We start from the raw sequence: 142,326 nt of genomic DNA on the forward strand, positions 1-142,326 counted from the left end.
ATGGAGAACAGTGAGAAAATAGTCTCTTGTGACAGCCTTAACATTGAAGCTGATTTGGTTCTGGGTGCCAAGGTAATGACTTGGTCATAGAGACCTCTGCTAGTAGCATTGTTTTGAACTTGTAGTCCTTCGCAGTCAGAGTTAAATCTGTGTAATATGAATGGCTCTAGTCCTAAAGCTGTTTGTTGGTAGCAGTGATTCAGCAGAGCACCTGGGGCTGGGCTGGTATGGAGGATTAACAGAGGCAGCCTGCCTCCCTGGATCCTCTCTGATTGGGGGGGAGCATGTGTAACAGGGTTAGTTATGTTTCCACTTGCCACTGAAGAAATATGTATTCAATGTTTATGTATTCCTATTGGTTGGTTTAATTTACATATCAATAAGGTGTTATGCCGTTGGTCATGCTTGCAGATAGGGGGAGATCGCAAAATGTACATTCTTCCCAGTCTGATATTGAAATGCAAGCGATAGGTCACGTTCTGAAATAGTGCATTCTATTTACATAATTACAATGTGTATGAGTTCACTATGTACATTTCCATATATATGTGCGTGTGTGTGTTATTAATGAAGCCGATGACTGATGTGATAAACTCAATGCAATCGGATGACTCCCGGAACCTATTCCAATCTGTGCTAGCCAAACAGTCCTGGAGCTTAGAGTCCACTTCATTGGACCACTTTCCATATTGAGCGAATCACTGGTACTTCCTGTTTTGAGTTTTTACTTGTAAACAGGAATTAAGAGGATGGAGTTATGGTCAGATCTGCCAAATGGAGGGAGAGCTTTGTATACATCTCTGTGTGTCGAGTAGAGGTGATCTAGAGCTTTGTATGCATCTCTGTGTGTAGAGTAGAGGTGATCTAGAGCTTTGTATACATCTCTGTTTGTAGAGTAGAGGTGATCTAGAGCTTTGTATACATCTCTGTGTCGAGTAGAGGTGATCTAGAGCTTTGTATGCATCTCTGTGTGTCGAGTAGAGGTGATCTAGAGCTTTGTATGCATCTCTGTTTGTAGAGTAGAGGTGATCTAGAGCTTTGTATGCATCTCTGTTTGTAGAGTAGAGGTGATCTAGAGCTTTGTATGCATCTCTGTTTGTAGAGTAGAGGTGATCTAGAGCTTTGTATGCATCTCTGTTTGTAGAGTAGAGGTGATCTAGAGCTTTGTATACATCTCTGTGTGTAGAGTAGAGGTGATCTAGAGCTGTGTATGCATCTCTGTTTGTAGAATAGAGGTGATCTAGAGCTTTGTATACATCTCTGTGTGTCGAGTAGAGGTGATCTAGAGCTTTGTATACATCTCTGTGTCGAGTAGAGGTGATCTAGAGCTTTGTATACATCTCTGTGTGTAGAGTAGAGGTGATCTAGAGCTTTGTATGCATCTCTGTTTGTAGAGTAGAGGTGATCTAGAGCTTTGTATACATCTCTGTTTGTAGAGTAGAGGTGATCTAGAGCTTTGTATACATCTCTGTTTGTAGAGTAGAGGTGATCTAGAGCTTTGTATGCATCTCTGTTTGTAGAGTAGAGGTGATCTAGAGCTTTGTATGCATCTCTGTTTGTAGAGTAGAGGTGATCTAGAGCTTTGTATACATCTCTGTTTGTAGAGTAGAGGTGATCTAGAGCTTTGTATACATCTGTTTGTAGAGTAGAGGTGATCTAGAGCTTTGTATGCATCTCTGTTTGTAGAGTAGAGGTGATCTAGAGCTTTGTATACATCTCTGTTTGTAGAGTAGAGGTGATCTAGAGCTTTGTATACATCTCTGTTTGTAGAGTAGAGGTGATCTAGAGCTTTGTATACATCTCTGTTTGTAGAGTAGAGGTGATCTAGAGCTTTGTATACATCTCTGTTTGTAGAGTAGAGGTGATCTAGAGCTTTGTATGCATCTCTGTTTGTAGAGTAGAGGTGATCTAGAGCTTTGTATACATCTCTGTTTGTAGAGTAGAGGTGATCTAGAGCTTTGTATACATCTCTGTGTCAAGTAGAGGTGATCTAGAGCTTTGTATGCATTTCTGTTTGTAGAGTAGAGGTGATCTAGAGCTTTGTATACATCTCTGTGTCAAGTAGAGGTGATCTAGAGCTTTGTATGCATTTCTGTTTGTAGAGTAGAGGTGATCTAGAGCTTTGTATACATCTCTGTTTGTAGAGTAGAGGTGATCTAGAGCTTTGTATACATCGCTGTGTGTCGAGTAGAGGTGATCTAGAGCTTTGTATGCATCTCTGTTTGTAGAGTAGAGGTGATCTAGAGCTTTGTATGCATCTCTGTTTGTAGAGTAAAGGTGATCTAGAGCTTTGTATGCATCTCTGTTTGTAGAGTAGAGGTGATCTAGAGCTTTGTATGCATCTCTGTTTGTAGAGTAGAGGTGATCTAGAGCTTTGTATACATCTCTGTTTGTAGAGTAGAGGTGATCTAGAGCTTTGTATGCATCTCTGTTTGTAGAGTAGAGGTGATCTAGAGCTTTGTATACATCTCTGTTTGTCAAGTAGAGGTGATCTAGAGCTTTGTATGCATCTCTGTTTGTAGAGTAGAGGTGATCTAGAGCTTTGTATACATCTCTGTGTCAAGTAGAGGTGATCTAGAGCTTTGTATGTATTTCTGTTTGTAGAGTAGAGGTGATCTAGAGCTTTGTATACATCTCTGTTTGTAGAGTAGAGGTGATCTAGAGCTTTGTATACATCGCTGTGTGTCGAGTAGAGGTGATCTAGAGCTTTGTATGCATCTCTGTTTGTAGAGTAGAGGTGATCTAGAGCTTTGTATGCATCTCTGTTTGTAGAGTAAAGGTGATCTAGAGCTTTGTATACATCTCTGTTTGTAGAGTAGAGGTGATCTAGAGCTTTGTATACATCTGTGTGTCGCTGTGTGTGTATGCATCTCTGTTTGTAGAGGTGATCTAGAGCTTTGTATGCATCTCTGTTTGTAGAGTAGAGGTGATCTAGAGCTTTGTATGCATCTCTGTTTGTAGAGTAGAGGTGATCTAGAGCTTTGTATACATCTCTGTTTGTAGAGTAGAGGTGATCTAGAGCTTTGTATGCATCTCTGTTTGTAGAGTAGAGGTGATCTAGAGCTTTGTATGCATCTCTGTTTGTAGAGTAGAGGTGATCTAGAGCTTTGTATGCATCTCTGTTTGTAGAGTAGAGGTGATCTAGAGCTTTGTATACATCTCTGTTTGTAGAGTAGAGGTGATCTAGAGCTTTGTATGCATCTCTGTGTGTCGAGTAGAGGTGATCTAGAGCTTTGTATGCATCTCTGTTTGTAGAGTAGAGGTGATCTAGAGCTTTGTATGCATCTCTGTTTGTAGAGTAGAGGTGATCTAGAGCTTTGTATGCATCTCTGTTTGTAGAGTAGAGGTGATCTAGAGCTTTGTATACATCTCTGTTTGTAGAGTAGAGGTGATCTAGAGCTTTGTATGCATCTCTGTGTGTCGAGTAGAGGTGATCTAGAGCTTTGTATGCATCTCTGTTTGTAGAGTAGAGGTGATCTAGAGCTTTGTATGCATCTCTGTTTGTAGAGTAGAGGTGATCTAGAGCTTTGTATACATCTCTGTTTGTAGAGTAGAGGTGATCTAGAGCTTTGTACACATCTCTGTGTGTCGAGTAGAGGTGATCTAGAGCTTTGTATGCATCTCTGTTTGTAGAGTAGAGGTGATCTAGAGCTTTGTATGCATCTCTGTTTGTAGAGTAAAGGTGATCTAGAGCTTTGTATGCATCTCTGTTTGTAGAGTAGAGGTGATCTAGAGCTTTGTATGCATCTCTGTTTGTAGAGTAGAGGTGATCTAGAGCTTTGTATGCATCTCTGTTTGTAGAGTAAAGGTGATCTAGAGCTTTGTATGCATCTCTGTTTGTAGAGTAGAGGTGATCTAGAGCTTTGTATGCATCTCTGTTTGTAGAGTAGAGGTGATCTAGAGCTTTGTATACATCTCTGTTTGTAGAGTAGAGGTTATCTAGAGCTTTGTATGCATCTCTGTTTGTAGAGTAGAGGTGATCTAGAGCTTTGTATACATCTCTGTGTCAAGTAGAGGTGATCTAGAGCTTTGTATGCATTTCTGTTTGTAGAGTAGAGGTGATCTAGAGCTTTGTATACATCTCTGTGTCAAGTAGAGGTGATCTAGAGCTTTGTATGTATTTCTGTTTGTAGAGTAGAGGTGATCTAGAGCTTTGTATACATCTCTGTTTGTAGAGTAGAGGTGATCTAGAGCTTTGTATACATCGCTGTGTGTCGAGTAGAGGTGATCTAGAGCTTTGTATGCATCTCTGTTTGTAGAGTAGAGGTGATCTAGAGCTTTGTATGCATCTCTGTTTGTAGAGTAAAGGTGATCTAGAGCTTTGTATACATCTCTGTTTGTAGAGTAGAGGTGATCTAGAGCTTTGTATACATCGCTGTGTGTCGAGTAGAGGATCTAGAGCTTTGATCTAGAGCTTTGTATGCATCTCTGTTTGTAGAGTAGAGGTGATCTAGAGCTTTGTATGCATCTCTGTTTGTAGAGTAGAGGTGATCTAGAGCTTTGTATGCATCTCTGTTTGTAGAGTAGAGGTGATCTAGAGCTTTGTATGCATCTCTGTTTGTAGAGTAGAGGTGATCTAGAGCTTTGTATGCATCTCTGTTTGTAGAGTAGAGGTGATCTAGAGCTTTGTATGCATCTCTGTTTGTAGAGTAGAGGTGATCTAGAGCTTTGTATGCATCTCTGTTTGTAGAGTAGAGGTGATCTAGAGCTTTGTATGCATCTCTGTTGTAGAGTAGAGGTGATCTAGAGCTTTGTATGCATCTCTGTTTGTAGAGTAGAGGTGATCTAGAGCTTTGTATGCATCTCTGTTTGTAGAGTAGAGGTGATCTAGAGCTTTGTATGCATCTCTGTTTGTAGAGTAGAGGTGATCTAGAGCTTTGTATACATCTCTGTTTGTAGAGTAGAGGTGATCTAGAGCTTTGTATGCATCTCTGTGTGTCGAGTAGAGGTGATCTAGAGCTTTGTATGCATCTCTGTTTGTAGAGTAGAGGTGATCTAGAGCTTTGTATGCATCTCTGTTTGTAGAGTAGAGGTGATCTAGAGCTTTGTATACATCTCTGTTTGTAGAGTAGAGGTGATCTAGAGCTTTGTACACATCTCTGTGTGTCGAGTAGAGGTGATCTAGAGCTTTGTATGCATCTCTGTTTGTAGAGTAGAGGTGATCTAGAGTTTGTATAAAAAAACCAGTTAGATTTATATTTTCCATTTCCTTGTTCAGCCACGACTAGGTGAAACAGGATATTACAGTTCTTCAGATCAAGTTGATAGGATCGTCTGGAATGGAGCTCACCCAGTTTATTTTCCAGTGATTGCACGTTCACCAATAGAACGGAGGGTAATGGCAACTTATCTACTCGCCCTCGCAGTCTCGTTAGATATCCCACACGCCGACCCCTATAGCGCCGACTCCACAGGGATTTGGGCCTGGTCTGGGATGAGCATTATGTCCTTCGCCTTTGATTTGTTGAAATAGTCCTCATCCAAATCGCTGTTTTGTTGTCCAGAAGCTCTTTTCGGTCATATGAAACAATGTCTGAAACAAAATAGAACAATTGATCATGAACCCGTAAGAGGGCACCATTATAAGTCCATGGACTCATGCTGCTTATGGAAAATCCTGACTCTGCCATCAGCATGACCCAACAGGAACCGTGATTTGTGGGACCAGGCAATGTTTTTCCACTCTTCAATTGTCCAGTGTTGGTGATCGCGTGCCCACTGGAGTAGCTTCTTCTTGTTTTTAGCTGATAGGAGTGACCGTGTGGTCTTCTGCTGCAACAGCCCATCCGTGACGAGGGTTGACGAGTGACGCCTTTCAAAATGCTGTTCTTCACACCACTGTTGTACTGCACCGTTATTTTGTCTGTTTGTGGCCCGCATGTTAGCTTGCACGATTCTTGCCATTCTCCTTCGACCGCTCTCATCAATGAGCTGTTTTCGCCCACAGGACTGTCGCTGACTGGATGTTTTTTGTTTGTGTCACAACTCTCTGTAAACCCTAGACACTTTTGTGTGTGAAAAGCCCAGTAGGCCGGCCATTTCTGAGATACTGGAACCAGCGCACCTGGTACTGACGATCATACCACGCTCAGTCACTTAGGTCACTCGATTTGCCCGTTATAACATTAAATGGAACAGTAACCGAATGCCTTGATGCCTGTCTGCCTGCGTTACAAAGCAAGCCACGGCCACGTGACTCACTGTCTGTAGGAGCAAACCATTTTCGTGAACAGGGGGTGTACCTAATAAGTGTACAAAACATTAGGAACACCTGCTCTTTCCATAACATAGCTTTCATTTGGATTCAACTGGTCAGTCTATGATCCCTTATTGATGTAACTTGTTAAATCCACTTCAATTAGTGTAGATGAAGGGGAGGAGACCAGTTAAAGAATTATATAAAATAAATGGCGGTGTCAGAGGAAGTCCCATGTGGTGCCAGGTTAACAACCTCTCCCTCAACGTGATCAAGACAATAGGAGATGATTGACGACTACAGGAAAAGGAGGACCGAGCACGCCTCTATTCTCATCGGCAGGGCTGTAGAGGAGCAGGTTGAGAGCTTCAAGTTCCATGGCCCAAACACACCAAGACAGTTGTGAAGAGGGCACGACAAAGCCTATTCCCCCTCAGGAGACTGAAAAGATTTGGCATGGGTCCTCAGATCCTCAAAAGGTTCTACAGCTGCACCATCGAGAGCATCCTGACTGGTTGCATCAATGGAGGTCCATCCAGGACCTCTATACCAGGCGGTGTCAGAAGAAGGCCCTAAAATTTGTCAAAGACTCCAGCCACCCTATTCATAGACTGTTCTCTCTGCTACAGCACGGCATGCATGTAAGAGGCTTCTAAACAGTTTCTACCCCCAAGCCATAAGACAGCTGAACAGCTAATCAAATGGCTACCCAGACTGTTTGTATTGTCAAGAACTGCAACGCTGCTGGGTTTTTCAAGCTCAACAGTTTCCTGTGTGTATCAAAAATGGTCCACCACCCAATGGAGATCAAGCCAACTTGATACAACTGTGGGAAGCATTGGAATCAACATTGGTCAGCATCCCTGTGGAACGCTTTCGATGCCTTGAAGAGTCCATGCCCTGAGGAATTGAGGCTGTTCAGAGTGCAAAAGGGGGTGCAACTCAATATTAGGAAGGTGTTCCTAATGTTTTGTACACTGTGTGTGCGTGCGTGAGTACGTGTTAGATATTGTGGGCTTCCTGGGATTTGCTTTTGTATGTTATCGCTGTAAGAGCAAGTTAGCTAGCATTCTCTAATTGTAGTGGTCGCATTAGCTCCCTGCTTATTCAGTTGTTTTCATGCTAACAGACGAATCACAAATCTACAGCCATCAACATACTGTTGGTCCTGCTTCCTTGTGTCTATTGTCAGGTACTTACATTTATTGTATTCTGTACTATTTTTGTCATTGTTATGATGTTTGATTACAAAATACCCAGTCTGATATTGACATGCAAACGACTAATAACGAATCTACAGCCGTCAACCTACTGTCCGTCATATCTAATGTGCTTGCTTGTGTCTATCATCAGAATAAACACCAATCAACAGGGGATCCCTGGCTGGACAGAACACAACGCAAGAGTTCCGTAGTATGATCACATCTGTTACACATGTCAGCATTAGCACAGGGACACAGCCAGCCAGGGACCTGCTCCCTAGTCAGAGGAGTCATCCCTCCAGCCCCCAGTCCCTCGCTGTAGGAACATCTGCTTTCTCTGCTGCATCAACGAGAAAAGGGTATTTTTACAACGACGTCACTGCAACACAACCATGAGAATGTCGTGGCTACAGGTGGGTTATTAAAAAAAGAAAATGGCAGCACAGTGACTCATGTTTTAGTTAGCGCTGCATATCCTCAGTTGATCAGGTGGTGGATATTAGTGATACTGCTTGTGGTTTGATGTGTTTTGAGCAGATAAATGGTTGTACTGTTAGCTTAGTCTTATTTTTGTGTCATATCAGGCATTCGTCAAGATGTGACTGGCACATCTTAGTCTTGGCATAGTAAATGTGTGCAAATTAGTCCTATAAAAAACTGCAAGCATAATAGCTAGCCAGAATACATATTTTAATAGGCAGAGAAAATACTGTTCAGAAAAAACACAAAAAATAAATGTATTTCATACATCGATTACCATCGCACAGCATATTAAGAAGTACATGAGTACGAAACATTAGCAATCTATTCGTGGGTGACCTCCATAGAAAGAGCTAGAGGTCAGATGGATATTGTTACACAGTCGAGAGCATGGCACTGTCCAGGGCTCTTCTTCACAAAAAGTCTGAGTAGAAGTGCTGATCTAGGATCAGGTCTATGTAATCTTATCCATTATGCTCTGAAAGGCATGACTGATCCGATATCAGCACCTACCCAGGGTAGTCACTAGTTACCACAGCCACAAAGTCAAAAACCCAGCCTATTTCTACGTCTCTTCCATAAATCAGATTTTAAACCTAACCGTAACCACACTGCAAAACTTATGCCTAACCTTGAATTAAGACCAACAAGCTAATTTTTGTTTTCATGTATTTATTTTTTTCGATATATAGCCAATTTTGACTTTGTGGCTGTGCTATCTAGTGGAAACCCCACACTCAGAGACTCTTTGAATACAGGTCCAGATGGTAAAAGCAGAGTATGAAGACCTTTTTGAGGGCGTCTGAAGCGCTTCTCGATTGTCCAAACAATGCGAATGGATCAAGGCAGAGTGTAATTCATGTTAATGGGAAGATTATAGTGTGGCCTTTTGGCTTTCTCACATGCCTGATTCACACCATAGGGTCAAACTGAACTAAGCCGAGCTGTACAGTACTGGGTTGGCCTCGTTACGACTCCACCATAGTAGCTGGAACCGTGCTGCAAAGGATAATGAGAAAATACAATATTCAAGCCAGCACAGTACGTTTCGGCCCTGTAGTCGACCCTGTAGTGTGAAACTGTCAGTCAGGCAACAAGGGGCTTGATGATAATTCTGTACCGCAGCGCCGGTCCTAGTAAAATACCAAATCAGCAAACAAGGCTTGTCAAAGTGAATAATGTACGTCAGCAAAAGTGGAACGAACGAGAAGAGGAACAATGTACCAAGCAGATTTGTTTCCCGAACTTCAAAAATTAAGAGGGAGAGAGAGAATATGCTTAAACAAACATCTATGAGGGCCTTGACCCAGAGAGCAGCCTCAGAGCAGAGTGATTAATGTCCCCTGAAGAAGACGAGGGAAGGAAGGCAGCTGGGGTCGGCTCCGTCTTGCCAACTCCCTCTGACCGGAGCTGGGAGGAGGAGGAGGAGCTGGGAGGATGAGGAGAAGTAAATAGAACTCACACTCTCACAGGAACACTAACATCCAGACTTTGACAAAAAAAATAATGCGGAATTATGGACTGTTTGGATCTTTTTGTTGTGCTGTCCGTCTGACACACACAACTAGCTCTAGGACTCTATTGACATTTAAGTGGAATTATTGAGAATTCGTTTTGATGGGGGTCATTGTGACATTCTTAGGAGCACTCTTCATTTGGGAAAATAGATGAGAGAGAGAGAGAGTCTTCACTTGGCTGAAGGCAGTTAGTTCAGGAATAGCAGTAGTCTCCTCACATCTCTTCCAGAATTCCCTGTCTGTCCTGACTCTCAATTCGATTTTTTTAACAGGCAGATTCAAAGGTTTCATAAGACCTGTTTTTTGTTTCTCTTGAGCACGTGTGAGAGGACATCGGGAAGACTATCTCTCTGTAAAGGGATGTGAGGGAGATATCATTTTTTCCCTCAAGGCTGAACTGATTTTGATTTTAAACAGTTTTGGCATTTAATTGATGATCAACGTAAATTATTTCATACTTCCAAATCACAATATGTTCATTTTCAAAGGATAATTATCGTCTGACTCCTCAGTATGTTTCAGTACACTCTTAGAAAAAAAGGTGCTATCTAGAACCTAAAAGGGTTCTTCGGCTGTCCCCATAGGATAACTTTTTGAAGAACCCTTTTTGGTTCCAGGTAGAACCCTTTTGAGATCAATGTAGAACTCTTTACAAAGAGGATTCTACATGGAACCAGAAGGGGTTCTCCTATGGGGACAGCCAAAGAAAGCTTTTGGATTCCTTTTTTTCCAAGAGTGTATTGAACAATGATGCACTGTCTGGCAGATAAAAAAAACACCTTGATTAAGTACATAATTATGAATATTGTTACATAGAATCGTCCCAAACCTTGAGCTCCATCCACTCCATAAACTAGGCTAATTCAATACAGCAGTAACATCATGGTAATGTCTTAATTCCACAGAAACAAACACAATGGTGTAAACTGAAGAGAATTGGGGTGCTCAACCATGCTGCTGGCAGTGCGAAACACTGGTTGGACAGTCCAGACCCAGACTGCATCATGTTTTTACAACGCCAGCCAATCAGAGGAGGGTGTGGGACGGCTGGGAGGTTGTGACCCGCCAGGGTCACATGTTCTCATTGCTGTCTTGGTGATGGCACTGGCTGACCAATGGCGGCTCCAGGAAAGGCAGCTCCTCCCCTGAGCCCTGGAGCTTTAGGACTCTACTGCTCAGGTCCACACAGCACTAGAGATAAAGGATGGATAAGGGAGACATCAGATGGGTGACCATGACTGACTATAGGGTCAAAACATGGTTTAACATCAACTCTACTACAGATAGAGTGCAGTGCCATGGAAACGCCATTTGTTTGTAGTACTGCCATCATCCAGCAAAGTGCCATTTTAGACAACAGAAGGTTAATAATGTTATGTAAACCAATATCCTCGGAAAAGTCACCGCTGCTGCTCCAAATAGCAGTTAAATCTGTCTGCACATGTTGACATTAAAGGGAGACACTGTACTCTTTTCAGTTCTGTGCTTTTCCATCCAAATAGTTCTTGTGGGGCTCCATGCAATATTGCACAACATTGAGTATGCCCCAGTGCGCATGCATATGTGATCACAATTCACACAATGGCTGTGAGATGCACCTGAGTCTAGCTCTCTGCTTTTCATTGGGCCTGACAGACTCCACTGTGCTCTGTGTTTTACTTCCAGGTCACCAGAATGGCCCAGGGACTAAACTGAACATTTTGTCTCCGTTCTAACAATTGTCTATAACTGTAACTCCAGGCTTCCTCCATCTGAATGTATGAGTATCTTTCCTTGCAGGCATACGTGATGATTCAATTAGGATTCACCCTTTTTTCCAAGCCACCGATCTATTTAAGGAATATTTTGAAAACTTTTCAGCTATGATTTAAATTGAGTTAAAGTTCCCATCTTGAGTTTTGCCGAGGGAGATGAATACTGAGACTGGGTGCACTTGGAAGGAAAATTGGCTCCGGTATCGTGGATCCTCCGGGGGTGCTTTTGCGTAATCGGAGATCTGGTTTCCAGTGTACTCTTAAAGTCTAATTAATTTGATTCTCTGTGAGAAATGGTCGCAATTAGTCTCATCCCTAATTCTACTTTCCCTCTCAGACCCTCTAAGACAGAATTCTGTTCGTGTTTTCCTCTCCTGTTCTGTTTGTTGATTGTCACGTTGTGTTGTCATTTCCTGGTATATCCTGGGGAAATGGCAGCATTTAAAACCTCAGTGAGATGTGCTGATCTGAATTCTGTCTTATCTGTCTGCTTTCACCTGCAGTCCTCACCAGGCAACGCCAGCAGACAGCCGTAACCCTCAGATAACATAACACAAACCTGTCTGTCTCCATCTCTGTTTTAACCTGATATTACTTGATGTGTTCTGATAGGAACCGGCATCTTCAATGTGTTACTAAGGTCTCTGCATAATCTAATTGCTACATTCAATGTCTGCCTCCCTTTTTCCTGTGATTATTTTTAGCAGTAATTTTCATTAGCTGTGAAGTTCAAGTTGGGGGAGATTTAGGGAGGATGGCAGATCAAACACAGCATTTACATATTGGCGACACTAATGAGGACTTACTTTGATTTCCTGCAGAGTCTGAAGACCCAGGCACAGCTCATACACCTCATCCTCTGTGGAGAGATGGAGAGGAGAGAGAAGGAGAGACAAAGAGAGGAAGAGAGAGATAAAGAGGAGAGAGAAGGAGAGACAAAGAGAGGAAGAGAGAGATAAAGAGGAGGGAGAAGGAGAGACAAAGAGAGGAAGAGAGAGATAAAGAGGAGGGCGAAGGAGAGACAAAGAGAGGAAGAGAGAGATAAAGAGGAGGAAGAAGGAGAGACAAAGAGAGGAAGAGAGAGATAAAGAGGAGGGCGAAGGAGAGACAAAGAGAGGAAGAGAGAGATAAAGAGGAGGGAGAAGGAGAGACAAAGAGAGGAAGAGAGAGATAAAGAGGAGAGAGAAGGAGAGACAAAGAGAGGAAGAGAGAGATAAAGAGGAAGAGAGAGATAAAGAGGAGAGAGAGAGCAGAATAAGAAACCGTGAATTTCTAACCTGTCTCCTGCTGACTGATTAATTAACACTGTATAAATGAGCTCCAAACTAACAGGAATCATCAGCACTTCTCAATTCTCCCATCTGCGTCGTGTGCTTGTGTGTGTGTGTGTGCATATGTGTGTGTGTGCGCGTGTATGCTCTGTGTGTGTGTTCAACCATTAAGATATTAATCTCTCCCTGCTTGCTCAGTGTTATTTGTCTTTGTGATTTGACCCTGGCTGCTGAATAGGAAAGGTCAGGAGCACATGCTGCACACTGAGTACACACTCACACTCTCTCACACACATACTCACACTCTCTCACAGACACACGCGCTGTCACACACATTGGCTGCCAAGCGCATCTCCAACACCTTTTAAGACAGCTGACTTTTTAGAGCAAACCATTCAGGAATAACACAGCCAGTAAGCAAATCTATTACAGTCTGTTAATGATCAGTACCCAGATGCAACACAGTGTTGGGTCTAGGCACTGATTCGTTGGGGGGGTTTTACCAGGGGGTTTTGTATTGACATTGGTAAAGGAAAGTAATCTTGATGGTGTGGAAAATGGCTTGTGGTCATTGTGAGATAGCACCCAGACGGTTTGTATTGATCACTGTCAGGAACATTACTGTTTAACCCCAGTGATTTATGTAATCAAGTGTACTTGTCCAATCCATAGTATTATTCAATTCAATTTTGTTTGTCACAGTCTGTATGTTTACGGAGAAAGAAAAACAAAAGTGTTTCATTGACACTATCATAACACCTGTATTCCTACCATGTATGAGTGGACTCTCTCTTGCTTCATTGACAGTCAATACAACTGGCTGCAATGCTGCTTTAAATGTTTATGTGACATAATATGTGGTCTCCCCTTCCTTACCGGTGACGTGGGCAGAGCACTGGACACTCTGTCTGCCCAGCTGCAGCTGCAGGCCCCTCACAGAGCCCTGGCCCTCTGTCTGCTCACAGGGTGGACCTTCCTGGGTGGGATCCAATCTGGCAACACACAACACGGCCATGGTAGAGGTTATTAGGACGCTACTTTGTTCTGTTTCTCACAGGCCAGTTTGTTGATGCTGATGCAGTCTGATGTTGGTTGTGGTTGTGTGAGTGCCTGTGGAACTCAAATGTGTGTGTTGGCACTCTGTACTTCGGTGCTGGTTGGCAAACCTGGACCCAGGAGTGTTATGTGATGGGTGTGGTAGAGGTCGACGGAGAAAGAGAGATAGCGAGGGAGAATAAGGCCTCTCACCCAAGCCTCCTGCAGCAGGAGCTGGAGATGCGGTTGTGTTGACTACCGGTGTTGATGCAAGCCTTCACCTCAGTGTCGCAGCACTGTGGAAACACAGCAGAACAACTACAGTGTTAACTGACAGTGTACGTGTATAGTCAACACACTTATACTCCCACAAAGGAGAGAACATCAGACAGGAACACATATTTTTGTCCTGCGGCTTTAGTGAAATAGATCTGTTTGATTACAAAAGGCTTTTCATCAAATGGGTCCCAACAGCTCTGCTACGCCTGCCAAGTGCCTGCCTGTAAAACTGCCAAACTACGATATACAGTCTGAATTAAAGGCTTACCAACTCTATAGAGTTTTGGTTATATTTGTGCTAGTAGTCCATTATTAAGCCACATTTCCCAACCAATTACAAGTAGTGTTCAAGACTAGGCGTTTTCTAGGTTTGGCATAGTTGTTTATATGCAATCACATTTGTATTGATCCTCTGTCTGAGTCAGAGACTATTAGACCATGAAGCCTGTGCCGATGATGCAGGACTATTCTGCCTCATGGTTAGAGATAATACCAAACCAACCATGACTGTTTTAGAAAAAAACACCTATGAAATTAGTCTCACTCCAGTGGATGTGTTGACTATTAGTTCAACCATTAGAGCACGTGACTGTGCTTGTTTTGTGAAAAAGATGATGATCCCATGTTATCTGAGGCCTCTCCATGCTTTTATCATCCTGAATGCATTACTAGACAGTGGAATATTAGCCCAATCAGCAGAGCCTGCGGAATATTCTTCAAATAGTGTTCGTCCAAAACCATTATGCTCAAGGGCAACATCTTCTGTACAAGAGCAACATGATGTTGTCTTCTGAGCCAGAACCATAGAACAGTAAACAACACTTCTGAAGTGAGGATCAGCAGTGCTGTCTTCTCCTGGGTACCTAAAGCATCCTATCTGTCTCACTTCCTGTCATCCAGCCTGTGTGTGTGTGTGTGTGTGCGTGTGTGTGTTCAGCCAGGGTGGTGGTCCTTTATCCTCCTCCACATCTCCCAGTGGTTCTGTCGTAGGGCACTTCATGTCACAATGCAGTGATTCACGGTAAAGGGGAAGCAGACATTGCGGCAGATTCTAATGACTGCAGGTAGCCTAGTGGTTAAGAGCAATGGCCCAGTAACAGAAAGAGAGCTGGTTCGAATCCCCGAGCCGACTAGGTGACAAATCTGTCGATGTGTCCTTGAGCAAGGTACTTAAACCTAATTTCTCCTGTAAGTTGCTCTGGATGAGAGTGTCTGCTAAATGACTAAAATATAAATGTCAAATGTTCTATAATGAAGTTTCTGTTGTAAATCTTAAGGCTCTTATTAGAATATGACAAATCACACTTCTTCGAGTGGAAGGGAGAACAGGCAATGCTGGTGAAAACACGCAACTATGGAGGGAGGATTTAAAACATGTTCACACTTCACAGCATATGGTGGATCCGCAAGAGTGAGAACGGAACAAGATGTCACACCCGCCCCCTCTCGATGGAGAGGGAAAGACACCGAGTGGACACATAATGATATGCTTCCCTGAACACGAGTTAACACAACCCAGTGACATAACCTCTGTGTCCTTGCTAGGTCAGCAGTACTACCTTGTGGTTTCTGAGACAGTGTACCTCATCTCAAGCCTTCTCTCACATCCACCATGTTTTGAATGAATGGTTCGATAGGTGGATGGATGAATAAAGGTTGGATGGGTGGATAAATGAATCATAGATGTATGGATGGATAAAACATCCTGAGAAAGCATATTTTCACTTTGTATCACACATACATCGACTTGGCTCTAGGGCATTTTTACCCCCTAGATTAAAGCCGACTAGGACATCAAATCCCGTTGCTGTGGCTGGGTGTAAAAATGTAGTCCCAGACACACAATATAGTTGAGCTTCCCCCCCTTAATCCCTGCAGGCTTCTCACGGCCAGGCTTCTCAGAAGGCCTGCAAACGTGTGCTTTTGTCTCTGCCTGAGTGGTGAAAAATTCCTCCCTTTCTGTGATGTTTAAAAATGGCTCCGGAATTAATGGGTAACTATGGAGCTTTTAGCCGCTTAAAAAAAATTAATTAAACAAACAAGATCAAAGATATGCTGATCCCCATGGAATGTTCCCAGGCGAACCACTCACTTCAAACACATACACAGTAGCTGTGCTCGAATACTCATACTAACCGCACTAACCATACTACTTGTGATGTAAATTGAGTATGTAGAATACTTATTGGTAATAGTATGGATATAGTTAGTAAGCCAAAAGTTCACGGTTGTCGTACTACATTCGCAAAAATACGAAATATAAACTGGGTAGTTTGAGCCCCGAATTCTGATTGACTGAAAGCCATTGTACATCAGACCGTATACCACAGGTATGACAAAACATTTAGTTTTACTGCTTTAATTACATTGGTAACCAGTTTATAATAGCAATAAGGCACCTCAGGGGTTTGTGATATATGGCCAATATACCAAAGCTATGGGCTGTATCCAGGTGTAACAGTTGTTAAAGTACTATATGAATTTCACCAGGTGCATATATCAATATGTTGTGTTGATTTGTTATGCATGCCTACATCTTCAATTATTTTGTCTCGTCTCTCGGTGTGGATGTGTCAGAGGTGAGGAGCTATTATTCACTGTCTTGAGGATGACAACCTGCTGTTCCTCAAAGCAGATGTCCAGCCGAGCCAGAGCAAAACACACCATCATTCTGCCTGGATTCTTATATCATCTGTTGGTATGGTGGAGAGTGCAGGGTGTTATTGTGTTGCAGGTCAGGGGAAGTCTTGTGGGCATGCAGCTGCAATACTATGGAAGGTAGCTAGCTCGCTGGCTTTTTGTTTATCATAACCCTTTCTTTGACTGATCCATTTGACATTAGCTAGTTACTAACTAATTGTGATGATACCATATCACTGACCAGAACGTTAACTAGTACAACATGCATACACGCTTTTTGGTTTCAATGGCTCATTGTGTAAGTATATCAGTTTAATCTCGAATGGCAATGAGGTAGGTACAGAATCACAGTGAGTTTTACAATCGAATAGGAAATGACCAGCATAACCTAAACCTACCAGTTAAAAGGAGACTGTAAACTAGTCAGCTGTGAACATCATGTAAACTACTGTTCTGTACTGTAAGTGACTATTCTAACAGTGGTGTTTTGTTGAAGGTGCAGAATGCTGTGTATGTGTAACAGTATAAATTTAGACCGTCCCCTCGCCTATACCCGGGCGCGAACCAGGGACCCTCTGCACACATTAACAACAGTCACCCACGAAGCATCGTTACCCATCGCTCCACAAAAGCCGCGGCCCTTGCAGAGCAAGGGGAACTACTACTTCAAGGTCTCAGAGCAAGTGACGTCACCGATTGAAACGCTATTTAGCGCGCACCGCTAACTAAGCTAGCCGTTTCACATCCGTTACATATGGAAGATTGACAGGGGTGTCCTGTACAGATGAGCAATGCCAGTGGCACTCTGGGGACGCAGTGGAATTTAGCTCCAAAAAGGTTAAGCGAGATCTGTTTCAAACGTCACAAACCAAGTGAAGAGTTCTCTGACATCACCCCAGCCGCTTCTCCATCTCTACCTCCAACTCCTGCGTACCATTCCAAAACTTTTATTAAGTGCGTTGTGGAAGGGGCAAATGTTCCAGTGGGGTGCCTTCTGCATCAAAGCTAAACTCAACAGTCGTCAGGTTCCAGCAGCAGCCACACAGCTACAGCAGCCTTATGGTGAACACGGCATTAACATGCAGTGTCAGAAATGCTTTTCATTTTGTGACGTTTATGTTAAGCTGGAGGAGTGTAAATGTGCCAGCTTGGAGAAGGCCACTAAAGCACAGAGTGTCTACCATGCATTGTATGATGCGCGTAAACTTCGGATCACTGCTAGCTCAGAAAAGAAGGTTTGTGTGCCCAACCCAACAAATCCCGACCACTTTGTGCAGGAGCATCTCTTCCCCCAGGTTCCGCAACCACATATGGCAAGGAGAACGAGCAGGTGGCCTACACATGGATGGAGAGCTGCGGGTTTAGTCTGGAGAGTAGAGGCACAGTAGTGAGTGTCAAAGAGCCATGTCTTTCTCCAAGCCCAGATGGAGTGTTAAACTCTCAAGAGCTATTCGAAACCAAATGTCCTCTTCTGATTAAAAAGTGTGAGTCTCTGACTGAACTGTTCTCTGGCAAACTCACCGATGTGAAGCTGGTGGATGGGGTTCCTCAGCGGCAACCTAATGCAGCCCGTGGGTACTACATGCAGGTGAAAATGGTTCATGAATGGAGAGATGTGTTAACAGTTGATGTTATTCTTTAATAACACAGACCCCAAAGCAAATCAGTGGGAGAAAAATATATTTATTCAAAGAGAACAAATCATTGTTGTTATGCTTGAAAGTAGGTGGCAGATGTTTATTCTTCCCTGTCCTCAATGTTTCTCCTCTGAACAAAGAGACAGGATGTAGTTTATAACCCAACCCTAGCCTGTGGTTGACCAATTAGAATTCCTTGCAATAAAACTGGGCCAATGGCCAAATAACAAATATCCTGTTTCAGGCTCAACGTATAGACAATACGGACCAATGAGAACTTGCCACATGGAGCTATGAGACACGGACTGAAATTCCTCCTGTGTCCCTGACCCATTAATCTTCAGTTCCCCATTACAGAAAAACAACTATTTCCATTGATAATGAATTCCCTCTTGACCTTTAGTCCTCTGAGTTGTGTATTTATCTTTGAATATTCGTACAGATGCAAACTGCTTGTCTGGGCTCCATCCGAGCAGGTTGTTATTGATGTGCCTTTTGATGTGAAGTTCTGTGCTGATGTTATCCCTAAACTGAAGGGGTTCTATTTCACAATATGCTGCCAAGGATAGTAGATGAGTTCCAGTCAGGCAGACTAACTATGTGCTCCAAATATGTTCATCTATGTGTTATCTAGGGGCCTTATACTTTAAAAAAAAATAGTACATATATTTTGTGTCTTGTAAAGCTCTGTCAGCTCTACCTTATTATCGAAGCATAACTCTAGATTGGTGCGTTTTTGTCTGTCACAGTTCTCCTTCAAATGCACATTTACCTGATTATATTTGCAAAATTGTTTTAAAAATGTGTATATCTTGTCTTGTACAGCTCTCTTCATACATGTTTATCTAATGCCTACGGATAATGATTTATGAATGTTTTTATTGTGCCTTGTTATAGCTCTCTTTTCATATGGCACTTCATGAACTTATCTCAGCATACCATAACTCATCTTGCACTTGGCAAATGATGGTGTTAATAAAAACCACTATGAAATTCAACTTCGTTGACATTTTCTTTTGATACTTAACATTTTGAAATGAAGGAGGAGGAGGCATGTCTAAAGGTTTCAAATGTGTTTTCAGTTTGATTCTGCGTTTGGTTTTCAAGAGCACAAATTAAGAATACTGGAATACTGTGCAAAGCTATCATCAAGGCAAAGGGTGGCTGCTTTGAAGAATCTAAAATACCAAATATATTTTGAATTGTTCAATAGTTTTTTGTTTACTACATGATTCCTTATGTGCTATTTCATCGTTTTGATGTCTTCACTATTATTCTACAATGTAGAAAATAGTACAAATAAAGAAAAACCCTTGAATGGGTAGGTGTGTCCAAACTTTTGACTGGTACTGTATTTACACCCCTTGATTGGAGTCCACCTGTGGACATTTCAATTGATTGGCATGATATAGAAATAAAACACAACAGTCTATACAGAAGGTCACCAGTCTAGTCTTTATGACAGTGCATGTTAGAAGCATAAACTATAACATGAAGTCTGCAGATCTCGATGAGAACCTGATATAAATGTGATGAGGCATATATCTGTTCCAACAGGAAAGGTATAAAGTGTTGAAAGTTTCCAAGAGCACAGTGGTCACCAGCATTGGGAAACTGAAAATCTGTGAAAAAAATATGGAACTACCTTAACAGATCTTGCCTAGAGCTGGTTGTCCGACCAACCTGAGCAACCGGGCAAGAAGGAGGTGACCAAGAACCACTCTGACAGAATTATAGAGTTTGGGTAGTTTTGTTTACTACATGATTTTTTATGTGCAATTCAATCAATCAATTGTATTTATAAATTACTTCTTACATCAGCATTTATTCTAAAACCACAAACAGTAATGCAGGTGTAGAAGCACAGTGGCTAGAAAATAGCCAGAACCAAATAAAGAACCAAAACCTGGCTTGAATGGGTATTCGGGCTGTAACAACAAAATGTGGAATGTCCAAACCTTCTTTGACTGGTACTATTCCAAACCACATTGATTTGTTACTTGAATGCTCTCACAGGTATGATTCAGGCAGGTGTGATTGCCAGTCACCTAGGTAACACTGGGGACATTGAAATACACTGGGGACATACACACCCTTGATTGGCTCAGAAAGGATGCAACTGAGAAGGGATAACCTGGTCCAGAAGGACAACAGTCTCTACAGAACTTCACCAGTCTAGTCTTTATGGGAGAGTGGCTAAACAGAAGCCATTCCTAAGAAAAAAGCACTGTGTGCAGAAATAATGGCGCCTGAACATACAGAGTCAGTATTTCATTGAATGCTATTCATTCACTGTAATAAATGATGTTGCCAGTGAACTCAATGCATTTGCGTTACTGGTTTGTCTTCCCATCTTGAATATAGATTGATTCCACCAATGTTGTTCGTATGATTATCTTATGATGTTAGTATGATGGGGTCTTCAGCTGTGTGTTGACTTCATTATGAGGCTGTTGTTGATCCTGCGTGTAGAGGAGTCACTGTTACAGTGTGTTACATTAGCTCTTCATTTAGCCACAGACACAGTGTGACGAGAGTGTCTGAGAGGTACAGAGGGCCCGATATGGGTACTCTACAAACCCTAGCATTAAAGCCATTAAGAATTGATGAAAGCGGGCTCAGTGGAATACAATGAGGGAATGCATCATCTGGATAAATGATGAGTCACTGTCGTCTCTCTGAGTGCTTCTCTCTCCTCCTATCCCTTTATCTCTCCCTTTCACTCCTCTTTTATTCTCATATGGAATGGAACACAATAGTATCTGAGATTTAATTTAGGTGAATAAAAAACCCATGGGGCCAAATTGAAGGAAGGATGCGTACCTTGCACTGGACCAGCAGGGTAGTGAGATGCCTCTCCGTCCTCTGCCTCTCCTTCCTCCCCTCCTCTGTTTTATCGTTCCCAGCCGTGCTGCTTGTCTTCCCCCCGGCCTCGCTGCTGTCCTCCTCCTCCTCCTCATCCGACCTCGTCTCTAGGCTCCTCTCACTCTCCTCTGGCGAATCCCTCTCCTCCGTGGAGTCGTCAGCCGTGCTCTCGCTCTTCTCCTCTGCGTCGCCGGCGCCCCCCTCCTTGCTGTCGACCAGGGGCGAGGGTCTCCCCACGCGGGCCTCGCCACGCAGCTGTGTGATGTTTCCCGCCATGAGGCGGCGCTGCACGATGCTGTGGGGCTGCTGTAACCAGGAGACAGGGCAGGTAGAGGGATGTCAGACACCAGTTTCAATGGGTTAATCCTAGTCCTGGACTAGATTAGATTAGAGAGTTTAATAGTCACATATACAGGGTTGCAGATGTAATTACAGGGTACAGTGAAACGATTGCGCTCCAGGATCCAACAATGCACAACAAAGTGAAAAAATATATAAAAATGAATAAAAAATCGATAAAAAATAATAATATATACATATTACAACTGTGGCAATGATAAATGTCCATTGGGGTGGGGGCAGGGTGACTCAAAAGGATGTCACTGGAGAATCTCCATTGAAAGTGCTTTTTAGTCTTAATAGGTCTTTTAGTTTTAATAGGTAGTGCACCTGGAATGGTAAATAAATAGAAAAGAGAACCAGCTAGGGGCGGCAGGTGGCCTAGTGGTTAGGGTGTTGGGCCATTAACCGAAAGGTTGCTGGATCGAATCCCTGAGCTGACAAGGTAAAAATCTGTTGCTCTGCCCTTGAACAAGGCAGTTAACACACTTCCACGGTAGGCTGTCATTGTAAATAAGAATTTGTTTTTAACTGACTTGCCTAGTTTAATAAAGGTTAAATTCAAAAATGTAATAGAACAAATTGGCTGATGTTCAATGTTAGAATGTTATGATGATTCCATATTCTTCAGGACAGAGAGTTCTTTAAATATGATACATGTCTATCTTAGTGTTCTGTACAGCTTTCATGTTCATTTACTCAGACCAACCCCATTCCATAGCAATATTAAGGCAACTGTTGTTTTATGATTTGATACTTGCCTGGATGACGAACAAGAAATTAGATTTTAAACCATTTCAAAACAACTGGTGGGCAATGGCTGAGTTGAACAATTGTTTTCATGTGATAAATCTAAAATGAATAGAATTTTGAGCTCCAGAGCCTCATGGTAATCTAATTGTTTTCCAGTAGGGAGTCACTCTAGAGAAAGATGGAAATAGTTTTTCTAAGAGGCCATGTGGTTCGAAGTGAACAGAAGGTCAGCAAACACCAGCAAAACAAATAGTATCAATTCACCAGAAGGAGGATGTCGGTCATTTCAGATATCATAACTGCTGCTGAAAAACGATGCTGCTACTGACGTGATGGAAACATCCATTGTCTCTATTGCCAGAGGCACATCGTTAGCTGTAAATAGCGTGTGTGCACGCTTATGTGTGTGTAGGCGCGCCTCCAATTTGATGTGTTTTTATCTGCACTGTGCATGTCTGTACAGTATGTAGCCTACAAAACAGTTGTTCTGCTTGTATCACACAGTTGCTAGTCTCAAATCTCACCTTTGGGGCCTCATTGTGAGTTCAGTTGAGGTGTTGAAGGTTTCAGGTAATGACCACAACATCAGAGCATATCAGAGCCGAGCTGTCTGTCAGTCTCCTCCTGGGCTCATTTCTCCTGTGCTCCAGCTCTCCCTGTCAGCCCGTCAAAGTGATTACTGGTCAGTGCTCTCATACTGGCTCACACAATAGATCGTATCAGGCCTCTGTATACCTCTGTGGGTAGGTGTTCTATTGATCAGGGAGGAAGTGCTCTCTGCAGAGGCTTCTCTGTAATCAGGCTTATATGCACTCTCTCTCTCGCTCCCTCATATATACTGTAGCTCTCTCTCTCTCTCACACACACACACACACTCTCACACGCACCCAGAAGCAGGTCTGCGTATGTGTGATAACCACATGATCAAGGTCAAATTAATAGGTAAGCAAAAACAGGAATCTTGTTTTCTCTGACTTTTCTAAGACTTCAGTGGGTATACTGTATATAGTGAACTCCAAAGTATTGGGATAGTGGATTTTTGTTGTTGTTTTGGCTCTGTACTCCAGCACTTTGGATTTGAAATGATACAATGACTATGAGGTTAAGATACAGACTGTCAGCTTTAGTTTGAGGGTATTTTCATCCATATCGGGTGAATCGTTTTGGAAATGACAGCCCTTTTTGTACATAGTCCCCCCATTTTAGGGGACCTAAAGTATTGGGATAATTCACTCATGTGTATTAAAGTTTGGGGGTGGGGGGGTATGATATTTGTGAGTCTGTAACTTTCTCACTCAGCATTATTCACGATTCATTTCAAAATCTCTGAGCTATGGAAACTGTAAAGTCAGCCAGATTGCATTAGGAGAGGAGGCTCAAATGAAGATCCTACATCTGTAGGTGGGTTCTGCTGCTGGTACTGTTGGAGACTGCAGTTTCTCTAAAGGCTCTGTGTCACACCGGAAGTGTCTGAGGAGAGTTTACACAGACGTGACCCTTGACCTCCTCAACACCTTCAGCAGACGAGCAAGTGTCCGTTCTGTATGAAGCCTAGAGTCTGTAGTCTAGTGCCTCCTCTAAAAGATACTATTACTGAGAGCAGCTGCAGGACATCACAGCACAATCAGCCTCATTACTATGTTGTGTTACAATGCCACCTCTGATGGAGTTATTTTATAGTTCTATAATAAATCGTGTTATTTTACATTTTCTCTGTATGTTAGTGTTATTAGAAAACCTCATAGCATTGGTACCTTGTATCCTGCTCTCTCTGCATATAAATGAAGTATTTACATGGCCCACTCCTGTAATCACAGTATTGTATTGTATTGCACCCAGATACGAAGAGCACAAATCCCCAGAGGGTTGACTGTCCAAAATACTGCGATTGCGCAATCATACCCAATAGCCTGAGGAACAGATGGAGCAAGACGGAGAGGAAGGAGGAGGATAAATGCCAAGCTGGTATTTTGTCCCCTTCTTTTCTCAGTTGATTGTATTGTTCATCATTGTTTTGTATTGTGCAATGTGCAGGGCTAATTTCCATTCTCTACACAGGGCTGGAAGCTGCAGCTTGTTCTGCCTGTTTACAATATGAATGAAGATGAGGGGATAGTTCAGGAGGGTAGAGACAGGGAGATAATGAATGAAGGATAGAGAGATCCCAGCTATAATACTGTCCTCTTATTTATTTAGCTCAGCCAGTCAGTTAAGAACAAATTCTTATTTTCAATGATGGCCTAGGAACAGTGGGTTAACTGCCTTGTTCAGGGGCAGAACGACAGATTTGTACCTTGTCAGCTCGGGGATTTGAACTTGCAACCTTTCGGTTACAAGCCCAGCTCTCTAGCCACTAAGCTACCTTGCTGCACTACTCTGTGTGTGCGTGTGTGCGTGCGTGTGTGAGTGTGTGTGCGTGTGTGCGTGCGTGTGTGAGTGTGTGTGTGTGTGTGAGTGAGTGCGCGTGCGTGCGCAGTGTATATAATGGCTTTCCTCCTGCTCCACAACACTGACTGACATCTGTTTCTCTGTAACACACCCTGTCATCCTAGAGGTCACCTAGGGGTCACACTGTATTCCTCTCTTCATATACACATCCCAGTCCTATTTGTCATCCCTTTAGTTCTCCCTCCCACATCTCCTACTATTTTCCCTCCCATCTCTCCCCTCCTTCACTGTTTTCTACCAGTGCGAAGGCAAAAGTATATTGTTGCTGTTGCTTCCTCATAGTCCAACCAAGGTTAATGGATACGGGATGTGAGAGGTATTCATTCACTCCCAGAGGACATGGAACTTAGATAGAAAAATCCTTCTGTATTGTTCCAAAGCAACTAGTTTGGGCATTACACAATTCATCTGGGTACTTTAGAAGCTACCAGTCTGTATGTTATTGTCCTCCCAACCCAGCCTCAGTTCTAGCTGACCATGTAGTTGTTAGGCTGATCTGTGTTAGTCAGCTCTGACACAAGCTGTGAAGAAGGCCTCTCCACAGGAGCCCTCCCCAGAATAGGCTTTTCACAATGAGCAGCTCGATGTCTGCTCCACATCAATCAACAGGACCACTTGGACCGGGCCTGAATCATAGTGATCTATTATTATAATAGATAATGGTCCTGGAACGAAGTGGACAGTGTTTTCTGACTGTGTCATATCTGACAAGCGTTCAAATCAAGCCCCATGTGGTTCCTTTGACCTCACACTCACCTTCCCTGCTATCAACACCCATAGAGACGGGTTTTATCTCGATGTCCGCAGCCCTTTATCAAAGATGTCATTGGAAAACCAGCAGTGTGTCATTCTCCTTTGACCCCCACCATTCAGTCTTCTATCTTCCATCAGCACCAGCCTTGTTGAAGGCAACACAGAAAAGGCGTAATTGCAGCAGTTTTCTCATTTGCATTTCTCAAAGCTTGCAGCATCGGATAATTGATCTAAGTCCAACAATGATTAAGGCTACTTCAACACGTATCCCCCCGCTCCTTCCTGCTGTAATGAACAGCATGTGTACCGAAACACACACAGGGAGATAGATAATGAACCCAGGTAAATGTGTGGCTGGCTGATGGAGGGGCTTCCCTGGGTGAACTACTAAAGGTTTATCTGGAGGGAGGAGTCACAGTCTGCGTCCACAAATGGCTCCCTGATCCCTATTTTGACCAGAGCCCCATAGTATCCCTGTCATTTCAGACACAGACACAGTCTGTGGAACAGTGTGTTGCTTTTTACATTTATGGAGTTTTTGTTTGGTCTTTTGGAGGAGATAAAAAAAGAAGAAGAAATAAACATATTTCTCATCGACAGAGAGAGAGAGAGAGAGAGAGAGAGAGAGAGAGAGAGAGAGAGAGAGAGAGAGAGGAGAGAGAGAGGAGAGAGAGGAGAGAGAGAGAGAGAGAGAGAGAGAGAGAGAGAGAGAGAGAGAGAGAGAGAGAAACAGAGAAACAGAGAAACAGAGAAACAGGAGAGGCAAAGAGTTGCCTGGTTGCCTGCCTCCCCACCCAATGAGAAACCTTCCTTTAAATCCCATTATTATAAATCAGTTAAAGAAAATCTCCATTACCCATACTTCCCCTCCTCAGTGCTACTCTCTGACTGGCAAAGAGCAGAGCAGATTGAAGCTGACAGCAGTGTACCCAATGTAATTCCCCCTGCTCCATGTGAGTGAGGAGGCAGCTGGCTGTTGTAGGTTTCCGATTGCCCTGCAGCTACAGTGAGGTCAGACTGTTTGGATGCAGATCCTCTGTCCACAACAAGCGGTCTGTGTGCAGTGGTTGTGAACTGCCATACAGTATGTGCCCTGGCCTTTTTATAAAGTTCAAATGCAATTCCCTGTTCTAGCGCTGCACTTTGGCAGATGTGCTTAGTCTTTTGTCTGGTTTCAGGGACAGGGATGAAAGTGGCTGTAAAATAACCCGTTTGGAGACAAAGATTATAATAATGTCTGATGTTTTGTCTGTCTAGTCTCTTTTCTAGCCATGACATCCTCAGAGACAAGATGGCGTGCTGAAGTAAGCAGTATGATTTCAGGGCTTTTTGCAACAACAACTAAATAATACATCGACCAAATACCGCGAGTAAGCGTTGATGATTTATTCCGTTTCAGCTGTCACAGTGGACACGTTCATCACTTTTGTGCCAACCGTCAAATGGCAAAAGCATGAGTACATGCAAAACTGTCTCGTTTTGCCAAATAGATCATACAAGGCATTCATTTGATTTGTCACACTAAATATGGAGTTACCCCTATTGAATCCCCCCTGGGATAAGGTAGCAGTCATACGTCAGACATTGTGCTATACAACACCTTTATGGTTGTAAATGCACCCTGATAGGTGGTAGTCTTTATTGGCTAAGTGGTTCACTTGGAATTGGCGTCCCTGCTATGAATTAGGCTCATCTTTGTCTGCATCCATCAGCGTTCATGCAGATTAGATTATATTGGCTGATATCATGATTAGCCATCATTCATTTCAGCCAGCAGAGATGATGACTGGATGAATCTTAAATAGGGATTTGTGATGGTTGGTTAAACATGTACAAAGGATGTGAAGGTTCCTGTTTCTTCCTGTCTCTCCCCTAGTTGGTCTCTAGAAATCAATTCTCTCTTCAATTAGCTGTAATTAAAGAGTAACTTCCCATCACCTTTCAGGTACTGAAAGTATGGAGTAGAGATTGAAATTGTTTTTTTTTATTGGCATGACATATAATATTTATATGAGTGTTGTTATCACTGTATAACACTATTGATGAATACCAATACCAATACCAATACCAATACCAATACCATAATTTCAAGCCCTCCTCAAATACACATACATATACACACACACACACACTGTTTCTCTGTGTTCTTAATACATATTGCAGACTGCTGATTCGGCTGATGAGCGTCTTGCTGTGACCTCCCTCGGAACACGTCCACAGTGTTCCAGTTCAAACCGGTCACTATGATGCTCACTCTCTCTCTCTCTCCCTCCCTCCCTTTGTCATGGCATGTCCTCTTTTCTCTCACTCTCTCTCACTCTCTGAGAGATTAGAGCCTAATTGCCATGTGGGCTAATTATCTGACTGCAACAGGCTCCTCTCTCTGTCATGGCTGAAGTCACATGACTCTGCTAATGCCTGCTTTTCCATTTGGATCAAGGTCCCCAGCCGCTGGCTTCCTGTCATACAAACCATCAGGGTGTAGCCAGCGACACATCTGCTCTCTCTCTCCTCTCTTCTCTCTCCCTCCCCTCTCTGTCTCTCTCTCTCTTTCTACTCTCGATCTCTCCCTCTGCCATCCCCTCGGTCTCTGTGCCTGTCTGTTTCACCCAGGTATTTTTAGGCGGCTGTCTGTCTGCTGCCGCCCATCAAAGCTTCTGCCAACTGAGAGAGGGAGAGAGTGGATGAGAGAGAGCGGGGAGGGTGAGAGAGTGCAGAGAAGAGAGAGAGAAACAGGTAGGAAGAGAGTGTGGAGGGATAGAGAGAAGGGTCCTCGTCTGGCTGAAGTCAGAGGGGGGCTCACCTCCGCTCTCGTCAGCCGGACTTATTGGCTCAGTGCTGGGTTCTAATGGTAATCACTAGAACCTTCCTAAGATGTCTCCTGAATCAATTCACCATGGCCCTCCACAGTCAGAGTTAGGGCACTTTTCTCAAACTTCTTAGGGACATGTCAAGGGATCACATTGAGTGAGTGAGTCCAGACACCCAGACACCAAGTCCAGACACTTCCTCCACTCTGCTTTTCCCTTCCCTCGCTCTTGCGATTGAATGGTGGGTTGTCTTTGCCCTTTTCATGCTCACTGCTCCCTGGCTCTGGTATAGGATGATTACCAGAGCGGGAGAGCGAGAGAGAGAGAGAGAGAGAGAGAGAGAGAGAGAGAGAGAAAAGGAAGAGAGATGAGAGAGAGAGAGAGAGAGAGAGAAGCCGAAGCCAAAACACATTCACTCATATAACTGGCTCTATACTGTTAAATGATGTACTGGCTCAGCTGAAGTGGAGGGGCAAACCAGGGTACATCTAAAGAAGCCCTGCGTGGTTCAATGTGTGCTTTTACACCAGGAATAGTTCTATTTTAATGACTTGAGAATGATAATGAGGACAAATGTCTTCATCATTCCTCAATAGGGGAAGGAACCCATGAGACTGATAATAGAGCATTCTTGAGATATGAACACTATTTCAGAATGACAGACACACACACACATATACACACATACTGTCTGTCTATTCAGCTGTGAGGTGACATCACTACCCTGTTGTTGCCTATCTGCTGGCTTCTGTTTGGTCTCAGAGTAGCCCCACGCACCTTAGGGACACTCCTGCTGCTCTTCTACAATTCACTTCAGCCCTGTCTCCACCCGGAGCGTGATTGCTTTTGACAGTCAGTATGGAGAGCAAGGCACGGCGGGGGCGCTGTAACAATGGCTGCCTCTCTAGCGTTCTGCCGTTCAGACTCCGAGGCCATTACAATGTGATGCAGGGCCGTGAGATGACATGCAAATCATTCTGTAACCCCTGTGGCCTGTTTCCTCCATCGAATGGGGTTTCTGGCAAATGAGGTATGAATCAGAGTTCTTTTCTCTTTCCTATGAGCAGATAATTGGTATTAGCATAAGAGGGATTTATCCCAGTAAGGTCGTAGAATTAAATGCTGCCATTCAGCAGATGTGGTCTGCATGTTGGAGGTGATGCAGAAAAGATTCCGCTCTGACTGCATTATATCGTGACAAAGTGGCCTAAAGTTATACATGACTGTAAATATACACTTAAGAGCCTGAGTGTGTCAGTGGCATCATCCTCTCTTGTTGTCACCATTGTAATAAAATATTCCCCTGAATATTTCTTGTTTATATTCAGAAGAATGGAGAAGCTCGTTTACAAGTCAGACACCATGGGTGAATCCGAAATGGCACCTGACTTACTACTGTATATAGTGCACTACTTTTGCCCAGAGCATTATGTGTGTATGGCATAGAGGGCCATTTAGGATGCAGGAGACAGTTACCTCCAGGTTCTCTCACTGCATAGAGAGTGTGAATAGAATCCAGAGCACCAGACAGGCTCCAACAAATATTTAATTTCGCTCTAAATAACAGCTTGTTATCCTCCCACAATGCTCTTGTGAGAGAATTCAACTCTGAGAGCAAAGGAAAATAGATTTAGAGATGAGATTTAGATATAACGTGAGAGGGTTGAGAGAGATGGAAGTTAGTCATGGAGATGCTGCTGCTGCCTTCTGTGAAAGCTGGCTTTAAATACACAGTGTAATCACACACAGACACACACACACACACACACACACTGACACACTGACACACACGCACACACACACAGACAGTGTAAACACACACACTTCTGATGCTCTCCAGTCATTCTGGAGATTCTTGGAGTGCGTTCTGGGAATTTGGGAGGCAGCCATCTAATCAAGACTGTGTCAGGAGTTGACAGTGGGGCAATAAAGCCATTATCACAGGAAGCCCTTGTGTCCATAGAGGAGGACTGGGGGAGAGAGGACTTAGGGAGGTAGTTTGGGCTGATTGAGCAGGAGGTGGGAGGACGGTGGGGGACAGACGGACACTTCATAACAGGGACTGTGGGTCTGTCTCACAGTGTGTTCTGTCAGTGTGTCATGCATTGATTAGAAGAATGTGGGTGGCTGCGTGGGTGGCTGCGTGGGTGTGCGCCTGCATCTTAATCTAACATGCCTCGCTCTGTTTGTTCTGTCGCTCTGACCTCATAGCTAGTGTACTGATGGAAGGAGACGTGTGAGGGCCACACTGTGTCTCTGAGGCTCCATGTTCTCTGACAGCGTTTGACAGGCAGTCCTCTCATCTACTGTACCTACTGTATCTACCGAGTCTTTCATCTTCTGTGCGGTTACATGTCCTACCCTCTTCTCTTGACACCTCGTCAGATAATGGAAATTGCAGTTGATGGTGCAGCGGTAACAGTGAAGGGTAGATCCATGATAGGAACACCACAGGTTTGATAGAAAAGCAGCATGGTGTTGATATTCAACTCTTTTTGATGACGACATCAAGAGAACAGAGCAATATCATAGTCAATCAAGGGTCCACCTCATTAGTCATTGACTTAGTACATTTACTTTACACCGCATTTTAAACCTAGTAAATCATGCAGTTAGATTCAGCCAACCGTTGACCCCAGTGTTGTCAGAATACTGTGACGACATTCATGTCTCCCAACGGTCCCCAAAGCACCAACAATGCCAAGCAGCTGGTGGCAAACAGAGGACAGCCTCTTCAACTAACTCTCCAAACAAGCCCATTTCAACATCTTCTATCTGCCAAGTCTCATCCAAATGTATTTAGCCATCATTAGCCACCACCACGAAGAGTCAAAGTGACACAGTACAAGCAATAGAGTGTGATCTAATGGCACTTTCAGACAGCCACTGACCAGGGTCGTAAGGCAGCAAACAGAAGACAAAAGACCGTTAGAGGGAGGGACTATCGGAACTTGTTCAATAAGAGCAGGGCACACTGTAGTAAAACTCTCTACAACAGAAAACAAACATTTTCCCTTGCAAAACGTTTTGCTACGGTGACTTAATGAATACAACTCATGTAAGTGACAGTACCGCCAATAACAGAATAAGAATAGTCCAATGGGACATTGACAGCCACTCACCAGATCTTTGGAGGTGCCCAGTCTCTTGAGCCCATCCAGGGGCAGCAGGTCGGCTGAGTCTTTGTGTGTGAACTGGGTGGCCTGCTTCAGACGCCTCTGCTGGCCCAGGATGGCTTTATCCCGGATAGCCAGATCACCCTTCTTCGACTCACTCATGGTCAGTCAGTCAACCAGTCAGTCAGTGCAGTACAGTTAGCTAGAGTGTAGAGCAGAGCTGCTCAGTTCAGCGTACCTCTGTCTGATGTAGCCTGGTTTGGAACAGCAGGAACAGCAGTAGCAGCACAGAAGGGTATGAGTGTTGAAGGCAGAGCAGCACAGAAGGGTATGAGTGTTGAAGGCAGAGCAGCACAGAAGGGTATGAGTGTTGAAGGCAGAGCAGCACAGCCCAGTGCTCTGTACTGTAAAGTCTCTCCTTTTCACTTCCAAGAGATAGATCGCAGAGAGGTGATGATACCGTTGGTTACTCCTGTTTTAGTTGGTCTTTTCCAGAACAAATGTCTTCCTTCACCTTTACTGTGTCTGTCTTCAAACTGTTCCACCTTCAATCTGTGACCTCCCTCTCTCTGAGGGTGAGGTTGTTTTGAGGTGCTAGTCCTTGGCATCTATTTGTGTTCTGTGTTGCTGTCAGTGTCCAGAAATGATTAGTGTGCTGATGATCCTGTTATGTAGACATGTCTCTCTTCAGGCTGGGCTGTGTGTGTGTCCTCCTCTGTCAGTGCAGTCTGTCCTTGCAGCGCTGCAGAAGCAAACTGTGCCCCTCTCTTTCTCTGCTGTCTCTCTCCTTTTCTCTGCTCTCACTCTCTCTCTGCTCTCTCTCTCTGCTCTCTCTCCTCTCTCTCTGCTCTCTCTCTGCTCGCTCGTTCTCCTCGCTTTCTTTCTGTCTCCTCTCTCTCCTCTCTCTCTCTCTCTCTCTCTCTCTCTCTCTCTCTGTGATTCTGTCTCTTCCTCTCATTGCTGCTCTCTGGAGGAGTATATACCCACCCCCTGTCCCTCCCCTCAAGCCCTCTTTCCTTCACACACACTGACACACACACACACACACACACACACACACACACACACACACACACACACACACACACACACACACACACACACACACATACACACACACACACACACACACACACACACACACATATATATATATATGTACACACATACACACACACACACACACACACATATATATATATGTACACACACACACACACACACACACACACACACATATATATGTACACACATACACACACACACACACATATATATATGTACACACACACACATCTCGCCTAGTTTCAAAACACGACACCCACATGTTCTCGGTTAATGCCCCGTAGTGGGGGGACACACTTTGAAGTAGAAAAGCACCCTAGCTGCCTTCTTATTAACTCCCTACCCTCCACACACAGAGCTGGAATACCTTTCTGCCCTGGCTGACGTACAGAACATGCTGAGTCATGCTGCTATAGAACATCAGAGATGATCACATCAGACGCTTACTACCTGAATAAATACATAAAGATCAGATTCTCTCCCCTTGGATTTATTTGAGCCTTTCCCCTGAATGTCCTTCAGCCGTGCACCGAGCCACATCTAAAGCACATCAGAGAGTAACATGTTATAATGCCGTCAACCAATAGAGATTCTAACTCCTGTACAGTAGTAGTTCTATGTGATGGATAACACATTGAGGGATCCACTCTGTCAGCTATATGTGTATTTAGCTGAGTTCTAACCAGTTGTCATTTGGTTCCCCTGGGTTTTCAGTGGTTCCGGCACCTATGCTACGGTTTTGTCTGTGATTGGTGTCTGTGATTGGTGTCTGTGATTAGTGTGTGTGTGATTGGTGTGTGTGATTGGTGTGTGTGATTGATGTGTGTGATTCGTGTGGTTGCTCCAGCATTGATCTCCACTCAATCAAGCTCCATGAATAAATGAACAGGCTCCAGCATGAGATTCACAAACCCCTTCAGTTCAGACCCCCCTCATTTATATAAGTATAACCTCATGTACATATAATTATCAAAAGGGGAAAAATCAATCCCTCAATGAGCATCGGTGTAATAGAACCTATTAAAATGGTAATATATATTTTGCAACTCATTACTTTTGACCTTGGGCTAAGCAGGTTAAGTCATAAACAACATTTCTCTGGTGCTGCAAGAATGCATGTAGCCTAACGCAATACGTGTACATTTACTCATATGACTCACATGTTTCATGTACTCAACATTTACATGTCAAACAGAGTATAATGTCCTTAAAATGTCCTCCTGCACAGAATATTGTTTTCACACATGCAATTAACCTGTTTACCGGTGTTTATTTAGGGGACTGTTGGACTTCCCAAGGTGATTGATTGGAAATGGACTGTAATTGAAAATCTAAATACTCAGACAGGGATATATTGCCACCTTCTGGTGATATTTTTCTTTAACCATGGTGGATTGTTACATGGGGTTTTTGTCGAAGATGTGCACTCTCACACACCACAATTTGCATAGCTGAAATAAAAAGGTTGTATTTTTGCCTTGGCACCAGTCTGTGTTTGCTCTCTTGCCAACTCCTTATGGAATTATCTACAATGCCAAAAAGCATAAACAAATCTGAGACCAGGCTAGTTTTGTTTACATCTATATCGGTGTGTTTGCTGGGGGTTGCAAAATACTTTTAGCATTGATTTGCAGCTGTGTAGAATAGTAAACATAGTTGCACAAATGTTGTAGATTCAAATCTCAAAGGAAGCAGACAAATTCCAGATGTTTTAATGGCCACTATTTTAGAATTCTACTGATGTGCAGGGCCATTCCAATAGAATTCAGAATGATTTCCAAATGATTGTTTCCATAGAGACATTACAAACCAAGAGTGTATAAAAAATATTGTTTTAATTCAAATAAGCAAAGTGTTGATTCACTGCAAGACATGGAGGTGGTTCAGCCCTATGCAGAGAAATATCTTATGAAGCTGACATTCTATGCAGAAGACGATCCTGCCTTCAATTTAGGTAAATATTGTTTTTTTATGTAAATTGTGAAATAGCCACCAATTTATTATTATTTGTCAGAGTTATTTCAAACTATTTCATAGTTCCATTCTTTGTTTCATGATTGGGCAGATTTCATGAAGGAAACATACTCCAACTCAATATACACAGTGACAGTGCGACTGACCAATACAGAGGAGAAGCCTCTGACACAGCAGAACCTGCAGTGTGTGGCCCTCGGCATCCCAGACCTCCACTACCGTCTCACAGGCCATCCTTATGCCCTGGGTCTCCTCCACCTTGCCTACCTCCAGACAGACCCTCTACCCCTGGACTATAGCCCTCCAGCTAGACCAACCCTGGATCCCAGAAAGCAGACATGGGACAGAGTCTCTCTGGAACATTCCACTATTCCCCTGACCAATGTGTCTCTTCCTGAGGGCCAGTTCCATGGCTCTCAAGGGGATAGCGAGAGCAGCACTATCACTGACTGGTTCCTCTGTGACGGGTCCTTTGTGCCAGACTTCCCAGGGAAGGAGTGGACCTCTGTGAACTATGGAGGCCTAGAGTTTATAAGGGCTTTCTCCCCAATCAGACAGACTGATGATGCAGCTGATATACTGGGAAGGTGTAATATCACCGATTACACTGCTTACGAGCAGTTTGTCTTCTCTGTCGATGTGGACATCCTCAAGGCAAAAGATCCTTCAGGAACAGAGGAATTTAGTCCTGCCTCCAAAATGTTAGAAGAGAATAGTTTAGAAAGAGAGGAAGCTAGTCCCGCTTCAAAAAGGGAAGAGGGGAATACTTTTGTAAAAGAGGTCACTCGTTTTGACGACAAATGGGACAAGGGGAATAGTTTAGAGAGAATGCCAGTTCCGCCTACACATGGGAAGAGATGAATAATTTAGACAGAGAGGAAACTAGTTCCACCAACCAATGGGAAGAACAGAAGAGTTTAGGAAGAGAGAACCCTAGTCCCACCTACAAAAGAAAAGACAGCAATAGTTCAGGAAGAGGCCACTAGTTTTGCCTACAAATGTGAAGGGAGGAATAATTTAGGAATAGAGGACGCTAGTTCCGCTTACAAAGGGAAAGAGGGGAATAATTTCAGGAGAAAGGCTGTTAGTTCCCCCTACATAAAAAAATAGAGGACAAAGTACCTGGATGTACAGAAGCAAGGACTAAACCGAAGACAGGGATGAAAGATTATCCTTAAGGCCTTAATATCCTTAAGGCCTTAATATGGCCAGACTATGAAAGTTTAGATGTGATTCAAAGTATTTTATGTAGCTTCGCTTGCAGAGATGAAAAGGCAAAGCCTCCTACTTCCAAAAAGGCATAATCACTGAATGCATGGTTTCAATGTTTTTACAATTAAACAGAACGACACCTACTCCCTGAATATTTTCTTTATTCTTCTAAGTCAAAGCCCAAGGCATCTGTCAGAACAAAACCAGAGGTGACAAAACAATATACAGTACATTCATCAAACTCCTACACATCTTTAGAAGCCAAACAACGTAGTTGTATTATCAGCAGAAAGACTGTGTTCATACAAGCCATCTCCACAGAAAAGGTTTGTAATCCCCTTTAATTAAAGGTAGACTGAGCAAAGTTACGTTGCCGAAAACAGCGCCGGAGATATTGAGATGAGCGACAGTCACACACAGTATCTGTGCACGGGTTCGCATCACCCTGTTCTCAGCGTGGTAGCCAGGGCACCAAAATAGCTGAGAAGTCGAGCCTCACGCTCCTACGCTTCTTAGTTGTGGAAATTGAACCACTATGTTGTTTACTTTTCTGCTTCATATCGCTGAGTCTACCTTTAAACCCAAACTACATTCTCATTGTCTTTCATCAATTTGTTCTTAACGTACCCTAATGAAATCTCTTTCCTGATGATTCAACAGGGAAATGGGAGGGAAAAAACACAGTTTTGGTTGGTCACTTACAATTCAACTCTTGTTCATCTGTACAAAATCCCCCCAGGTGAGGGAGAAGGCACATTCCTTATCCATTTCATTGAACTGTACTGCTGCTGAGCTTAGCATTTGTTTTCTAAACAATGTTCATAAGTTGAATCAAGTCAATGAATTACTCAATTTCATCCATTCATGATTCTACCATTTTTTTTCACACTGAAGAGTTAAAATATTTGTTTAGTTACAGTATTAATTGTGGTCCGGCATCAGCTTAGCATTTTATTTCAGTTCTTCAATCTCCCATGCAAAACCGGCAGTGTAAAACCAAAGCCACTTCTTGGCTACAAACTTTCTTCAACATCCAATATGACATGTATTACATCTATTAGTAATTTGCATTAGCGTTTAAGGTTTGTAGTGAACACTAAGATGAAGATTTTTTTATGTGCAGTGTAAACAATAGGGAATGTTCTATATGATTCAAGTCTACTTCTAATCAAAGGATCCGAAAATGGATCTCGATAGTAGGCCAATGCTGCTATGCTAACATAGACATTGACCCGCAATGCGCGACTGTTGCTTTGCCTGTGCTTGTAGCTACTTTAAGGTTTAAATAATGTAACAAGTCTGTGTCTTTCTATATTTTGCCCCACCAACAGGGATGTGGCCACGCTGTGTCTTACTGCAGCCATCTACAGCTCTACCTTTACCACTTCTCTTCATGGGAGCTATGTAGCCGCAGCACGCACAAACAAGCCTCATGTGGCATATGATGTAGTCTCTGGACTGTACGACCACTGCCATCAACTAAACATCCTTACATTCCATCCGCAACGCTCACAGAACGTTGGGCAGATAGAGGGAGCAGAGTAGCATATTCTGGCCCAGCGCGGGGAAGCGTCTGAAGGCCTCCCAGGCGTCTGAGAAGATGTTGTACTTGAGGAAGACGCGGTGCTCCAGGCTGGTGGGCAAGCTGACGTCGCGCGACATAATATAGACCCCGTCGTTGTGCAGTGTGCACGTGAGGTTCAGGCCCGACTTGGAGGTGTTGTCCTTCAGGTGGAGCCACTCTCCGGTGGTCACGTTGTAAGACTGCACTGTCAGCATGTCCTCCGTCTGGCTGGCCCGCCGCCCCGGACCCGGCTCCAGCTCGTGGGTGTACCCCCCCACCAGGTAGATGGTATCTTCCACCGAGAGCATCTGCTGCTTACGCACGTGGGCCGAGCAGGAGCGGAACACTGTCCAACTGTCAGAGGTGGGGCAGTAGCGGAGTACGCTGGTATTCCTGTCTAATAGATACAGAGAGAAAAAACAAACAGCATTTGTTAAAATAATTTAAGAACCAGTTGATATTTTGTCAAATGAACAAGCACTATTTGTGTAGCCTACAGTTCTTTATGTCTGCTGTGTGTATACATTGGACACTTTAGAAAATGTTCTCACTTCTGCTGGGAATGAAAATCACCCCCACTAACCTCTGGCAGTATATCCTCCCATGACGTAGATCATGCCCTGGCACTCGCAGGCAGAGAACTCTGCCAGGGGGTCGGGTAGTGACGACACACAGGTCCACCAGTCCTGCTCAGGGCTGTAGCACTCCACAGTGCCCTGACACTGGCCTCCCACTGCATACAGCTTCCCTCGTACAGCCAACAGCTTGAAGTTGGACCTGACCGGAGGAGAGACGGATATACAACAACGTTACAGGACGGAGACATACTGTAGCCTATGTAGTTTGCTGGCTCATCATCAAAACAGATTGAAGATCAAGACATCGACAGACTGCATAGAGATCTATTCATATAGCTGACCTGTACTGACCTCTTCTGGTTCAGGGGGGCTACCTGGTTCCATTCATTTCTACAGGGGTTGTAACAGTGTGCCGCTGAGATCTCCTGGCTGGTCATTCTGTACCCACCGACAATGAACAGGTAGTTGTCCAACACGGCTGAGCCGTAGCCTCTCACATTGACCATGTCAGAGGGCAGGTTGTTAGCGAGCGGCTTCCAACGCTGCTCTACTTCCCCATACCTCAGCATGGACCAGGGCTCATCCTGGTCTGGTAGGTCCAGAGCCAGACAGGTGAAGAGTCCGATAGCCACCAGAGTGGCTGTGCCTTTCATACGCATCTCTCTAACCTGGTTGCGCAGGGCAGCAGGTAAGTCGCTGAACTCTGGTCTCCGCAGCATCGGGTGGTAGTGACAGCTCATATATCTGAGACAAGCGTTGTGTAGATCATGAGTTCCATATACCTCAGATAGGCTGTATAGTTCCACACAATTCTCTTGTCGAATTTCAGACGAAAGGAGTTTTAGGATAGAGGTGACTTGCAAAAAAGATGCAGTCTCAATCAGGTCTTCCAGGGTCTCGTTGACTACTTTCACTTTGGAGGTGTTGATAAACTCCAGGACCAGCTCGAGCCCTGGCACACTCAGCCCCTGCAGTTGCACTGAATCCTCTCTGGACTCGCGCATCCCAGAGCTGTACAGTGCACGGAAGTAGTCGCTTTTTTCTATCAACTTGCCTTTGTTGACGTTGTACGTTTTGTCATCCATGACAATTACGATTATTTGTTCGGATGACATGTTTAGTGGTTGGGTTAGCTTGATAATGTTGTCAAGTGATCTGTTTTGTTGACTGTCCTCTTCCGGCCTCGATCTGTTAATGACTGCCTGTCAGTTTACATTTCTCAGGCGCAGGGGTGGTCTGCAACTCTAGTCGCACCGCAGTCACCAGGCCTATATATGGTAATATTCAGCCCATACGTCTGGATGATGCCTGGATCATTTCAACTCAGCTGTGAGTGTGCTAGCTAGCTAGCAAGAGTGACTTGGAAATCTAGCTAGCCTCTTTATCTTTCAAAAACAGCGGGTATTATCTCGACGTACATCCAAAGAAGATGTTTTGCTGGACCATGTGGTCATTTTTAAGATGTATATACTGGATAACACACTTTATTTGCATTGTCGAGATAATCTGCAGAAAGCTGCAGTTGGTTTTTGAGGAGAAATTGGCCAGCATATTTCCTGTTTTGATCCTGTGGGTTGCGTCACTTGTTTGCTCAACCGGAAACCACCGTTTTCTTCTTCGTGTAAAGACAATGCCATGCAGATTGGTACAAGATGTGTTGCTGCCACCAGCTGGCTTGGGGTATAGGTGCAAGCCACCCGTAGTGCATGTTCCTATATTTTGCTTCACCAACTTTTCATGGAACCAGGTACATTAAAACCAACCGTTTCCAACTATCAACAACATAAACTTGCAATGAAGTAAGACTGTGTATAGGGCGGCAGGTAGTGGTTAGAGCGTTGGACTAGTAACCGGAAGGTTGCAAGATCGAATCACCGAGCTGACAAGGTAAAAATCTGTTGTTCTGCCCCTGAACAAGGCAGTTAACCCACTGTAATCTAGGCCATCATTGTAAATAAGAATTTGTTCTTAACTGACTTGCCTAGTTAAATCAAATAAATCAAATATAGCCTCTGTGGCACCTGACACACACCTCATCTAGCCTACAACCTCAGGCTGAGCCTACCCAACAGGGACATGTTTATTGGGGGTTGATGTAGGATACAGTATTTTACTGTTAACATAATGGTTATATGGACTGGAGGCAAGCATCGTGCATTACTGCCACCCAGTGATGAAATATGTAACTGTTTTGCACTTCACTGAGTAGGCCTTTTGTAGTACCAATGATATATATTTGAATCTCAATTTAACAATAGAGTAGTAGGAAGCTGAATCTGATACTTTTGTATCAAAAAACATGTGTGTGTGTGTGTGTGTGTGTGTGTGTGTGTGTTGGTAGGAGGGGGGATGGGTGATGACACGACACTATTGCAGACCCCACTACTTAGACTGGGACTAACAGCAGATATTCACCCCTGCTACGGGTCTACCCTATATGGGACCTATGAGCTGGACTGTCAGGTGTCCATATGTTGTGGACACTGCCCCAGAACTGTGGTTTTCTGCACCTCTACAAACAACCATCTGGCACCTCCTTCTCATGTACCAAAGCAGATACATTGTATTCCTATGCATACATGTTTCCAGGGTGAGGGTATATGACTGGTAACTTTAGTTTACCAGTAAACTACCAGAATTTTGGTAACTTTCAAGGATTTTATGTCATTTATCAAAGGACATCTAGTGGCCCTTTTGGGTACTTCAGATTATCACAGGCATCTAATTAAATCAAGACCTCTGTGTGGCCTTATCACATGTAAAATATATAAAATAATAAAATAAGAGCATTTTTTACCATAAACTCGGTCAATACCATTGGTCTTTAAATAAGGGTTTCAGCACAAAATATGCTTTATATATATTTTTTACACACTCATTTATTTTACTATGTCAATATATCTGTGTTGTTAGTGTTTTGCCACCAAACTGGTGGCAATTGTGAAAAAAATCAATAGTTGAAAGAGTTGCAGAGTTAATAAAAAATGATGCCTATTATTTCCCCAGTCATTTTGTATTCTACTTCATTGATGTCAGATCTTGCATCTGGCACAACTCCTCTTGAGAATCAGGACAGGCCTACAAATGGTTTAGTGTGGTTGTTAGCTGACAAGTCAGCAGCTCAGTATCTTTCTGGTGGTTCATTTAAAGTGGTGTGTGGTGCCAGGGTCTGCTGCTTGACCCAATGCTTGACCCATCTGTCTGCCTATTCAGCCTCCCCATTTTGACCAACATTCACCCCATTCCATGTTATTGGACTGCTGTAAGATTTTTTAATGTTCACCTAATCATTTATGGAAATAAACGGTAATATATTTTAACAGTGGCCACTATTGGTAATAGGTCTATACACAGATGGTGGACCTAATAACAAAACAAATTGTTCTTGCTGTCAATTAGACCGAGGTAAAGTTGGTTTTATATTCACATGTTCAGACTTTCATTTGACATTCAAGAGATATTCAACAGACATTAGTCAAAATTAATTTAAAATGGTAAAAATCAATAACTAATTCATCGATTGTCACAGAAACATACAAAAATAGATGGTTTATTCTATAAATGCCTAGCATACTTACAATATTAATATTACATTAATAATATTACAATAATATTACAATATTTGTTTTGAATAAAAATTCCAGTTTTGATTTGATGGAAATACATAAAATCTTTCAAATGCAATTTAAAGCGGTATAAATCAATAACTAATTCACCATGTGTCACAGAAACATCAAACTAGATATGATTTATTCTATAAATATCTAGCATACTTTTGCAACTTTTGTTTTGAGTAAAAATTCCAGTTTTGATTTGATAGAGGGCATGTAGTCTGTCTTGAGGGCGTGTGGTAAAAGTTCTAACGAGTCTGTTATACCATATTAGAAGGGGCCTGGCGTAAAATTCTGCATCTTCAGTCATATTAAATTAGATTACAGGAAAAAACTATGGGATGAAGGGGTCAGGTCTGACTAACAAAGAAGACAGGTGGATGGATCAAGAGGACCAAGACAACCAAGAGGATCAACATGGGCATCTCCACAGTGGAGATACAGAAAACTAAGAGTGAACCATAACATACACTACCGTTCAAAGGTTTGGGGTCACTTAATAATGTCATTGTTTTTGAAAGAAAATCTATTTTTTTGTACATTTAAAATAACATAAAATTGATCAGAAATACAGTGTAGACTTTGTTAATGTTGTAAATGACTATTATTATTATAGCTGGAAACTGCAGATTTTTATGGAACGTCTACATAGGCGTACAGAGGTCCATTATCAGCAACCATCGCTCCTGTGTCCCAATGGCATGTTGTGTTAGCTAATCCAAGTTTATCATTTTAAAAGGCTAATTGATCATTAGAAAACCCTTTTGCAATTATGTTAGCAAAGCTGAAAACTGTTGTCCTGATTAAAGAAGCAATAAAACTGGCCTTCTTTAGACTAGTTGAGTATCTGGAGAATCAGCATTTGTGGGTTCGATTACAGGCTCAAAATGGCCAGAAACAAAAAAACTTTCTTCTGAAACTCGTCAGTCTATTCTTGTTCTGAGAAATAAAGGCTATTCCATGAGTGAAATTGCCAAGAAACTGAAGATCTCGTACACTGCTGTGTACTACTACCTTCACAGAACAGCGCAAACTGGCTCTAACCAAGAAAGGTCTTCTCTCTACTACCGCATGGAAAGCGGTGCCGGAGTGCCAAGTCTAGGACAAAAAGGCTTCTCAAAAGTTTTTACCCCCAAGCCATACATAAGACTCCTGAACACTATTTGCATTGTGTGCCCACCCCCCAACACCTCTTTTATGCTGCTGCTACTCTCTGTTTATCTTATATGCATAGTCACTTTAACTATACATTCATGTACATACTACCTAAATGGCCAGACCAACCAGTGCTCCTGCACATTGGCTAACCGGGATATCTACATTGTGTCCCACCACCTGCCAACCCCTCTTTTTACGCTTCTGCTACTCTCTGTTCATCACATATGCATACTCACTTTAACGATACCTACATGTACATACTACCTCAATAAGACTGACTAACAGGTGTCTGTATGTAGCCTTGCTACTCTTTTTTCAAATGTCTTTTTACTGTTGTTTTATTTCTTTTTACCTACACGCACACACACACACACACACACACACACACACACACACACACACACACACACACACACACACACACACACACACACACACACACACACACACACACACACACACACACACACACACACACACACACACACACACACACACACACACACACACACACACACACACACACACACACACACACACACACACACACATACCTTTTTTCCCGCACCATTGGTTAGAGCCTGTAAGTAAGCTTTTCAATGTAAGGTCTACACCTGTTGTATTCGGCGCACGTGACAAATAAACAAATAATCATATAGATTTTATGTATTTCTATCAAGTCAAAAATAGCATTTTTCCTCAAAACCATGATGTATACCTCTGGCCCTTCTTTGGACACCTCCAGACGAGCTTCAATGCCATACAACTCTCTTTCCGTGGCCTCCAACTGCTCTTAAATGCAAGTAAAACTAAATGCATGCTCTTCAACCGATCGCTACCAGCACCTGCCCGCCCGTCCAGCATCACTACTCTGGACGGTTCTGGCAGTTTATCAAATACTTGTTCTCCCAACTGTATGTGGACATCTACAAATACCTAGGTGTCTGGTTAGACTGTAAACTCTCCTTCCAGACTCATATTAAACATCTCCAATCCAAAATTAAATCTAGAATCGGTTTTCTATTTTGCAACAAAGCCTCCTTCACTCATGCTGCCAAACATACCCTTGTAAAACTGACTATCCTACCGATCCTTGACTTCGGCGATGTCATTTACAAAATAACCTCCAACACTCTACTCAGCAAATTGGATACAGTCTATCACAGTGCCATCCGTTTGGTCACCAAAGCCCCATATACTACCCACCACTGCGACCTGTATGCTCTCGTTGGCTGGCCCTCGCTTCATATTTGTCGCCAAACCCACTGGCTCCAGGTCATCTATAAGTCTTTGCTAGGTAAAGCCCCGCCTTATCTCAGCTCACTGGTCACCATAGCAGCATCTACCCGTAGCATGCGCTCCAGCAGGTATATCTCACTGGTCACCTCCAAAGCCAATTCCTCCTTTGGCCGCCTCTCCTTCCAGTTCTCTGCTGCCAATGACTGGAACGAATTGCAAAAATCACTGAAGCTGGAGACTCACATCTCCCTCACTAACTTTAAGCACCAGCTGTCAGAGCAGCTCACAGATCACTGCACCTGTACATAGTCCATCTGTAAATAGCCCATCCAACTACCTCATTCCCAAACTGTTATTATTTTTTTGCTCCTTTGCACCCCAGTATCTCTACTTGCACATTCATCTTCTGCACATCTATCACTCCAGTCTCTATCACTCAGGTGTAAAATTGCTAAATTGTAATTATTTTGCCACTATGGTCTATTTATTGCCTTACCTCCTTTATCTTACCTAATTTGCACACACTGTATATATACTTTTTTCTATTGTGTTATTGACTGTATGTTTTGTTTATTCCTTGTGTAACTCTGTGTTGTTGTTTGTGTCACACTGCTTTGCTTTATCTTGGCCAGGTCGCAGAAGTAAATGAGAACTTGTTCTTAACTAGCCTACCTTGTTAAATAAAGGTGAAATAAATACAAATTATAAAAAAACAAAGGTTGTAAAGTATGCTAGACATATTCAGATTCCAAGAACACAGGATGAGATGTTACTATCCTTTGTGCAAGCACTTCCAAGAGTTAATGAACAGTGAGCGTGGTGGTGAAATTTGGGGAGCGCATCGTCAATAGTGTACCTTTGGTTCCTAGGGTGTTTCGGCCTTTCACACTATACACCCTCCCCAAAGGCGGCCAGCGACAGGGTGATCAATCCTACGCTTGCGTCCCATTCCCAATTAGTCATAGGAGTTGCGTTGTTGTTGATAGCCAACATCCCATGGGACTATGCATGGCAGGGGCGTCCTCCTCCCTGAGTCAAGCATTGTTGACCGCATACCTCCTGGCCCTCTCACTTCGGGGCCCAGCTGGGGTCTTTCCTCTTCATCCAGAGCCACTGACTGCTGCCTTCTGCCGCCTCCGATACAGCTTTGATTGCCGAACGCTGGCTCTGGCCCTTAATTCCCAGGTCTCTAAGCAGTCTGGTTGTAGATGTTGCCACAAAACCTCTGCAGCCCACCTCCACTGGTCGGACTTCTGTGTTCCAGCCATGATGCCGTGCTTCGGCAGCTAGATCAGCATAGCGCAGATGTTTTCGCTCATAAGCCTCACTGAGTCACCTCACCTCTACTGAGTCCTCCCAGGGTACTGTGAGCTCAATGATGAAGACCTTATTGAGCGAACGGGACCAGAGCACCATGTCAGGTCTTAGGGTGGTGGTTGCGATCTCCGGAGGAAACACAAGTTGCCGGCCAATGTCAGCTAGCATTTTCCAGTCGCGGGCCAAGCACAGCTGGTCTCGCTCTAATGGTGTAGAGCCGCTCTTCGGGGGTTTAGCCCCTTCGCGGACAAAGTTTGTCCGTAAGGAGTGTGATGCTGCTGTGGGTGGTAGGGAGTTGGTGGCAGCTCGCTTGTCCTCCAGGGCGGACGCAAGGTTTTTAAGGACTTGGTTGTGACGCCAAGTGTAGCGTCCTTGGGTGAGGCTTGTTTTACACCCTGTGAGAATGTGCCTGAGGTTGGCTGGCATGGAACAGAGGGCACAGTCCGGATCTTCACCATACCATTGATGAAGATTAACTGGTGTTGGAAGGACGTCATATGTTGCTCTGATGGAAAAGCTCAACCGCCTCGCTTCCATGGCCCACAGATCCTTCCAGCTGATCTTCCTCTTCTCCACACTGTCCCATCGAGTCCACTGTCCCTGTTTGGCAAGAGACATACATAGAATAAATCATTCTGAGTTAGATTTTTCTGTCATAATCAGTGAAAACGTTATTGATATATATTGGTTTAAATGGCATTTTAGAGATGTTATGTATTTCTATCAAATGAGAACTGGAATGTTTACTCAAAGCTAAGGTTGTAAAATACTAGACATTTATAGAATAAATCAAACCTAGTTTGATGATTCTGTGACAAACAGTGATTTAGTTATTGATTTAAACCACTTTGAATGGCATTATATATTTCTATCAAATCAAAACTGGAATCAAAACTGGAATTTTTCCAACAAAAGAAAGATGTAATAGTATGCTAGACATTTATAGAAGGAATCATTCCTAGTTAGAGTTTTCTGTCATAATCAGTGAAAACGTTATTGATTTGTTCCACATTAAATGGCATTTTATAGATTTGATGTATATCTATGAAATTAAAACCGGAATTTTACAACAAAGGTTGTAAAAGTATTGTAGACATTTATAGAATAAATTAAACCTAGTTTGATGATTCTGTGACAAACTGTGAATTAGTTATTGATTTATACCGCTTTAAATGCCATTTTATAGATTTGATGTATATCTATGAAATTAAAACCGGAATTTGTATTCGAAACAAAGGTTGTAAAAGCATGCTGGACATTTATAGAACAAATCACATCTAGTTTGATGATTCTTTGACACACGGTTAATTATTGATTTTTAAATTTGTAAATTGATTTTGGTGAATGTCTGTTGATTGTCTGTTGAATGTCTGTTGAATGTCCGAATGTGTGAATATAAAACCAACTTTACCTCGGTGTCAATGAGCTGTTTTAAGATAACGCAAAGCCCGTGCTTTAGCAGAGTGACGTCGGCCGCGTGCCTTTGACAGGATGGGATCTTGAGCGCAGAGTAGCGGAGTGGGTGGAGAGAACCGCGCGCATACATAACGACGGAGCACCATAACCAAAATCACTCACTGTCATTCATGCGTTTGGTCTTCAACCGAATCCTTTCACGGACTGTCTTTACACAAAACGAGGATGAGGGAAGAGTCACTCGGGTTCTGTTTTCTTAATTGTTTTTTATTCATCATCAGCGCCCGGCAATGGGTGTCCGCGAGCAGGAACCTGCGCCCGTGCAATGAGGTAAGAGCGCGCAGCTCGACATGTTCGGCAGAGGCTGTCACGCTGTTATTTATAACACTGTTTTAAACTACATTAAAGAAGCAAGCCATGACATTGCCACCAAGTGCGCTGAACGCACAATGTGTAATCATCTTATACTAGACTATGTCCCAACCATATTTATCCTGTTTAAGATACGAACGTTATCAAATGGGTCAAGAATTAACATTAACCAGAGGATTATAGGCTACAACCTTCTGACAATCATTGTTATAAAATGCCTATTGGCGCGGAATGGAGTTGATATATACGATGTTATGGGAGCCTTCTTTGTGGTGGGATTTAAAATGTGTTGGTCGCCTGTTCTTCTTATCGGCTTAAATCCTAAGCATGTTGACAAAATATAAGGCTCTATAATATGATGACGCAGCGCACTGAGCCGATCACTTGGCATCCATCCTCGTCCGTGCTGCCTTCCGTCGATGTGCGGGAGTAATATTACCGCTGAGTAAGAGGAAAACAGAGGAGGGAAGGACAGCTGAACAGCAAGGGCCCTGGCACTGCATTATCCGGTTAGATTGATCTGGTATGGCAATGATATCAACTCTCTAAGGAAAAAAGCTGCCTGGAAGCCATCTATGTCTCAGCCTTCTCAGTATTATTTGATCTGAAAATGATTGAGTGCTGTCAGATTTGTGTCCCAGAGTGTGTGCCATTACACTGCCAGATCTACACACACACACACACACACACACACACACACACACACACACACACACACACACACACACACACACACACACACACACACACACACACACACACACACACACACACACACACACACACACACACACACACACACAGACACACACACAGACACACACACACACACACTGATGGATTCATGGATGATGGATAGGTCACGCTGGTATTAAATATCTCCTCTGTATCCATGGTGACCATGATGTGTCACAAGGAGACAAATTATGCACATTAACCTCAATACCCTTTTATCTAGCTCCAAATCCACTGCACAAGCCCCATATCCACTACAGTACCAATATTTACCCACCAGCCCCTCCCCAGACTCCAGTTGCCTCAGGGGAAAGCAGGTGCATTCCTCTTGAAAGGGGTTGCCATGGGGCATGGTACTAAGGGATTTCTATAGCTACCTCTCATCTAGCTGATATATGGCCTCACCTATTGAGAGTTTGTTATGTGTGTGTTTGCTTGTGTGTGTGCCCATGTCCCCAATATTTGTGTGGAAATAGCAGGAACAATACTTGTTAGAGCTAGAGAGAGATGATGATCTATACAAAAGAGCCCAGGCTTATCTATACTCCATGCACAGCCATAAACTGTCTCTCGCTCTCTCTCTCTCTCTCTCCATCCTCAGATTCCGCACCCATCTCTCTCTCTCTCTCTCTCTCACACACACTCTCACTCACTCACTCACTCACTCACTCACTCACTCACTCACTCACTCACTCACTCACTCACTCACTCTCGTTCTCTCGCTCTCTCACACACAAACACAAACACATTTAGCATTAACAGAACCACATACAGTCAGTATATACACACACACACTCACCCACTTTGAATGCAAAAATGATTTGGGTGGCAGTGAGCTGTTTGTCGGTGGTCCTGATTGATTGCCATGGCAATGCTGGGTGAACAGAAGGTTTGGGAGGATGGGGGAAGGGGATAGTGAGCAATATCGTGGTGGAAGTGAAGTGTTGCATGACTGGCTGCAGATAGAATGCTTAGAGACAAACCTCCATGGCCTCCAAAACAAGATGGCCATCCAAGTCTCCTTATGCCTTTTCTCTGTGGGGATCCTCCCTCTCTCTCCCTCTCTCTCTCTCTCTCCCTCTCTCTCCCTCTCTAACTTTCTCCCTCTCTCTCTCTCTCTCTCTCTCTCTCTCTAACACACACACATGCTTGGTTGTGTGGATTAACTGTTTTTTCCGGTAGAAGTTACAATGTCATTGACCTGAAGTGACCTGTTCATAACTGGCTTACTACTTAGTAGTAAACAAACAGTAGAACAAATGCACACGGCTGAGACAAAGATGAGCGGTAATAACCCAGAGTATTGACTTCACATACAGCAGAGCCGACCCCAGTCTCTGACTCTGTCATCAGAGCTGCTCAGAGACCATGATGGCGACTCTCTGTCATCAGAGCTGCTCAGAGACCATGATGGCGACTCTCTGTCATCAGAGCTGCTCAGAGACCATGATGGCGACTCTCTGTTCATTTTGAATGGAGCTTTCTTTTCTTTCCGTCTGATTTTGTTTTCCTTATCTGCCCCGCCTCACTGATGACAACCTGCTCGACCACTGGCTGTCCGTCATACTTGATGTTGGCTGTTTAGTGCGCCTATGCAGCTTATTAAATTCATTTGGTGCATGCTGTCTTGAAAAACAACTGCATATGATGAGTGAATGGGTGTTCTGGCACATTGACACAGAAATGACAAGGAGATGTCACTAAAATGAAATGCTTGCAACCTGTTCTGTCACTGCAGATTTAAGTGTGTCTTAGATTGTTTTATCTACTGGGTCATGTGTGACTGATTGTGACTGTGTTTTAGGTGAGTGTGTGTATCATGCTCTAATATGACTACTGTGAGATTGTGTATCTTCCAGACAGACTACTACTATGAGTATACAGAGTGTGACAGTGTAGGGTCTCGATGGAGGGTGGCCATCCCCCACATTCTGGGCACCTGCTCAGCCCTGCCTACTCCCACCAGAGGAACAGACTGCTGTGAGTAGTGTGTGTGTGTGTGTGTTCATTCACATTTATTTCACCTTTATTTATTCAGGTTTGCCTCATTTAGATACAAATCAATTTTTCCAGAGAGACCTGTTCAAGATAGCAGTGTACGTTCATGAGAGAGAGAGAGAGAGCGAGAGTACAGTTGAAGTCAGAAATGTACATACACTTAGGTTGGAGTCATTAAAACTAGTTTTTCAACCATTGCACAAATTTATTGTTAACAAACTATAGTTTTGGCAAGTCGGTTAGGATATCTACTTTGTGCATGACACAAGTAATTTTTCCAACAATTGTTTACAGACAGATTATTTCATTTATAATTCACTGTATCACAATTCCAGTGGGTCAAAAGTTTACTTTTTCACTAAGTTGACTGTGCCTTGAAACAGCTTGGAAAATTCCAGAAAATGATGTCATAGCTTTAGAAGCTGCTGATAGGCCAATTGACATCATTTGAGTCAATTGGAGGTGTACCTGTGGATGTATTTCAAGGCCTACCTTCAAACTCAGTGCCTCTTTTCTATACATCATGGGAAAATCAAAAGAAATCAGCCAAGACCTTAGAAAAAATATTGTAGACCTCCACAAGTCTGGTTCATCCTTGGGAGCAATTTCCAAATACCTGAAGGTATCACGTTCATCTGTACAAACAATAGTACACAAGTATATACACCATGGGACCACGCAGCCATCACACTGCTCAGGAAGGAGATGCGTCTCCTAGAGATGAACGTAGTTTGGTGCGAAAAGTGCAAATCAATCCCAGAACAACAGCAAAGGACCTTGTGAAGATGCTGGAGGAAACGGGTACAAAATTACTATATCCACAGTAAAACAACGTGTCCTATATCGACATAACCTGAAAGGCCGCTCAGCAAGGAAGAAGCCACTGCTCCAAAACCGACTACGGTTTGCAACTGCACATGAGGACAAAGGTCGTACTTTTTGGAGAAATGTCCTCTGATCTGATGAAACAAAAATATAACTGTTTGGCCATAATGACTATCGTTATGTTTGGAGGAAAAAGGGGGAGACTTGCAAGCCGAAGAACACCATCCCAACCATGAAGCATGAGGGTGGCAGCATCATGTTGTGGGGTTGCTTTACTGCAAGAGGGACTGTTGCACTTCACAAAATAAATGGCATCATGAGGGAGGACAATTATGTGGATATATTGAAGCAACATCTTAAGACATCAGTCAGGAAGCTAAAGCTTGGTCACAAATGGGTCTTCCAAATGGACAACGACCCCAAGCATACTTCCGAAGTTGTGGCAAAATGTCTTAAGGACAACAAAGTCAAGGTATTGGAGTGGCCATCACAAAGCCCTGACCTCAATCCCAAAGAAAATTTGTGGGCAGAACTGAAAAAGCATGTGCGAGCAAGGAGGCCTTCAAACCTGACTCAGTTACACCAGCTCTGTCAGGAGGAATGAATGAATGACAAAATTCACCCAACTTATTGTGGGAAGCTTGTGGAAGGCTACCCGAAACGTTTGACCCAAGTTAAACAATTTAAAGGCAATGCTACCAAATACTAATTGAGTGTAAGTCAACTTCTGACCCACTGGGAATGTGATGAAAGAAATAAAAGCTGAAATAAATAATTATCTTTACTATTATTCTGACATTTCACATTCTTAAAATAAAGTGGTGATCCTAACTGACCTAAAACAGGGAATTTTTTACTAGGATTAAATGTCAGGAATTGTGAAAAACTGAGTTTAAATGTATTTGGCTAAGGTGTATGTAAACTTCTGACTTCAACTGTATGTATACTGTCTAGGTGTGAATGTGTCTGTCACATTGTGTGTGACCCTCCTCTCTCCCTATCTATCTGTCTGTCTGTCTGTAAGCGTTCTCGTGTGCGGTGGGAGAGTTCCTAGAGATGTCCGCTCAGCAATGTACGCCTTGTGCTGCCGGCTCCTATTCGCTGGGCAGTGGGGTGCGTTTCGACCAATGGGACACTATCCCTGCCGGCTTCACCAGCCTGGCCACCTATATGGACCCAGGACCCAGTGGAGAGGAGAGTCAGGCCTGTAATAGGTAACACATGTCTGTTTTCCTGTCCTTGTGGGGACCAAAAAGTTGATTCACATTCAAAACCCTAACTCTTAACCCTAACCCTAACACCTAACTCCTAACTCTAACCCTATCCCTAACACCTAATACCCAACGCAAACCCTAAACTTAACACCAAACCCTAACCCTATACCTGATTCTAACATTAACCCTTAACCTCTAACCCTAACCCTAATTGTTACCATAAACATAAATTAGCCTTTGTCCCTGTGGTGAAAATGTTCCTTGTTTTACTATCCTTGTGAGAACTTCTGGTCCCCACAAGAATAGTAAAACACACACACATTTACTACACATTCAGTCACACACACACACTCACAGTAGTCCTGTATTCTCTTTCTCTCTTTGTACTGTAGCTCGTCGTGGACGCCGCAGGGTGTGTATCTGGAGTCTAGTCGTGATGAGTGCACCGTGTCTCTGGTCTACGCTGTGCATCTGGAGCAGCAGGGCTCTGTCTCCTTCAGCTACCAGTACCCTGACAACAACATATTTTTTGAGTTCTATGTGAGTCTGACTCTCTCCTCCCTGCTGAAGCTTATATCAGTTCATTTATTACCCTTTTTTGTAGCTGGTTGACGTACGTAGAGATAAAAAGTGGGTCTGTTTTGCGGTAGCAGAGAAGACTTTAATTGTGCATTCATATATTTTTGTACATCAATGGCTTTACATCAATGGGTTTTACATCAATGGCTTTACATCAATAGATGTGGGCAATTGAGTGCTTTTCTGTGGTGAGGAGAATCAGCTGCTGATTGAAAGCGAGAGAACCATGTGATGCAATATTCTGAGTGGTTACCGTGATGACGCGTATTCAGGTCCAGAACGAGCAGTGTCAGGAGATGGCCCAGACAGACGATCAGAAGTGGATCAAACTCACCACCAACGGAGAGTGGGACACACACACGGTGAGGAGGAAGGCAGTGTGTGTGACCCATGTGTGTTATATGATTGGTGTGTGTGATGTGTGTAACATAATCTGTGTGCAACATATTGTGTGACATGTGACTCAGGTGAATCTGAAGTCTGGCACTAACATACTGTACTGGAGGACGACAGGGATCCTGGTCGGAGGGAAGATGGTTAAACCAGTGTTGCTCAGGAACATCCAGATTGAGGGTAAAGACCGCTCGTACCCGTAGTCCCTATCTTCACACTCACCTCTATTCTCTCTCCCATTCTGCATGCCTCTGTAATGTGTTTGGTCAAGGCAGTGTAGTATCACAGGTTCTTACCCACTCCAGAACTCGACCCTTCTTAGATCTAGGAAATGAGACCACAGAGACGACAGCCGAATCTACATCTTAATGAATTAATGTGTCTCTTTCTAGGTGTTGCCTACACCTCGGAGTGTTTCCCGTGCCGACCAGGCTGGTTTAGCTCCTCCCCTGGCTCCTCCTCCTGCCAGCCCTGCCCCAGGAACACATCGTCTAACAAGGGAGCCGCCTCCTGTACTTCCTGCCCCGACACACAGTACTCACGTATGTACTAGACACACACACACACACACACACATTGAAATGTATCAGTAGATACCAGTTAAAATATCCACTGTCTCTCTCTCTTTCACTCTTTCCCTCAGATGAAGGATGGTCACAGTGTAAGGAGAGGCCTCCATGTTCAGAGAAGGATTACTTTCAGATCCACACAGCCTGCGACAGCGAGGGAAAGGTAAGTCACACACACATAGTGTGCATATAGAGAGAGAAAGCTGTGGTCATATACATTAGATTACAATACATAAGACATCCTGTGTATAGTATCTCTATGGTTGTGATGAAACTGCTGTGGTTGCCGTGGTGACAGACTCAGGTGATGTACCGGTGGGTGGAGCCAAGGATCTGTGAGGAGAATGTGACGGGCGCTGTGGCACTGCCCCCTACAGGAGAGAGAGAGGCCTGCCCTCCCTGTAACCCTGGTTACTACAACACCAACGACTCCACCTGCTTCCCCTGTCCTCCTGGAACACACTCTGACGGCACCTCAGGTACACACACACACACATACTATATGTAAACATAAAGAGTGCACATATACACACTTACAGTACACACACACACACACGCCTGTATTGCTGTATATTGAAATGTGTTGTTGACGGTTGTGTGTGTCTGTCCCAGTGTGTGAGGAGTGTCCTGCGGGGACAGAGCCAGTACTGGGGTATGAGTATAAATGGTGGAACGTCCTCCCTTCCAACATGAAGACTTCCTGCTTCAACGTGGGCAACTCCAAGTGTGACGACATGAACGGTGAGACAGAGACGTGTCTCGGGTGATTAGGGTCAAGAGATATGTGATATGATTGTAGTAGTACACATGGGTGAATAGTAAATATGTCTAATATAGACATCCTGCTGGGTATGTAATATCTCTGTCTCTCTCTGATTGATGGGAGTATAGATATATTTTTAATAGATATGAGGTGTCCCTCAGATTGTTATTATTTTACCTTTATTTAACTAGGCAAGTCAATTAAGAACAAATTCTTATTTACAATGATGTCCTCCCGGGGAACAGTGGGTTAACTGCCTTGTTTAGGGGCAGAACAACATATTTTTACCTTGTCAACTTAGGGATTCGATCCAGCAACCTTTTGGCAACTGTCCCAACGCTCTAACAACTAAGCTACCTGCCGACCCTGTAAGGAATATAGATGTGTGTTTAATAGAATGTGTAATCACAGTAATATGTTGTTGTTCAGGCTGGGAGGTGGCAGGGGATCACATCCGCAGCGGTGCTGGAGGCTCGGATAACGATTACCTCATCCTGAACCTGCATGTTCCTGGCTTCAAGTTAGTATTGGCTTGACTGTGTATTATTGTTAGAGCTCTCAGGTTTTTCCTGGTTAGGTCATATGGTCAGAATGAACACATGGCTATGATTATTGTGAAATATAATTTTTTATTGGCCCTGTGTGTGGGTGTGTGTTCTGTCAGGTTACCCACATCACTTGCTGGGATGACCGGGACTGAGTTTGGCCGGATCACCTTCGTCTTCGAGACAATGTGCTCTGCCGACTGTGAGCTCTACTTCATGATGGTGTGTGTCGGACCATTCACATCTGCACGAGTGTGTGTCTAGGATCTCAGGGAAATGTTTCTGGCAATATCAACAGTGTATCAGCCAGTAAATCAATATTACCCAACCCAACATAGTCAGTATGACATAGCCAATACATGAGTGACCTACTTTCATATTGCTATTGGATAAATACATATCAATATCTATGTTTGTTAGTAAAGCCATATAAAGCAGAACAGGGTTCCCCAACTGGCAACCTGCTGAGCCCAAAGAAATAATACAAAATGTAATTGTTGGACATAAAACACTGTAAAAACACCAGCAATCAGTTACAAATGGTAAAAAAAACTGTTCCCAAGTATTCCCACATATAATAGAGAGATATATGTGACCGTATATAAATGTACACAAGGTTTGAAGTTATTATGTTTTAGTCAAATATTATGTTTGGACTTCTTGCGGTCAATCCACTCAAGAGAACATCGGCCCTCGGCTGAATCTAGTTGATAATCCCTGCAGTAGACTCAGTTAAAACAAACCATGTATCCAAATGAAACCAAAGTATATTTGAACAAACACAACCAATCACAGTACACAATATACACAACTAAATCACAGTACACAATCTACACAACCAATCACAGTACACAATCTACACAACCAATCACAGTACACAATCTACACAACTAAATCACAGTACACAATCTACACAACCAATCACAGTACACAATCTACACAACCAATCACAGTACACAATCTACACAACTAAATCACAGTACACAATCTACACAACTAAATCACAGTACACAATCTACACAACTAAATCACAGTACACAATCTACACAACCAATCACAGTACACAATCTACACAACCAATCACAGTACACAATCTACACAACTAAATCACAGTACACAATCTACACAACTAAATCACAGTACACAATCTACACAACCAATCACAGTACACAATATACACAACTAAATCACAGTACACAATCTACACAACCAATCACAGTACACAATCTACACAACTAAATCACAGTACACAATCTACACAACTAAATCACAGTACACAATCTACACAACCAATCACAGTACACAATCTACACAACTAAATCACAGTACACAATCTACACAACTAAATCACAGTACACAATCTACACAACCAATCACAGTACACAATCTACACAACCAATCACAGTACACAATCTACACAGCTAAATCACAGTACACAATCTACACAACCAATCACAGTACACAATCTACACAACCAATCACAGTACACAATCTACACAACCAATCACAGTACACAATCTACACAACCAATCACAGTACACAATCTACACAACCAATCACAGTACACAATCTACACAACCAATCACAGTACACAATCTACACAACTAAATCACAGTACACAATCTACACAACTAAATCACAGTACACAATCTACACAACTAAATCACAGTAAAGCAGTGAGATTTCAGATAAACCAGTCACTATGTAAATTGTAAACCAGAGTGATCCACTGCCATATAAACCCTGTGTGTGTCGCCCCCTGCAGGATGTGAACAGGAAGAGCACCACAGTGGTGGAGTCATGGGAGGGCAGTAAGGAGAGACAGAGTTACACACACATCATGACCAGGAATGCATCCGTATCATACACTTGGGCCTTCCAGAGGACCAACCAGGCTCAGGACGTGAGTACACACACACTCGCACAAAACACATACACTCTCTCACACACACATATAGTGACACTGCACACACACATACTACACAAACACACTTACATACATATGTACTTACAAATAATATATTGACGTGGGTGTATCTAGGTGCGGCGGTACATCAGTGACGTGGTGATACTCTACTCGGTGAGTGTGACAAATGTCCAGGATGGCGTGGCATCTGCGTGCCGGGCCTGCGCCCTCCTATCCCAGAGTTCTCAGCGGTCTGGGTCGTGTATTCCATGCCCAGCTGGGTTCTACATTGACAGAGACACCAACCGGTGCCAGGAGTGCCCCCCCAACACATACCTGTCTGGTCACCACACATATGGAGAAGACGCGTGTCTGCCCTGTGGCCCCGGGAGTAAGAGCAACAAGGTAATATATTACACACAAACACACAACTCATATCATCACACAACCATAAGTTACAAACTTACAAACTAACCTTACGCAACCATTATAATCATTAGAACCACTTTATAACATTAAATCCTCCTAATCTAAAATCTCAGGGCCATAGTTATGAGTTTTACTCTCATCCAGATCAACAGTTAACCGTCTCTGGTCTGGATAAGAATGTTTTTAGCATTGGTACTATCATGTGTGTATCATGTGAGCCACTATTTGTTCGATGTCTGTTGACTTGATGCTATTGTGCCCACTCCTAGGAGCACTCTCGTTGCTATAGCGACTGCTCCTTCAGTCACACGGAGCACAACCGTACCCTGACCTTTGACCTGAGCTCTCTGAGCCCCGTGGCCTCGCTCACCATCGGCCCCAGCTTCACCTCTAAAGGCACAAAGTACCTCCACGTCTTCAACGTCAGCCTGTGTGGACACCAGGTAACACACACACACATTCACGCATGCACACACACACACACACATTCACGCATGCACACACACATTCACGCATGCACACACACACACACATTCACGCATGCACACACACACACACACACACATTCACGCATGCACACACACACACAAACATTCACGCATGCACACACACACACACACATTCACGTATGCACACACACATTCACGCATGCACACACACACACACATTCACGCATGCACACACACACACATTCACGCATGCACACACACACACACACATTCATGCACGCACACATCAGCTTGTGTGGACATTAGATAACACACACATACCTCAGGGTTGTCGTTGTGTGTTCTGTTTCAGGGGAAGATGGCAGCTGTCTGCACAGATAATGTCACCGATCTCGCCAACAAGGACATGGGGAGTGATTCCACCCAGTTCGTCAACTCAGTGGACAGCTTCATCTGTCAATCAACTATCATTCCTGCGGATGGGCGGGGCTTCAGGATGGCTCTGGCATCCCAGTCTATCAGTCTGGCTGATACCTTCCTCGGTGAGATTGCAATAGAATAGTGCCTTCATAATGATTATAGGACAGTGCCACAACCACTAGTATTCATATATCCAGAGTACAATGTATACTCTTGATCTAAAATCGGATTTATTTTCAATCATTTCATTTGAAAGTTGTTTTCTCCATCTCTTCCCGTCTCTCTCTCAGGAGCGACAGTGGACAGTGATTTAGACGGAATAAACGCCAGACCAGAACTCTTCTCTGACAACTCAAAAGGCATTCCAGACATCAACTTCTTCTACAGGTAGGCCAGCGTAGAGCTAGACGCCATAGAACTGCATTCATAGTTGAATGGTTCCAGTGAAGATCAGTCTGTCTATCTATGCGCTGTCTATTATCTATGCATATTCACTTTACCCACACCTACATGTACAAGTGACCTCAACTAACCTGTACCCATGCACATTGACCCTGTATATAGCCTCATTATTTTGTTACTTTGTATTTTTTTAAACTTTAGTTTATTCAGTAAATATTTTCTTCACGCTTTCTTGAACTTCATTGCTGGTCAAGGGCTTGTAAGTAAGCATTTTACATTAAGGTCTACACCTGTTGTATTCGGCGAATGTGACAAATAGAATTTGATTTGTGTGTTTGTGTTTGACTCTCTCTTTCTCAGGTCTACTCAGGCGACTGGATCCTGTGAGCGTGGTCGGAGTGCGGTCATGACAATACGCTGCAACCCAGAGAAGATGGACCACGGGCAACTCACAGTGCCCAGGTATACACACCGGTCTGACTGTCTGCTCAACGTCACCTGTCTGACTGTCTGCTCAACGTCACCTGTCTGACTGTCTGCTCAACGTCACCTGTCTGACTGTCTGCTCAACATCACCTGTCTGACTGTCTGCTCAACATCACCTGTCTGACTGTCTCTACATCACCTGTCTGACTGTCTACTCACGTCACCTGTCTGCTCAACGTCACGTCACCTGTCTGACTGTCTGCTCAACATCACCTGTCTGACTGTCTGCTCAACATCACCTGTCTGACTGTCTGCTCAACATCACCTGTCTGACTGTCTGCTCAACATCACCTGTCTGACTGTCTGCTCAACATCACCTGTCTGACTGTCTGCTCAACATCACCTGTCTGACTGTCTGCTCAACATCACCTGTCTGCTCAACATCACCTGTCTGACTGTCTGCTCAACATCACCTGTCTGAACATCACCTGTCTGACTGTCTGCTCAACATCACCTGTCTGACTGTCTGCTCAACGTCACCTGTCTGACTGTCTGCTCAACATCACCTGTCTGACTGTCTGCTCAACATCACCTGTCTGCTCAACGTCACCTGTCTGCTCAACGTCACCTGTCTGACTGTCTGCTCAACATCACCTGTCTGACTGTCTGCTCAACATCACCTGTCTGACTGTCTGCTCAACATCTGACTGTCCTGCTCAACGTCACCTGTCTGCTCAACGTCACTGTCTGCTCAACATCACCTGTCTGACTGTCTGCTCAACATCACCTGTCTAACTGTCTGCTCAACATCACCTGTCTGACTGTCTGCTCAACGTCACCTGTCTGCTCAACGTCACCTGTCTGACTGTCTGCTCAACATCACCTGTCTGACTGTCTGCTCAACATCTGAGCTGAAAACATTTGTGTATTATTTTGTGTGTGAATTTTCATTAGCTCCTTCTACATTTCTCCTGTGTGCATGTGTGCGTGTGTGTGTGCAGTGCGTGCCCTGCAGGTACATGTGACGGCTGTACTTTTCACTTCCTATGGGAGAGTGGGAGCGCCTGTCCCCACTGCACCCAGGATGACTATCACCAGATAGAGGGAGCCTGCAAGGGAGGGGTCCAGGTAACCTATACTCCCTCTATTCCCTCTCTCTTCATCTCCTTTTACACACTCATGCTACTCTTACTTTCACCTCTTGGTATTTCAATTTAACCTACTTTCTCTCTTTCTCTACTCTCTCTCCATCACTTCCCCCCTCCTTCCCTCTCACCTCTCTCTCTCTCTGTAGGTGACTCTGTCTGTGTGGAATGAGCCAAAGCTGTGCACCAAAGGCATGTCCCTGCCAGCTAAGAGCTCCGCCCCATGCGAGGCCATTGCCCTATGGCTAAAGGTGGGGGTAGGGGGCGGGGCCTTCTTAGCTGTGCTGCTCGTCTCTCTCACCTTCTATTTCTGGAAGAAGAACAAGAGGTGATTGCCTGGCAGCCATATTCCAGGGCTGTCTAACCCTGTTCCTGGAGAGCTTCCCTTCTGTAGGTTTTCACTCCAACCCCAGTTGTAACCAACCTGATTCAGCTTTTCAACCAGCTAATTATTAGAATCAGGTGCGCTAGATGAGGGATGGAGTGAAAACCTACAGGACAGTAGCTCTCCAGGAACAGGGTTGGACAGCCCTGCCATAGGCTGTAGTACCACGCTCCTGACTCCTGCATCTCTGTATGTTTCTGTGTCACTATGGCGCCCCATGTCAGGCTGGAGTATAAGTATTCTCGGTTGGTGATGTCAGCCAATAAGGAATGTGAGCTGCCGGTGGCGGATAGCTGTGCCCTGGCCGAGGGGGAGGAGCCTGAAGATGACGTGGTCTACTCCCACAAACCCTCACTGCTCGGCAAGCTCAGGGCCATCGCCAACAAGGTACCTGTGTGTGTGTGTTAACCCTGTGTGTATAATCGTGTGTGTGTGTTAACCCTGTGTGTATTAACCCTGTGTGTATAATCGTGTGTGTGTGTTAACCCTGTGTGTGTTAACCCTGTGTGTATAATCGTGTGTGTGTGTTAACCCTGTGTGTATTAACCCTGTGTGTATAATCGTGTGTGTGTGTTAACCCTGTGTGTATTAACCCTGTGTGTATAATCGTGTGTGTGTGTTAACCCTGTGTGTATTAACCCTGTGTGTATAATCGTGTGTGTGTGTGTTAACCCTGTGTGTATTAACCCTGTGTGTATTAACCCTGTGTGTATTAACCCTGTGTGTATTAACCCTGTGTGTATTAACCCTGTGTATAATCGTGTGTGTGTGTTAACCCTGTGTGTATTAACCCTGTGTGTATAATCGTGTGTGTGTGTTAACCCTGTGTGTATTAACCCTGTGTGTATAATCGTGTGTGTGTGTGTTAACCCTGTGTGTATTAACCCTGTGTGTATAATCGTGTGTGTGTATTAACCCTGTGTGTATCTCTATCTTTCAGCAGAGGGAGGGAGACAGCAGTGAGTCAGTACAGCTGAAGTCATCCCAGTCTGAGAGATGGGTCTGGGGGTAACGATGAGCAAGAAAGAAGAGAGAGAAAGAAAGAAGAGAGGAAGGATGGAAGAAGAGAGGAAGGAAGGAAGAAGAGAGAGAAAGGGAGAAGAGAGGAAGGAAGAGAGAAAGAAAGAAGAGTAAGGAAGATAGAAGAGAGAGAAATTGAGAGAGAAAGAAAGAAGAGTAAGGAAGATAGAAGAGAGAGAAGGGGAGAGAGAAAGAAGAGTAAGGAAGATAGAAGAGAGAGAAGGGGAGAGAGAAAGAAGAGTAAGGAAGATAGAAGAGAGAGAGGGAGAAGAGAGGAAGAAGAAGAGAAGAAGAAGAGAGTAAGGAAGAGAAAGAAGAGTAAGGAAGAGAGAGAGAAATTGAGAGAGAAAGAAAGAAGAGTAAGGAAGATAGAAGAGAGAGAAGAGAGAGAAAGAAGAGTAAGGAAGATAGAAGAGAGAGAAGGGGGAGAGAGAAGGAAGGAAGGAAGGAAGGGAAAGAGAGGAAGGGAGGGTTGGCACTGAGTTCCACTCCTCTTCATGTCTCATGGGCTCTGTTTATTCCTGAGAACTCCATCGTGGCTCCAGCCACTCCAGTTTTCTCTGCAAATGTACTTGTTTCCATGATTCTGACTGAAACTGGAAAGTGGTTTGGCTCTCCACCCTAGACCCTACAACACAGGGGAACACATCCCTGCTTAATGCTATGGATATTATAGGGCTGCAAATGAAAAGAACTGTCACTGTTTTGTATATTTTGTATTGTCATTTGGAGTTTATCTGTACAGTCATGTCTAAAGTATTTATAATTATTAATGTTGGTATGATTCATCTTTATTAAATTCTCACTTGGCTTTGGGGACTTGTTTGTATTTGTGTGCAGTTATGTTCTGTTAGGCTACACATTATTATTAGTTAATGTACCATGAAAGAAAAATGGCAACACATAGTCACACACACAAATAAATCCATTATCTCCCAGGACGTCCCATACTCTCGTTGCAGTTCCATTCGGTAACATAATTCCTCCCCACCACAGTCACGCCTCCAGACCAGTTTCCGCCCTTCTGAGAGAAAATACTCCGCCTGCGATTCATCGACGACAGCAGGAAAGTTTAAATATAGCCTACAAAAAGAATACAATCGGATTTATTAACTTTTGCATTATCGCGAATTCTACGCTGGAAAACCGGATAGAGGTCGGTCGCAGTAGTCAGAAGATGGTTGAAATGAGGATGAGCTGATCTCGAGCTGGCAGTTACGGTACGGAATCATCTCTTTGGTCTGGATACTTCGGCCATGGTGTTTAGGACAAGTCTAAAATCATCCCAGTAGTCTGGGTATCAATCCAGTCTGTGTAATGTTCTAAAATTTTGATGGGAATATATGCTTGTAAAGATTTACGCACGACCAAAGTTATATGTTTACAACGTTAACTAATTAAATCAGAAGTGTGGCCAAAACCATTGGACCTGGCTGCTAAACAATGTTGACATTTTCTTTTAACAGAAGTTACATCATAACACTATCAGATTCAAACAGTAACATAACACATCCTAGAGCGAGCAACAATGCTTCTTTCTCGATCCTCACCAAATGTCACTTCCTGTGGTGGCGATGTAGAAAAAAGATGAAGAGGGAGTGCAATCTGATGTATTATTCTGTATTTGGCCTAAAAGTGATGGTAGATGTCTCTCTCTCTCTGTGTGTGTGTGTGTCAGAGCCCACCACACTGTTATTGGCTCGGTAAATAATTTTCAGAAGAACATAACTACGTTTCTACTACATAGAACAACAGTAGGCCTACATGAAATAGTTGTGTGTGCTTTGTCTTACAGGTCCCTCCGCTGAAGGCTCGACGGAACCATCGAATTCCTTATCTAAGTGGTAAAATTATTACGAGAACAGTTTACATGTTCAAATAGTATCAATTGTCATGCCTCAACACGACCCCAAGAGGGCATCCCTTTCCCATGAAATAAGGGACTAAATCAAAACATTGTTCGGTGTGTTCTTTAGTTTTTCAAATGCATTTTCTGTTATTTCTGCGGGGCTACCTGGAGGTTTTGGCATTGTGCTCGTATATACGACGTTCCCAAACACTTCTATATCAGGAGTGAACTGGATAGCCTACATAATTATGAAAACGTTGCTTTAGTCCATAGGACTCCAGTCACGTTCAATCTTCAGCAAACTCTGCTCTCGTGGTTCCGCTGAGGAATTACAGCGGAGTATATTTTCACTGGTACATGTAAAGCAGATGGATAGGAGCTACTCATCTTTATGAATATTCACCTGGGGAAATGTAGCCCGTAGTCTGTTGTAATCTCTCAAAAGATCAACCAATTTTTTTGGGAGCAAAAAACTCTTGACATTTTAATAGATGGGTTAGCTGGACATGTCACGAAAACAATGTGCATGATTCTATGGGGGGCAGAAGTCAGCGTCTTGTGGTTCTGGATGACCAGATTGCTCGCCAGAATGAGAAGTGCCATGTGGGGAATCGTAAGTGGCTCATTTTCTTGATACCATGTCTTGTTTTGACAGATTTCATGTCAATGCTATGGCCCAAATTCGCACGCTAACCAACAACTTTAACGATGTATTTGATAGACAATTGCTCATTGTGCACATGTATTTCTGTTTTTAATAAACATTGAATTCGAAATACAGTTTACATGTTGTCAGCAATGTAAAGCCAAACCCGTGTGTTTTGCCATATAGTTGTGTAAGCGTTGATTTTGTTGCTAAACAACCAACCCTTCTAAACCTGCGAGTTTTGATTGGTTTACTTTGTTAACGCTGCACTGGTGGTTTCTTGAGGAATTACAATAGTTTCGCAAGTGAGGTGAGTGCAGTATTACTATTTACTAGTGCCTATGGAAATACACTCCGTTGTAACGACTAAAAGGAAACAAGTTTGAACAATGTTTGAAGTCCTCGAGATATTCATTCACATATGAATTGTAATCGATTGCTGCTCATTTGCAAGGGAGAAACGTACAAATTCTTCACAAAAGTTTTGCATAATAAACACTGCCGTTTTATTTGCAGATTGTCACAGCTTCACCATGGCTCGCGGCTGCCTCTGCTGTGTCAAATACATGTTGTTCCTCTTCAACCTGCTCTTCTGGGTGGGTGAACAAACTCACTATACACAATGATTTTCAAACGAATTGATCTTCTGATTCTGCATTATTTTATTATTAAATCATAGTATACTAAAGTTATAATAATGATTAGAGTAATGACAATAATCATGTATTTATATTTTATTCTGCCTCTTTCAGTTGGGGGGCTGTGGTTTGTTGGGTGTGGGGGTGTGGTTGTCTGTGTCTCAGGGCAGCTTTGCCACCCTATCACCATCCTTCCCCTCCATCTCTGCTGCGAACCTCATCATCACCCTGGGTGCTGTCATCATGGTTACAGGCTTCCTGGGTTGCCTGGGTGCCATCAAGGAGAACAAGTGTCTGCTGCTGAGTGTGAGTGAACTACACGACCCACGATGCACCACACTACATTGCTTGGCACATTGGTAACCTCACCTGCCCCTCTCTCTTCTCTCACTTGTTCCCTGTAGTTCTTCATCACGTTGTTGGTTATTCTGTTGGCGGAGCTGATCCTTCTCATCCTGTTCTTCGTATACACAGACAATGTAAGACTCCCATAGAAGCCTCCTGTCAATTCAACCCCAGGTTATCCTTCCTCCTATGGTTCCTGTACCCATAGTGCCTCTGCCTACATTTCTCATGATCCACTGTGTGTGCAGGTGAGTGATAACGCCAGACAGGACCTGCAAGAGGGACTTGCTCTGTACAGCACCAACAACAACGCTGGCCTCCGCAACGCCTGGAACACCATACAGACAGAGGTACGGTACCTAACTACTAATGATCTACCATGCAACGCCACACTAATAGCATAGCATTCCACAAGGGAGAGGTGCAATATATAACCCTGTCTCCTCTCTCTCCCTGTCAGTGGCATTGTTGTGGGGTGAATGGGTACACAGACTGGCACACTGCCCTGCAGGAGAAGGTGGTTCCTGACCACTGCTGTCAGGATATCTACCAGGACTGTGGGCGCAATGCCACCAACCAGTTCTGGACACGGGTCAGTTTGTGTTTGTTTAAAAATGTCTGATCTTCTCCCTCCCACCAGGGAGTGTGTGTCTGATCTTCTCCCTCCCACCAGGGAGTGTGTGTCTGATCTTCTCCCTCCCACCAGGGAGTGTGTGTCTGATCTTCTCCCTCCCACCAGGGAGTGTGTGTCTGATCTTCTCCCTCCCACCAGGGAGTGTGTGTCTGATCTTCTCCCTCCCATCAGGGAGTGTGTGTCTGATCTTCTCCCTCCCATCAGGGAGTGTGTGTCTGATCTTCTCCCTCCCACCAGGGAGTGTGTGTCTGATCTTCTCCCTCCCACCAGGGAGTGTGTGTCTGATCTTCTCCCTCCCACCAGGGAGTGTGTGTCTGATCTTCTCCCTCCCACCAGGGAGTGTGTGTCTGATCTTCTCCCTCCCACCAGGGAGTGTGTGTCTGATCTTCTCCCTCCCATCAGGGAGTGTGTGTCTGATCTTCTCCCTCCCACCAGGGAGTGTGTGTCTGATCTTCTCCAACCCACCAGGGAGTGTGTGTCTGATCTTCTCCCTCCCATCAGGGAGTGTGTGTCTGATCTTCTCCCTCCCACCAGGGAGTGTGTGTCTGATCTTCTCCCTCCCATCAGGGAGTGTGTGTCTGATCTTCTCCCTCCCATCAGGGAGTGTGTGTGTGATCTTCTCCCTCCCATCAGGGAGTGTGTGTGTGATCTTCTCCCTCCCACCAGGGAGTGTGTGTCTGATCTTCTTCCTCCCATCAAGGAGTGTGTGTGTATTCCTGTGTAGGAGTGTCCTTTTTCACTTCTCAAGATTGTATGTTCCTCTCTTGTCAGGGTTGCTATGAGAAGGTGGAGGAGTGGCTGGATGACAATAAACACCTGCTGGGAACCATCGCCATGTGTGTTCTGGTCATACAGGTAAGGTGTGTGTGTGTGTGTGTGTGTGTGTGTGTGTGTGTGTGTGTGTGTGTGTGTGTGTGTGTGTGTGTGTGTGTGTGTGTGTGTGTGTGTGTGTGTAATGTTGTTGCAGTGTGATTGATGTGACTTCCTGTCTGCAGCTCCTGGGTATGGCCTTCTCCATGACTTTGTACCAGCAGATCCACCGATCCGGGAAGAAGTACGAAGCTTAGAACACACACACAGAGTTTGAGGCCCATTACTTTTATACAAAATTATACTCTAAAAAGGCACAAACTTGCACACACACATGCCACAAAACTACTTTTATTTTAGTGTTTATATTTACACACCCATGTATCATTTTGTGCACAAAGGCCATTTTAATGTTTTTTGAGGATCATCTTTATCATTATAATGTTCTTGGCCGGGATTGAATCGCAGTCTAATTGAATCCCAGCCCTAGTTCAGTTATGGTGGGACTAAGGGTGGGTGAGGAAGGGAGGTTGGATTGTGTGTATGTGGGTGTAGGGACATCCCTCGGTCATCCAGAATAGAATTAATGGCTTGAACACAAAAAAGAGTAGAGGGACAGAGGTTTGGTTTCATGCCTTAGAAATCCTTAAACGGATTAGTTATATTGTATGGATGCATTATTGTAAAACCAGTTACTGAGATGTGTTCAATAAAAGTTAAGCTTATTCTGTCAAAGTGCTGGCCATCTTTCCTTCAGTTCAAATTCCAATTCTGTTTACTAAAGCATCATCTAGAAACTGTTTTACAGGGGTGAACTATCGTCATCTAGAAACTGTTACAGGGGTGAACTATCGCCATCTAGAAACTGTTACAGGGGTGAACTATCGCCATCTAGAAACTGTTACAGGGGTGAACTATCGCCATCTAGAAACTGTTACAGGGGTGAACTATCGCCATCTAGAAACTGTTACAGGGGTGAACTATCGTCATCTAGAAACTGTTACAGGGGTGAACTATCGTCATCTAGAAACTGTTACAGGGGTGCACTATCGTCATCTAGAAACTGTTACAGGGGTGCACTATCGTCATCTAGAAACTGTTACAGGGGTGAACTATCGTCATCTAGAAACTGTTACAGGGGTGAACTATCGTCATCTAGAAACTGTTACAGGGGTGAACTATCGTCATCTAGAAACTGTTACAGGGGTGAACTATCGTCATCTAGAAACTGTTACAGGGGTGAACTATCGTCATCTAGAAACTGTTACAGGGGTGAACTATCGTCATCTAGAAACTGTTACAGGGGTGAACTATCGTCATCTAGAAACTGTTACAGGGGTGAACTATCGTCATCTAGAAACTGTTACAGGGGTGAACTATCGTCATCTAGAAACTGTTACAGGGGTGAACTATCGTCATCTAGATACTGTTACAGGGGTGAACTATCGTCATCTAGATACTGTTACAGGGGTGAACTATCGTCATCTAGATACTGTTACATGGGTGAACTATCGTCATCTAGAAACTGTTACAGGGGTGAACTATCGTCATCTAGAAACTGTTACAGGGGTGAACTATCGTCATCTAGAAACTGTTACAGGAGTTCCCCAGTAGAAACAATGCCACCTCATTCTGCAGAATATTACAGAAGTCTGCCTCATGATTCTGAGGTTGTATGTTCAAGAGAGAACGTGCAGGATTTTGTGGCTCAATGGTTAGAACCCCTGTCTCATAACCTTGAGTTTGTGGGTTTAAACGTCAACTTTACACTTGTGTAGATTTCTGCAACTATTAATGTCAAATATACAAAGAGGAGCAAGAAAAGTGTGAAGGAGTCTGCCCCCCCCCACCTTGCACCACTGTGGTTGAGTTCAAACCTTAACTCTTACACTTCAAGTTTAGCAACTCAATATCAAAGACTTATGCCATGACATTGTTGAATACTTGTTTCTGATTGGCTTGAAGGGCATTCTAGATTGGCATTATTTCCATATAAGGCACGGTAGAGCTCAATCGCTGTAGTTCAATACATGTTTGAGCTGCAAAAATAAATAACAATTAATTGAAACCACTGCCATTTTTTAAATTAAAATTCATAACAGCAAGCTAGAACTGATGGTTTGGTAAGCTAAACTAGCAAGTCTGTTTCTTTGGTTACCAAGGCAACTACTGTCGCTATCTAGTAAACTTGTAAGCAACTTCAGTGGATGTTGAAGCAGCAAATGTGTCAAATGATAGCCCTGGTTTAATAAAAGGGATAATCAACTAGTGGCTCTGCGTTATCTGGAAAATAATGCAAATCTGTAGGAGGTCAGTTCCACTCCGCGAGCTTGTCCTACCTAGAGGTTATGGGTCCAAACCTCATCTCTTGTGCTTTTATGTACGTTTCAAACAATTCCCCATGCCAAACATATAGAGGGGAGGGTGAAGAAGTCGGTGGCTCTGGTGTAAGGATCTTATCCCATAAGCACAGGGTTGTAGGTTCAAACCCTGTTGCTGGCTCATGGTTGCCCATTGGGACTGTGAGTCAAGGGGAGTGGTTGCCACACAAAGATGGTTGGTGCAACACTACTGGATCATACTGAGCACAGTCCCCTTGCAACATTACTGGATCATACTGAGCACAGTCCCCTTGCAACACTACTGGATCATACTGAGCACAGTCCCCTTGCAACACTACTGGATCATACTGAGCACAGTCCCCTTGCAACACTACTGGATCATACTGAGTACAGTCCCCTTGCAACACTACTGGATCATACTGAGCACAGTCCCCTTGCAACACTACTGGATCATACTGAGCACAGTCCCCTTGCAACACTACTGGATCATACTGAGTACAGTCCCCTTGCAACACTACTGGATCATACTGAGTACAGTCCCCTTGCAACACTACTGGTATGCCTGATCAGTTGAGCTGGCAGATAGTACCATGTTCTACAGGCTGAGCTTCTTCACTAATGATTCACTCACCTGTGTTCGTTTTACTAACTCTTCTACAACCTCAGAGAGAGAGACACAGGAAGGGGTGTAGAGCTGAAGAATGAGAGGAACCAAGGGTCAGAAGGTCTCCAACCTAAAACAGGGCAAAAAAATGACAGCTCAAGAATGGAGACTTGTTTATGATAAGAAAAACATTTAATCGTGTTCTTTATAACAAACACTTACTGGATATGAACCCTACCCAACTCCACAGTCATTTGGAGATTGAACCATTGGAGAAACAACGCCCATACTCAAATGTTACCACATAACCCACTGACCAAGACATAGAATATCTGGTTGATATTAACTGTCTATTTACAAATCCTTGTCTGTGAGCCATGTCCACAAGGCTACGGGGCTAAGGGCCGTGTGAGACTATGTCTGGGGGAGGAACAATTATCCAAAACCAATTTTGGAGTTGGAAGTCCATGGTTTTGTCGTTGTTGTAGACGTTGCCCCTGATGACAACGTAGTGGATCAGTTTCTGGTGTCCTAACTGGTAGATGAGATGCTCCCAACCACCGGACAACACCGGTTGTGTTAGATGCTAGATGAATCAACGGTCAACTGGAACATACACTGTGGTGTCTGACCAGTAAATGAAGCCAGCTCTTACAATATAGTAGCATTTATTGACAGCAACTTTACCGTGGTGCGTTGACGACCAGCAGGTCGCCATGTTTGTTGACCTCCAGGGAGCCGTGCACGTGAGAGCGGCCCAGGGCGTAGGCTGCGTTGATGGTGAGGGCAGCCAAAGACTCGGGCATGGACATCCTCATGTTGACACACGCCAGGTGCATCACCACCGGCTGGGATAGACAGAGAGGGATAAAGAGATGATGACAGAGGGATCACTATATAGAGGAATAGGCTTTTTACCTTCTTCACCCACTAACTCATTGAACTTACCCCCACAGCCCCCTCCATCTTTCCCCCTAACTTTCCTCCCCCCCCCGTCCTCTGGTACCCACCATAGAGCAACAGTAGGCATTAGGGTTGAAGTCACTCCTCAGGGCAACAATGACCCCAGCCTCCAGCATGTCTCGGGCCCGCGGCTGGGGTAACCGCAGGATGCAAGCGGTGGTTGGGAGCAGGACGGCTGTGGTCTTAGCTGTCGCCATGGCAGCAATGCCATCATCTGTCACATCCTCCAGGTGACTGATAGCCAAGGCACCGAGCTCTACCCCACCAAAGAGAAAAAACACACACACAATGCAGGAATGGTTAAGTGAGATGGACATGTTGGGTTCTGAGAATAGGAAATATACTTATTCATGTCACTGAGGGAGTGCTGAGGTTTAGAGGGTCTACACCAGAAGTTAAGGGTTATAGGAGGAAGGTAAATAGTCGGTGCAACTAAGCTTGGAATGTGTTGAGTGCAGGGAAGCGATTACATGTGGCAGGCATTGATAAGGGGAGAGAGCCATGGATCAGTGATAAGTGGGGTTGAGGTCAGGTCACCTTAAGAGAGAAATAAAAGTTTATGGCCCGTATCACTAGTGTCCTGCCTAGCAGTAAAGAACGATGTTTGTACAGGGTGGAGGCAAGAGCAGCCCGGGTGTGTTTCACTGTGAAGTGGATCTCTCCTCCGGTGCACATCCATGTAAGTGGCACCAGCCAACTGTCGCCACACACAGCATTACCTAGGCTGCATTGACAGGCAGCCCAATTCTGATCTTTTTTCACTACTTGGTCTTTTAAAAAACAGATCTTGTGTGAAATAATCTGATTCGATTGGTCAAGACCAATTTGTGGGAAAAATATCAGAATTGGGCTGCTTGTGTAAATGCCATATAAACCTTTACTTTTACTCTAAAAGGTGAGTCGCATTACAAGCTGTTGAGGCAGAGGGGACAGGACCCATGGAAGTCATATTACAAGCTGTTGAAGCAGAGGGGACAGGACCCATGGAAGTCATATTACAAGCTGTTGAGGCAGAGGGGACAGGACCCATGGAAGTCATATTACAAGCTGTTGAGGCAGAGGGGACAGGACCCATGGAAGTCATATTACAAGCTGTTGAGGCAGAGGGGACAGGACCCATGGAAGTCATATTACAAGCTGTTGAGGCAGAGGGGACAGGACCCATGGAAGTCATATTACAAGCTGTTGAGGCAGAGGGGACAGGACCCATGGAAGTCATATTTATCTTCACAGCAAATTCATGAACCCTGTCTCCAGCCCATACGGGGTGGGTGTGTGCATCAACCAATCCTGAAACGTAATAATACACAGAGCACGGCTGCATTTCTACAAAACCTAATTCTCTACATGATAGAACACCAAACCAATGATTCAAATATTTGTCTCAATAGAACAGGGGAGCATTCGGCAGGACCAAACATTTTGCAACATTAAAATATGCCAGGTAGGCCAAACATGGCTCTCTGACACACAGGAGGCTGCAGAGGGGAGAACAGGCTCATAACCATGTGTTTGATACCATTCCACTGATTCCGCACCAGCCATTACCACGAGCCCGTCCTCCCCAATTAATGTGCCACCCACCTCCTATGCTCTGACATGTAGAATAAGGAATAACATCAGCCCTATTCATGGCATTTCTATCTGCACCGTTCGACAAATAAACATGGCCAAGGTTGCATGTTTACATGGCCCTTGCTATCCGGGATCCTTGGGACGTCCCACACCATTGAAATGTACATTTAAAATGGTACGGGTTAAGTTTAGCATTGGGAAAGGGCTATGGTTAAGGATCCCAGATAGCACAAACCATGTTTACACCTTCGTGCACGCCTTGATCTACCTCCCCGATTGTCCAGGGTGGTGTATTGCACTGATACTTGCCAGTTGCATCAATTACTTCATCAAACGAGCACCCTGCATATTGGATATCAATGGTGCTCGCAAGTCCATTATCCTTTATCAGGCCGTCGCTGCACGAACAGAACACAGCTCTTTTAATCAATAGTTTGCGGTGGAATAACATTTGGTTTAGCCAAAATGTAGTTTTGCTTTCACAGCACGTTAGGGCAATCTGTAGTCAACTCGTTCTAACCAAATTGTAACAAACATTAACTAGTAGCCACATCCCTTCCTTCGTCAGGAACTTCTCACCGTTGTTGCAACTTAAAACCACCCGTTTCGCATTCTTTACCAAAAGTTTGTTAGACATTTTGAAATAGTCGAAATTAAGCTTAAAAATGTGAATTACTTTTGTAAGTCACCTCTGTCACTTTCTAGTGGTTTGGGGAAAAGTTCATATGTGGACAACAGGTGTTCAAAGTGCAAGTTTGGGAGGGGCTTTGGAAATTAGGAATATGGTACATTGATTGACAAGTTCTGTTCAATGTGTAGTGTTTGTTAATAAGGTTGAGACACCACATCAATCACCTCCCTCACAAACCTGTAATAATACCACCAGACAGCAGGTTTAGGAATGGGTACAATAACCATCATTTTCTACATTTATTCTACAGTGATAATACATATTGGATCATAAACAGTAAAAATAAAAAATAAAATAAAAAATGCTCTTGAAAGTTTCACACATGTAAAACTAGCTTTCTTACCAAGAGTCCATTTTCCACACAGTGAAAATGAAAAAACAAAGATTCATACAACACTCATCCAGATCTTCAGTTGCAAGTCTCATCCTCGCCATCATTCTTTCATTTCTCCGTCCTCCTCTTCTTCCTCCACTCCTCTAATATATAAAACATTATTGCACCTGTGGGTAGAGAATACGCACTTTAGATCATAGAGAATTACACTGAAAACAGCCACTATCAAACATCTGCATCAGTCACACCAGAAGTATGCTGGATACAGAAGTCCAGGGAGAATACATTTCTACTGGTATTCATTAAAGGGTTGACTTGCAGTTCAACAAATATTTCAGAATATAGATTTACATTCTATTGCAGAAAACATCTGATTTCAACAAATACTTCCTTTCTTGAACTGGGTATTATTTGTACTACAAACCAAACAAGCCAAAGTGGGACTTTGAGGGACCCACCTGAACTTGTCCAATATGAAACTTGTTTTTGCTGAAAAACACTTTCTGTTGAAACAGTCTACACTAATGAATACACCCCAGATCACTGCTCTAAGAAAAGTAGGTATTTCATGAATGGAGTCGTTGCCGATCATGATCACCTCAGGAGTGAAGGACAAGGGGCAGAAGGCAACATTGTAGAGAATCCAGAAGAGGGCTCTTATTTACCTAACAAGTACTTCTCCAAGGTGACCAGCCAACGCTCCGTCTACATACTCTTCTGTGTTCGCCAACTGTCGAAACCAATGACAAAAACATGACAAATTTACATTGGCATTAACCTGCACCAGCCACACACACACACTGTCCAGGTTAGTGCACAATACAAGTCTTGTACCTGCGGCATACGTGTACAAAATTAATAACTTATGGGAGACTTATTTTGATATGAGATAAGCAGATAGGAAGTGAGTCTACAACAGACCCACGTTTGGAAAGTCTGTTAAATAACACAATGCTTTGTCTCAAATTCCCAGTCATAATGACCGTCCTGTCCACCGGCACAGTAAGCTGAAATGGAACTGTTTTTAACTTCTGGCTTCCCACGTACTGTTTTTGTGCAACCAAATTCAATTGAAAGCAACGCTAGCGTATATAAACACACCCACGTTGCTAAAAGCACCCGTGTCCAGGTGTGCTCCCCTCACCTGCATGTTCATGTAGCTGTCCACAGACACTAGGTAGCCCTTGTACTCCATCCCCCACTTCAGCTTCACCATCACCGGCTTGCCTGTCAGGCCATTCAGGAAGGGTTTAGGGTTCAGAGGTAAACTCTACAGACACACAGAAACAGGAAGAAGGTGGGACTAATTGTTATGGTTAATAATTTAATGGAACAAAATAGAACGTTCAGACCCATTTGTAGGGACGAACAGACGTCTATCATCATGCAATGAAACGCATATTAGATTTCAATCTGCAACATGACTTTATTTGCTGCTCATTCACTGTAAATGCAATGAATGAATGGGATAACGTTAGGTTGCTGGACAAAGGCACCCAACTCAACTGCTAATCCGTTTCTCTTTTCAACAGATCCGGGCAATTTTATTATAACCAACCATATCAACACTCACCATTGCTGTACGAAATGTGGTGCTTTTATATCTTAGTACTTTACTATCTTTTCGACACAAAAACGTCCAGACTTGTACGCATTGCCGCCGAAACCAGGAAGCTGGAGCCTTTCAACTTTGACCCAAAACAAAGGTTAATCGATTGAGAAAAAGAGCTCGAATTATTTATGTACCGCCACCTAGTGTATTGAGGGGCAAAAATTAAGAGACATGATTTAAATGTTCATGTTCATTGCTCATTGCGGCAGATATTTTAACGGAAATGTTATAGATAGATAAAAGACAGTAAACTGTTATATTTATCCATGTCCATCTTCAAATGGTTGCATTTTATTCAAAAGACTGCCCATGTGAAGTTAACTGAACACCTATGAGGCAATGGCGCCCTCTAGCGCTTATAGTGGTTATCGTGTTGAGTATTGCACCACGGTCCACTTCCCCAAAATCTTTGGGCCATGATGTGACTTATTTGCTATCAATGGATGTAAGCTACCTAGATAAAGCTTTACTAATTTCTATGTAACGCAGCAAATAAACAAATTGATGTTTTCAAGACAATACCCAGTCTTCCGCCATGCCCCAGGAGGAGTGACCATCAATGGAAACCACTGGTGTCCAAGGTAATTGTGATTGAATTAAAACATTTGAAACAAGATTTTAAATCTGTATTTCATTTCAAATAAAATGTTTCTTTATGAATACATTTAGTCTGGAATTGCATGAAGAACGTATGGCATAGAGGTAGACTGTCATATCTGGGTCTATCTGGCAGCTCTCTTTATGCACTGCCAGTCTGGAGAATGCTCTCATTCATTTTTCTGTCTTGAAGCATTCGACTGTTACTAAACCATTTGGCAAGTTTGAACTTGAGATCATGAATAATACTTCCAACAGCAAGGGATGTCCTTACATCAATGTTAATATGTTTGTGTGAGCATGTTCAGGTGTGTGTGTGTGCGTGCGTGCGTGCGTGCGTGTATGGACAAACATACACCTACGTATGTATCATGGGAAAACTCTTATACTGTTAAAGGATAGAAAATTATTATTATAAATTATCACTAATCATGAGCTGCTGTATGCATGACATAGGATAACACTGACATGTCCCATTGTCTACCATGTAATAGATATGCAGGGAGGAAGACTACTGGCGAAGATGGAAACAGAAGTGCAGGATATAATCCAGGAGAACTAGAGCACTCAGCAAAACAGAGAATGAGAGATATTAGACAGTATGCAGGTCGGCTCTGGTGTGCTCCATAGAGAGGAGCCATGCTGGGCTCATTGAGGTGAAGTGGAAAGCAGCAGAGAAGAGGCGGGTTGAGGGCCTATCAAAGAATTAGAGCAGGAGATCACTGAGCTAAAGGAGGAAGGGGAGGGGGCATTGGGAGTCAGAGCCCCACATCATTCCTGAATACCAATGCAGCTCCATGACTTTACTGTAGTACTGTATAATGCTCATCACCAGCACTGACCACACGAGGGCAGCATGTACACAGAAACGGTTTGTTATTGATTTCGTTCAAATTTCACAATATTTGGAAGCCTACTGCAGAGAGAGAATATGCTACAATCAAACCCCATATCCCCAGCAGTGCTGTCACCAACTACACTATCATATAGTCCTAACGACAAGATGAGAAGTTATATTATTATTGAGATTGGGCAGATAATATTAGGCCTACATAAGATTTATTGCTGTCATTATTAAAGGGATATTTTGGCAATGCCTTTTCCCCTGAGTCAGATGAACTCGTGGATACCATTTCTATGTCTCTGCGTGCAGTTTGAAGGAAGTTAATAACTTGCAGATACCCATAGACTTCCAGTTATTGCACTAACGCAAGTTAGCATTGGCTCGCAAAGCTATCCTCTTACTTTCTTCATAATGGACACAGAGACCTAAAAATGGTATCCACGAGTTTGTCTGACTCTGGGGAACTCTTTGCCAAAATTCCAAAGTATCCCTTTAGGAGTCCTTTGGAAACGGAAACAAGACTTTGGTAGGCTATTAAAAATGAATCTAGGAATTTAAAGGCCAACCCCTGGTATAATCTTCTCTGCATAGGGCAGGGTAGTTCATTAATATATTGGTACTGCGTAATATGGATCAGTTAATAAATCTCAATTGGCTTGCATTCCACTCCAATTAGCTGGGATTTTGTTGGGATAGGCCATCAGTAGCATATTGTCAACATAGCCCATGCAGAAGTGCATTTAGCCAAGTGACCAAACTCTTTTGTTGTTGTATTTTACCCCCTTTTCTCCCCAATTTCGATCATGTCTCATTGCTGCAACTCCCCAACAGGCTTGGGAGGCAAAGGTCCAGTCATCCGTCCTCCGAAACATGACCCGCCAAACCTCGCTTCATAACACACACCCGCTTAACCAGGAAGCCAGTCGCACCAATGTGTCAGAGAAAACACAATTCAACTGATGACCAGAGTCAGCCTGCAGGCGCCCAGCCCGCCACAAGGAGTCGCTAGAGCACGATGATCCAAGTAAAGCCTGCCCGGCCAAACCCTCCCCTAACCCGGGCGACGCTGGGCCAATTGTGCGCCGCCCTATGGGACTCCCGATCACGGCCGGTTGTGATACAGCCTGGGATCGAAGCCAGGTCTGTAGTGACGTCTCTAGCACTGCGATGCAGTGCCTTAGACCATTGTGTCACTCAGGAGGCCCTCAAACTCCACAATTTTAAAGTAAGTGCCCAGTGAAAATCTCCATTTTAAAGTTAATATTAATCTCTTTGACTCGTCCTATGCTCATATTTGTGGCCAAAGCATAAATTGGAGAAAAGACCCTTCAAAACCCCAACCTCAAAATTGTATTTTAAACAGATGTTTAAAAAATGCCAGCTATTTCCTCATATAACATGATGTCATCTCCCTGAGGAGGATGAGCTGGCCTATCCTCTTCTAGAGGAGGATGAGTTGGCCATTCAATGGTCTACTTCCGTTAATATTTATAATGCCCAGTACACACACACCATTCTGTTTTTGGGGTATGCCCACACCATTCCAACACAGAAAAGCTGATTTTTAGCATAATTAATAAAACATCTTGGAAGGAAAACTATTTCACTCATATTGTAAGTTATTATAGGTCATATTTCATAGAAATCTGGAAACACTGGGCAGTTACTTTAGTTTAAAGTGGGTCACTAGCTGGGTTTCCATCCAATTGAGAACATATTTTTTTGTGAATATTCAAAAATATGCATAAATAAAATATGCGCATTTGATGTGTTTTCATCAAATTGACTTGTGCTAAGTCTGTGTGTGGTGACATAGTGCACATACAAATAACTGTTGCGTTTAAATTCACATGTACAGATTAACATTTTTAAAGTTAAATGGGTTTCCATTGTATTTTCAACTCTACTGATGTCACAAAACGTGTTAAATAGCGAATGTGCCCACTCTGGTATAGGCACGTGCGCTCTATCCACCAGCTCGCAGATACAGTTGTGGGTACAGTCTACATGATAAGATCATTATGGCCAAAAGGGAGATTCTTTTAATTTGTCAAACGGCAGCCAAGCATGGATTCATCAAATCACCAGAATAAGATCCTCGATATTTATTGGAAAGGAGCATCAAACTCACCACCTTTGCACTTTCACCACCCTGTGAAGTTCATCCTCATTTATTTCATCTGTAGCCTAATAAACTGTATGTTTTCCCGAGTCGTAGTAGGATGACAACATAAACATGTCATTCCGTGACTCCAAGTTTACTTCGATATGATAGTTATATCAATATTTGGGCATAAACGCGTTTCTACCTTAATTCTCGCATAATACATTTACCTACACAAAAATATCCAACCTTATATTTTACCGACAAAATTAGCTTTTTCCATCAGGTTTGTTGTCATTTTTTTTATCGGACATATAGGCCTACTTTATTCGCATAAAAAGGTTGGTTGGAAACGCGGTTAGAGTCTCCTTTCTAAAAGGGGGCAATTATTACCAATTTGGATCCTGTTCAGCTCACGAGCCTCAATAATTCTGGACCCTGGGTTTTGTTATTCTGTGTTCCTTTGTTTTGTTTAAACGATGTGTCAATAAACTTTACCGTACGTTTTTTTTATCCGGATAAGTGTCTGTGGATTGGAGAGGTTTGGATGACCACAGCGTGCCAGCTCTGACCTGACACTAACTGGATCCTGACGACCAGGAATGTTCCTTTAAAGAGAAAAATGCAAAGAGACGGGGCGGAGCCGCAAGCCCGCTGTCACACTCTCAGTATTCCATAGTAGATTCACAGTTTATCTTCAGGCCATCAGCAAGCAAATTAACTAACTGTAAGGTAGAAGGTCCCGGCGAATACGAGAGAACGCAAATCAGTCCTCGGCTTTTGCAGAAGTAATGCGGAATAATGGAATACTTTTCCCTGGGTGTCTGAACCGGCTGTGTTGTCAAACTGGGGTCTTTGTTCTTCTTTGATCATATCTGATTGTTATTGAAAAAGGGAAAGTAAAGACTATACTGGCTTTGAACCTTGGCTTTACATTCGGAGGATGAAATCTTGCATCTATTTGCCACTTGAATAACACCAACGAGGTGTCGCGTTGCCTATTCACAAGGCTTCTCTCTAGGTATCTCATCGCCTAACCTCTTCTTGGGAACACTTGCTCGTGGGTCGGAACTATGATGTGGACTTTGTTTGCTGTTTTTACCTGCACTGGACTATCTGGTATTCTTGCAGGTTTGTATTTTTGCTTTAAAAAAAAACCTGCTTCTAATCGAATTCAATTCATAGGCAGTGTATTCATTGTGTGCAACAATGTAGCGTTCCCGCTGTCTCGGAACAATACGTCTGACAAGTGCAGCAACGGTGACGAAAGTATTTCCTTACGCTCCGCTCTGTTGACCACCTCGGGTCAACATTCTGTTTGTGTGGAGGTGAAACTCGTGTCTCATGATATCACTGAGATTTTCTCTATAATGTAGAATGTTTTCAAACCAAACACAAATATACCGATATGTTTTATAACTATGTAATAACCTCAAAAGACCCATAACAATGAAGGCTGCTGTGAGCTACCATCCATTGTTGACTGCCAAAAATCTATTTTGAATACCTGCCCACATTATAAACAGAATTGTTGTGTTATATGAAACCCCCGTTCGTTCCCCTGTGTGCATGTTGGCCGTGGAGAGGCTCTTAAAGATGGCAGTGTACCCCAGAAGGTGTTCTTACATCCCACACCCAATGCATCTGGAACTCGTCTGGAGTGCACATCCTCCTCCCGTAGCCGCCCAAAAATTGATCTCTGTCAAAGTCCACACTGAAGCATTCAAGTCTAAACTTTTAGCTTCAAGTTTAGATTAAATACACAAGAGATCCTCGTCCATCTCCTATAACCTGTCCTATCTCTCTTCCTATAGATTTGGGTCGTGTAGGGGGGGTAGCCGCTCGCTGTGAGAGCCAGGCATGTAACCCCCGAATGGGCAATCTGGTGCTAGGCCGCAGGGTCCTGACCCAGACCGTGTGTGGCTACAAGGGCACCGAGCCCTACTGCTCCTACTCTGACCCCTCCTCCTCCACAGCGCCCTGCCCCCCGGCCAGGTGTGGGGAGTGCAATGCGGCCCTCCCCCTGCAGGCCCACCTGGCTGCAGCCATGGCCGACTCCTCCTTCCGCCACCCCAACACCTGGTGGCAGTCGTCCGGGGAAGTGGAGTCTGAGACTCTGCAGCTGGATCTGGAGGCAGAATTCATCTTCACCCACCTGATCATGGTGTTCCGCTCACCCCGCCCTACCGCCATGACCCTGGAGCGCTCACAGGACTTCGGGCAGACCTGGAAGATATTGCAGTACTACGCCAGGAACTGTAGCGCCACCTTTGGAATGAAGGAGGGAAAGGCAGTGCTGGACAGGGCCCCCTGCACCTCCAAATACTCTGTAGCTTACCCCTGTACCAGGGGAGAGGTGAGGAGGGATTGAGGAGGGCTTTTGTGTGTTTGTGTGTGTGTGTGTGTGTGTGTGTGGGGTGTGTGTGTGTGTGTGTGTGTGTGTGTGTGTGTGTGTACAGAGACAGACAGGACTGTCTGAGACAGAACCAGGTGTTAGTCCAGACAGCAGCTCAGACTCACACCTCTAGCCGTCCAGGATGTGCCCTGTCATGGCACCTTACTTATGGATGGATGAACAGCTGGAAGGAAGGAGGGATGATAGATGTTGGCTACTGTACTACACACAGGAGTGTCCACTCCACTTCCCCCCATTCATAAAGCTAACCTGCATATTCCCCTGTGTGTCTGAATCATGGGTCTCTAATCTAAATACAGGTACTAATCAAAACCGTGATGAGTTGAGTCAGGTGTGTTAGTGCTGGGCCGGAACTCCAGTCTGCACACCCTAACCTCTCTACAGCTCTCTACACCCTGGGTAGTCCATAGAGTCCAAGACAGCTGCAGCACTACGGAGGATAGTGTTATTACTAGGGAAGGATGGTTATCAGGTGGGGGTGGGGATTATGTGGTATGAAAGGGTTCCTGGCAGCACCTTGATGTCTAACTGAAAGAGTGTGTGAGTGGTTTCAGCTCCTACCAAGGCAGAGCTAACGGTACACAGTGCAGGGAGATCATGTAGTGCAGGGTTCCTCAACTGGCAGCCCACGGGACCAATTTGGTGGTTATATTTGCACCACCCAAATTTTCTGAGAATAAAAAAAAAAAAAAAAAATGTTTTTTATTTTTTATATTTTTTATATAAAAGACTGTAAAAACAAACACCAAGTAATCAGCTCCAAGTAATTTTAATTTAGGAAATCTGTTCCCAAGTATTCACACTCATAAGAGAGAGACACGTGATTGTAAACAAAAGTAAGCAAGGTTTGAAATGATTGTTTTAGTCAAACATTATATCTGTTTGGGCTTCTAGCGGTTCATTTGCCGTCTACAAATGATTTCCAAATATGATCCAGCCCCCCGACCATCCACGTCAGAAAATAATGGGCCGCGGCTGAATCTAGTTGATGATCCCTGATGTAGTGCATGTTGACTCTGTAATGACTCTAGTTGATGATCCCTGATGTAGTGCATGTTGACTCTGTATTGACTCTAGTTGATGATCTCTGATGTAGTGCATGTTGACTCTGAAATGACTCTAGTTGATGATCTCTGATGTAGTGCATGTTGACTCTGTAATGACTCTAGTTGATGATCTCTGATGTAGTGCATGTTGACTCTGTAATGACTCTAGTTGATGATCCCTGATGTAATGCATGTTGACTCTGTAATGAATCTAGTTGATGATCCCTGATGTAGTGCATGTTGACTCTAGTTGATGATGCCTGATGTAGTGCATGTTGACTCTGTAATGAATCTAGTTGATGATCCCTGATCTAGTGCATGTTGACTCTGTAATGAATCTAGTTGATGATCCCTGATCTAGTGCATGTTGACTCTGTAATTAATCTAGTTGATGATCCCTGATGTAGTGCATGTTGACTCTGTAATGACTCTGGTTGATGATCCCTGATCTAGTGCATGTTGACTCTGTAATGACTCTAGTTGATGATCCCTGATGTAGTGTATGTTGACTCTGTAATGACTCTAGTTGATGATCCCTGATGTAGTGCATGTTGACTCTGTAATGACTCTGGTTGATGATCCCTGATCTAGTGCATGTTGACTCTGTAATGACTCTAGTTGATATTCCCTGATCTAGTGCATGTTGACTCTGTAATGACTCTAGCTGATGATCCCTGATGTAGTGCATCAGTAATGACTATGGTTGATGATCTCTGATCTAGTGCATTTTGACTCTGTAATGACTCTAGTTGATGATGCCTGATGTAGTGCATGTTGACTCTAGTTGATGATCCCTGATGTAGTGCATGTTGACTCTGTAATGACTCTAGTTGATGATACCTGATGTAGTGCATGTTGACTCTGTAATGACTCTGGTTGATGATCCCTGATCTAGTGCATGTTGACTCTGTAATGACTCTAGTTGATGATCCCTGATCTAGTGCATGTTGACTCTGAATTGACTCTAGTTGATGATCCCAGATGTAGTGCATGTTGACTCTGGTTGATGATCCCTGATGTAGTGCATGTTGACTCTAGTTGATGATCCCTGATGTAGTGCATGTGGACTCTGTAATGACTCTAGTTGATGATCCCTGATGTAGTGCATCAGTAATGACTATGGTTGATGATCTCTGATCAAGTGCATGTTGACTCTGTAATGACTCTAGTTGATGATCCCTGATCTAGTGCATGTTGACTCTGTAATGACTCTAGTTGATGATCCCTGATGTAGTGCATGTGGACTCTGTAATGACTATAGTTGATGATCCCTGATGTAGTGCATGTTGACTCTGTAATGACTCTAGTTGATGATCCCTGATGTAGTGCATGTTGAATCTAGTTGATGATCCCCGATGTAGTGCATGTTGACTCTAGTTGATGATCCCTGATGTAGTGCATGTGGACTCTGTAATGACTCTAGTTGATGATCCCTGATGTAGTGCATCAGTAATGACTATGGTTGATGATCTCTGATCTAGTGCATGTTGACTCTGTAATGACTCTAGCTGATGATCCCTGATGTAGTGCATGTTGACTCTAGTTGATGATCCCTAATGTAGTGCATGTTGACTCTGTAATGACTCTAGTTGATGATCCCTGATGTATTGCATCAGTAATGACTATGGTTGATGATCTCTGATCTAGTGCATGTTGACTCTGTAATGACTCTAGTTGATGATCCCTGATCTAGTGCATGTTGACTCTGTAATGACTCTAGTTGATGATCCCTGATGTAGTGCATGTTGACTCTGTAATTAATCTAGTTGATGATCCCTAATGTAGTACATGTTGACTCTGTAATGACTCTAGTTGATGATCCCTGATGTATTGCATCAGTAATGACTATGGTTGATGATCTCTGATCTAGTGCATGTTGACTCTGTAATGACTCTAGTTGATGATACCTGATGTAGTGCATGTTGACTCTGTAATGAATGTAGTTGATGATCCCTGATGTAGTGCATGTTGACTCTGTAATTAATCTAGTTGATGATCCCTGATGTAGTGCATGTTGACTCTGTAATGACTCTGGTTGATGATCCCTGATCTAGTGCATGTTGACTCTAGTTGATGATCCCTGATCTAGTGCATGTTGACTCTGTAATGACTCTAGTTGATGATCCCTGATGTAGTGCATGTTGACTCTGTAATGACTTTAATTGATGATCCCTGATATAGTGCATGTTGACACTGTAATGACTCTAGTTGATGATCCCTGATGTAGTGCATGTTGTACCTGTAATGACTCTCGTTGATCATCCCCGATGTAGTGCATGTTGACTCTAGTTGATGATCCCTGATCTAGTGCTTGTTGACTCTGTAATTACTCTAGTTGATGATCCCTGATGTAGTGCATGTTGACTCGGTAATGACTCTAGTTGATGATCCCTGATGTAGTGCATGTTGACTCTGTAATGACTCTGGTTGATGATCCCTGATCTAGTGCATGTTGTCTCTGTAATGACTCTAGTTGATGATTCCTGATCTAGTGCATGTTGACTCTGTAATGACTCTAGTTGATGATCCCTGATGTAGTGCATCAGTAATGACTATGGTTGATGATCTCTGATCTAGTGCATTTTGACTCTGTAATGACTCTAGTTGATGATGCCTGATGTAGTGCATGTTGACTCTAGTTGATGATCCCTGATCTAGTGCATGTTGACTCTGTAATGACTCTGGTTGATGATCCCTGATCTAGTGCATGTTGACTCTGTAATGACTCTAGTTGATGATCCCTGATGTAGTGCATGTTGACCCTCTAATGACTCTAGTTGATGATCCCTGATGTAGTGTATGTTGACTCTGGTTGATGATCCCTGATGTAGTGCATGTTGACTCTAGTTGATGGTCCCTGATGTAGTGCATGTGGACTCTGTAATGACTCTATTTGATGATCCCTGATGTAGTGCATCAGTAATGACTATGGTTGATGATCTCTGATCTAGTGCATGTTGACTCTGTAATGACTCTAGTTGATGATCCCTGATGTAGTGCATGTTGACTCTGTAATGACTTTAATTGATGATCCCTGATATAGTGCATGTTGACTCTGTAATGACTCTAGTTGATGATCCCTGATGTAGTGCATGTTGAACCTGTAATGACTCTAGTTGATCATCCCTGATGTAGTGCATGTTGACTCTAGTTGATGATCCCTGATCTAGTGCATGTGGACTCTGTAATGACTCTAGTTGATGATCCCTGATGTAGTGCATGTGGACACTGTAATGACTCTAGTTGATGATCCCTGATGTAGTGCATGTTGACCCTGTAATGACTTTAGTTGATGATCCCTGATATAGTGCATGTTGACTCTGTAATGACTCTAGTTGATGATCCCTGATGTAGTGCATGTTGACTCTAGTTGATGATCCCCGATGTAGTGCATGTTGACTCTAGTTGATGATCCCTGATGTAGTGCATGTTGACTCTAGTTGATGATCCCCGATGTAGTGCATGTTGACTCTAGTTGATGATCCCTGATGTAGTGCATGTGGACTCTGTAATAACTCTAGTTGATGATCCCTGATGTAGTGCATCAGTAATGACTATGGTTGATGATCTCTGATCTAGTGCATGTTGACTCTGTAATGACTCTAGTTGATGATCCCTGATGTAGTGCATGTTGAGTCTAGTTGATGATCCCTGATCTAGTGCATGTTGACTCTGTAATGACTCTAGTTGATGATCCCTAATGTAGTGCATGTTGACTCTAAAATGACTCTAGTTGATGATCCCTGATGTATTGCATCAGTAATGACTATGGTTGATGATCTCTGATCTAGTGCATGTTGACTCTGTAATGACTCTAGTTGATGATCTCTGATCTAGTGCATGTTGACTCTGTAATGACTCTAGTTGATGATCCCTGATCTAGTGCATGTTGACTCTGTAATGACTCTAGTTGATGATCCCTGATGTAGTGCATGTTGACTCTGTAATGACTCTGGTTGATGATCCCTGATCTAGTGCATGTTGTCTCTGTAATGACTCTAGTTGATGATTCCTGATCTAGTGCATGTTGACTCTAGTTGATGATCCCTGATCTAGTGCATGTTGACTCTAGTTGATGATCCCTGATCTAGTGCATGTTGACTCTGTAATGACTCTAGTTGATGATCCCTGATGTAGTGCATGTTGACTCTGTAATGACTCTAATTGATGATCCCCGATGTAGTGCATGTTGACTCTTTAATGACTCTTTCATGAAGCGAGACACTGTGATAGTAGCATGACCTTTACCCTCTAACCCCTGTCTGTTGACCCTGAGGTCAGGGGAGGGGTCCAGACTCCAGTGTCCTTTCAGCTCCTCAAAACAGAGCCTGCTATACTAAACCATCCTCCACTCTCTCTATCGCTATGGCTACTATATTTATCTTGTGTTCATCATTAACTTAAATCATAATGCTGACATAATGCTGACAGCTCAATTGTCTGTGGACTGTCTCAGGTGATGACAGCAAGGCATGTACAGAACTGTGTGTGTACTTTACCATGGGAGCTGAGAGTTGTGCTCCGTGTGTTTATGTCCATACAGAGGGCAAGGTGCACACGCGAATATGCCTTCCCTGTCAGGCTTTCACCTACTAGCTCAATATGTCAAGTGCATCTCTGTGTGACTGTGTGTTTGTGTCTGTGTGACTGTGTGTTGGTGTCTGTGTGACTGTGTGTTTGTGTCTGTGTGACTGTGTGTTTACGTATTGAATGTTTGAGCTTAACTGGAGTGACAGTTATGTGTCGAGTAGGTGACTGTGTGTATGTGTTTGTGTGTATATACACCCGTGTGTGTGTTTAGTCAGTGTTAAGTGTTTGGGCTCCTGCAATCAGATAAGTGTTTAGCTGTGATGGATAGCAAGAAGGAGGGAGGGGGAGGAGGTGTGTCTTAGCTTGGAGCGATACTGTGAGGGAGCAGGTATTCCCAGCTTTCCCCCTTCTTTATCTGATGAACATTAAAAAGCATGTCATCTCTTGTGCTGAGAGCTGAACATGTTCATCTGAATGGGGGAAAACCTGGGAGGCTTGTTCAGGTACTAACTGAAGAGGTTGTTGGAGTGCTCAGCGCTCCTTGTGTTATTTATGAGGTCAGCTGGGCTGGAAGAATGTGTGTTTAGGTGTTATAGAGACTGTGATCTTCTTAGGGAGGGAGCCGTCCAACCAGAGCCCCACACACACCTCTCTCTCTCTGTCTGTCAGGGAGGAAGTGCCCTTTGCCCTGATGGAAGTTGGTCCTGCGGGCGAGACGGCCCATCCCCCTCCTCTCGCGATCTCTCTCTCTCTGTCTCTCTCTCTTGCTCTCTCCCTCCATCAATGCCCATTGTTCCTGTTTACCAGAATACAGTCCACAGCGCTTTGATGGAATTAGGGCTGTTAAAGCCAGACTTACACTGTTTTTCAGATTGTAACAGGAAGAAAAGATTATGAGCGTAGAAAAGCCACATGCTCCCCCTAACTAAGGTTTCTGTGGGACTGCTCTCTCTGTTTCTATAGTTTGACAGAGAGAGCATACCCAGACAATGACTTGACATTTCGTATGCACGAAAAACTTGAATGAGATTCTTCATTTGTTTGTTTGTATGTGTGTTAGAGTTTGCATTCGTTGTGTGGGTTGCATGAAGTCTGTGCCCACTTCCTGCAGCTGGAGCATACAGAAGGCCTCTTGTGGAATCTCTGCAGGGTTTGGGAATGTTGATTGGGTAAGTGTGTGTGTAGTTGGGAATGTTCATTGGATGTTGTGTGTGGAGTTTGGGATTGTCCATTGGGGATGTGTTTGTGTGTGGGGTGTGTGTGTGTGGGACAGTGTTGCTGTGGTGTCGCCGGGCTATCGCAGAGCCTTTGTCCAGGGCTAAGTTATGTGGGGCTGCATCTCTCGCCCGCTCTTTGTCTCGTCCTCCTCTCCCGCGGACTGGCGCCCCTTGCCCTATTTGTTGTGTTCCCTTAATTGCGAACACAATGCCGTGACTCTGTGACCTATTCCAACAACAGGGAACTTAATAGTGCTCCTCCCATCACACCCCAGGCCAGCCATACAGCCAATGGGGACACAGCATGGGCTCGACTCACACAGTCAACCCCCCAAAAAACACACACACACCCCTCACCCAATGGTATCTATGTCAGGGATACTTCTCTGTATACATCAATGATGTCGCTCTTGCTGCTGGTGATTCCTTGATCCACCTCTACGCAGATGACACCATTCTGTATACCTCTGGCCCTTCTTTGGACACTGTGTTAACTAACCTCTAGATGAGCTTCAATGCCATACAACTCTCCTTCCGTGGCCTCCAACTGCTCTTAAATGCTAGTAAAACTAAATGCATTCTCTTCAACCGATCGCTGCCCGCACCTGCACGCCCGTCCAGCATCACTACTCTGGACGGTTCTGACTTAGAATATGTGGACAACTACAAATACCTAGGTGTCTGGCTAGACTGTAAACTCTCCTTCCAGACTCTCATTAAACATCTCCAATCCAAAAATAAATCTAGAATCGGCTTCCTATTTTGCAACAAAGCATCCTTCACTCATGCTGCCAAACATACCCTTGTAAAACTGACCATCCTACCGATCCTTGACTTCGGCAATGTCATTTACAAAATAGCCTCCAACACTCTACTCAACAAATTGGATACAGTCTATCACAGTGCCATCCGTTTTGTCACCAAAGCCCCATATACTACCCACCACTGCGACCTGTATGCTCTCATTGGCTGGCCCTCGCTTCATATTCATCGCCAAACCCACTGGCTCCAGGTCATCTACAAGTCTCTGGTAGGTAAAGCCCCGCCTTATCTCAGCTCACTGGTCACCATAGCAGCACCCACCCGTAGCACGCACTCCATTAGGTATATGTCACTGGTCACCCCCAAAGCCAATTCTTTCTTTGGCCGCCTCTCCTTCCAGTTCTCTGCTGCCAATGACTGGAACGAACTGCAAAAATCACTAAAGCTGGACTCTTATCTCCCTCACTAGTTTTAAGCACCAGCTGTCAGGGCAGCTCACAGATCACTGCACCTGTACATAGCTCATCTGTAAATAACCCATCCAATCTACCTCATCCCCATACTGTATTTCTTTATTTACCTTGCTCCTTTGCACCCCAGAATCTCTACTTGCACATTCATCTTCTGTACATTCTACCATTCCAGTGTTTAATTGCTATATTGTAATTACTTCGCCACCATAGCCTATTTATTGCCTTACGTCTCTTATCCTGCCTCCTTTGCACATGCTGTATATAGATTTTTGTACTGTATTATTGATTGTATGTTTTGTTTATTCCATGTGTAACTCTGTGTTGTTGTATGTGTCGAACTGCTTTCCTTTATCTTGGCCAGGTCGCAGTTGCAAATGAGAACTTGTTCTCAACTAGCCTACCTGGTTAAATAAAGGTGAAATAAAAAAATAAAAAAATACATACTCTCCTCCAATAACACTCCCTCCGAGCATAACACACTTCCCTCAATGACAACTAACTCCCCTTAAACAAACACACTTCTGCCCCAGTGATATCTGTGGCAGAAACACACTTCTGCCCCAGGGATATCTGTGGCAGAAACACACAGCCCTCTCAGGAACATTATTCACCCTCAACAACAGCAGCAGTGTAAGCAGGTTGCCATAGGAGCAGTCACCAGGGTGATGGCAGTTGTGCTTGGGCTGGAGGGTAATATGGAGGGATCATCAATTTAGGGATGCACGACTCAGAGAGGGAGAAAGAAGGAGAGACAGAGAGAGAGGTGCAGAAAAGAAGCTGCGTTGTCACCAAGTCTTGCATAATAACATAGTGCCACTAACTCGTATCATTTTGACTGATTGTTGGATTGGTTGATTGACAGGTGATCTACCGTGCCCTCCCCCAATGGGAATCTCTTGACCCGTATGGGGTGGCAGGCCAGGAGCAGCTGAGGGTGACCAACGTGCGCATACGTCTGCTGGAGCGCCAATCCTGTCCCTGCCAAGCCAAAGATCCCACCGTTGGAGCCCCGCTCACCCAGCACTTCGCCATTTATGACCTTATTGTGAAGGGCAGCTGCTTCTGCCACGGGCACGCCGAGCAGTGTGTCCCTGCGCCCGGCTACCGCCCTGTCAGGGACAGAACTAACCACGTGGTGAGTGTGTATGTGTGTGTGTCTGTGTTTCTGTCTGCATATCTGACTGTCTGTGTGCATGCATGCGTTTTGTGTATCAGTCATTAGCATAGTGATGAGGGATATCACCTTTCTCTGTCCCACTTCCTGTGCTGGGCTTGCTCTGTCTGGGTAGATAAAAAGCTGCCTTTCCTGTGATCCAGATTACAAAGGAAATGTTGATATGGATTCAGCACTGGGCTAATGATGGTGTGGAAGTCTCAAAAAGTGTGTGCTGATAAAGGTGTGAATGGACATGACTGATTCACAGTGTGTAGATGGACATTAGAGATGCAGCGAGCGTTTCCAGACTGCCTGTGGAACGTCTATCTCTGCCGTCTCCACAAGCAGTTCCGCCCGACGCCTTTTGAAGCAGAGCGCCTATTCTATTGCAATCAGCAGGTCCAGAGAGCAGGGAAAGTGAGTGTGATGAGTGTGACAACAGAACCTTTACACTGGAGACACAGACACAAAGACATAGACACAGAGACTGTCTGACTGTGGGTAACTATAACTTTGTGTATGAGTGTTAAGCCCACAATAGCAGTGTCTGTGGCAGTATTACAGTATCTAGGAGCTTGTATGGTTGCAGCCGGTCAGTCTGTCTCTTCTGTGTGAGCCCACTGTAATCAGAGGTGTCTGTCTGTCATCCTCCCCCATAATATCACTGGCTTATCTAGTAACCCAGTGGGCTACACCTAGTTAACTTAGTTTGGACTTGACTCTATCTAGGCTACAAAAGCATCCTCAGAATGTGTTTTAAGCTTTTAAATGTTGATATTCTAAACATTAGGATATATCACAATACAACATGACCTAACGTTGTAGGAACGTCAGTGTGTCGTGTGATATGAGGGAGAGTTGGGTAAACAAGCATTGAGACGTGGGACGGTATGAGGTTATATAAGTACTTTCTCTCTCTCTCTCTCTCTCTCTCTCTCTCTCTCTCTCTCTCTCTCTCTCTCTCTCTCTCTCTCTCTCTCTCTCTCTCTCTCTCTCTCTCTCTCTCTCTCTCTCTCTCTCTCTCTCTCTCTCTCTCTCTCTCTGTTTCTGTCAGCAGTTTGTTTTCTGTCTCTGTTTCGACCCAGGACGGTCATATCTACCAAACCCAAACAACCAGATCATGGCAAGACAGTGAGGAGAGATTAGAAGCCTGTAAACACACTCAAACAAGACGGGAGGGTGTGAGTTTGTGTACATGTTTTCCTGCCTAATTAGAACCAGAATGTCCTAACAAGGTAGGAAAACAAGAAACTTTTTGAAAAGTCAGGACTTTGTTCATGTTCTGAATTTCTTCAATTGCTATTTTAGGCTTAACGGTTAGGTTTAGTGTTTGGGGCTAAGGTCAGGGTTACGGTTAGGTTAGGAGTTAGGGTTAGGGTTTGAGGTTTAGGTTAGGTTAAGGGAAAATAGGATTTTGAATGGGAATATATTTTTACTCCCCAAAAAGTCCTGAAAATTCCGAGTACCCCTCACCATGGCACATGGAACGGGGCGGGGTCGGTTGTGGGTGGGGTCAGGCCTGAACCGGCCCCACCCACCACATGTTTTCATTGGTTGAGGGGCATTCACATTCCACCACGCTCTGATTGGTGATATGTCAGCACATACAGTATCAGTCAAAAAAAGTTTGGAAACACCTACTCATTCAAGGGTTGTTCTTCATTTGTACTATTTTCTACATTGTAGAATAGTAGTGAAGACATCAAAACTATGAAATAACACATATGGAATCATGTAGTAACCAAAAGTTTTAAACAAATCAAATATATATTTTATATTTTAGATTGTTCAAAGTAGCCACCCGTTGCCTTGATGACAGCTTTGCACACTCTTGGGATAACGCTCTCAGTAGCCGATGTGAACAAAACCTTTAAACAGGTCAACATTTACAAAGCCGCTGGAAAAGACGGATTACCAGGACGCGTACTCAAAGCATGCGCAGAACAACTGTCAAGTGTCTTCACTGACATTTTCAACCTCTCCCTGACCGAGTCTGTAATATCGACATGTTTAAAACAGACCACATAGTCCCTGTGCCCAAGGAAGCGAAGGTAACCTGCCTAAATGATTACCGCCCCGTGGCACTCACATCGGTAGCAATGAAGTGCTTTGAAAGGATGGTCATGGCTCACACCAACAGCATCCTCCCGGACATCCTAGACCCACTCCAATTCACATCCCGCCCCAACAGATCTACAGATGATGCAATCGCACTCCACACTGCCCTTTCTCAGCTGGACAAAAGGAACATCAATGTGATTATTCTGTTCATTGACTACAGCTCAGAGTTCAACACCATAGTGCTCACAAAGCTCATCACTAAGCTAAGGACTCTGGGACAAAACACCTCCCTCTGCAACTGGATCCTGGACTTCCTGACGGGCCGCCCTCAGGTGGTAAGAGTAGGCAACAATACGTCTGCCACGCTGACCCGTAACACTGGGGCCCCTCAGGGGTGTGTACTTAGTCCCCTCCTGTATTCCCTGTTCACCCACGACTGCGTGGCCAAACATGACTCCAGCACCATCATTAAGCTTGCTGACGACACAGCAGTGGTAGGCCTGCTCACCAACAACGATGAGACGGCCTATAGGGAGGAGGTCAGAGAACTGGCAGTGTGGTGCCAGGATAACAACCTCTCTCTCAATGTGAGCAAGACAAAGGAGCTGATCGTGGACTACAGGAAAAGGCTGGCCGAACACGCCCCCATTAACATCGATACAGGTGTAGTAGAGTGGGCCGAGAGTTTCAAGTTCCTTGGTGTCCACATCACCAACAAACTATCATGGTCTTAACCTACCAAGACAGTCGTGAAGAGGGCACGACAAAACCTTTTCCCCCTCAGGAGACTGAAAAGATTTGGCATGGGTCCCCAGATCCTCAAAAGGTTCTACAGCTGCACCATCGACAGCATCCTGAACAGTTGCATCACCGCCTGGTATGGCAACTGCTCGACATCTGACTGTAAGGCGCTACATAGGGTCGTGCAAACGGCCCAGTACATCACTAGGGCCAAGCTTCCTGCCATCCAGGAAGGCGGGGTCAGAGGAAAGCCCATAAAGTTGTCAGAGACTCCAGTCACCCAAGGTATAGACTGTTTTCTCTGCTATTCACGGCAAGTGGTACCGGAGCGCCAAGCCTAGGACCAAAAGGCTCCTTAACAGCTTTTACCCCCAAGCCATAAGACTGCTGAATAATTAATAAAATGGCCAACAGACAATTCACATTGACAACCCCCCCCCTTCCCTTTTGTACACTGCTGCTACTCGCTGTTCATTATCTATGCATAGTCACTTCAATCCCACCGACATGCACAAATTACCTCAACTAACCTGTACCTCCGCACACGGACTTGGTACCGGTGCCCCCTGTATATAGCCTCGTTATTGTTATTCTTATTGTGTTCTTATACTTTTTATTATTACTTTTTATTTTAGTCTACTTGGTAAATATATTCTTAACTCTTTTGGAACTGCACTGTTGGTTAAGGGCTTGTAAGTACGCATTTCACGGTAAAGTCTACACTTGTTTTGTTTGGCGCATGTGACAAATAAAGTTTGATTTGATTCTCTCAACCAGCTTCATGAGGTAGTCACCTGGAATGCATTTCAATTAACAGGTGTGCCTCGATAACAGTTACAAATTTATTTCCTTCTTAATACATTTGAGCCAATCAGTTGTGTTGTGACAAGGGGTGGTATACAGAAGATAGCCCTATTTGGTAAAAAACCAAATCCATATTATGGCAAGCACAGCTTAAAACAGCAAAGAGAAACAACAGTCCATCATTACTTTAAGATATGAAGGTCAGTCAATCCAGAAAATGTCAAGAACTTTTAAAGTTTCTTCAAGTGTAGTGGCAAAAACCATCAAGTGCTATGGGGAAACTGTCCCCCACTGAGGACCGCCACAGGAAAGGAAGACCTGGAATTACCTCTGCTGCAGAGGATAAGTTAATTAAGAGTTAACTAATTAACTGTGAGACGCAGAGTAGGTGAACGGATGATCTCTGCATGTGTAGTTCCCACCGTAAAGCATGGAGGAGGAGGTGTGGGGGTGCTTTGCTGGTGACACTGTCTGTGATTTATTTAGTATTCAATGCACATTTAATTAACATGGCTACCACAGCATTCTGCAGCGATATGCCATCCCATCTGGTTTGCGCTTAGTGGGACTATCATTTGTTTTTCAACAGGACTATGACCCAACACACCTCCAAGCTGTGTAAGGGCTATTTGACCACGAAGGAGAGTGATGGAGTGCTGCATCAGATGACCTGGCCTCCACAATCACCCGACCTCAACCCAATTGAGATGGTTTGGGATGAGTTGGACCGCAGAGTGCAGGAAAAGCAGCCAACAAATGCTCAGCATGTGTGGGAACTCCTTCAAGACTGTTGGAAAAACATTCCAGGTGAAGCTGGTTGAGAGAATACCAAGAGTGTGCAATGCTGTCATCAAGGCAAAGGCTGGTTTACTTTGAAGAATCTCAAATATAAAATATATGTTGATTTGTTTAACACTTTGTTTTGCTTAATACATGATTCCATATGTGTTATTTCATAGATTTGATGTCTTCACTATTATTTTACAATGTAGAAATAGTGTGAGTAGGTGTTTTCACACATCGAAAATATTAGTTTACTCCATTGCTATGGTCACCGGTGCCTGTCCTGTGGTGTAGTGTAATTTTTGGTTTGCCTTCAAAATAAAAATCCCTAATTGAAAGTGACGCAAACTAATACAAATAGTGGAATCATGCTATATTTGGACTAGATAATGCTAATTAAGGTTGGAATGTTGTTAGATAATTTAATATGAAATACAATAATTCATTAGTTTGACAATAAACATTAAACACGGTTGAAATCCCACTGTGGATGTATTAGACTGCATAATTGCTTTGGGGCATACAGTATGCACTGTACAGCCTTACCCCATTTCATGGGCGCACAATCCATGGGTATCAGCCTACTTAGTGAAACCCACAGAACATAACTATGTAGAGTTTACACAAATATTAGCATCTTAGCTCTTTTGCAGGACTCTGAAACCACTGTGAAATGAGCCATATTAGATCTGAATTTTCAATACACAATAGGTGGACTCGTGAGCTAATGTGGCTCATTTCACAGTTGTTTCCGAGTCCTACAATAGAGCTAATACACTAATATGTGTTTAAACTCTACATAGTTATGTTCTGTAGGTGTCACATAGGTTGGGCTGTTCAGTGCAATTTGAATGTTCAATATGCAGAATAGACTGACTGGGAAAGGGATTTCCCACAGTCAAAGTCTTGCAATGAGAGCTAAGATGCTAATATTTGTGTAAACTCTTGAGAATTGTTTTCTATGGGTGTGACTGTGTATGTAGGCTGATACCCTATTTCCTGGGGGCACAATCCATGGGTAAGGCCGTACAATGCATATAAGTATGCCCCCAAAGCAATTATGCAGTCTAATACATCCACAGTAGGATGTCATTTTTGTTGTTGTTGTAAACAACAGGTGTGGCCTAACAGTGAAAGGTTTACTGACAGGCCCTTCCCAACAATGCAGAGAGAAAGAAAATAGAGAAATAATAGAACAAATAAAACACAATAATAAAAGTAGTAATAGATACACAATTGGTAACGATAACTTGGTACTGGTACCCAATGTATTTAGCTGAGTTGATGTGCATGGGTACGAGGTAATTGAGGTAGATATGTACATATAACTCGGAATAGAGTGACAGATAGTCAACAGTAGCAGCAGCGTATGTGATGAGTCAAAAAGGGTAAATGCAGATAGTCTGGGTAGCTATTTGGTTAACTATTCAACTAACAATTTAGCAATCTTATGGCTTGGGATTAGACTTGGTGCATTGGTACCACTTGCCATGTGGTATCAGAGAGAACAGTCTATGACTTGGGTGGCTGGTGTCTATGACCATTTTTAGGGCCTTCCTCTGACACCGCCTGGTATAGAGGTCCTAGATGGCAGGGAGCTCGGGCCCAGTGATGTACTACTAGGCTGTGCGCACTACCCTCTGTAGCGCCTTGCGGTTGGATACCAAGCAGTTGTCATACCAAGTGGTGATGCAGCCAGTCAAGATGCACTCAATGGTGAAGCTGTAGAACTTTTTGAGGATCTGAGGACCCATGCCAAATCTTTTCAGCCTCCTGAGGGGGAAGAGGCTTGTCAATGAGGGACTTTTATTCTGAACCGCAATTCCACTTTTGTGGCTAATTGTTAATGTGGCTAGCTTCACATAGGTAGGGACAAGCATGTACCAGGGCAGCATTCAACAGGAGGACTGACACAACGTTGGCCAATGTTCAGATATAAATGTATTATGTAGAACAAACATGCCTCTCTGATTTAAGAAATCGTGTCAGTTCTATTCATGGCATTTGAGTCTGCAACGTTCCAAAACGTTTTTTTTTTACTGAACATGCCCAGGCGAACCCATTGAGTTACATGAACCCAGCTCTGTGCATCTCTTGTCTGGAAGGCCTCAGCAAATGAAACCGTGTGGTGGGCGGGGTAGACCGGGCCGACCACACCCACAGCCAACCCCGCCCGCCTAAGTGTGTCGTGGTGAGGGGCTTCTCAAAGATTCACTAAGACTAAGCTGTGTGTGTGTGTGTGTGTGTGTGTGTGTGTGTGTGTTTGTGTGAGTAGAGTAAACCCAGTAATCAGTGACCTTGATATTGAGGGTTATTAGTGCCCAGACAGTTTAGTGCAGTCCGAAGTGTTTTTGGGGAGAAACAGTGTTTTTGTTGTTGTGTTGCAGGGCTCACAGGTCCAGACCACATGGGAAGGTGATCATGGTCTGTGTGAGCCACTCTGAGTTGACCACAGAGCCAGTTTTTGACCCACATCCAACCCTCCTGGCCCATGCTCAGCTACTGGAGAGTTAGCAGCAATTCGCATAGCAAGCGGAGAGGCAGTATGAGTATCTCAGGGTTATAGAGACTTGCACTGTAACTGGAGTCTGAGAATGAGTTTCTGCAGAGGTGTTGGAATTTAAAGACTGCACCTCATGGAGAGTATTGTGCTATACAGGTGTTTGCCTGAGTACACACACACGCTGATGATCGGATTAACACACACACTTATCATGTTGTTTGGATGAATACACACACACACACACACACACACACACACACACACACACACACACACACACACACACACACTGCTGATGAATGACTTAATTTCACATTAGCCAATAAAGCTTTCGTGGGGGGGAGCTGTCGAGGTCTTCCTGAGCACCCCTCTGTACCCTCTGCCACCCCTCCCTGTCCATGTTCAACAACCTCTTTATCAGAGGGACAGAGTGTTTGAAATACAGGCCTGTCAAAACGGAACACGCACAAGCTCTTGGATATGGGGGTGGGGGGTGCAGGCATTAGTGTGTGTGCATTTGTATATGTATGTGCATTTTATTTGTGTGTGTGCTTGGGAGCCTGGCTGCTTGGGTTTGTATTTGTGCGTGTGTGTATTGGTGTTTGTGTATGCGCTAATTGTCCCATATCCCGCAGGTAAACATGTGAAATTGTTTGGAACACCAGCTGTCTGGAGCTTGGCCAATGTCTCTCTCTTCTCTCCTTCCCCCCTCTTTCTCCTCTCCTCCCCTTTCTTCTTCTCTCTACTTGCCTCCTTCCCCCTTTTCCACAATCAATCCTGGTTACAGATGATTTCATTCTCATTGATGTAGTTATGTACACAGAGTTCTTTCACTCCTTTTCTCTTTGTTTGTCCATTCCAGACCTACCACATCCATTTCTCACACTGTCTTACCTGCCTGTCCTTATCTTCCTCTATTCTCTTGGTTGATGGAATATGGTTGGGGTTATGTCTTGGGCTGGCACAGTGGCTGGGATTGAGTTTGAGATAAGGTTAGGGTTAGATCTGGGGTTAGTGAAAGGGCCTGGGATATGTCTCAGTTCCGGTAGCTACAGGTCTCTCCCATGTCCGTGTTTAACCCTCTGTGTGAGCGTCTGTGCAGCATAGGGGAGAGGGGAGAGGGCATTTTGAGGTAGAGGGCAGCAGCCTCTATAGCCATACACCGTGGGAAACAGAAACTACCACAGGTGTTGGAGTGTTGTTGAGCGTTTGTGTTCACTGTGTGTGTGTGCGCATGCGTCAGTGTGCTTGAATGTGTGCGTGTGTGTGTTCAGGCCTCTCTCTGTGTCTCTGTTCCCCACACAGAGGCACTGTAACCCAAACAGATAAATAGCTACCTCAGATGCCATGTCAACCTCCCACCTAGATCACATCATTAACCACTCACAGGAATGACAAGGAGACTGTTATTGTGCTCACAGCGCTGCATATTTCCGCAGACACACACACACACTGTCCTTTTCAGGCCCCTTTCGTCATGAGGCCAATGTTCATTTCCAGCGATGAAGCCAAACAATCAATCTCCATTCAGCAATTACAGGACAGGACCTGAAAGAGAACAGGCAGGGGAGCCCCCCCTACCCCCAGTGGTTAGACTTGGGGTGCTGCTGCTCTCACGTGGGGACTGCTCTCTCCCTTACACTGACCTCTTTGTCCCCTCCTTCCTCTCCTCTCTCCTCTCCCTCTCCTCTTCCTCTCCCTCTCCTCTTCCTCTCTTTCAGGTTCATGGGAAGTGTGTGTGTAGTCACAACACTGCAGGTGTTCACTGTGAGCGCTGTGCTCCGCTCTACAATGACCGACCCTGGCAACCTGCGGACGGACTCACAGGGGCTCCACACGAGTGCAGGAGTGAGTGACACTACTGCTATTCACGATACGCTAGGGCCAGGAGTTTTATCTGAGGATAGGATCTGGTCAGGAAAAACTCACGGCCCTACTTACAGCGATCATTGATCATAATGACCAATCAGTGCCTGTTTAGAGAAGATTGCCAGATATCTGTGATTCTGATGTCCCGCCCTGTCTCCCTATAGAGTGTAAGTGTAACGGGCATGCCCAGAGCTGCAGTTTTGATTGGTCGGTGTGGCGGGAGTCCGGCCAGCGCAGCGGAGGTGTGTGTGAGTGTCTACACAGCACAGAGGGACGCAACTGTCAGAGCTGTAAGACTGGCTTCTACAGAGACCCCCAGAGGGCGCACACGGCCCAGGACTCCTGTAAACGTAAGACAAACTCTCACACACGCACTCCAGATGGCTAAAGTAAAAGCTCAATGTACTTCAAAGATTTCAAGTAGTATTTGAACCCATGTCTGACTCACATTCACTGGCTTGCTCTATCACTCACTCACTGACTCAATCACACAAACACTCACACACATAAACACACACCGTAGGAATCCAGAAAACATGAGACACATACACACCGTATACACACACCCTTACTGGCAGAGCCAACTCATTCCTGCCCGGAATGCTGATTGCTGAGATCGCAAGCCGAGACGTGCTGGATAACGTCGCTCCTGATGGGCACCTGGTTCTTTGTGTGGGTGTGTGTGTGTGTGTGTCTGAGTGTCAGTGTGTGCTGTTTGTGTTCACCTGTGAGTCACTGGAGGTGTTCGTCATCACTAATCAACACAGTGGCGGCTCATGTAAGGAAAGGGAAAGGGGGATACCTAGTCAGTTGTACAACTGAATGCATTCAACTGAAATATGTCTTCCGCATCTAACCCAAGGGCCTTGTGTGTGTGTGTGTTGTTTGTGCTCTGTGATGGGACTTAAGTAAACACTAGATACCCATCCATAAACACCACAGTGGTTACATTCTCAGATTATCTGTCTGATTTGACCCAGAGAGCTCAGCCCCACAGTTATGCAGAAGGCTGGGGAGACGCTGGCTGGTGTGTGTGTGCGTCACTGTATGCTTGTGTGCATGTGTTTAGGTTTGCCTTTAGGGAAGTCTGTAGCATATCGGTATTTTCACATTGTCAACAAGTGAGAGTGGAACACATATTTGGGGAATGTTTGTAGACAGGACACGTTTAGGAGGGGAACCCCAGTGTCAGAGTGAGGTTGAAATCTGACAACTGAGGAATTTCTCTCCGTCTCTAGGAACATATTTCCAATTCCAGGCATGGCGGAGCTCTTTAAAGAAAACACACAATCGATCCGCAAGCTCACACACACAGTAACAATGAGTGTGTGTGAGAGATACATTTTTGTTTGTTTTCTAAGTGGGTGTGTTCTGTGGTTGTTCAGGCAGCTGCTCTGTCACGTATCACTACAGACCCATAATGTTCTCATTGTGAGAGCTCACTGCGTCAACACACACACACCTCTCCACACATTCTCATCTCTAAACTCCAATTATTATACAACTACTGTATTAACAATGTTCTATTATACAACATGATCCTATTATACAACATGAGAGAGAGGGAAAGTGTGTGTGTGCACCTGCGTGTGTGTGTGTGTCGATGGCTTTGCTGCTTCTGGGCTGGTATTGTTCTCCTGTAATGATTAACTTGAGGCGACTGAACACTACAGTCTCAACAGGGCCTCAATAGATGATTTCAGGAAGAGAAATTATTTGAAGTTCAAGTTTATTATCGTTAATCGGGAGAACCCTGAAGAGAAAGACTGTCTCTCCTAGCTGCCTTACATATGCCTTGGGGATTTAGATGTCAGTGTAATGATTCCCCTGTCTTTATGAGTGTGTGATTGTGTGTGTGTGTGTGTGTGTCTGTGCGGGCATGCGTGTGTCCGTGAGTGAGTGAGTGTGTGTGTGTGTGCGTGCGTGCGTGGTCTGCATGGGTCTTTACAAGGTCTGTTGATAATGAAAGATACAAAATGAATGAAACAACAGATGCATCTTATCTTATATTTGTTGCCCACGGCGATAAGTGATAAAGGTACAGCCTTGTCTGTGTCTCAGACAGTAGAGCCTTGTGACATCATCTCCCTGCACCCAGACAGGGGAACGGGGGAGAGACACAGGGGGTCTGGCTCTGGTTATATAGTAATTTACTGCCAGTGGGGTAGGATTAAACAACAGAAATAAAGCTCTACACCACCCCTCCTCCTCCCCTTCCCATCTCTCCTTCCCTCCTCTTGTCTCTCTAGTCCCCCCCTTTGTATCCCTCGCTCTGATGAGTACAGATTTATGGTGACTACTTTGGCTGTTACTCTCACCCCCTGCAAAGTTCTCTTGTAATTCACATACTATGAGGACAGCAAGAATGTGTATGTGAATTTATGGGTACATTTTATGTGGTGTGTGTGTGTTTTGAGCCTTTGCAAGTTGTGTGTTTTTATAGGGGGGGTGATTGTGTGTGTGTGTGTGTGTGTGTGTGTGTGTGTGTGTGTGTGGTGGTTGTTGAGTGGGCAGAACATAGCACTGTGCTTGTCCCTCTATCTTATATTGCTGCAGGCTGTTAAAAGAACACTCAGCAGAGAGAAGGGAGAGAGACAGGAGAGAGAACTGTGGAAGGTATTTGAGAAAGATGTGTGAGAGTGTGCGCGCGACTGTGCATTCCTGCGCGTGTGCTTGGGTGCATGCGCCTGTGGTAGCCGCGTGCATGTGTCCTTGTGTGTGTGATGGCGATCTGATAAGAGGATGACAGAGAGACCATTGTGCTTCGTGGTCCAGGAAAACCTTGGACTGTTCCAGTCAGTCCAGAGTCCTTTGGGAAGTGGTCTCTCTCCCTCTCCCAGTCTTATCACTTCCTCCTCCAGGCTGGACTACAATGAGGTGGCACGCTCTGGAGTGTGTCTATCTGTGTGACAGTTACACAAAGGGAACTCTACATGACTAATACCTGCCTAATAAAGTCATAGGTAGAAAAACAAAATATACTCAACTGGAAATGTTGCCAGCATTAGGTTTTCAATCTGAATGTGTGCAGTGGTTTACTTTGAGTGGATTTGATTGTGGTTGAGTGTGGTGGATTTAATTGGCTGTGGTTGAGTGTGGGGGGATTTGATTCACTGTGGTAAGGTGCAACTAGATCCAAATGAATGTCTGTGGTTTATTTGTGAGTAGATAACATTGGGTTGAGTGCCAATGTATTTGATTAGCTGTGGTGGAGTTATAGTTGTATATGTGATGTGCCATGTCTCCCCTCTCTTTCTCCTCCCTCTCTTCCCCCCAGCATGTGGCTGCCACCCCCTGGGTTCAATACCATTCCACCTGGGCGGGGGGTCTCTCTGTGACCCTACCAACGGAGACTGTGTCTGCAAGCCCGGCGTGGGGGGCTCCCACTGCGACAGGTGCATGGTGGGATACTGGGGTTTCCATGACTACGGCTGCCGTCTGTGCGACTGTGCGGGAGACTGCGACCCCTTTACAGGATACTGCATGTCTGGGTGAGTCATATATACAGTTGAAGTCAGAAGTTTACATACACCTCAGCCAAATACATTTAAACTCAGTTTTTCAAAATTCCTGACATTTAATCCTAGTAAAGATTCCCTGTCTTAGGTCAGTTAGGATCACCACTTTATTTTAAGAATGTGAAATGTCAGAATAATAGTAGAGAGAATGATTTATTTCAGCTTTTATTTCTTTCATCACATTCCCAGTGGGTCAGAAGATTACATACACTCAATTAGTATTACTTAGCATTGCCTTTAAATTGTTTAACTAGGGTCAAACGTTTCGGGTAGCCTTCCACAAGTTTCCCACAATAAGTTGGGTGAATTTTGGCCCATTCCTCCTGAAAGACCTGGTGTAACTGAGTCAGGCTTATAGGCCTCCTTGCTCGCACACGCTTTTTCAGTTCTGCCCACAAATTTTCGATTGGATTGAGGTCAGGGCTTTGTGATGGCCACTCCAATACCTTGACTCTGTTGTCCTTAAGCTATTTTGTTAGAACTTTGGAAGTATGCTTGGGGTCATTGTCCATTTGGAAGACCCAATTGCAACCAAGCTTTACTTCCTGACTGATGTCTTGAGATGTTGCTTCAATATATACACATGAAGTTCCTTCCTCATGATGCCGTCTATTTTGTGAAGTGCACCAGTCCTTCCTGCAGCAAAGCACCCCCACAACATGATGCTGCCACCCCCGTGCTTCACGGTTGGGAAGGTGTTCTACAGCCTGCAAGCCTCCCCCTTTTCCCTCCAAACATAATGAATGGTCATTATGGCCAAACAGTTCTATTTATGTTTCATCAGACCAGAGGACATTTCTCAAAAAATTACAATCTTTGTCCCCATGTGCAGTTGCAAACCGTAGTCTGGCATTTTTATGGCGGTTTCGGAGCAGTGGCTTCTTCTTTGCTGCGCGGCCTTTCGGGTTATGTCGATATAGGACTTGTTTTACTGTGGATATAGATAATTTCGTACCTGTTTCCTCCAGCATGTTCACAAGTTCCTTTGCTGTTGTTCTGGGATTGATTTGAACTTTTCGCTCCAGAGTACCTTCATCTCTAGGAGACAGAACGCGTCTCCTTCCTGAGTGGTATGACAGCTGCATGGTCCCATGGTTTTATACCTGCATACTATTGTTTGTACAGATGAATGTTGTACCTTTGGGCGTTTGGAAATTGCTCTCAAGGATGAACCAGACTTGTGGAGATCTACAATTTTGGAGGTCTTGGCTGATTTCTTTTGATTTTCCCATGATGTCAAGCAAAGAGGCACTGAGTTTGAAGGTAGGCCTTGAAATACATCCACAGGTACGTCTCCAATTGACTCAAATTATGTCAATTAGCCTATCAGAAGCTTCTAAAGCTATGACATCATTTTCTGGAATTTTCCAAGCTGTTTAAAGGTACAGTCAATTTAGTGTATGTAAACTTCTGACCTCCTGGAATTGTGATACAGTGAATTATAAGTGAAATAATCTGTCTGTAAACAATTGTTGGAACAATTACTTGTGTCATGCATAAAGTAGATGTTCTAACCGACTTGCCAAAACTATATTTTGTTAACAAGAAATTTGTGGAGTGGTTGAAAAACAAGTTTTAATGACCTCAACATAAGTGCATGTAAACTTCCGACTTCAACTGTATACCAGTCTCAACATCAACAGACTGGCCAATAAAAATAAAAGATTAAGATGGGCAGAAGAACACAGACAGAGGAACTCTGTCTAGAAGGCCAGCACCCGGAGTCGCCTCTTCACTGTTGACGTTGAGACTGGTGTTTTGTGGGTACTATTTAATGAAGCTGCGAGGTGAGGACTTGTGAGGCGTCTGTTTCTCAAACTAGACACTCCATGTACTTGTCCTCTTGCTCAGTTGGGCACTGGGGCCTCCCACTCCTCTTTCTATTCTGGTTAGAGCCAGTTTGCGCTGTTCTGTAAAGGGAGTAGTACACAGCATTGTATGAGATCTTACGTTTCTTGGCAATTTCTGGCATGGAATAGCCTTCATTTCTCAGAACAAGAATAGACTGACGAGTTTCAGGAGAAAGGTATTTGTTTCTGGCCATTTTGAGCCGTTAATCGAACCAACAAATGCTGATGCTCCAGATACTCAACTAGTCTAAAGAAGGACAGTTTTATTGCTTCTTTAATCAGAACAACAGCTTTCAGCTGTGCTAACATAATTGCAAACAGGTTTTCTAATGATCAATTAGCCTTTTAAAATTATAAACTTGGATAAGCTAACACAACGTGCCATTGGAACACAGGAGCGATGGTTGCTGATAATGGGTCTCTGTACGCCTATGTAGATATTCCATAAAAAATCTGCCATTTCCAGCTACAATAGTCAGTTACAACATTAACAATGTTTTCACTGTATTTCTGATCAATTTGTTGTTATTTTAATGGACAAAAATGTTATTTTCTTTGAAGTGACCCCACACTTTTGAACGGTAATGTGTGTGTATATATACAGTATATATATATATATATATATATATATATCCACATGTACATACACACACCATCGGATATGATATCTATAATATTAAGTTTATATTAACAGCAAGTCTATAATATGTGTGTGTGTGTGTGTGTGCGTGCGTGCGTGTGTGTGTATATGTGTGCAGGTCAGATCTGGACCTGTATAATCTGGAGGGTAATTCCAGTGAGCTGGTGAGGATCTTCAAGGCAGATGAGCTCTTTTCTGCCCTACACTACTCAGGTTAGACATGGGGTCATGGGGTGTGTGTGTGTGTGTGTGGTGTATGCAGTCTGCTCCACAGCCCAGTGCCCAACTGTTAATGGTTAAGTAGTGAAAGTTATTGTACATCCTTACAAGGGCAGAGAACAAAGATCTGTGATTCTGTGTGTCTGTGGACAGTTTCCAAAATGTCCCTCTCCGAGACCTCCCAGGGCCTTCAGCTGAGTGAGACAAATTCCTCCTTGATCTCACACACACATACCCACACACACTGTCCTCACATTCCTAAGTCACCACTTATCTACGTCCACACACACACACACACACACACACACACACACACACACACACACACACACACACACACACACACACACACACACACACACACAGAGCAGGTGTCAGTCACATATCTGGACGGGGTATTGGTGTGTAATATGTAAATATGATTGCGTCCCCTGCAGAGAAATGTGAGTGTAAGGAGCAGGTCCTGGCTAACAGCAAACTCTTCTGCACCATGAAGTTTGCCTATGGTGAGTACTGAGACACACATGAACAACAAATCAAATCAAATCAAATCAAATTTTATTTGTCACAAATTTTATTTGTCACATACACATGGTTAGCAGATGTTAATGCGAGTGTAGCGAAATGTTTGTGCTTCTAGTTCCGACAATGCAGTAATAACGAACAAGTAATCTAACTAACAATTCCAAAAAACTACTGTCTTATACACAGTGTAAGGGGATAAAGAATATGTACATAAGGATATATGAATGAGTGATGGTACAGAACAGCATAGGCAAGATACAGTAGATGATATCGAGTACAGTATATACATATGAGATGAGTATGTAAACCAAGTGGCATAGTTAAAGTGGCTAGTGATACATGTATTACATAAGGATGCAGCGAGAGAGATTGTGGTAATAACACCATATTTGTTTTTTTGCTTCCTTGGTTTCCATTGTGTTGTTTGTTTATTGATAACTCTATGTAAACAGTATTTTATTGTACAATAAAGGCTTTCCCTCTCTCTCCCTATCTTTGTCTCATATCTCCCTCCCTCCCTCTTGTTCTCTCTCTCTATCTCGCTCTCTCTCCCTCCCTCTTTCTCCCTCTCTCCTTTCCTATCGTTTTCTCTCTCTCTCTCTCCTCCCTCTCTCTCTCTGTCTCCTCCATCTTTATCTCTCCCCTCCCTCACTCTCTCTCTCTCTTCTCCCCCCTATATCTCTCCCCTTCTTCCCCTCCCTCTTTTTCTCAGTGTTGAAGGTTAAGGTCTTGTCAGCCCATGATAAGGGCTCCCATGCTGAGTTGGAGGTGAAGGTTCAGAAGGTGTTGAGTCAGAGCACTAAGGTGAAGATCCAGAAAGGACGAGTAACACTCTACCCAGAGTCCTGGACCGCACGGGGCTGCACCTGCCCCATCCTCAACCCAGGCCAGTCTCACACACACACACCTATACACACACGCATTCACAGGCACACGTGTGCACACACGCACAGTTACGTACGTATGCACGCACGCACACACGCACACACACACACACGCAGGGCTGCTGAGCTAATGATGTCTCTGTTTATGCTTTGACTACTTAGGTGGGGAGTACTTGGTGGCGGGCCATGCAGACAGGAAGCAGAACCGTCTTATCGTCAACATGAAGAGCTTCGTCAAGCCCTGGAGAGCCAGCCTTGGACGCAAGGTCCTCACACTAATGAAGAAAGACTGCACCTGGTAAACAGACTGGAGGACACTGGGAGTTGGACAGACTGATAGATGGAGAAAGAAGACACTGCCATTCATTTGTTTTTGCCTTCTCTGGAGGGGGAATTGTCTTATTGAGGTGGGGACTAAACAGACTATAAATGCCCACCCCTATCTGCCCTGGGCCAATAAGAGTGTGTGGCTGGCAGAGAGAACATACACAGACTCTATGAGCCTCTGTTTGAGTGACAGTTCGGCCCTCTCTTCCAAGCACACATACACACACAGCCACTCCCTCTCTCTAGCACTTTAGCCCATGGCAGAAGGGCCAATAGGATCATGTGTTGACCTCAAGACTGGACAACAGAAGAACACATTTGACCACTTGTGACCCCTGTAGGAAGGCTTGTGGTGGATGACCTATGCCTCATTCCCCGATGTGTTCTGTTACAACAAACTGCCTGTCAAGCTCTGTAACAGAGACAGATTTGTACACACAGAATGATGTTGAATAAGCCATGCATGCCACTACAGGTGGTTGAGTCCAGGTGTGTTTGCGAATGTGTATGTGTGTTGTGAACTCTGTCTGTGTGTGTGTGTGGCTGCGTGTCTGATGAGCACAAATCCATCCAGCTTCAGTCTAATTGATCCATTTTTGACTCTGAAATTTGGGCAGGATAACCTACAGAGATGTAGCATCTCTTGAGGAGGGGTTCCTGATAAAAACAGTCAAATCACAACAACATATACCACTGAATATATATATATATATATATATATATATATATATATATATATATATATATATATATGACAATACACATATTACCTCCCAATATGTAATACTGCTGTGACCTACAGAGCCCTGAATTCATCTCTATTCCTTCCTATGTCTGCTCCTGTACAGTATTACTTGTATATATCTATAGAAATATGATGATGTCCTCTCTCTTTCTTTGATGATGTGTTAATGTATTAATGTCACTCCGGTCAAATGTTGAGGCATTACATTTTCTTTAGATTTCAACACTGTGGAAAAAACCCTGTCCTCCGGGTTAGTGAGGACACAAGACCGATATGTGAAAGCACACGCACGCACACACACCGACTACTGTTTATAGACTCTAAAACAACATAGTTAGATTCCTCCATTAGGAGCCTTGGAATACCTCAGATTAGTTTGATGAAAATATTCATATCATCCTTCCTTTCTCTCTTGCTCCTCCTCCTGTCTTTCTCTCCCTCACCAGATTATGTAATAATACACCCCTCCCCCTCTCCCAAAACACTGACATGTTCACACAGACTCAGGGAATGTTGACCATAACAGAGAGATGGGAGAGTAGACAGAATGTTTGGCTTTAGGGAGAGGGTGATTGCTGCGACATTCCGGACCATTCCTGGCGTTCTCGTCAGCTTGACGTGGATGAGCTGAAGGTGACACTGCACACTACGGGCGATCACAGGAGTGGGAGGCAGAGGTGTGGGTCAAGAGTCAAGGCCATGGGGAACTGAACTGCCCTTGGAACAGAGACACAACAGTGAGCCACACACACCCCACTGGGAACACACTGGTTGAACCAACGTTTCTTCAACCAGTGTTGCACCAACGTTGAATTGACATCTGTGGGACCTGACTACTGTAGCTGGATCACACAACACATCCATATCAGCTACTGCCCTCCATCTCGCTCTCTCTCCTCTGCTCGTGGGACTGAGGGGTGTATGATGTGAGAAGGTTGACTAGTATGTGTGTGTTTGGTCTTTGTGTGTATACAGTGTCTGTTCATTAAATCAAATCAAATCAAATTTATTTATATAGCCCTTCGTACATCAGCTGATATCTCAAAGTGCTGTACAGAAACCCAGCCTAAAACCCCAAACAGCAAGCAATGCAGGTGTAGAAGCACGGTGGCTAGGAAAAACTCCCTAGAAAGGCCAAAACCTAGGAAGAAACCTAGAGAGGAACCAGGCTATGTGGGGTGGCCAGTCCTCTTCTGGCTGTGCCGGGTGGAGATTATAACAGAACATGGCCAAGATGTTCAAATGTTCATAAATGACCAGCATGGTCGTGTAATAATAAGGCAGAACAGTTGAAACTGGAGCAGCAGCACGGTCAGGTGGACTGGGGACAGCAAGGAGTCATCATGTCAGGTAGTCCTGGGGCATGGTCCTAGGGCTCAGGTCCTCCGAGAGAGAGAAAGAAAGAGAGAATTAGAGAGAGCATATGTGGGGTGGCCAGTCCTCTTCTGGCTGTGCCGGGTGGAGATTATAACAGAGCATGGCCAAGATGTTCAAATGTTCATAAATGACCAGCATGGTCAAATAATAATAAGGCAGAACAATTGAGACTGGAGCAGCAGCACAGCCAGGTGGACTGGGGACAGCAAGGAGTCATCATGTCAGGTAGTCCTGGGGCATGGTCCTAGGGCTCAGGTCAGTTGAAACTGGAGCAGCAGCACGGCCAGGTGGACTGGGGACAGCAAGGAGTCATCATGTCAGGTAGTCCTGGGGCATGGTCCTAGGGCTCAGGTCCTCAGAGAGAGAGAGAAAGAGAGAATTAGAGAATGCACACCTAGATTCACACAGGACACCGAATAGGACAGGAGAGGTACTCCAGATATAACAAACTGACCCTAGCCCCCCGACACATAAATTACTGCAGCATAAATACTGGAGGCTGAGACAGGAGGGGTCAGGAGACACTGTGGCCCCATCCGAGGACACCCCCGGACAGGGCCAAACAGGAAGGATATAACCCCACCCACTCTGCCAAAGCACAGCCCCCACACCACTAGAGGGATATCTTCAACCACCAACTTACCATCCTGAGACAAGGCCGAGTATAGCCCACAAAGATCTCCGCCATGGCACAACCCAAGGGGGTCGCCAACCCAGACAGGATGACCACAACAGTGAATCAACCCACTCAGGTGACGCACCCCCTCCAGGGACGGCATGAGAGAGCCCCAGTAAGCCAGTGACTCAGCCCCTGTAATAGGGTTAGAGGCAGAGAATCCCAGTGGAAAGAGGGGAACCGGCCAGACAGAGACAGCAAGGGCGGTTTGTTGCTCCAGAGCCTTTCCGTTCACCTTCCCACTCCTGGCCAGACTACACTCAATCATATGACCCACTGAAGAGATAAGTCTTCAGTAAAGACTTAAAGGTTGAGGCCGAGTTTGCGTCTCTGACATGGGTAGGCAGACCGTTCCATAAAAATGGAGCTCTATAGGAGAAAGCCCTGCCTCCAGCTGTTTGCTTAGAAATTCTAGGGACAATTAGGAGGCCTGCGTCTTGTGACCGTAGCGTACGTGTAGGTATGTACGGCAGGACCAAATCAGAGAGATAGGTAGGAGCAAGCCCATGTAATGCTTTGTAGGTTAGCAGTAAAACCTTGAAATCAGCCCATTAGGGTTAGGTGCATTGCTCAAGGGCACATTGACATATTTTTTAGCACCTAGTAAGCTCGGGGATTCGAACCAGCAAGCTTTCGATTGCAGGCCTAACACTCTTCAATGCTAGGTTACTTGGCACCTTGTGTGTGGGTCAACATCCACCCAGACCACTGTGTTGTATAAGGGGATATAGAGACAGGAAAATGGAGAGATGGGAGGGAGAATTAGGGGTGGGGAAAGAGGAGAATGTGGTCAAGAGAAAGGAGAAAAGAGGAGAACAGGGGAGACACACACCAACCTGATCCCAGACCTGTTTCATGTGTAAGGAGGAGAGAGGATGGGGAATGGGAGAATGATATATATAGAGAGATATGCCCTACTGAGAGTGAATGAGCATTGTGTGGTCTTATCCTATCTGCTCCCGATTCAGTTAGAGAGGAAATGAAGAGAAGGGAAACCTGACTGGAACTATCAACTCAGAGACTCAATCACTGATCCTAAAAATACCACAGCTATTCTGTCCTATGTATCTACCAAACCATTCACACACACATGCAGGAACACTTCTTTATCAAAAGTGGCCTACATCAAAAGAAGCCAGAACTGGGCCTTGCTCTTGTTGACATAGCAGGGTGATTGAGACACAACTTGTGATTATGATACTTCCAAGAAAATGAGCCCCTGATGTCATCCACCTATTATGCCCACATGTACACAGAGTGAGTGACACAGTGAGTGACCCGCAAGAGAAAGGTGACGACAAGACAGACAGACAGACAGACGGGTGGGTAGGCAGACAGACATAAACCATTAAGACGTACCAATGAACACATAAATGCTACAAACATAAACCAGAATTATGGGGAATGTATTTATTCACTGGTTGTAAACCATTTCCCCTCACCCATCAGCAACTGTGTTTTCACTTGCCACAAACCGCCACTATATAGAACTTTCACAGAGCTATAGTATCCACCTTTTTCAATACAGACAGGAGGTGTGTGTGTGTGTTTATGTTTGGTTTGTGGAGTATGTAGAGTGTGGGTGAGAGAAGGAGCGATGGAGAGGAGAGAGAAAGAGGGAGCGAGAGGGGGGAGGGAGGGAACATGTGTGGACATGAAGACACAGTTAGGGCCGCGGGATATAGAAGGAGAAAAACAGTGATTCAACAGGAATCGGAGGACAGATCTACACACACATACATGTACCTCTTTCTCACACACGCACACGCACACACACACACAGTCTTGTATAACTAACTTTGTGGGGACACAAAATTCAGTCCCATTCAAAATCCTATTTTTCCTAACCTCTAAAACCAACCCTTACCCCAAACCTTAACCCTAACCCCAAAAACTAAACCTAGCTCCTAACCCTAAAACAAATTCTAACCTTAACCCTAAACCCCCTAGAAATAGCATTTGACCTTGTGGGGACTAACAACATGTCCCCAGTTGGTCCAATTTTAATTTGTTTACTATACTTCTGGTCCCCACAAGTATAGTTAAACACGTGCACACACACACAGAATCACCTTTCACTCACTCACTCACTCACTCACTCACTCACTCACTCACTCACTCACTCACTCACTCACTCACTCACTCACTCACTCACTCACTCACTCACTCACTCACTCACTCACACACCTGTGGTACTGCTGAAAGCTAAGCCCTTCTCCATATCAGAGGGGATTAGTGAGAGAGACAGTGACCATACACGTGTGTGTGTGTGTGTGTGTGTGTGTGTGTGTGTGTGTGTGTGTGTGTGTGTGTGTGTGTGTGTGTGTGCGTGCGTACGTGTGTGTGTGTGTGTGTATACAGTGTATATAATGGCTTTCCTCCTGCTCCACAACACTGATTGACATCTGTTTCTCTGTAACACACCCTGTCATCCTAGAGGTCACCTAGGGGTCACACTGTATTCCTGTGTGTGAACCCAGTCACTGGTAACATGTGCATATTTTTTCATTTTTCTGTTTAGTGATCAACAATCCTCTCAGTATCCCGAGTGACGGTTGGCAATGTCTCTTGACTGTATCCCCTCATTCTCACATTCACTGTGTCAGGACATTTTCTACACGAGGCCAGAGCTGCTGACAGAGTTTGGGAACATTGGGTATATTTGCGTGAGTCAGTCTTAGGCTCCGGTTGTGGTTAGCATGTCTAAGACTTATGTCTCAGGAGTTCTGGGGTTTAATGTTAGACACCCAGTCTGATACCATCTCTATAGTGTGTGGCTTCAGCCCCCAATGCCCTCATTAACCAGCATGGAGCCCTACACCTGCATCCCCCCAACACACATACACACACCTAATACTCTCACATGCAATGTTTGCAACGTATTCTCAGGTAAAATGAAAAAACACCCCCACAATTTGAACATTGATTGATACATCACTGCCATCTTGTGGCATTGATACATTTTGAAAGTAATTGTTTTTCCAGAAGCGGTGACAGAAAAAAACGTGTTTTGGGGTTGCTTTATTAGTAGCCTTACTGGTGTAGAAAAGGGTAAATAGGCCATTTGCAGTGCAGTGCCAAACAGTATGTATGTCATACTCAACAGCAGAATGTGCTTAATAGAATGTGAAGGGCCACTTCGATTTTATTTCAAATATTTCCTCTGATTGTGTTGTGTAGGCCTGGCTTCATGAATTTGACATGACAATATCCTGAGATTATGTCACAAAATTGTGCCATCTGTGCTGAGTAGGTTAGAGGTTGCTCCTAATCACTGATACAAAGTCAGATGTTTTCTAATCACCTCAATGATAACGTTTAGAGTTTGGGTAGAATAATCTGATCCTAGATCTGATGTTAGGAGAGCGTCTACCTTGAGCCAGGCAACGACACTTGACGCTACCCTACCGAGGACGTGCTCGAGCCAACACCACGCGACAAGAGTAGATACAAGATGGCGACCGATTTAGTACCAGAGGAATAAGTGCCGTGAAGGATAGGTATGGTACTTTTTTAAATTTTCTGCTTTCTTTACAATTCGTGTCAGTTGTAATGGTGTACACATTCCTCTGAAAACTAACTACCATGTTTGATAAACAATTCAAACCCTGACGCATTGACCCCTAACGTATTTAGACTTGGTTTGACAATATTAGCTTGGTTGCTGCTAGCCATGTAGCTAGCTCTGTTACTGACCACGTTAGCCAACAAACTAGCTGGATACTTTATTATTTTACTAGCGATTGTTTAGCTATCTTACGTTAGATATTCGATTTGTGTTTATTTAGAAGATACATACCGCCCCACGGAGAGAGACAGCACAAGGGCACCTTAGGTGCGCGCACGAGCCTTTGATATCCTCCTCGATAAGTTTACGAGTAGGTTCTTGTCAGCAGTAACGTTAGCCGTGTTATAACTATAGATAGTTAGTGACATCAGGATAGAAGAAGGAGCGGTTAGTTACCAGTATTTGGGTGACATTTGTTAGCTAGAGCTAGTTTTCAAAGTTGTCTTGCGGGGACAATTTACCAATTTCGGGTGAGTTAACGTTAGTGAAGTGGTAAACACGTCTGGGAAAGCTTGCTAGCTAAGTTAGCAGGTTTGAAAACACACATCTCTCGCTTTATGTTATCAGTGTTGACTGGGTAAAATGAAGCAGAAGCAAAGGAATGTCCTTGCTAGTAACTGCCCACCAGATCTATTGTGGATTTTTTTTTAAACTAAACAATGTATCACGATTGTCGATGGTTATAAAACCACAATTGCATTGATTAAATGTTATATAAAAACAGTGGGAGTCAAAGGGCTACAATGTTGACAGACAGACACTCCTTCAGTGGTAACAGCTACTTATCTAAATCATACACAGGGAGTCTTGCATGGTAAACAAACACCCGTTAGAACTTGGACCTGTGTAGTCAGGGTCGGCCTTGTCCTGTTTCTCCTCCTAAATATACTATAGATTGGTTCATGGAGAAGGGTAACAGTAGCTGGGACTGGCATCCTCTGATCCTCGAGTTTAGTTTCCCTTTTGATCTTCCTATCCACCTTTCTCCTTTCCCTTTCTATATCCATCTCTTATCTTGCCTCTTTCTCTTTGTAAGGCTGCCTGTACACATACAAAGGGTGCTCTACCCTCCCAGCTCAGCCCCCTTTGTTTTCCAGGCTTAAGTCTCCCTTTGGCCCCATTGGGGGGTGATGATGATGGAGCTGAGACTCTAAAACAGAAATCCCCCAACCCCAGCAGTTTTCAAACGGTGCTACAGAAGTGCCTAACCCCCCAGGGTTATGCAAACTGTTTTAAAGGGTACATTAGAGGAAGGAAATCTGTAATGGCAGAAAGCCACATCTGATCACCACAGTCAACATTCAGGATATTGTCCTGTTTTTTAAAATATTTGTACAATAAGTACCCATGTTAGAGAGCTTACTGGTAAAATGCATGACCACAAGTTATTATAAAGACCAGAATGGGTTGTGGGTTAAAAAGGTTGAGATACAATTGTTTTCACTAACAGGCATCTTGTAAAACAAAGGATCTCTTTATACGATTTGGGTAAGGCCTTTACTGAGAGGAGATTAGAGGAGTTTAAAGAGTTTTGTACAACTGCCTTACTCACTCAGTCTCTCTCTTCTCTTCCTCCCCAGATAAAGCCATGCCGTGGGACCGCCCAGTTTCTGAGCTCGCCATGGTGATCTGAAGCCCCAGTGTGGACGTGTCACATCCACACTCGCCTACCCACAGACACACACACACGGACTGAGCCCCCCAGCAAGTGTGTGCGATGGACAGGTGTAAGCACGTGGGGCGGCTCAGGCTGGCCCCAGACCACTCCATCCTCAACCCCCAGAAGTGGCACTGCGTGGACTGCAACACCACAGAGTCGGTGTGGGCCTGCCTGGGCTGTGCCCATGTTGCGTGCGGCCGCTACATTGAGGAGCACGCCCTGCAGCACTTCCTGCAACATCACCACCCGTTGGCCATAGAGGTCAACGAGCTCTATGTCTTCTGCTACCTATGTGACGACTACGTGCTCAACGACAACGCGACGGGAGACCTCAAGCTGCTGCGCTCCACGCTCAGCGCCATCCAGAGCCAGCGCTACGAGGTCACCACCCGCTCAGGACGCATCTTGAGATCGGCTAGCGCTCCACCCGACGCCCCCCAGCCCTGCGGCTCCAGCGAACTGCAGCTGAGGGACGAGGACCGCATGTTCACGGCGCTCTGGCACCGCCGCCGGGCACTGATGGGTCGAGTGTTCCACACCTGGTTCAGCCTGACGGAAGGGGGGAAGAGGAGGGAGGAGGAGGAGAGGCAGAGAGAGGAGGAGGAGAGGAGGAGGAAGGAGTTGAGAGAGAGGAGGAAGACGTTGAAGAGGCAGCTACAGGAAGCGTTGGAGAGTGCCCCACCCAGGAAGAGTCACCGCCTGAGGAGAGCCAGCCAGAGAGCTGCTGCTGCCGCCGCTGCTGTCACCCCCTGCTCCACACGAACACGCACCCACAGCACCACTTACACATCCCAGACCCCCCTCGCCCCACAACCAAGAACCCGGAGCCCCGCCACTCACACCCCCAAGAGAATGGGCCGCCCCCTAAAACCCCTGCGCCCAAACCCTCTCGCTACTCAACCCCTCTTCTTTCACCAAAGGCAAACCCAGAGCCGCCTCTGCCCAAGCCCGGACTGCCCCCTCCCCGGCCCCCCGCCGTGCCCCCCCCAAACAGGGCGACTCGCCCCTCAAACGGCGGCCCACTGTCACTCCGGGTGTCACGGGTCTGCGTAACCTGGGCAACACGTGCTACATGAACTCCATCCTGCAGGTGCTGAGCCACCTTCACATCTTCAGGGAGTGTTTCCTCCGGCTGGACCTGACGCAGGCCCTGGAGCTGCTGGCCTCGGCCGTTCACGGCCAGCTGGTGGTTCCCAGCCCCGGGGGCCCTGTGTCGTCCTTCACGCTGGCCCAGAGGAGAGGTCCCCAGGTGGGTGCTGGGCTAAGCGGGGGTGCCTCCAGGGCCCGGAGCATGGAGCTGATTCAGCCCAAAGAGCCCAGCTCCAAGCACATCTCCCTGTGCCACGAGCTGCACACACTCTTCCAGGTGATGTGGTCAGGCAAGTGGGCGCTGGTGTCGCCCTTTGCCATGCTGCACTCGGTGTGGCAGCTGATCCCAGCCTTCAGGGGCTACGCCCAGCAGGATGCCCAGGAGTTCCTGTGTGAGCTGCTTGACAAGGTGCAGCACGAGCTGGAGAGCACAGGGACTCACACGCCGCCCGCTGGTGTGTCAACCGGACAGAGACATCTCATCAAGCAGGTGCTCAGCATAGTCAACACCATCTTCCACGGTCAGCTCCTCAGCCAGGTAAGAGAGAGAGAGGCACACACTCTCCCAAACACAGATATACACAGACTAATAAATCAAATCAAATCAAATTTATTTATATAGCCCTTCGTACATCAGCTGATATCTCAAAGTGCTGTACAGAAACCCAGCCTAAAACCCCAAACAGCAAGCAATGCAGGTGTAGAAGCACGGTGGCTAGGAAAAACTCCCTAGAAAGGCCAAAACCTAGGAAGAAACCTAGAAAGGAACCAGGCTATGTGGGGTGGCCAGTCCTCTTCTGGCTGTGCCGGGTGGAGATTATAACAGAACATGGTCAAGATGTTCAAATGTTCATAAATGACCAGCATGGTCGTGTAATAATAAGGCAGAACAGTTGAAACTGGAGCAGCAGCACGGTCAGGTGGACTGGGGACAGCAAGGAGTCATCATGCCAGGTATTCCTGGGGCATGGTCCTAGGGCTCAGGTCCTCCGAGAGAGAGAAGGAGAGAATTAGAGAACGCACACTTAGATTCACACAGGACACCGAATAGGACAGGAGAAGTACTCCAGATATAACAAACTGACCCTAGCCCCCCGACACAAACTACTGCAGCATCTTAATAAACATTTTTATACTGATAAACACACACACTTCTGCGATTCACCAGCCTGGACATGGTTTAAAATGGATTGAAAAGGGGATTAAAGGGCCTTTACATTTATTAGTAGTGATCTTACTGGAGGATTTGGATGGGAGCTTATACTGTACAATGTGTGTGACTGTTACCACATTTTTGTCTTGATAGTAATATAAAATAAATATATATAAAATACAATATGCCAAAATGATACCGTCTAAATGTGCTTGGCTCCAATCAAGAAATGGGGACATTTCAATGGCAGATCAACACACTCTGAAGCTCCATCATTTTAATAGTTAATGGAAGGGTAAATCCATTTGAATTCATAAACTTTTCGACGGAACCCCTTTTGATTTGAACTAAACCTTCCATACTTGCCCATTGTAGAACGGCTCAGAAAGTGACTTTTTGGACCCGAATGCCAAAACACTCGAGATAAAAGTGCTCGAAGTTGACCCCTTTTGCATACCATACCAAGAGACATCTATGTCTTCATCAATGGAAAAGATAAATGGTTGAGATTTATATCATTTTAAAGTTTACAAAAAGCGTTGTCAAACTACTTTATAATTACTCGATTTTTGTTTTGTTATTGACATTTTTTAACCTCTACCGTTCAAAAGTTTCGGGTAACATAGAAATTTCTTTTGTTTTCCATGAAAACATATGTGAAATGAGTTGCAAAATGAATAGGAAATATAGTCAAGATGTTGACAAGGTTCAAAATAATGATTTTTAATTTAAATAATAATTGTCCTTCAAACTTTGCTTTCATCAAAGAATCCTCCATTTGTGGCAATTTTCCAAGATGTTAGCCAATCAGTCTATCCGTTTGTGTGATCCTTGAGATCAGAGATTTAATGACCCTGATCCTGTTTACAGAAGCAAATACTTTTTATGTGATGGTGGGTGCTGTATATAACAACTATTATTTTTAGATCTCAGTCTCTATTTTTACGAAATTTACTTGTACAAAGATTTAAGATTGAGACTGCCATTATTTTTTTCTATACATTTCTGGAGTTGGAGCTCGCCGAGTCAGGAGTGTCTGTCTGCTCGCAGGCCTGCTACGCGAGTGCAGGTGCGCACTGAAGGCTAAGAGTGGAGAAGTGGTTATCGGATTGGAAAACCTGATGCGCTGTGGGAAAATCTAGGTCTACAGGTCATTGCGCACTGCTGAAAGACCTCTAAAAACCGTATTATGTATCTGTTACTGTGCCTGCTCTTTACTCAATGCCATCCTGGATTAAATAGGCTGAATGATCAATGGGTGAGTGAATTATCTTCGCCTTATGCCCTACAATTTGCAAACACTCCGACGAGACCATGTCAATACCACCAGGAACTTGGTCTCTCTCTGCAATTACATTTGTACCACTCTCAAACGCAACTGGACCTATACTTGATGGCATTCTTCCAAAATCAAAAACTATTGAATTTTTTTCCTGTGTTTGTTTTATTCACAATGGTGCTGGCTCCACCAAGTCCTCACTCATTGGGCAATTGAGATATATTGTTATGCTTTTATTGTTGATTTCTGGTAATGTGTGACCACACCCTGGGCCGGTAGATACCATGCAATCTCCCTATGATTTTGAAAATAGAGCAGGTTTTGGCCTCTTGTATGTTTAATGTCAGAAGTCTATTTCCAGAAATAGACATGATTAGAATATGCAGACGTAATGGTTTTATCAGAAACTTGTGAATGTAATCTGTGTCAAATAACTCCATTTCTATTGATGGGTACACTGTTTTTTAGAATGTCTCGGGTGAGTAAAGGGGTTAGAATTTATATGATATCTGAGTTTAACACCTCTGAAATTCTCTCAATTACCAAAGCCAAACATTTTTAATTTGCTTGCGGTTAAAGTAAACGTATATGAGGACTCATCACTGTAGTCTGCTGCTACAGACCAGCATCGGGAGACACACTTAACTCTCTTTCTGATGTCCTGCACAAGCTAAATGACTCTGAATTCATTATTTTGGGAGATTTGAACTGGGACATGCTTAGATCTGTATCGGACTCTTTTAAAGAACTGTGTGACTCTGAATCTCGCTCAATTAATTAATGTGCCAACAAGACCGAATCCCAGAGCACCTAACAAATCCACGCTATTGGACATTATGCTAATGAATACCCATCACAAATACACATCAACTGGGATATTCTGTAATGATGTCAGTGATCACTGCAATTGCTTGTGTTAGAAATACAAAAATGACCCAAGCCAAACCCCGTTATATTTTTAAAAGACATTTTAGACAGTTTGATGAGCAAGCGTTCTCACATGATCTGTACCATAATATTGACAGAGTAAGTCTGATTCCCGATGTTGACACTGCCTGGGACAATTTTTATAGGACATTTGTGTCGATTTGGGATAAGCATTCCCCAGTGAAGAAATTTTGAATCAGTGGAGGGGACAATCCCTGGTTTTCAGATAACTTGGCATAATTAATTAGAAAGATAAATATCTCTCGGGCTCAAGCTAGACATACAAATGCTCCTGTTGACTGTACCTCCTTCAGAGCGCTAAGAAACAAATGCACATGATTGATCAGGACGTCCAAATCAGATTACTATTTAAATGCTGTCACAGAGAACCTAAACAACCCTACCAAGTTCTGGAAGCGAATCAAATCAGTGTCATGTTGTAATGTATCCTCTGGCCTTCCTGACCATTTAATGATGGATTCCAATGAAGTGAAGGACAAAGCTGATTTTGTAGGGGTTTTTAACAATCACTTCATATCTGCTGGTTCAGTTTTTGATAATGGTGGGGCCCAGGCCTCTAATGTAAGCTCTGTTACTGTCAACTATGATATAGGCCCTCATGTGAACCATTCTTTTTTTTTGTAACAGTATTTTTTTATTGGAATTTCACAATTTTCACCCATATTAAGAGATACAACAACAGAGACAAAGCAACAAAAAGAAAACAGCACTCCCACATACCTACGTGTGTATATATGCATATACAGTGCCTTGCGAAAGTATTCGGCCCCCTTGAACTTTGCGACCTTTTGCCACATTTCAGGCTTCAAACATAAAGATATAAAACTGTATTTTTTTGTGAAGAATCAACAACGTGGGACACAATCATGAAGTGGAACGACATTTATTGGATATTTCAAAACATTTTAACAAAGCAAAAACTGAAAAATTGGGCGTGCAAAATTATTCAGCCCCTTTACTTTCAGTGCAGCAAACTCTCTCCAGAAGTTCAGTGAGGATCTCTGAATGATCCAATGTTGACCTAAATGACTAATGATGATAAATACAATCCACCTGTGTGTAATCAAGTCTCCGTATAAATGCACCTGCACTGTGATAGTCTCAGAGGTCCGTTAAAAGCGCAGAGAGCATCATGAAGAACAAGGAACAGACCAGGCAGGTCCGAGATACTGTTGTGAAGAAGTTTTTAAAGCCGGATTTGGATACAAAAAGATTTCCCAAGCTTTAAACATCCCAAGGAGCACTGTGCAAACGATAATATTGAAATGGAAGGAGTATCAGACCACTGCAAATCTACCAAGACCTGGCCGTCCCTCTAAACTTTCAGCTCATACAAGGAGAAGACTGATCAGAGATGCAGCCAAGAGGCCCATGATCACTCTGGATGAACTACAGAGATCTACAGCTGAGGTGGGAGACTCTGTCCATAGGACAACAATCAGTCGTATATTGCACAAATCTGGCCTTTATGGAAGAGTGGCAAGAAGAAAGCTATTTCTTAAAGATATCCATAAAAAGTGTCGTTTTAAAGTTTGCCACAAGCCACCTGGGAGACACACCAAACATGTGAAGAAGGTGCTCTGGTCAGATGAAACCAAAATTGAACTTTTTGGCAACAATGCAAAACGTTATGTTTGGTGTAAAAGCAACACAGCTCATCACCCTGAACACAACATCCCCACTGTCAAACATGGTGGTGGCAGCATCATGGTTTGGGCCTGCTTTTCTTCAGCAGGGACAGGGAAGATGGTTAAAATTGATGGGAAGATGGATGGAGCCAAATACAGGACCATTCTGGAAGAACCTGATGGAGTCTGCAAAAGACCTGAGACTGGGACGGAGATTTGTCTTCCAACAAGACAATGATCCAAAACATAAAGCAAAATCTACAATGGAATGGTTCAAAAATAAACATCCAGGTGTTTGAATGGCCAAGTCAAAGTCCAGACCTGAATCCAATCGAGAATCTGTGGAAAGAACTGAAAACTGCTGTTCACAAATGCTCTCCATCCAACCTCACTGAGCTCGAGCTGTTTTGCAAGGAGGAATGGGAAAAAATGTTAGTCTCTCAATGTGCAAAACTGATAGACATACCCCAAGCGACTTACAGCTGTAATCGCAGCAAAAGGTGGCGCTACAAAGTATTAACTTAAGGGGGCTGAATAATTTTGCACGCACAATTTTTCAGTTTTTGATTTGTTAAAAAAGTTTGAAATATCCAATAAATGTCGTTCCACTTCATGATTGTGTCCCACTTGTTGTTGATTCTTCACAAAAAAATACAGTTTTATATCTTTATGTTTGAAGCCTGAAATGTGGCAAAAGGTCGCAAAGTTCAAGGGGGCCGAATACTTTCGCAAGGTACTGTATATACATACACACACCCATACATACGTACACCATTTTCCTCTTCCCGCGCGGTGCTTCTCTCACCCCATCCCCATCATTGCGTCTCTCAATACATACATTTTAAACAAACTTACAAACAGAAATTAAACAAAAAAGCTCAGTTTAACCAAGAAGTTAGGTTCCACACATGGAACGTACAGTGTAGTTCTGAAATACATAGATCCCCGCCATTCTAAGAGAATCCTTGCAGCATAATAGCTATGAGAACCATTTTAATTTTGAGCCTGTTTATTATACTGAGGTCTATAAAGCACTAAAGGCTATAGACACTAAAAGGTCTGCAGGTCCAGACAACCTGGACCCCTACCTCTTAAAGATAGCAGCTGGTATTATCACTGAACCTGTTGCTCACATTTTCAACTTGAGTCTCTTGACCAATTCCATACCCAGCATTTGGAAATCAGCTTATGTCCTCCCACTGCTGAAGGGCAGAGATCCCTCAGATGCTAATAACTATCGTCCTATCTCCAAACTCCCTATCCTAGCCAAAGTCTATGAATCCCTAGTGAACCAGGGATTCATAGACGTCTTCATTGAAAAGAACATACTGAGTGAGGTTCAGTCTGGCTTTAGATCGGGGCACAGTACCACAACTGCAGCTATGGCAGTGGTAAATGACATCATAAATGCACTTGATAAAAAGCAACATTGTGCTGCTCTGTTTATGGATTTATCAAAGGCCTTTGATTCAGTTGACCATGAATTGTTTCTAGCTAGACTCAGAAACATTGGTCTCAGTGAAGGGGCAGTAAATTGGTTTAGGAACTATCTTTGACAGAACACAATGTGTATATACTGACAATCACAAGTCTAGCTTTCTTGAGATTAGTAGAGCTGTGCCCCAGGGTTCCATTTTAGCTCCTGTGTTGTTCTCAATTTTGGGAAATGGGATGCAACCAGCAAAGTTACTTATGCAGATGACAGTCATATTCATGTGCTCCTTCTCTGGTTCAGACTGTTGAAGAGCTTCAGACTGCTTTTCAGTCACTGCAGGCCTCCCTTTATGGTCCTAAACTGGTCTTGAATGTACAAAAAACTAAATTCATGACATTTACCAGAGCTAGAACTCTCAGAGAAGGTTAGCATGGTCACATCTGGTGACTTATCCATTAAAAAAGTGTCATCTTACAAATACCTAGGTATTTGGTTGGATGACAAGTTGTCCTTTTAAAGTTCATGTGGATAATCTTGTGACAAAGCTTAACTTGAAATAGTTTTTTAATTTTTGTAATCAGGCTTGCTTCCCACTTATACCTAGAAAAAAACTTGTTCAGGCCACTTTTCTCTCTGTAATTGATTATGGTGACTTGTTGTATATGCATGCAACCTCATCTGTCTTACCGAGACTGGACTCTGTTTATCATGCATCCTTGCGCTTTATTACAAATGCCAAATGTCACTCACCTACCATTGCACATTGTACCACGTGGTAGGTTGGACCTCACTTTATATTGGCAGAAAGATAGTGGGGCAAAAAAGTATTTAGTCAGCCACCAATTGTAATTTTCATCATAGGTACACTTCAACTATGACAGACAAAATTAGATTTTTTTTTCTCCAGAAAATCACATTGTAGGAATTTATTTGCAAATTATGGTGGAAAATAAGTATTTGGTCAATAACAAAAGTTTATCTCAATACTTTGTTATATACCCTTTGTTGGCAATGGCAAACGTTTTCTGTAAGTCTTCACAAGGTTTTCACACACTGTTGCTGGTATTTTGGCCCATTCCTCCATGCAGATCTCCACTAGAGCAGTGATGTTTTGGGGCTGTTGCTGGGCAACACGGACTTTCAACTCCCTCCAAAGATTTTCTATGGGGTTGAGATCTGGAGACTGGCTAGGCCACTCCAGGACCTTGAAATGCTTCTTACGAAGCCACTCCTTCGTTGCCCGGGCGGTGTGTTTGGGATCATTGTCATGCTGAAAGACCCCAGCCACGTTTCATCTTCAATGCCCTTGCTGATGGAAGGAGGTTTTCACTCAAAATCTCACGATACATGGCCCCATTCATTCTTTCCTTTACACGGATCAGTCGTCCTGGTCCCTTTGCAGAAAAACAGCCCCAAAGCATGATGTTTCCACCCCCATGCTTCACAGTAGGTATGGTGTTCTTTGGATGCAACTCAGCATTCTTTGTCCTCCAAACACGACGAGTTGAGTTTTTACCAAAAAGTTATATTTTGGTTTCATCTGACCATATGACATTCTCCCAATCTTCTTCTGGATCATCCAAATGCTCTCTCGCAAACTTCAGACGGGCCTGGACATGTACTGGCTTAAGCAGGGAGACACGTCTGGCACTGCAGGATTTGAGTCCCTGGTGGCGTAGTGTGTTACTGATGGTAGGCTTTGTTACTTTGGTCCCAGCTCTCTGCAGGTCATTCACTAGGTCCCCCCATGTGGTTCTGGGATTTTTGTTCACCGTTCTTGTGATCATTTTGACCCCACGGGGTGAGATCTTGCATGGAGCCCCAGATCGAGGGAGATTATCAGTGGTCTTGTATGTCTTCCATTTCCTAATAATTGCTCCCACAGTTGATTTCTTCAAACCAAGCTGCTTACCTATTGCAGATTCAGTCTTCCCAGCCTGGTGCAGGTCTACAATTTTGTTTCTGGTGTCCTTTGACAGCTCTTTGGTCTTGGCCATAGTGGAGTTTGGAGTGTGACTGTTTGAGGTTGTGGACAGGTGTCTTTTATACTGATAAGTTCAAACAGGTGCCATTAATACAGGTAATGAGTGGAGGACAGGTGAGCCTCTTAAAGAAGAAGTTACAGGTCTGTGAGAGCCAGATATCTTGCTTGTTTGTAGGGGACCAAATACTTATTTTCCACCATAATTTGCAAATAAATTCATAAATCCTACAATGTGATTTTCTGGATTTTTTTTTCTCATTTTGTCTGTCATAGTTGAAGTGTACCTATGATGACAATTACAGGCCTCTCACCTTTTTAAGTGGGATAACTTGCACAATTGGTGGCTGACCAAATACTTTTTTGCCCCACTGTATGTGTTCATCTACAAAGCCCTTTTGGGTAAACTCCCTCTTTACCTCTGTAGTACCTCTGTACCTCGGTCTCCTTTGAAAAATAGACTCTTGTGTCTCAATGGGCTTTTTCATGGTTAAATCTTTTTTTTAATACAGCCTTGCAGACCTTTGGCATTCTAGTTGTCAATGCGTCGAGGTAATCTGAAGAGATTTCACCCCATGCTTCCTGAAACACCTCCCACAAGTTGGATTAGCTTGATGGGCACTTCTTACATACCATACGGTCAAGCTGCTCTCACAACAGCTCAAACGGGTTGAGAACTGGTGACTGTGCTGGCCACACCATTATTGACAGAATAACAGCTGACTGCTTCTTCCCTAAATGGTTCTTGCATAGTTAGAAGCTGTACTTTGGATCATTGTCCTGTTGTAGGAGGAAATTGGCTCCAATTAAGCGCCGTCCACAGGGTATGGCATGGTGTTGCAAAATAGCCTTCCTTCTTCAAGATCCCTTTTACCCTGTACAAATCTCCCACTTTACCACCACCAAAGCACCCCCAGACCATCACATTGCCTCCACCACACTTGGCAGATGGCGTCAAGCACTCCTCAGCATTTTTTCATTTTTTCTGCATCTCACGAATGTTCTTTGTGATCCGAACACATCAAACTTAGATTTGTCTGTCCATAACACTTTTTTTTTTACAATCTTCCTCTGTCCAGTGTCTGTGTTCTTTTGCCCATCTTAATCTTTTCTTTTTATTGGCCAGCCTAAGATATGGCTTTTTCTTTGCAATTCTGCCTAGAAGGCCAGCATCCCAGAGTCGCCTCTTCGCTGCTGACGTTGATTGGTGTTTAGCGGGTACTATTTCAAAAGTTTGGGGTCACTTAGAAATGTCCTTGTTTTTGAAAGAAAAGCATTTTTTTTGTCAATTAAAATAACATAATTGATTTAATGTTGTAAATGACTATTGTAGCTGGAAACGGCTGATTTTTAATGGAATATCTAGATAGGCATACAGAGGCCCATTATCAGCAACCATCGCTCCTGTGTTCCAATGGCACGTTGTGTTAGCTAATCCAAGTTTATCATTTTAAAATGCTAATTTATTAGAAAACCTGTTTGCAATTATGTTAGCACAGCTGAAAACTGTTGTCTGATTAAAGAAGCAATAAAACTGTCCTTCTTTAGACTAGTTGAGTATCTGGAGCATCAGCATTTGTTGGTTCGATTACAGGCTCAAAATGGCCAGAAACAAAGACTTTCTTCTGAAACTCGTCAGTCTGTTCTTGTTCTGAGAAATGAAGGCTATTCCATGTGAGAAATTGCCAAGAAACTGAAGATCTCGTACAATGCTGTGTACTACTCCCTTCACAGAACAGCGCAAACTGGCTCTAACCAGAATAGAAAGAAGAGTGGGAGGCCCCGGTGCACAACTGAGCAAGAGGACAAGTACATGGAGTGTCTAGTTGGAGAAACAGACACCTCACAAGTCCTCAACTGGCAGCTTCATTAAATAGTACCTGCACAACACCACTCAATATCAACAGTGGAGAGGCGAATCCGGGATGCTGGCCCTCAAGGTCATTTTCAACATTAACAATGTCTACACTGTGTTTCTGATCAATTTGATGTTCTTTTAACCTGTCTAGGACACACGTTCCACTAATGGAACCATTTCTGTGAAATCAAATTGTCCACTTAGGAAGCAACACTGACAATACATTTCACATGCCTTTGTGCAAATGGAATAGACAACAGGTGGAAATTATAGGCAATTAGCAAGATACCCCCAATAAAGGAATGGTTCTGCAGGTGGTGACCACAGACCACTTCTCAGTTCCTATGCTTCCTGGCTGATGTTTTGGTCACTTTTGAATGCTGGCGGTGCTTTCACTCTAGTGGTAGCATGAGACGGAGTCTACTACCCACACTAGTGGCTCAGGTAGTGCAGCTCATCCAGGATGGCACAACAATGCGAGCTGTGGCAAGAAGGTTTGCTGTGTCTGTCAGCGTAGTGTCCAGAGCATGGAGGCGCTACCAGGAGACAGGCCAGTACATCAGGAGACGTGGAGGAGGCCGTAGGAGGGCAACAACCCAGCAGCAGGACCGCTACCTCCGCCTTTGTGCAAGGAGGAGCACTGCCAGAGCCCTGCAAAATGACCTCCAGCAGGCCACAAATGTGCATGTGTCTGCTCAAACGGTCAGAAACAGACTCCATGAGGGTGGTATGAGGGCCACCCAATTGAGTCCAATTGAGCACATCTGGGACATCATGTCTCGCTCCATCCAGCAACGCCACGTTGCACCACAGACTGTCCAGGAGTTGGCGGATGCTTTAGTCCAGGTCTGGGAGGAGATCCCTCAGGAGACAATCCGCCACCTCATCAGGAGCATGCCCAGGCGTTGTAGGGAGGTCATACAGGCACGTGGAGGCCACACACTACTGAGCCTCATGACTTGTTTTAAGGACATTACATCAAAGTTGGATCAGCCTGTAGTGTGGTTTTCCACTTTAATTTTGAGTGTGACTCCAAATCCAGACCTCCATGGGTTGATAAATTTGATTTCCATTGATAATTTTTGTGTGATTTTGTTGTCAGCACATTCAACTATGTAAAGAAAAAGGTATTTAATAAGAATATTTCATTCATTCACATCTAGGATGTGTTATTTTAGTGTTCCCTTTATTTTTTTGAGCAGTGTATTAGCATCTAGGACAGAGTAGGATGCAGTTCACTATGGGCACGCAATTCATCCAAAGTGAAAATGCTGCCCCCTATCCCTAACATGGACAAAATGTGTTTTTCTTTGAAAAACAAGGGAATTTCTACGTGGCCCCAAACCTTTGAACGGTAGTGTATATTTTTAAAGAAATGATCCAATAGTTTTACAACCCTGTTTGTAAGCATTTTAAATGATATCAAACTCAACCATTTATCTTTTCCAGTGATAAAGACATGGATGCCTCACCCTGTAGGGTGGGGTATGCAAAACTTTGAACACCTTTTATCTCCTGAATGTTTTCAGGTTCAAAAGTCCATTTCAGCCCACTTCTTCCATGGCCAAACATGTATGGAAAGGTTTGTTTAAATCAAAAGTGATGCTGTCTAAAGTGATTGAATTCAAATCGATTTACCCGTAATAGAGTGAGTGAGTGTGACTGAACGTGTGTACTTTCTGCTTCGGTGTGTGAAAGAGAGGAGTGTCTTGAGTTCTCTGAGCATACACCCACACCTGCTCTTTCCTAACAAGGGGGTGAGTGTGTGTGTGAGTGGGGGGCAATGTTTCTAAAGCTGTGTATCTCAGACAATCCAGTTCCTGTGTGCTACTGCGTTAGTTGGCTCAGCTGCCCTTGGCTTGCCTACACACAACTCTCTCTCATCCTCACTTTCTCCCTCCTCTCACTCTTTCGCCCCCCAACTCTCACTTTCTCCCTCTCTCTCTGCCCCACCTCTTTCTCTCTCTTCTCTTCCCCCTCCATCAGGTGACGTGTCTAGCATGTGACCACCGCTCCAACACGGTGGAACCCTTCTGGGACCTATCGCTGGAGTTCCCCGAGCGTTACCACAGCAACAGCCGAGAGAGCGCAGCGCAGGTCTCATGCCAGCTGACGGAGATGCTGGCCAAGTTCACGGAGACCGAAGCCCTGGAGGGCAACATCTACGCCTGCGACCAGTGCAACAGTGAGTGACAGAGGCACACACAAACACACATTCATTCAATGGTAAGTTTGTTAGAGGTACAGTAATTTTGCAAAAGCAGTTTGTTTTCTCGATATTTCTGTCTGCATGTCAAACTAACATCCAGTGCTATAGTTAGACTGAGTGAGTAATCACATAGCCCTGTCCAGAGCATGTGGCCTTAGATGGAGCGGAGCATGCTAAATTTGACTGTAGCGAGTTTCCCAAAGGCTGGAGCGTCGGCCTTCTCGCCCACTCCAATTTCGCTCCAGTAGCGCTCACTTCACAAGCTCAGGGCATGCCCGGACCAGCATGCATTTGTAGTCTACTTGTGTGCTGCTTTATCCCCTTGCTTTAGTTACTGTTATCTAGTATGCTAAATATTTTCAGAAAGGAACTGATAAAACACACAGGTGAAAAATCGAGGAGCAAGAGAGGGAGTGCAGGGATATTGTGTCGACAACTAAAGAATCACTGTGGAATCTGAAAAGACGGGTATCCCGAAAGCATGATGGTGTACTTAGTATGTGCACACGCTAACAGAAAATAACGAGTTTGGTAGCTAGCTATGTCATTGTAGCAAAGTATAAAATTTTTAAAAAAAATTAAAAGATCTCTTAAACCCCATCTTATTAGCATAATACAAAAGTTCCCATAAAAATCTGTTTAAGCTAGATATGTTTTTTTTTTGCATTGGATGCGTCTCCATCCACTGCATCTGCCTGTCGCATTTCCTCATCTGCGGTGAGAGGTGACAGAGCTAAAAGCGGTGTTTCTCACCATGAGATATCCCGAAAATTGGTCTTCACACAAAATCGTCTGTAGCGTGTGAACGGTTTGGCGCTCAAAACTATTACGACCCCTCTATGGACAGATGACCCCTCTCACGAACATGATGTTGTTCTCCGTTTTGCTCTACGACCTCCACAAACGGCTTGGGACTCGTCTGAAGTCGGTACAGCCGATCTGCCAAATTCTGTCTGTAGCATCCAAACAGTTTGGGCTACACACTAATATGACCCTTCTGTGCGATGGTGAGACTCTCACGAACAGGTTGGTTGTTTTGCTCTAGGACACCCACAGGCCTCACGACTCGTCTAAAGGTCCCTCAGTACCAGATGAAATAATGAGTGGAAGTATATACGGAGACTGTTTAGTGCCAAAAATAAGGTGTTAAATACATGTAAAAAAGAAACAAATGTTTGCTGATCTTTCTTATATCTCTCAGATATAGGACAGACACTTCAAAACAAACCTTCATTCTATTAGCCCATACAAATGCATTATGGAACAGATAGTTCCCTAAAAATACCAAAATTAAATTAGTCCTGAAGTGTCTGTCCTATATTTGAGAGATATAAGATCAGGAAACATTTATTATTATATTTTTTTATACGTGTATTTAACCCAATATTTTTGGCTCTAAACACGGTCTATGCCGGGGTGGGGGTTCTACTAAGCTATATGGAACTGTTTTAAGTGTCATACCAAGGATCATTTTGCTATTTGATTTGGAATTTTAAGACCCCTTGAAGTATCAAAAAATGTATACATCTTTTTAATGAAAAACATGTTTTGGCCTTACTGCTATTAGCCCATACAAACGCAATGAATAACAGATTCACTACATGGAACAAATAGTCCCCCCCCCAAAAAAATCTAAAGGAAGTTTGTTTTGAAGTGTCAAATAAAAAAAATTGATCTCTTAAACCCCATCTTATTAGCATAATACAAAAGTTCCCATAAAAATCTCAGTTTAAGTTAGGGTCAAAAATTCATCAAATTATATATTTTTGTTATAGTCCAATGGGTCATAAAATTCTAAATCAAATAGCTAAATGCTCCTGTGACGCCCGGGGTTACCGTAGTAAAACCACCCAAACCTCACCCGACTGAGACTCTGGGTTAGTTCATTTTTGTTCTATTATCTATACAATCATTGGTTTTGGCTCAATAGGCCTGGCATATTCTCTTTCAAGGAGGTAAGCACTGCCCCATGAGCGATGAGCGGGGATTTCCAGACGCTCAACTCCTCACTACTCTGGTCCTGTCTAATGCTCACTCTTGTCTCTAGGTAAGCGGCGGAGGTTCTCCTCCAAGCCTGTCATCCTGACTGAAGCTCAGAAACAGCTGATGGTTCACAAACTGCCTCAGGTCCTGCGCCTGCACCTCAAACGCTTCAGGTACTGACCGTATTATGACCACACAATAACTACAACACACCCATGCACCTCAAACACTGCAGATAACCATTGAGCACATAGCAATTGCTCAAGAACCATAACACAACCATGCATTTGAAACACCCTAGCTGTCTTATTTGGTGATTTGGTCTGTTGATGTGCTTGTGATTGGTCGTCAGGTGGTCTGGGAGAAACCACAGGGAGAAGATCGGGGTCCACGTCAGCTTTGACCAGCTCCTCAACATGGAGCCATACTGCTGCAGAGACCCCTCCCCCAAGGGCTCGCCATACTCCAGTCCGGCCCCCGCCGGCTCCCCGACCCCCAAACACTTCCTGTACGAACTGTCCGCTGTGGTGATGCATCATGGGAAGGGCTTTGGCTCTGGCCACTACACTGCCTACTGCTACAACAAAGAAGGAAGTAAGAACATCTCACGCAAAATACATTTTTATGTCAAAGATTACAAATACAAAGGTGACACACAACCTTCTCTTGATACATTTTCTTGGAATTGACCTACATCTAATACCCTTTCTCTCTTCTCCTTTTTCCGCTGTCAGGGTTCTGGGTCCACTGTAATGACTCTAAGCTGAATGTGTGTTCTGTGGAGGAGGTGTGTGGTGCCCAGGCCTACATACTCTTCTACACGCAGCGCTTCACTCAGGACAAAGACAGGCCGCTATAGGACCAGGACCCACTGAGCCCCGCCCCAAACCCTCCTTTGTACCTCAGCAGTCCAGTGACGTGACATCATCAGCATTACCACCACCAAAACATCTCAACCCCCCTCACGCTCTTCCTTTGTTCATTTTTATCTCCTCTGGGGGAGGAATGATAAAATTATCATTTATTTTTCTAAAAGACAGTCTTTTTTTAAATTTATTTTTGTCTTTGTGAATCTCTTGTACATGTTGTTTATATGGGTTTTAAAAGAAAAGGAAAACATGTTTGATAGTGTAAAGGTTTATTTTATCAAGAGTATCAGCCAAGTTGTGCGTTGTATTATAGACACGCCTTTGAAGGAGTAGAGACAGACTTTGGCCAGGTGTGACTGTTTAATCTGTAGTTCAGATTTATTCAGGTGTCAACCTTCTGCTATATGTTTTTCTTTTTCTCAAACAATTTGAATCAACTACAGTGTTTCTCACAGCCACTTTAGACAGTTGACTAAGGGATGTCAGTCAGTCAAATTCTCAACTGGAATGTAGACAAACAGAATTCCCTCCATAAATAGTCTTTAGAGTTTAACCCCTTTAGTTTCGCCAGAGACGTAAGGGTAAGCGAGACACCTCCCTCGCTCCTATTTTCTGATTCATATATAGTCAATGAACTAAGCAGACCAGACCCAGGTGCTAATGCATTGGTGCCTATGGGAGAGCCACCACTTAAGTGGACCGGGACGGTGATATTTAAAAAAAGAAAAGATAAACAGCCTGAGTGGGACATCTTAATTTATCCACCATCTTTGGTATCGCTCTCTGTAGTAAGTCCGGTCGGTCAGGAAATGGTTTATAATTGACTACTGACCTCACGCCAAAGCACGAGGGAAACATTTAAAAAGTCTCTCAGCTTCCCCAAAAACAATTACAGAACATTTGCAAGATATATTCTTTGATTGGTTTTGGAAAATCTATTTTATAACCAATTTCCAGCTGAATGCTGCCCTCTGTCTTCAGTGGTGCTGGTGTTTTTAGGCCTGTTGCCTCCTAACTTTTGGTTGGTATCCGACAGCAGTCATAATTGTCATAGAAAAGTGCCCTTCGTTATCAGAACATATCTATTTTTGTAGTTCTTTGTAGCAGTCCTACCCAGGCCAGCATTTAGAATATTGAATGTATTTTTGTATACTCTGACAGAGGATGTTTCACAGAAGTTATGTTTAAAAACAGGGCCACTGACTGTTAGAGATTTTGTAATTGATTCCTTCCCCCTCTAGTTGTTTGGAATCACCAGCAGGTCTGACCCGTCTCTCCTGTGTGTGTGTATACCAGCATGTGTTCACACAATATAGTTGGCTCTGTAATGTAAGTATAAAATAGCCAGACTGGTGCAAGTAGATCCTTGCTGTGTGTTTGAAACTGTGTGTGAGAGATATCTCCATGCTGGTACTAGCTTAACTGCTCTCAACCTAAATGCTGTTCATCTCTAGAGTCACCTTTTGGGGAGAATTCAAAGCACATTTCCACCCGATGTATGTTGGCATTGTGCTCATACTGCCTCGGGTGTGTACACATTTATGGAAGTGATACTATGCAAATTCTTACCTCAATTTTTAGAGAATTACCTCATGAGAATATATTTTCATTTTTCTAAGAAAACACTAATTTGTGTACTTTTTTAAATCCGCACCACTATTAATTCAGTTAAGGTTCCTACCATGCTGTAGCCCTCACACAATCCCCTTTCACTTGACTATTTCTAAATAGGGTATACATAATGGCGGCTGCCTACTAGACTCAAGATTTGTATATAATGACGAGACGCTCATGTCTCCCCCCTAACAATGGGACTCGTTGTCCAAAATAAGCCCATAGAAATGCTTTGGACAGAGTGAAATCTTTGCCTTTTCCTCACTGATCGAATCTACTGGAGGCCTGCAAGGACAGTGGGCTCCCGAGTGGCATAGAGGTCTAAGACACTGCATCTCAGTGCTAGAGGCGTCACTACAGCCTGGTTCGAATCAGGCCGTGATTGGGCGGCGCACAATTGGCCCAGCATATTCTGGTGTAGGCTGTCATTGTAAATAAGTATTTGTTCTTAACTGACTTGCCTAGTTAAACAAATTAAATATAGCCAATCAAGGATATCTTCCCAGTGCAGGAATACAGAGAGAATTTTTTTAATTTCAATAGTTTTCTTACAAAACATTTCCAGGGAACTCAAAATGAAGCACTACATTTGAGTACATATAGTGGCAGCAGCCATTTCACAAATCGCTTCTCCAGTATTTGTTTATTAAGATGAGTGCAGAGTCCTCTCCCTGTATCATGAAGCCAAACATACAGCTGTAGATGCATGGTTGTCTAGTTGTCGAAAGGGGAAAGAGTTGTACAATTTCAGGGTTCTGACGAGCAATCGAGTGACTAGTAACTGTCAGGACCCGATGACCAGAACACTGTAGGGTCAGGCTGAAAGACCGCAGTCTGAACTAAGAACTGTATAGCAGTAAGGGCCAGGAGTTTTTCCTGATCAGGTCACATGATTAGGAAACACTCCCTTCCCTATGCATACTTCGAGGGAGAGGAAGGTACTTATTTTGGTAAGGAAAGGTTTGTTTCTTCACATTCTTACTGGGTCTAAATACTGGGTGTTCTAAGCAGTTGATTCGAGGGAGAGGAAGGTACTTATTTTGGTAAGGAAAGGTTTGTTTCTTCACATTCTCACTGGGTCTAAATACTGGGTGTTCTAAGCAGTTGAACTGTAACAGTTCCAGCTTCAGAAGATTGCTGAGACACCACTGTGTCCACAGATCCCTCTAGCAGGGGGGGAAAATGACGACTAAGCTTTGTGGTTACCAAAATAAAAGAGGGGAAAAAAAGATTCAGCTGCTGCTACATAAGCTCGTCCCTCCATGCTCGCTCTTAAGTAGCGGTAAAAATGCATTGTGGGGGTACCTTACAGCAGCATTTTTCATAGCCCTTACTGGCTGCTCTCTGCCAAGGTGGGAGAAATGGGAAGAGACCAAAGGAAGGTCCTGTATTTAGATGCTGTTTTTCTGTTGGAAGTGCAGGCAGACGGTTCAGTGTGTCTATTCTCTGTATTGGGGTGGAGGGGTTGGAATGAGGTTAGGTTCCGTATTCAATAGTCGTCCCCTCGGCTCACCACCTCCTTGCAGGTGGGCCTGAGCAGGATGGTGTGCTCGAACTGGGCGGTGTAGGAGCCCTTGGTGTCGCAGAGCGGGGGGTAGGGGTCCACGATGCCCAGGTCGCACAGGTTCTTCAGGGCCATCAGGTACTTGCTCTCCCCCAGCCGGTCTAGCCAGCGCCGGCAGAACGCCAGTGTGCCAAAGTTCTCGTTGATAACGTTCAACAGGTGCTTCGCCCGGGGGAGTCTGGGGGGAGGAAGGGGGAGAGAGAGGGGTAGAGAGAGGGTGGAATACACAGTCCAGTGTTCACACAGGCAACCAACTTACCTGATTGGGACGTGTCCCACATCAAAGTTTTTCATGTAATGAGAACACTCCATGTCATCATGGACCACGCCCTTCCCTGTGCTGCCAAATGTCTCGATGGCGTACACCTCTCCCTCCTGGTGGTGCAAAAGAGGGTATCAGTCAGAAAAAGGACACTTATTGGGGTAGGAGGACACTGCTGAAGTCAACCAAATACATGGGGGCAGGCAATCCTGTGATAGCAATTCCTTGATCATCGACGACACCAATTCAGGCATGCGGGTATTGTGTTAATGGCTAATTGGATCTGGCTTGGTTCCTAAGCACACCATTAACTAAGCATCATTACTCAGTCAACCTCCCACAGCACACCATTAACTCAGCAGCCCTTTCTAACCTCGCCCCCTTAACGCTCAGTAAGACAGATTACACACCTCCATCCTGGTAGCTTCCCCTCCTTTGACAATGGGGACAGTCTTGCCGGCATGTATCCTGTACTGGCCAATTGAGTGGCCGTTCAGGTTTCTGATTGGCTTCACTGGAAATTAACATTTGTGAGGAATTACATTCGATCATAAATTACAACAAATTCACTGTGTGTGTGAGATATATATATATATATATACAGTGCCTTGCGAAAGTATTCGGCCCCCTTGAACTTTGCAACCTTTTGCCACATTTCAGGCTTCAAACAAAGATATAAAACTATTTTTTTGTGAAGAATCAACAACAAGTGGGACACAATCATGAAGTGGAATGACATTTATTGGATATTTCAAACCTTTTTAACAAATCAAAAACTGAAAAATTGGGCGTGCAAAATTATTCAGCCCCCTTAAGTTAATACTTTGTAGCGCCACCTTTTGCGATTACAGCTTGGCCATTCTAACACCTGGATATGTTTATTTTTGAACCATTCCATTGTAGATTTTGCTTTATGTTTTGGATCATTGTCTTGTTGGAAGACAAATCTCCGTCCCAGTCTCAGGTCTTTTGCAGACTCCATCAGGTTTTCTTCCAGAATGGTCCTGTATTTGTCTCCATCCATCTTCCCATCAATTTTAACCATCTTCCTTGTCCCTGCTGAAGAAAAGCAGGCCCAAACCATGATGCTGCCACCACCATGTTTGACAGTGGGGCTGGTGTGTTCAGGGTGATGAGCTGTGTTGCTTTTACGCCAAACATAACGTTTTGCATTGTTGCCAAAAAGTTCAATTTTGGTTTCATCTGACCAGAGCACCTTCTTCCACATGTTTGGTGTGTCTCCCAGGTGGCTTGTGGCAAACTTTAAACAACACTTTTTATGGATATCTTTAAGAAATGGCTTTCTTCTTGCCACTCTTCCATTAAGGCCAGATTTGTGCAATATACGACTGATTGTTGTCCTATGGACAGAGTCTCCCACCTCAGCTGTAGATCTCTGCAGTTCATCCAGAGTGATCATGGGCCTCTTGGCTGCATCTCTGATCAGTCTTCTCCTTGTATGAGCTGAAAGTTTAGAGGGACGGCCAGGTCTTGGTAGATTTGCAGTGGTCTGATACTCCTTCCATTTCAATATTATCGCTTGCACAGTGCTCCTTGGGATGTTTAAAGCTTGGGAAATCTTTTGTATCCAAATCCGGCTTTAAACTTCTTCACAACAGTATCTCGGACCTGCCTGGTGTGTTCCTTGTTCTTCATGATGCTCTCTGCGCTTTTAACGGACCTCTGAGACTATCACAGTGCAGGTGCATTTATACGGAGACTTGATTACACACAGGTGGATTGTATTTATCATCATTAGTCATTTAGGTCAACATTGGATCATTCAGAGATCCTCACTGAACTTCTGGAGAGTTTGCTGCACTGAAAGTAAAGGGGCCGAATCATTTTGCACGCCCAATTTTTCAGTTTTTGATTTGTTAAAAAGTTTGAAATATCCAATAAATGTCGTTCCACTTCATGATTGTGTCCCACTTTTTGTTGATTCTTCACAAAAAAATACAGTTTTATATCTTTATGTTTGAAGCTTGAAATGTGGCAAAAGGTCGCAAAGTTCAAGGGGGCCGAATACTTTCGCAAGGCACTGTATATATATATTCAGTAGCTCAGTACCTTGGTATGTTTTGCCGTCAATCTCCACCTCGTACGACTCCATCACTTCCTGAATTCTCTCTCCAACGTCACACAGACGCACGTCGATTCCAGCACACTGATGAAGCATGATTGAGATGAGACTGAACATCAACTACACTTACTTCAAATTCTATCAAGCGGCCTCAGGAATGGATGGCGTGTGAATGGATGCCGGACCTTGATTCCAGTATTGGTGGCGTCTCTCACGGCCTCCAGCAGTTTGTCATACTTTGGGTTGAACGTGACGGTGAAGGCACAGTCAATGATCCGACCTGAAAACACAGTGGGAGTGAGCACAGCATCCTACATGGCCTGAGTGGTTAGTTGTGTCTGTTTATGTGCCAAGTATGTTTTGATGTGTGTGTCAGCTGAACCATGTGTGTACTGTGGCAGGGGTGTACCGTTGATGTGTGTTCCGAAGTCGATCTTGCAGACGTCGTCGTACTGCAGCACGGTGGGGTCTCCGGCGTTAGGGGTATAGTGAGCCGCACAGTTGTTCAGAGAGCAGCCAGTGGGGAAGGCCAGGCCTGCATTCAGACCATTCTCCTTGATCAACTTCCTGGAACAGTTCTCCAACCGCTCACTTAAACACAGACACACGCACAGAGAAATGAGTATACAGAAAGAGATAATATAAATTGATAATAAAGGGATGAAAGCACAAGAACGGATGTATGCAAAATATGAAATGCAAAAGAGATGGAATGCAAGGGAAAAAGACTGACATACAGGAAGCAACATCTCAGCTGTGATGATGATGAAGGCTCACCAGATGTCGATCATGGTCATGCCAGGTTTGATGAAGCTGCGGACGTGCTGGCGGACCTGTCTATGGGCCTCAGCAGCCTGTCTGAAGTCGCTCCACATTTCCTCGTTGGCCTTGTCCAGAACCCGCTTCTCTTCATTGGTGGTCCTCCACGCCGCGGTACGCCTGCACCAAGGGGAATCAGCAACAAGGTCAGCACACACACACACTTGTTCCCATCACTGTGCGTGAAATTCACAAGGGGATCAGCAATGAAGTTAACAAACATTGTCATTGCACGACTACCTGGAGGATCAACAACAAGGTTAGTGCCCATGCACACATCTTACTCCCCCACCCAGCACAGTGGCTAGAGGATAAACCAAACAAATTATGCTGAGGACGACAACAGTGTTTTGGGTGTTGCTAAAGCTGCAATATTGTCACGACTTCTGCCGAAGTCATTGCCTCTCCTTGTTCGGGCGGTGCTCGGCGTTCGACGTCACCGGTCTTCTAGCCATCATTGATCCTTTTTTCATTTTCCATTGGTTTTGTCTTGTCTTCCCACACACCTGTTTTCAATCCCATTCATTACCTGTTGTGTATTTAACCCTCTGTTTCCCCTCATGTCTTTGTCAGAGATTGTTTTATTGTCAGTGTAGTGTGTTTGTTGTATAGGTGCGCATTGGGTCCTCGTACCCATGTTTGTTTGTTTATGTACATTTAGTGTTATGGAGCATACTCCGTGGACTTTATTAAAAGACTCCATTTTTCACTCCATTTGACACTCCTGCGCCTGACTTCCCTGCCACCTATTACACCTATGCATGACAAATATGTAACTTTTTCAGCGACCTGACCAAATTCACATAGAAAAGTGTGTTATAGATCTGTCGTTCTCATTGAACGCAAGACTAAGAAGCGGTAGATCTGTTCTATGTGCAATATTTCTATGCTTCCTGTTACGTTTCGTTTTGTAAACCAGCTTCAAACAGCTGAAATGATTTTGGGGTATGAAAATATATTTTACAGCAGTTAAGATTGTACAATGATTCTCTACACTATACTTGGTTTTGTCACAAACTGAAATTAGGCAAACTATTAGAATTTTAGCAACCAGGAAATGGCGGAGTGATTTCTGCATAGCGCATCTTTAAGAGCCCTTTATGTCAATGAGTTTCACATCAGTGAAGAGATCCAAGGTGAAGAATCACCCTGTCACTTCTGTCTGATAACCACAATAACTGATGCAAGTATGCCAGGCAGCACTGTTTATTTCAGAACAAACTCAAACCTCCCTCCCCAGTTTGTGTTGAAGGTTGGACAGGTATAGCATGATGATCAGAGGAGCTGCCAGTCTAGTATAACACAGTGCTGGGGAAATAAGAGGCTGGGCCCCACTTCCACAGTAACCAGGTACAAACCACACACCAAGCCAAGAGTAGGTGTTTGTGAAATTGTGTGTATGAATCTTACCCATCCTGTAATGAGGGGTATTCACATTCCTGACCAATGGGGAAAACACCACTTGGATACAAGTCACAGATGGGCACAGACGGAGGGTCAGTCTGAACTTTGGCTGTGAAAGACCGGAAAAAACAAACAGTCACATAGCCGTTCATTACTAGTTAATAAACTATCTAGAAGGTTTGAGTTGGAATTCCAGGGGTGACAGAGCAATATTCAGGCAAAAGCCAAACATGCCCATTAGCCTGAGGGGGGAGGCACCCAGAAGGCCGCAGGGTTATGGTTATGCTCCAGAGTGCACCAGTAAGGCAGAGAGCCAGCCAGTCAGATCCATCACTAGCTCATAGTCTACTCTCCCATTGCACCCTATACATGACCAGACAAAGTGAAAGCCATAATTCTCAAGTGTCAAATGAAATAAGATCAACTCACGTCCTCTCTTCTTTTTCTTCTTCTTCTTCTTTTTGCCTGCCGAGTTCTCCCCATCGTCTCCATCTGAGAGAAAAGGGGAGGAATTTGAAGTAATTTAGTCATATTCAAAGGTCACACAAGAGTTTATCAGCTCCCAGCAAGCCATGTATTGGTAGATGTGTATGTAGTTATGTGTGAGGTCATCTCTGCGCTGTGTCCACAGCCAGAGATGGGCCAGACATGTGGATGGTTGAGGGTGGTTAGGATTTGGGTCATGGGGCGCAACAACAGGACTGGACCCAGATCAGCTGCTCCGCGGCAGGGTGTGAGGAGCCATGGTTGGATCTCAGCCCATGTGGTTCTGGGTCTGCCTAGTACTAGGCTAAGGTAGAGTACTGTTACGGTCTCTTACCATCCTCCCAGTCTTCTTCTTTCTCTTTGTCCTCCAGAGCCTGCTTCTCTAGCTGTTGTGTCACGTCAGCCACTCCATTGCCCTCAGCCTCGGTGCCGGCTGCTGCAGTCATAAATTGCACAGAGACAGATACACATGGGCGAGCTCATCCTATACATCTTACTAACCACGACATGGCAGCCGTGGCGACCACAGCTCCATCACAACAGAGAGCATCCAGGAGACCCGGGGGAGGGGAGGATGAGAGATGTGTGGGCAAGGGAAGGCACTGTCCAGTGGGGAAGTGATCCTTTTGGACTGTGGACAATGATCCCATTCCGCAAAGTGTATCCTCGAGGTCAGGGACTTGGCAGGAGAGGGGAGAGTATTAACATCTGTGTATAACCTTGGGGGCCAGCACACGCCCACGCAGCTAAGCCTGCTTTACTGGTGTAAACACACACATTACAAGCTAAATGTTGTGTATGTCAATTTAAAGGGCAACTGTCTGACATCCATTAGACAAATGCATGCGAGCTGTAGCTAGTTGAGCTTGTTACAAGAAGATGGGTTGCTCGAAATAGCACATGCTGACGCTGTCTGAATCAAAACAGCATCTTGACATTTCATAGCTAGCTAGCAGGCAGCGGGACAATCATTGTGGTCAGTCATGCGTAACTAGTTAGTGTTAAATATATAAGTTATCATGAAACACAGTCACAACCTCGATCATCGAAGTATATGTAATCAAACTGTATTCTGGCGTTTACGTTATGTAGGAAAGTTAACTTTAACATAACAGCATTCCACCACACATTATGAAACATCAAAACTCGGCTTTGAACTTGCTAGCGACTTGTGGAACATGCTAGCAAAGGACTACGAACTGCGGCTAAGCTAGCAAGATATCTAGCCAACTAACTAACTACTAAGTTTGCTTGTATGACTTTTTCCGTCTGCTTACTGACATTTCGGCCTCGTGGTCGGATTGACAGAAGTATCGCCCCATGCTTAGCTATCGAACTACGGGTGTGTTATGAGAGCGAGGCGTGTTTCATAAGGCCTGGCGCACGATTCACAAGGCACACTCTTCTCTAGGCACGCACGGTTCAGCGGTAACTGGCCTGTCTGTAACTCTTACCGGGGCCTGCCGACTTCTTCTTCTTCTTTTTCTTCTTCTTCTTGGCTGTCTCCTCGGAAGGGTCTACCTCCTCTTTCTCTTCTGCATCTCCATTCAGGACCGTCTCTTCTTCGAGCTTCTGCTCGGTTACCTTCGCCTGCACCACATCCGCCATGATTGCAGGCGTTAGTGGAAAAGGAAGCGCGGTGGTTTGTGGGTAAGGTGAGTGAGAAACTTGCCGAATCAGCTGAGCGCGTGCTGTGCTTGCTGAATGCAAAGTTGCTGTAGGACTTAATTCATGGATCACCATCACAATTATCCTAAAATATGTATCCCCAGAGACAAAATATCATACACAGTGAACAGCCCTGATTCAACAAACCTGGTTAATGTGTTATAACCATATGTGAATGTATGTTGTACTCGACATCTTAATAACCTTTACTTTGTATTATTACGAATGAGAAAAATATTGGCCGCTAGATGGCAACATGTATTAATACTAGGTAACAAAGGATTTGGAGAAGGGCCCATATATTTCCATACACTTATTCCAGCAGCAGGAGCAATTTAATAATCGTCAGTCAACACACAACAATAACTCTATTGCAACCAGCTTCCAAATTCTCTCAAGAATAGCCGACTCCATGCTCCCTGCCCTAGGCTCCTTCCAATGATCTGGGAGAACTGGGAAAGCCAGGTGAGGAAGCAGCAAATCCCAAGTAGTAGGCTTCCACCATTCAGTTTCACTTTTAATCTGAAGTCTTCGGACATTAGGAGAGGAAGCCAGCTCAGCATATTGACATGGTGCCTGCTGGTTGTTTAAGGATGCTAAGGCTAATTCAATGAAGACAGGAAGCTATGCCTGCCTGCTCCATGATTCTTTGGGGAGAGAGGGATGGAAGTACATCATTTTAAAATGATTGGACAGCTGGGTTGTTGGAGACACACACTACTGCTCTGTTTGGTCTCAATATGGCTTTTGCAGTCTGAATATGGACATTTTTTGCTCTGCCCCTAATAATTGTTTTATTTTAACTTTATTTTACTAGGCAAGTCAGTTAAGAACAAATTCTTATTTTCAATGACGGCCTAGGAACAGTGGGTTAACTGCCTGTTCAGGGGCAGAACGACAGATTTGTACCTTGTCAGCTCAGGGATTTGAACTTGCAACCTTTCGGTTACTACTCCAACGCTCTAACCACTAGGCTACCTCCTTCTGTACTTCCACACCAGGGGAAACCATCCTCATTAAGTATGTCAGACAGCCCTCTCTCTTTCTGTTCTCCAGCAGCCTGTCTAGCATGGACTGATTGGGTTTGTGTTTCACCGGGTGGCTGATACTAGGGCACACACTCACACAGGGACACAGAAGAAAGCTAGAGGGGCTGTTTGGTCTACCTCAGACAGACCAATGAGGTTTCAGTTTCACAGACACACACTAATTGTATAGGAAGTTAACCTGGGACTATTCACAACAGCTAAATGCTTTTAAATGTGTGAGAGACGTGTGTGTGTCTATGCCCTGGGTCAGGATCTACATGTGGTACAGGGATCACCAGCTGTTCTAGGTCAGACATATTTGGGACTCCACAAAAGGTCAGGTAACCCTCACACTACCCTGACTTTAACCCCCTTCCCCCTGGGGTTAGGGTCAGTCTCAGGCAGCTGAGAGAGACAGGGAGTAAGAAAGAGACCGATATAAAAAGAGAGACACAGTCAGCTCCAGAATAGCATTTTATTTGACAAATGAAATGCAGGAGGGACAGAACTCACTTCAGGATGTGGACATATGGGGGACGGCTGGAAGGCAAGACAAGGCAGACACGGTGAGGGGGCAGACATCCTCGGACAAACACAAGTGGAATCATCTGTGCAGTCAATAAGCACATGCTGTCCTTCGATCATCACTCTAATTAATTGTAATCAATGATAGTAGCATTCCAGGACACTCCGTAAAACTGTCCCAAACCAATAGAGTTGGATCATATTATTCTATATTCTAGTGAGTATTATGGAAACACAGATGCTGAGACCGGGGATAGAGAATTTATTTGTATTTTTTAAATGTAACCTTTAACTAGGCAAGTCAGTTAACAACAAATTCTTATTTACAATGACTGCTTACCGGGGAACAGTATTTCATAGTAGGTGCAGTAGGGGTGGCATGAGGTAGTACAACACTTTCCCTCAATAATCACCCAGTTGTCATCCCCTCATGGCCTCTTCATTGGGGCATCATTGATCCTGTATCCTGCATTAGATGAGCACTTGACAAGACCATTGGGGAAATAAGCACTGTGAATGTGCTTGGTTCATTAGTGGATGGGGATGAATTTCATTTCACAGCAATCCACTGCCTGACCATATTCATCTCTCAAATAAAAACACACAATATGTAAAAATATTTCCAAATCTGGTAGGCTAGTCCATTTTACCAGGTCAACTATGTCCACCCTTCTCTCCGACGTCTCCGTCTGCTCATTG

At 44.1% G+C, this 142,326-nt stretch overlaps 10 protein-coding genes across 17 annotated transcripts in view; 4 read left to right on the forward strand and 6 right to left on the reverse strand.

The window, feature by feature from the left end:
* Positions 1 to 8,067: 8,067 nt before the first annotated feature.
* Positions 8,068 to 31,964, reverse strand: nrip2 (nuclear receptor interacting protein 2). The gene is made up of 6 exons (XM_024377230.2): positions 31,102 to 31,964; positions 20,835 to 21,182; positions 13,669 to 13,751; positions 13,297 to 13,412; positions 11,956 to 12,008; positions 8,068 to 10,586 (listed from the first exon to the last, which is right to left on the reverse strand). Exons 1-6 carry the CDS (start codon positions 31,255 to 31,257, stop codon positions 10,467 to 10,469), a joined length of 876 nt encoding a protein of 291 aa, XP_024232998.1. The 5' UTR covers positions 31,258 to 31,964; the 3' UTR covers positions 8,068 to 10,466.
* Positions 31,965 to 35,490: 3,526 nt separating this feature from the next.
* Positions 35,491 to 39,059, reverse strand: LOC112217013 (kelch-like protein 42). The gene is made up of 3 exons (XM_024377222.2): positions 37,840 to 39,059; positions 37,494 to 37,687; positions 35,491 to 37,307 (listed from the first exon to the last, which is right to left on the reverse strand). Exons 1-3 carry the CDS (start codon positions 38,601 to 38,603, stop codon positions 36,856 to 36,858), a joined length of 1,410 nt encoding a protein of 469 aa, XP_024232990.2. The 5' UTR covers positions 38,604 to 39,059; the 3' UTR covers positions 35,491 to 36,855.
* Positions 39,060 to 46,307: 7,248 nt separating this feature from the next.
* On the forward strand, positions 46,308 to 60,901 carry elapor2b (endosome-lysosome associated apoptosis and autophagy regulator family member 2b). 2 transcript variants are annotated; one of them, XM_024377220.2, is made up of 22 exons: positions 46,308 to 46,559; positions 49,196 to 49,316; positions 51,184 to 51,373; positions 51,766 to 51,913; positions 52,225 to 52,314; positions 52,420 to 52,525; positions 52,738 to 52,887; positions 52,989 to 53,077; positions 53,213 to 53,393; positions 53,527 to 53,655; positions 54,107 to 54,197; positions 54,342 to 54,444; positions 55,988 to 56,125; positions 56,264 to 56,533; positions 56,827 to 57,000; positions 57,359 to 57,548; positions 57,717 to 57,813; positions 58,189 to 58,290; positions 59,256 to 59,382; positions 59,549 to 59,727; positions 60,009 to 60,171; positions 60,725 to 60,901. In XM_024377220.2, exons 1-22 carry the CDS (start codon positions 46,455 to 46,457, stop codon positions 60,794 to 60,796), a joined length of 3,015 nt encoding a protein of 1,004 aa, XP_024232988.2. In that variant the 5' UTR covers positions 46,308 to 46,454; the 3' UTR covers positions 60,797 to 60,901. The 2 variants fall into 2 exon arrangements, with proteins under 2 accessions (XP_024232988.2, XP_024232989.1); XM_024377221.2 differs by lacking the exon at positions 49,196 to 49,316 and having other exon boundaries at positions 46,472 to 46,559.
* Positions 60,902 to 61,797: 896 nt separating this feature from the next.
* LOC112217016 (tetraspanin-9) lies at positions 61,798 to 66,461 on the forward strand. The gene is made up of 9 exons (XM_042300351.1): positions 61,798 to 62,024; positions 62,600 to 62,648; positions 63,816 to 63,895; positions 64,052 to 64,243; positions 64,342 to 64,416; positions 64,531 to 64,632; positions 64,743 to 64,874; positions 65,688 to 65,771; positions 65,912 to 66,461. Exons 3-9 carry the CDS (start codon positions 63,833 to 63,835, stop codon positions 65,981 to 65,983), a joined length of 720 nt encoding a protein of 239 aa, XP_042156285.1. The 5' UTR covers positions 61,798 to 62,024; positions 62,600 to 62,648; positions 63,816 to 63,832; the 3' UTR covers positions 65,984 to 66,461.
* LOC112217018 (probable imidazolonepropionase) lies at positions 66,163 to 71,967 on the reverse strand. The gene is made up of 3 exons (XM_042300352.1): positions 69,683 to 71,967; positions 69,360 to 69,520; positions 66,163 to 68,802 (listed from the first exon to the last, which is right to left on the reverse strand). Exons 1-3 carry the CDS (start codon positions 69,950 to 69,952, stop codon positions 68,787 to 68,789), a joined length of 447 nt encoding a protein of 148 aa, XP_042156286.1. The 5' UTR covers positions 69,953 to 71,967; the 3' UTR covers positions 66,163 to 68,786.
* A 137-nt stretch (positions 71,968 to 72,104) lies between these two features.
* LOC112217017 (small nuclear ribonucleoprotein F) lies at positions 72,105 to 73,941 on the reverse strand. The gene is made up of 4 exons (XM_024377233.1): positions 73,809 to 73,941; positions 73,380 to 73,505; positions 72,901 to 72,965; positions 72,105 to 72,402 (listed from the first exon to the last, which is right to left on the reverse strand). Exons 1-4 carry the CDS (start codon positions 73,809 to 73,811, stop codon positions 72,336 to 72,338), a joined length of 261 nt encoding a protein of 86 aa, XP_024233001.1. The 5' UTR covers positions 73,812 to 73,941; the 3' UTR covers positions 72,105 to 72,335.
* Positions 73,942 to 78,046: 4,105 nt separating this feature from the next.
* Positions 78,047 to 107,470, forward strand: LOC112217197 (netrin-4). Its single transcript, XM_042300353.1, has 10 exons — positions 78,047 to 78,523; positions 79,207 to 79,748; positions 88,699 to 88,971; positions 97,606 to 97,732; positions 97,918 to 98,103; positions 101,031 to 101,244; positions 103,880 to 103,974; positions 104,418 to 104,486; positions 105,218 to 105,391; positions 105,552 to 107,470. The coding sequence occupies exons 1-10, from the start codon at positions 78,466 to 78,468 to the stop codon at positions 105,689 to 105,691; spliced, it is 1,878 nt and encodes a 625-aa protein (XP_042156287.1). The 5' UTR covers positions 78,047 to 78,465; the 3' UTR covers positions 105,692 to 107,470.
* A 4,328-nt stretch (positions 107,471 to 111,798) lies between these two features.
* Positions 111,799 to 130,361, forward strand: LOC112217019 (ubiquitin carboxyl-terminal hydrolase 44). Its single transcript, XM_042300354.1, has 7 exons — positions 111,799 to 112,014; positions 113,663 to 114,565; positions 114,684 to 115,369; positions 127,100 to 127,298; positions 129,370 to 129,478; positions 129,658 to 129,899; positions 130,040 to 130,361. Exons 2-7 carry the CDS (start codon positions 113,800 to 113,802, stop codon positions 130,162 to 130,164), a joined length of 2,127 nt encoding a protein of 708 aa, XP_042156288.1. The 5' UTR covers positions 111,799 to 112,014; positions 113,663 to 113,799; the 3' UTR covers positions 130,165 to 130,361.
* Positions 130,362 to 132,302: 1,941 nt separating this feature from the next.
* On the reverse strand, positions 132,303 to 140,047 carry LOC112217020 (methionine aminopeptidase 2). Of its 2 annotated transcripts, XM_024377235.2 has the most exons (11): positions 139,861 to 140,047; positions 138,741 to 138,842; positions 138,350 to 138,412; positions 137,927 to 138,029; positions 136,475 to 136,636; positions 136,107 to 136,288; positions 135,883 to 135,977; positions 135,685 to 135,781; positions 134,025 to 134,128; positions 133,612 to 133,727; positions 132,303 to 133,530 (listed from the first exon to the last, which is right to left on the reverse strand). In XM_024377235.2, exons 1-11 carry the CDS (start codon positions 140,012 to 140,014, stop codon positions 133,278 to 133,280), a joined length of 1,431 nt encoding a protein of 476 aa, XP_024233003.1. In that variant the 5' UTR covers positions 140,015 to 140,047; the 3' UTR covers positions 132,303 to 133,277. The 2 variants fall into 2 exon arrangements, with proteins under 2 accessions (XP_024233003.1, XP_024233004.1); XM_024377236.2 differs by lacking the exon at positions 138,741 to 138,842.
* A 1,516-nt stretch (positions 140,048 to 141,563) lies between these two features.
* The window catches only part of LOC112217021 (vezatin), a 12,141-nt gene continuing 11,378 nt past the window's right edge, over positions 141,564 to 142,326 (reverse strand). For all 6 annotated transcript variants that reach the window (XM_024377242.2, XM_024377238.2, XM_024377239.2 and 3 more), the window contains one exon: positions 141,564 to 142,326. This exon is cut by the window's right edge. The gene's annotated coding sequence lies outside the window, so the exon portion shown is untranslated.

Source organism: Oncorhynchus tshawytscha, linkage group LG17 (genome assembly GCF_018296145.1).
Source record: "Oncorhynchus tshawytscha isolate Ot180627B linkage group LG17, Otsh_v2.0, whole genome shotgun sequence".
NCBI classification, from domain to species: Eukaryota; Metazoa; Chordata; class Actinopteri; order Salmoniformes; family Salmonidae; genus Oncorhynchus; species Oncorhynchus tshawytscha.

Excerpts from the sequence above, each read along its gene's own strand:
- LOC112217016 (XM_042300351.1), top strand. The coding sequence starts at position 63,833 with ATGGCTCGCGGCTGCCTCTGCTGTGTCAAATACATGTTGTTCCTCTTC. Across the intron at positions 64,875-65,687 it reads CCAACCAGTTCTGGACACGG|GGTTGCTATGAGAAGGTGGA; the intron begins GTCAGTTTGTGT and ends CTCTCTTGTCAG. Across the intron at positions 65,772-65,911 it reads TGTGTGTTCTGGTCATACAG|CTCCTGGGTATGGCCTTCTC; the intron begins GTAAGGTGTGTG and ends TCCTGTCTGCAG.
- LOC112217013 (XM_024377222.2), bottom strand. The coding sequence starts at position 38,603 with ATGTCATCCGAACAAATAATCGTAATTGTCATGGATGACAAAACGTAC. Across the intron at positions 37,688-37,839 it reads GCCCCCCTGAACCAGAAGAG|GTCCAACTTCAAGCTGTTGG; the intron begins GTCAGTACAGGT and ends TCCTCCGGTCAG. Across the intron at positions 37,308-37,493 it reads GGGAGGATATACTGCCAGAG|ACAGGAATACCAGCGTACTC; the intron begins GTTAGTGGGGGT and ends TGTATCTATTAG.
- LOC112217019 (XM_042300354.1), top strand. The coding sequence starts at position 113,800 with ATGGACAGGTGTAAGCACGTGGGGCGGCTCAGGCTGGCCCCAGACCAC. Across the intron at positions 114,566-114,683 it reads CGCCCCACAACCAAGAACCC|CCCAAGCCCGGACTGCCCCC; the intron begins GGAGCCCCGCCA and ends GAGCCGCCTCTG. Across the intron at positions 129,900-130,039 it reads CTGCTACAACAAAGAAGGAA|GGTTCTGGGTCCACTGTAAT; the intron begins GTAAGAACATCT and ends TTCCGCTGTCAG.
- elapor2b (XM_024377220.2), top strand. The coding sequence starts at position 46,455 with ATGAGGGAAGAGTCACTCGGGTTCTGTTTTCTTAATTGTTTTTTATTC. Across the intron at positions 49,317-51,183 it reads CACCAGAGGAACAGACTGCT|CGTTCTCGTGTGCGGTGGGA; the intron begins GTGAGTAGTGTG and ends TCTGTCTGTAAG. Across the intron at positions 54,445-55,987 it reads GTGAGCTCTACTTCATGATG|GATGTGAACAGGAAGAGCAC; the intron begins GTGTGTGTCGGA and ends CGCCCCCTGCAG.
- LOC112217020 (XM_024377235.2), bottom strand. The coding sequence starts at position 140,014 with ATGGCGGATGTGGTGCAGGCGAAGGTAACCGAGCAGAAGCTCGAAGAA. Across the intron at positions 138,843-139,860 it reads GAAGAAGTCGGCAGGCCCCG|CAGCCGGCACCGAGGCTGAG; the intron begins GTAAGAGTTACA and ends TTATGACTGCAG. Across the intron at positions 136,637-137,926 it reads TACCCCTCATTACAGGATGG|GCGTACCGCGGCGTGGAGGA; the intron begins GTAAGATTCATA and ends CCCTTGGTGCAG.
- nrip2 (XM_024377230.2), bottom strand. The coding sequence starts at position 31,257 with ATGAGTGAGTCGAAGAAGGGTGATCTGGCTATCCGGGATAAAGCCATC. Across the intron at positions 21,183-31,101 it reads TGGGCACCTCCAAAGATCTG|CAGCCCCACAGCATCGTGCA; the intron begins GTGAGTGGCTGT and ends TCCTGGTTACAG. Across the intron at positions 12,009-13,296 it reads GTGCTCTGCCCACGTCACCG|AGGATGAGGTGTATGAGCTG; the intron begins GTAAGGAAGGGG and ends ATCTCTCCACAG.
- LOC112217197 (XM_042300353.1), top strand. The coding sequence starts at position 78,466 with ATGATGTGGACTTTGTTTGCTGTTTTTACCTGCACTGGACTATCTGGT. Across the intron at positions 78,524-79,206 it reads ACTATCTGGTATTCTTGCAG|ATTTGGGTCGTGTAGGGGGG; the intron begins GTTTGTATTTTT and ends CTCTTCCTATAG. Across the intron at positions 103,975-104,417 it reads TTCTGCCCTACACTACTCAG|AGAAATGTGAGTGTAAGGAG; the intron begins GTTAGACATGGG and ends CGTCCCCTGCAG.
- LOC112217018 (XM_042300352.1), bottom strand. The coding sequence starts at position 69,952 with ATGTCCATCTCACTTAACCATTCCTGCATTGTGTGTGTGTTTTTTCTC. Across the intron at positions 69,521-69,682 it reads ATGCCTACTGTTGCTCTATG|CCGGTGGTGATGCACCTGGC; the intron begins GTGGGTACCAGA and ends TGTCTATCCCAG.
- LOC112217017 (XM_024377233.1), bottom strand. Across the intron at positions 72,966-73,379 it reads ACAGCTACATGAACATGCAG|TTGGCGAACACAGAAGAGTA; the intron begins GTGAGGGGAGCA and ends TGGTTTCGACAG. Across the intron at positions 72,403-72,900 it reads CTTGGAGAAGTACTTGTTAG|GTGCAATAATGTTTTATATA; the intron begins GTAAATAAGAGC and ends CTCTACCCACAG.